We start from the raw sequence: 110,828 nt of genomic DNA on the forward strand, positions 1-110,828 counted from the left end.
TTTATTTTACGCTAAATGTTGACAACTTAATGTAGGATTGCTATATCTCCCTTACAAAATGATGAGATATAGTATGATTGGATATGACAAAACTATCTACCAAATACCAAAGGACAAGGGTACTAACAGTTACATGTCACTGTACTAAAACTTAAGGTTGATGGGAGGGTCTCAATTATTATCAATAGAATTTTTTAATAATTTGCCAAAATTTAGTATATAGCATGCTTCTTTTTTCAAAATAGAATGAAAGGTATGAGTCACAGAGCTTTTTTCAAGCTACAGGTTGAGCAAAATTGTCAGACTTTGTTCATATTATACATGGAAAACCCAAATAAAAATACTAAATAGAATTTTAAAGATAAATTAAAAGAATCTATAGTGAGTAAGCTGGCATACCCCATGCCCCAATATAAATAATGATTTTAGACAGTTATATAGTCTTACGCAAATGTATTTTTTTTGGTAAGACATCTTAGATTAAGTGACTTCCTTTTCATCATCTATATGTGACCACATATCCAAGTCTGATTGTAATCCAATATAATGCATCCTAAAACCATTTTTCTGCACATATATCAGTCACTTTTTAAAGTAACTTTGATTTTAGACATACATGTAGTAAAATTAAAATCTATAGAGATATTCCTCTCATTGTATGAGACAATATATCTAAGTAAGGGGAGCTATCCCCTATGTAGAATTTGATTTAGCATCCAGAAACTACTTTTTTGCCCAAGGTTACGTCTCAAAATCATTTGGGATTTTCCTCTCATTATGTGTGAAACTATATCCAAGTTAGGTTACAGTCCAATACTCCAACATAAAGTATTCGATTTAGCTTTCAGAAATGGAAAATGACCGACGAACTGACTTCGTAGTTAGAGGTATAAATATGAGAAGATAGCTCTTATAATGTGCTTTCAGAAAATAATAAAATGCTCCGCTGGGCGCAGCTTGATACGACCGCAGAGGTCGAACCCTGAACAGTTGGGGCAAGTATGGACACAACATTCAAGCTTGATACAGCACTGAATTTGGATTGTGATTAAATATTTGACACAGCATAGGTTTCTGACACAGAATGAATGTGGTCTAAGAACTTACAAATTTTTAATTTATCTATTCAAACAATATCATTATTATTTGCTTTTATATATAAATCAGAAATAACCAATTTAAAATGGAAAATTTTAAAGAAAAAAAAGGAAAAAAAATCCCCCCCAAAATTTTTGAACCCCCTTATGATTCATCACCCCCAAACTCAATCCCAGCCTTTCCTTTGTGGTATGGTACCTTGCAGTACAATTTCAGAGAGATCCATAAACTTGAACACAAGTTATTGTCTGGAAACTAGAAAAATGCTTGTTTTTTGGCCCCAAAATGTTTAGGGCAATTACCCCCAAACTCAAACCCAGCTTTCCCTTTGTGATATGGAACCTTGTAGTACAATTTCATAAAGATCCATACACTTACAAGTTATTGTCCTGAAACTAGAAAAATGCTTATTTTTGGCCCCTTATTCCTAAACATTTTGGGCAATTACCCCCAAACTCAATTCCAGCTTTCCCTTTGTGATATGGAACCTTGTAGTACAATTTCATAAAGATCCATACACTTACACACAAGTTATTGTCATGAAACTAGAAAAACGCTTGTTTTTTGCCCCTTTTTTGGCCCCTAATTCCTAAAATTTGGAGGCAATTACCCCCAAATCAATCCCAGCATTCCCTTTGTGATATGGGACGTTGTGGTACAATGTCAGAGAGATCCATACACTAACACACAAGTTATGTCTGGAAGTTACAAAAATGCTTACTTTTGGCCCTTAATTCCTTAACTGTTGGTACCATAACCCCCAAAATCAATCCCCACCTTCCTTTTGTGGTATTGAACCTTGCAGTACAATTTCAGAGAGTTCCATGCATTTGAACACAAGTTATTGTCTGGAAACTAGAAAAATGCTTATTTTTGGCCCCTTATTCCTAAACATTTTGGGCAATTACCCCCAAACTCAATTCCAGCTTTCCCTTTGTGATATGGAACCTTGTAGTACAATTTCATAAAGATCCATACACTTACACACAAGTTATTGTCATGAAACTAGAAAAACGCTTGTTTTTTGCCCCTTTTTTGGCCCCTAATTCCTAAAATTTGGAGGCAATTACCCCCAAATCAATCCCAGCATTCCCTTTGTGATATGGGACGTTGTGGTACAATGTCAGAGAGATCCATACACTAACACACAAGTTATGTCTGGAAGTTACAAAAATGCTTACTTTTGGCCCTTAATTCCTTAACTGTTGGTACCATAACCCCCAAAATCAATCCCCACCTTCCTTTTGTGGTATTGAACCTTGCAGTACAATTTCAGAGAGTTCCATGCATTTGAACACAAGTTATTGTCTGGAAACTAGAAAAATGCTTATTTTTGGCCCCTTATTCCTAAACGTTTTGGGCAATTACCCCCAAACTCAATTCCAGCTTTCCCTTTGTGATATGGAACCTTGTAGTACAATTTCATAAAGATCCATACACTTACACACAAGTTATTGTCATGAAACTAGAAAAATGCTTGTTTTTGTCATGAAACTAGAAAAATGCTTGTTTTTGCCCCCTTTTTTGGCCCTTAATTCCTAAAATTTGGAGGCAATTACCCCCCAAATCAATCCCAGCATTCCCTTTGTGATATGGGACCTTGTGGTACAATGTCAGAGAGATCCATACACTAACACACAAGTTATGTCTGGAAGTTACAATAAAAATGCTTACTTTTGGCCCCTAATTCCTTAACTGTTGGTACCATAACCCCCAAAATCAATCCCAACCTTCCTTTTGTGGTATTGAACCTTATGGTAAAATTTCATAGAGATCCATTCACTTAAACTAAAGTTAGAGTGTGAAAACCAATGTGTCTTCGGATGACGACGACGCCAACGTCATACCAATATACGACCGCAAAAAAATCCGTATAAAAATTAAAATTGGGGTCACAAGACTTGTTTTCTTGCTACAAAACAAAATATGTAAATTTACTACACATAATTTATTTCATAAGTTGGATTATCTAAGTTATCTCCCCTTGTATGGCTAAGTTAAATATTCTGCATTTGTAAAAACAGTCGTAACTAAGAGAAAACATACTTTTCTTCATTTAAAAGGAAGTCTTGCATTCTTCTCATAAAATTTGCATATTTCATTAAAGATCTAGACTGATTGCTTACTGCTATTTCACAATCCAAAAAGGCAAAACAAACAATTTACCTCAAGGTATCTGCATACAAGATATGAAATCCTCTGAATTATGAAGCTTTATACAAAGAGCTAATGGCAGAACTGCCATAATAGCATCCATGTTAAGTAGTTGCAGGCAAGACAAAAAGTCAACATATCCTCAACCAGGAAGCGAATATCCAGATCTGAAAATCGTCATCATTCTAATGTTCAAGATCAAATATCAAATCATTCCTTAAAACCCAAGATGAGTAATATGCAACAGAAATTTAAGGCAGATGAATGGACATAATAGAGCGACAGACGGACAGACAATGGCATTGTGGTATACCAACACTACATGAGTGAGGTATAATAATAACAAGTTTAGTTTATAATGTATAGCTTTTTTATATTCAGCACTTTTTCTCAAATACAACACAAGTGAAACAGATGAGAATAAGCATTATCTTTTATACTTTTCATAAACAGTTGATAAGACTGTTAAAAACAAACATACAAGACTGCAATTGACAATGAAATGTTGACAGTTTTCATGCACATTTTCACAAACATAAATCTCTTTTTTTTCATATTGTAAAGAAAAAAAATCATTTCATTTCATTTCATACAGCTCTGACTGCTACTAATTTTTTGTTATGTTAAAAAATCCTACTGTGAAGAATCTTCCAAGTAGGTGCATTACTCTGACATACAATCATTTGTTAAATATAGACAACGGAGGTGTATTAACTTTCAAAACAAAAGGAGTCTTCTGAATAAAGTATATTATAATGATTGCTAAAAATGCTTATGTTAACAAAAACTTCAATGTTTATCCTTATTTTTTCAAATCATTTTTTATAGTCAAAACATGGAACAGATTTCTATTATTGGTTAAAGTTGCTGGATGTCTAAAAAATCTACATTGCAAATATGATCTGTAATTGAAAAACAAAATTCAAAGAAATCAATTCAGTTAGTTTTATTGAAAAAAAAACCTTTGTAGGTTTTATGGCTTAGGGAGCTACCATTTAATTTTTTTTATGGGGGGGTTAGGATGAAAAATTTTGTCCTGCCTTTTTTTTTAGTTGTAATCTCTGTCCTGCCTTTTTATTTTTCACTCTATTTGGTCCTGTCTTTTTTTTTATTAGTTTATCCTGACTTTTTTTTACATAAATTATCATCCTGCCTTTTTTTTTACTCAAAACTCCTGTCCTACCTTTTTTTTCTTCAAATTACATCCTAGCCCCCCCCCCCCCCCCCATAAAAATCAAATGGTAGCTTCCTTATTTTGTGTTGTTGTCTCATGAATGCCCAATTATTCAGAAAAGTAAAATACTCATTGAAATAAAAAATGACTAAATCCAAACCAACCTTTTTACAACCTTGTTTAAACCATGAACAAATGAATATATTTTTTAATCAATTTTGAAGATTTGTATTTTTTTGATATGCCACAAACATTTGAATCTTAGTAATGAATTTACTTTATTTTTTGCATTAGGACATATTTTTTCTTCTTCTTGAATTAGTTGAAGTTAATATATCAAATAAATATCTGAAGCACTAACAACTAATATTACATCAAAGGAAATAAATATAAGTTGCATCTTAATCAAGTGTTTTTGAAATGAGTTCCATTGAAAACCATAAACAAAATGCAAACTGAATTAATATACAACAGTTAAAACCTTGCTTGTTTAACATTTTGTGGAGAACAATAAGAAGCAGACTCAGTAATTGCATTGACTATTTGTAAATTAAATCTTTCATTATCATGCTGAAAGACGGGCAAAGCATGAATTAGGGAACAAAAGTATATGTCAAATGAAATACAAGTATACAATACATACTACACCCATTGCAAAATATCCAGACACAGACACTCTCTTGTGTACAATGCTCACATATAAATAAATAATTTGGTTTTTGACAAAACAGTAGTGATAATTTAGATTCCAACTAAAGGAACAAGCTTAAGGGGAGTGAAAGTGCCCAAAACCCACGACTGAAAACTGGACATAGTTTTGACCTATATGTGTAGGTTAATTGACTGTTTTATTTAAAGTCGCTTGCTTAACGTCCAGTGGAAGATATTTCATGCAAATTCCTGATGCAGGTTATGATGAAGGCAAAATTGTCAATGACTAGTTAACTAGATAGGCAATCTGAGTTGTACTCTGTGATACGTCCAGTCAACCAAGAAATGTATAGGTTACCAAGGTCTATTGAATATATATTTTAGCAGACTTGATAGTACACTTTATGTTAACATACTATAATTTGGTTCCCAAATTTTTCTACCATGTGATTAGCAACAAAAGAATTACAAATTAAACCTTTGTATAATTAGGGACTCCCCTTTTGTATACTTAACAAAACTTGTCCTTTTTATATCATATATAACACACATTTTATTTTTTAAACTTCTCTGATGTGTATCAAATATTTTTATTATATATACAATGTGTATATCTAATTTTGATTTCCAAATAATTCTGGGTATACAGGTGTAATTTCCAACAGAATTTATTCAATTTTTGTTTTATGAATTCAAATCAAAGTATTATAACCTTATGTATATTAATAATCAATTTTACTACTGAATCCAAGTTATACTAAAGTTATGGAAAACAGGCCAGTTGCTACTATTTTGATAGTTGCCCTGGTTAAATGACATTTGCACTTGGAGAGGTCAAGATGTAGGACATATCTTCATGTACTCTGTACTCAAATCCCACTATACATATAACATACGACCAGAAAGTAATGAGAGAATTCACACATAAGACTATACACATAAACCAAATTACATCTATTTCAGCACACCTCTACTATTTAACTGACCAATGGTCAACTTTGTTTGGAAATTAAATTAAACATTTATCAACACCTTCATTCTATCTTTTACTTAACATTACATGTAAATAAACATCATTTTATATATATATCTTTCATACAAACTAACATAAAAATATATTTTTTTCCTTTTAAAAATCACAAAAACACATAATAATAACATATAAAGTACACATATGAGAATAAACATTGTCATTGCATTGTTTGCTCTGCTAGATCTATGTGACTGCATTATTTGATAACAGTAAAAGAAAAGTGCTGAATGGGAGGAGTCAAATTATAAATTACTTTAAAGGATTGTTTACAAACATACCGGTAATACCTTTCGAATTGTACTTCAAAATGGAGAAGAAGATAGTACATACAGTTTGCAACTCGATATTTAAAAAATTTCAAGTAATCTTTGAAAACTACTCATTATAACATGATCTTTTTTCCAAACGAAAAAAAATGTGTAGATTTCTCACAAAAATCCTGTCAAATAACATTTTTTCCTATTAAAATGAACTGGTCTTCACTCATGATATTCTGTGAAAAAATAATGTAGTTAATTAATGTATCTTTATTTCACTGCAACATTGCATGTGTAGAATATTGTGCATGAAAACTACCAACAATCAATTAAAAATATAAACCTATTTTGGTAATGTGTAACAAAAAAAAAAACAAAACAAAAATGAAGATCTTTATACAAAGCACCTTAGGTACTTACAAAGGAGACAAATACATATAACAGACATACTTAGAGTATGCCTGTAAATCATTCCGCCTGATAAGTTCTTACAAAATTATACATCAGGCAACCATTTATAACGTTCATTTATTCTGAACAAAATCTGCACTCTGGAATCACAGTTAACTGTTAAGTACTGGGATAATAAAGGCAAATAGTGTCGTACTATGGCAATATTATTTGTTTCAAAAATGGGAAGCATTTTGAATCGAAAAATTATGGAGTGGGGTACTTATCAGGCAGAATATATTACATGTATGAATAACAATGTTACAGTGGCTAAAGTCCTGCAAAGTATGCCCATTAGATTTCTTATCAACAGAGTTTAATATGTATTCAAGTTATTTGCGTATTTTTCATAGACACCAGAACATTAAAAAAAACAAAGTTAAGGTAAATATTGCTATGGAAAGTTTAGTTCAGAAATGTGTTTTAAATACAACTGAATTGGCATTCTGGCAAATTTCATAACAAAATCTTAGATATATTTATCCTTGAAAGGGTCTAGGTTAAAAATGATAGCATCATAGTACTGGTACTTATTTTTCTTAAGAATAGCAGTTAACAGACCCTGTCAGTTTTTGTGGTAAAAAAAAAATTTAATCCAAAGAATTTCAAAATAATAGAGTTACTCCTCTTTGTACTAAATATGCTGAGCATATCAAGATCTAAACAGTTCATCCATATTGGTTTTAGAAGTTTTAATGTCCAATATAAAATCCATCTTCACACTACTTTAAAACAAAAATCGATACAAAAAATATAAAAATGCCAAATCGGTTCTGATTAGGGCCTGTTTTTTTTCTGTTTAACTTGTTTTGTTTTTTTAAACTATAACACTGATATAGAGTGAAATTATCCTTTTTGTCTTTTAAAAATGTAGAATAAAATACTGATGTAGGGAGTCAGAAATTTTAATTTCTCATTTTAATTAGAGAAGAAAAAAGCATGGGAAATGATGGGACCAGATTTACAGTTCAGTTTTATATAATAAGATATGCTCTATTTGAATTATTTAACACAAGTGAAAGTCACAATTATCTTTTTGAACAAGGGATAAAATATGCTGAAATCATGTGTATCCAGTCTTTTTAAACAAGTGATAAACCAAATTATATCACAAAAAAATCACATGAAATTTTGTATGCAATGCAATTCTATCACGTAAAATTGTCACAAAAAAAAAATAACAATTCAACAAAGAAATTTATACATGTACATAGTAATTTCTCTTTGAAATAGAATAGGTTTTTATAATTGAGAAACAAGATGAAGAGAGAAGGAGAGAGTAACATATAGACAAGAATTGTTTGCTCCAATGAGATCATAGGAATCATAATATTGAAATATGTCTGATATATAACAGACAATTATTGATAGAAACATTCTGGTATTCGCTTAAACGTGTCAGACACAGCAGACAGTTATTATGCAATTTACTACACACACAGTGTGTAAAAATATGTAGTCTTTTACATGTGTATGATACAACAGACAATTAGTGTTAATTTTACTTGAAATGGTAATAGTCTTGTTTATGTGTCTTACACTAGAGTCAACAGCTGTCATTTTAATACCAGAAGGGAAAAAATAAAGCCCCCCCCCCCCCCTCCCATATGACTAATAATGAGTATGACTACAGACCATCAAATTACTAATTACAATAAGATCTCAAGTTGGCAAAGTCCTTCTTACACATAAACATTCATATGTATGATTGAAGATTTCCTACAAAAAAAAACGTCCATTTCTTAAATTTTCTTATAAGTACTTTGAAAAATTCCAGATAGATTACAAGAAAAATAAGTCAAGAAACTTGACACTATAGCTGGATCACAATAAAATTTGTTGTCACAGGTCAGAGAAAGAGTGCCTACCGGTACTTATTCTATCCCCAGTCTCAAGGAGTTTCCAAGCATATTCCATATGAAAATATTTATATATATGCATTATTTTATATCTTATTTATCATCACAACTGAAACCATGTGTGTTTAACAATTATTATCCAGTTCATTTCATAGAAATCCATTTTAAACAAGGATATGTGTCCATAGGACATCATGCCTCACTCGCACTATCACATTTCCATGTTCATTTAACCACAAAATCTGAGTTAAAACCCTATTTTGTAATATATATTTTTAATAGTTCTCATCATAATACTCAGTTTGAAGATGATGATACCACAACTTCATGGTAAACTATTTTGACTAAAAATCTTTAAACTTTAACCAGACAAAGGACAGACAAAGAGAAGGAGAAGGATGCACGGAATGGAAAAGATAATGCCCTTACTTTTAAGGCCGGTGCATAAAAATGCAAGGTGATGAAACCCAAATAGCTTGAATGCAACTCTGACTAGGAAAGTTGCTTCATCTGAACAATATTCACTTAATAATTGTTAATAAAATAAAACTCAAGATTTTATTAAAATGAGCTGACCATTTTAAAATAGAAACTGGTTTATACAAGTATGGTTTCAGTTGTAAATAAAAATGACAAAGTGTTAACATGATATAACCCCCTATCCAAAATTCATTCATCAGACACACAAAAATGGTCCCATTAACTTAAATAAAGTCATCAAAATAGTTTTGATTGCAATGAAATGCCTATTTTTGGAAAAAATTGTTTAGAACCAGTATTTCATAATACTAATAAAACCCTGAATTTGTCGTTTGAGGATCTAAACTTAAAGTAAAGGTTTATGAATATTTGTAGTTTGCCATTGTATGGATTTTCATTGTATAGGACATTCTTTACCCATCATAACAATTTTCTCTATATTTTGAAAATTTTACCCAGAAATGCGTTAGATTATAAAAGAGTGATTTGAATCCTGACATTTTAAATATGTTACGTGAATACAGGTACATGTATTATCATTCTTCTAATACAGGTAATGCATTTTTACATAATACTGAAAAAATATTCAATTTATCAATTAACAAGACAAAGTCTTGCATGACCAGAAAGGACCAATAATAGTTTTAATAATATGGATGTGTGGAAATTAATTCATCTAAAACCAACTCTGGTATCTTTAGAACAAGACAATTCAATATTACCCTTCCATCTTCTTAGGAAAAAGTTCTTTAAAAAAACTGCCGACATTTTCCTTTCCTTTAAAATTATTGCATTTTCTTTAATTGAAAACCTATAAATTATTAATGACAAAAGTGAATGTTGAAGTTTTCAATTCTGCAAATGTCATTTCCCTTGGAACAAAAAATTTCTCTTTTGAGTTGAAGTTTTAATTTCCTGTCATTTTGTATATTTCTGTAATGTCATAATTTGGTTTAGTTCAAAGTGTCACTACAATAGTTAACAATAATGCCATATTGGGTTTTATTTCTTTACCAACCTAGTTTCAAGTCCTATTTAATAAAAACTTTTTAAATAAGTGTATTATTACTATTAACTTTTTTTAAATTTTATTCTTAAAAAATATTAATGTGACAGCCCTTTTGTTGTTTTCTAAATAATATATTCCCCCTTAAATACTGACTGAAATATATATAATGCAATGTTTACCAATGTAATGTGTTTTGGTTAAAAACAGAAAACTCTTTATTTTTTTTAAAGTTCAATCAAGGATTTGTATAGTGACTATACAAATCCTTGGTTCAATTAATTCTAAAAATAAATATATATATATGTAATAATGAAACTTAGTTTAGAGAAGGAAGGTATCTGTGAAATTTAACATGGACAAATATTTCTTTTCCTCAAAACTTTTGAAAGCAATAATAATAATGGAACATTAATAAAATACATTACAAATACCTCATTTCCTAAATTTCGATTTCATATGCTTACTCTAAGCAACCATAATCTACATGGGGATTACACTTAATAACTGACTTTTGTTTCTCATTTTAGTAATGTATTACAGATATTAGTTCTAAAAACAACCTGACTTATTATTTTGGCACAACCAGATAGCTACAGATTTAGTTAAAAAAAAAAAAAAAATCACTTTCCAGGTTCAAGAAAAAAAGTGTTTCGATCTGTAATGAAGTATGACTACTTATGTACTGGCCTACATCAACATCAATATTGAAATTAGAACAAAATAAATCTTCTAAAAACTATTCAGTAAAGCCACAAAGAATAACGATGATAATAAGTGCTGCTGTCCATTTCAACATAAAATGCTTAATTAGGAGCAGGGACAATCAAGTTCTATAGCTCTCTCATAAAGATATGTATCACAAAAAATGGCATGCCCTTTGTCAAATGATAGACCTAACCAAAAGAATATCACAATAGCTTCATCTCCGTTCAAATAATTTAATAAGCACATGGAAGGAGATAAAATGGCTGCCAACCGACAATCATACAGAATTTTTTGCTGGCGCTGCACTGTTATGATAAACGTTTGTTCCTAAGACTCCTCCTGGATAATCGGGAGGTCGGTCCATATTTACTCCAGTATTACTAGTAGTTTGCCTAAGTTGTCTTGAGGACACAGAAGTTCTAGAAAACTGCTGCGGTTGTTGAAAGCACGAATGATTGTTATTTTCTGACATACTGTAACAACGCAACACAGGGCATCCATTATTGTCTGTTACTAAATTACTATTTTTGGCTTGGCCAATGCTATCTATCGAGGAAGTAGACCTAGAACTATAAGGAGGGGGACTGTCCTTATCATATACAGTTTTATTTGGTGGTGGTCGAAAGCATATTTGATAATCACTCCTTCGATGACGTTCCAATTTGTTCTGACTTTCTATATAACCCTCCTCCCCATCCTTGGATATAGGGATATGGGGCGGTAATTGAACAGAAGTTTGTGCTGATTGCATTATGATATTGCGTTCACGTAATAAAGCGGTCTGATGCTCGATATTATCCTGATTAGTTGATGCAGTTGATGATGTGGATGGCACATAGACAACCTGGAACAAAAAAAAGTATGTTTTAACATATTCAGTTTTTAAATATACAATAGCATTACAAAATAGTTACTTGGCAAACACAGATGTACATGGCTGAAAAGCTAGTCCATAAATAAAATGAAAAAAAAATTATAATTATGGACTCCTCCTAGTAACATGTGATTGCTAAAAGACCATGATGCAAGTAATAGATGTATGTTTTGTGATTTTTCACATTTTTATCCGCTTTTCAAAAAAGAGATGCATTAGTAAACTTTAGTAGAATATCTTTATTTCTCTTTTATTTGTGCATTAAATCTAGTTCTGATCATTTGGATACATTTAGGATAAACCATTTGTCGCATGTGATATCCTGTCTAACCTTATTCAGAATATCATATCTAGTATTCTATTGTTTTCATCAAATCATTAGAGAAACAGATTTTATTCCATAACCCCATCAATTGTACATTTATCTAAAATTGAAAGTTTAATTTTCGAATTTTAAATCTATTTTCATACACCTGTGTTAAAAATTAAAAATTATAAGTGTATTGTGATACAATCTATATTTATATACTTTATATAATCTACATTCATCTATTGTCATTATTGTAAAACCCAAGATTCAAAATATTCTTCAGATACCTCAACGAAAACTGCAATGCATTCTGCAAATTAGAAACAAACAAAATCATGAATTTAGAACGAACCTATAGAAGATGTCTGTTGGTCTGTAACAATCTCACAAAAAATCATTTTTATATTTGTACATCAAAAATGAAAACAATAAAAGCTACATTATTGAATAATCACTAAAGGTATTTTAAACCAATCAGAAAATTAGATAATATTACACATAAATCACTATTTCTGAACAGCCAATCATGTTATACAAACCCTGCACCCTTATTGTGTCTGGATACCATTTTGTGAGGTATTTTGTCTATTATACTATTAACACCTGTACAGACATTTCTGTCTTAGCAGGTGAATTATTCAATTTTTTTTCATTTCATCCTATGCAGCTCAAAAGTCAAAAGTAGCTCACACAAATTGAGAACTCTGGTCTCTTATCTGCTACAAGTATGAATTACGATGATGTAGCATAACTGCTAAAAGTGCTAGATTTTTGTGTATGATCATTTATCAACTTTGGACCATAGATTAGAACCCTTGTAACAATTCTTTGAGGGGTCCGTAGGTGGCCTGTTACAGGACCAAATTTCTGTACCTATCCAATATACTGTGGATTCCTTAATATTCGTTGAGTATCAATTTTCGTTGATTTCGTGGGTACAGGGAAACAACGAATTTAAATGTTCATCGAAGTAATAATCGACCATAGGCTTGTTTACAACTTTTTGAAAAACCACGAAATCAAATATCCATGAAAATATAATTTTTCCTTAATCCATGAAAATTGGTACCCACGAAAATAAATGAATCCACAGTATCCTCATTTTTCAGCGGCCGTCTAAAATTCCCTGACCTTCAGTCTGGATGGCCTCCATTATTGTATTTATTGTTAATTTCTTCTCGTCCTAAACATGCATGAAATATTTGCCACTGGATGTTAAGCAACCATTAATCAATCAAACAATCAATAGATTAGATATTCTTCCTCTTTCTGGACACTTCATTTTCATAATTATTTTTGCAATCATTTTGGTTTGGTATTCTTAATATTGTCTATTACCCTTTATACTTATGATCTGTATGTAGACTCACAATAGCCTCCACTGATCCCTCGAAGCCTTGTCATAGAAATTAAGAAGAATGAGGAAAAAAGTATATTAATCACAGAGATGAAAAAGAAATTGCATGTGTTCTCCAGTTAAGGCACACCAACTTGTAATTCAAAGTTTTGGAAAACAGGAAAAAGGTATCAGACAGATCTGAAAAGAGCTCACACATTAGGACTCATCACTGCTAGTCTGTTGACGAAATTTGAAGTCATTCTGTTCAGAAGTACTTGAGAAAAGTGTAACGAAATTTTTTAAGTTCATTCAACATATATTGAAAAATTCAAAAGTATCAATTATTAGGTAGTTAGGTACATGTCCAACAGAACAGAAAAGTGCTTACAATTCATCATAGCCAAGCTGCTGACCTAATGTGAGATCTGTCTGTTCATTAGTAGCTGAGAAAAGTTTGATTGAAATATTTGTTGGAAGAACAGACAAATAGAAGGATGGACAAGGTGAATGCAATATAGACCCCACAGTGATGGTACAACATATGAAAACTTTTACTTAAATCTGACAATTAAAGTTCTGTAACTCTAGAAAGACAAACAAGAAAATTAAAAAAATTTGAATGTGAGCTTCCTTTTATCAATCCTAACAATAATGTAAAGTTTTGAGGAAATACTAGCGTTAATGCGCCATATGTGAAAAATTGCCTTAAATTTAACACTAAGTCCCGTAGCTCTAGAACGACAAAGCTAAAAAATTTCAAAATCGAAAGAGAGATTCATCCGTCAATCCTAAGATTGTTTTTAGATTAAATGAAAATGGTTTAAAGCAAATTGAGTTATCATACGAAGTGTTGACATACAGATGGACAGACATTTGTATATAATTGTATGCCTGGTCTTTTGACAGGCATATAAAAACTCTATTGCATTCAATTTGATTAAGACAGGAAAATGACAAATTTTCTGTTATCTGAAAGTAATATTGGGAGGATACAAGATTTTGAAAAAACGTACTGTTTTAAGACCTGAAGCAACATCTAAGCTTGCTTTGGAACATAACATTTCTTTCAAAAGAATTTAAAAGATTTCTAAATTTGAAAGTTAGTCTATGCTCCTCTTCAATACAATGATAAGTGGTAGATTACAAGTGACACAAATTTCAATAGGAACAAGATCTATCAAATTAATAGCCAGAATGGGGATATGTTTGGTTTATTTTACTTTTTGCTACAAAATAGCAAAATATGACATTAATGTCTCTATTAAACAGGAATTGTATTATTACTTTAGTGGCTAGATCCATAAGTGATAGTATCTGGTCTTCGTACTTAAAATATCAATACAAAATTACCTTACTTTGTTGCTAATATACAGAGTTTAATTTTCAGTGTTATTAATGTAACTTTTGTAACCCTTTAAATGTTACAACCATATTTCCAAAAGTGAGTTTTCCTGTTGAACAATATTCAAGGAAATTAGTGAATTAATGAAGGTTACTAATACCCATCCAGTAATTATTTGAAATTAGAAACCCTAACCACAAATAAATTTGGTCTGAAGTGCATTTAATAAAATGTGTTCTATTAAACTTTGACTTTTCCTGACAAGTTATTAGTTTGATTTATTATGTATGCACATTAATAAAAAAAAAATGTTTACACTAGATTCATTGGAAGAACAATTTAAGGGCAATTTTATTAATCCCTTTTACATGTTACTAAAGTTTCTTCATTAAATTTGTTTAAATGTATATACGAAAAATCAAATGTTGGTAAAATGCTATTATTTTTTATTGATAAGTACACAAAACTACAATTCTGTTGGAGCAGATGCAAAAGTTATAAGTCTCAGGTCTTGTCAGTAATAGTCCCTTATCAGAGGGTAGGAATCCTTTATCATCAAGCATCAAATGTCAATTTTTTCGCTACAGTTAGCGTCAAATGAGCCTTGATTTTTTATCGTCATTCGTCAAATCTCATTTTGTAGCTACTGTAAGCGTCAAATGGAGCAAAGTGTTTAGACACTAACATTATTTTAACAAATATTTTACCGTCATTCGTCATGTGGGGTACCCCATTCCTACCCTCTTATCAAGAAAGGAAAGAGATTTTGCATTTGATAATAATAATAATGAGTCTGTGTATTGAAAAATTACTCTATATGATGTTTATATTGAAAATGCATTCTCAACAGATAGGGGCCATCTCAAAGAATGATCTTCATAGGAAGCAATGAAACCTTTAAGTACCTGCTACTATTCATAATAATATTGATGTTGTGTCTATCAAGTCTGACTCTTATAAGAAAAAGTTTTAATTACATTCAAATATTCCATAGACAAAGACCACCTGAAAGATTGATCATTATAGAAAGGACATGGACCTTTTACCAACTGCTACATTACTTGTGACAACCTTTGTCTTAAACCTGAAAGTATTCAAACTTAACACTATAGCATACTCTACAGACAGGGTGGAAAGGAATGAATATATATGTGAAGTTATTGATGAAGGGACAAACTTTGTCTAAAATTTAAATGTCAGGCTTGGTGTTATACAACTGACATATTGTCTAGACAGCCAATCAATGCTCAGACAATAACAAGTCTATTTAAAAATAATGGTAAATTCTTCCTTTATTTTTTATTATTAAAATTATCTATTTGCAAGTAGATGTACTGTAATCAGTTTCACAAAAAAATCTTCCCACTAAAGTTGATCGTAAGTCATTATTAATTCAGTATACTTACTATCAACTTAAGACATGAGAATTTTTGTGAAACTGATCATCGGATATTATCAAAATGTCCTCTGAGGTAGAAGATTTCTTAGAAAATTGATCTGACCATCATTTCATAAACTAAGAAAAAATATTTCTTTGGATAAAATCTCCAACGAAAAAGTTTGATATGAAACCTTAATTGACGTGTAGGGTAAAATCTGTAATGTAGACACTGCATGTTAAGAAGGGTAAAATCTATAATGTAGACACTGCATGTTAAGAAAGGTAAAATCTATAATGTAGACACTGCATGTTAAGAAGGGTAAAATCTATAATGTAGACACTGCATGTTAAGAAGGGTAAAATCTATAATGTAGACACTGCATGTTAAGATTGATTGAGTTTTGGTGTTTTAACGCCACTTTTAAGCACCGCTTTTGGGCTATTTCATGGCGGCCAGTGGAGGAAGCCGGAGTGCCCGGAGAAAACCACGACTTTCGATAGGAAAACTGACAATCCTAGTCAATTAAGATTGGAGTCAAGTGCACCCGCACGAACGGGGTTTGAACTCACAACCTCAGTGTTGACTGGCTAGTGATTACAGTAGTAACTACTTAGACAACTCGGCCATCGAGGCCCCTGCATGTTAAGAAGGGTAATATCTATAATGTAGACACTGCATGTTAAGAAGGGTAAAATCTGTAATGTAGACACTGCATGTTAAGAAAGAACACTTTCTACATAAGTAATAGCTCCCAAACTGCTGGCCTACATATCTCAGACGAGTGCAGCAAAACCTTTTAATTGTTAAAAAAATTGTTATATTGTATTATGTAATTTGTCTAAAGCTGTTGTTTATTTATATGCTTTAAGACAAAACTGATAATTATTATTAAAATAGGTTTTTTTAACAACCTATTTCAGAATCTTGTATTGAACCAGCAAAAATAAAGCAAGTAAAATACCAAATGTGTACATATCTTTCGTTTGTTATTTTTATTTTTAGTCTTTAACATAATGCATCAAACCAGCTGTCGCTGTGATTTTATTCACATACAGTTTTAATGGATAAATTGAATAATATATCTTGACAAAACAGGAAACAAAACCAAAAGCAATAATATCTTATAAAGCAGAAAATTCTAATTTTTCAGAAGATCAGTTTTTAAGTATGTAATAGAACATAGATACTATGGAAATGACCGGACATTGCTTTCCTACTTATTTCAACTATGGAAGTGACCTGACATTGCTTTCCTACTTATTTCAACTCAAACTGTCAGAAATAGAAGAAGAAATTTTCATTTCATATTAAGGCACTTTAACAAAATATAATTAATTGCAAGATTTTAACCTAATCTGTTTTTTTTTCACATAGTTCCACAATTACCCAAGTCACTGCAGACAAGGGTCTGAATGACTGAATGTGAAGGCTTTATAATAGAAGGGGGTATAGGCAGCTAAAACCAATGTACTGTACATCATAGCAGGGGTATAGGCAGCTGAAACCAATCTACTGAACTAAGCCAGTCAACATGCAGAACAACAGATTGGTCTTCAGGTCCATTCCATGTTTTTGTCCTAAAAAATACATAATCATCTTATTTATAAACTATCTGCTACAGTGTAACCAGGTATTTGTATGCCTATAGTGTAACCACTATAGTGTAACCAGGTATTTGGATGGCTACAGTGTAACCACATTTGGATGTCTACAGTGTAACCAGGTATTTGGATGCCTACAGTATAACCAGATATTTGGATGGCTACAGTGTAACCAGGTATTTAGATGCATACAGTGTAACCAGGTATTTGGATGTCTAGTGTAACCAGGTATTTAGCTGCCTTCAGTGTAACCAGGTATTTGGATGTCTACAGTGTAACCAGGTATTTAGATGCCTTCAGTGTAACCAAAAAATATCTTATCATCTTATTTATAAACTATCTGCTACAGTGTAACCAGGTATTTGGATGTCTACAGTGTAACCAGGTATTTGTTTGCCTATAGTGTAACCAGGTATTTGGATGGCTACAGTATAAACAAGTATTTGGATGCCTATAGTGTAACCAGGTATTTGGATGTCTAGTGTAACCAGGTATTTAGATGCCTTCAGTGTAACCAGGTATTTAGATGCCTTCAGTGTAACCAGGTATTTAGATGCCTTCAGTGTAACCAGGTATTTGGATGTCTACAGTGTAACCAGGCATTTGTTTGCCTATAGTGTAACCAGGTATTTAAATGGCTACAGTATAATCAAGTATTTGGATGCCTACATCTACAGTGTAACCATGTATTTGGATGCCTACAGTGTAACCAGGTATTTGGATGCCTATAGTGTATAGTGTAACCAGGTATTTAGATGCCTTCAGTGTAACCAGGTATTTGGATGTCTACAGTGTAACCACATATGGATGTCTACAGTGTAACCAGGTATTTGGTTGCCTATAGTGTAACCAGGTATTCAGATGGCTACAGTATAATCAAGTATTTGTATGCCTACATCTACAGTGTAACCCTGTATTTGGATGTCTACAGTGTAACCAGGTATTTGGATGTCTACAGTGTAACCAGGTATTTGGATGGCTACAGTGTAACCACATTTGGATGTCTACAGTGTTACCTAGTATTTGGATGTCTACAGTGTAACCAGGCATTTGGATGTCTACAGTGTTCCCAGGTATTTGGAAGTCTACAGTGTAACCAGGTATTTGGATGTCTAGTGTAACCAGGTATTCAGATGTCTACAGTATAATCAAGTATTTGTATGCCTACATCTACCCTGTAATCAGGTATTTGGATGCCTATAGTGTAACCAGGTAGTTGGATGTCTACAGTGTAACTAGGTATTTGGATGTCTACAGTGTAACCAGGTATTTGGATGTCTACAGTGTAACCAGGTATTTGGATGTCTACACTGTAAACAGGTATTTGGATGTCTACAGTGTAACCAGTTATTTGGATGTCTACAGTGTTACCATGTATTTGGATGTCTACAGTGTAACCAGGTATTTGGATGTCTACAGTGTTACCAGGTATTTGGATGCCTATAGTGAAACAAGATATTTGGATGGCTACAGTGTAACCAGATATTTAGATTCCTAGTGTAACCAGGTATTTGGATACCTACAGTGTAACCAGGTATTTAGATGCCTACAGTGTAACCAGGTATTTAGATGCCTACAGTGTAACCAGGTATTTAGATGCTTACAGTGTAACCAGGTATTTGGATGCCTACAGTGTGCATAGCTACTGAATTTGGAAAGAATCTTTTCAAACACTCTCACTGTAAATTGAATAAGCAATAACAGTAAAAAAAGATGGTACAAAGCAAAGTCTGGGGAATGTCCTGTTTTTTTCTCTCTCTGATCTAGTTTATATAATCTACATTTCATCATTTATTTTTGAGACAGATGTCCAGTTTTTATCTATAACTGAACCAGTTTTGATACAGTTTATTACATCATTTATTTTTGAGACAAAATGTTAAAAAAAATCATTCAAGTGAAAAACATAAATAGCAAATGTGAATTTCATACCTACTGATTTAACCATATTCCTTTATAAATATATTTTCACAGTGTAATTTGAGGGAAAAAGCTGTTGCATGTTAGTCTAACAGCTCTATGTAATGTAGACCAAGGAACGATTCATTTCAAAAAATAATTTGATTTATTTAATGTTCAAATAATGCTACTTAATTTGTGAAAATTACAGTAAACTAGAGGCTCTAAAGAGCCTGTGTTGCTCACCTTGGTCTATGTGCATATTCAACAAAGGCCACTCTCAGACATTGTAGATGACAATAGAATTCATGACAATAAACTGCTTCGCTGAGCGCAGCTAGATACGCCCGCAGAGGTCCAACCCTGAACAGTTGGGGTAAAAATGGACACAATATTCAAGCTTGATTCAGGTCTGAATTTGGATTGTAATTAAATATTTGACATATTATAGGTTTCTGAATAAATGTAGTCAAAGAACTTGAAATTGGTTATATGAATTGAATTTATATTCAATTAAAGATTTCTTGCTGTTGTGCAATACTTGGTAAATCTGTTGTCAGACTATGAACAAATAAAGTTCAATTAATTCTCAATGTCATATTAGAAATTTATGAAAATAAAAAGGGAGCTTACATCAATAGATATAAACAATTCACCAAAGTTTCATGAGAATTGGTGACAGCATTTATGAGTCCAAAAACTGGAAAATCACCCCTTTTTTTAATGAATAAAACCCCATAACTCAGAAATGTAAAGTGTAAAATTTATAAAATTCTAAGGGGAGCTTATATCAATACATACAAACAATTCACCAAAGTTTCATAAGAATTGCTGAAAGTATTTTTGATTTTTTGTCCGAAAACTGGAAAATCCCCCCTTTTTTTATGAATAAAACCCTGTAACTCGGAAACGTAAAATCTAAAATTTATAAAAATCAAAAGGGAACTCATGTCAATAGATATAAACAATTCACCACAATTTCTTGCAAGTTGGTGAAAGCATTCCTGACTTATTGTCCGAAAACTGGAAAATCCCCCTTTTTTTAATGAATAAGACCCCATAACTCGGAAACGTAAAATCTAAATTTTATAAAAAACGAAAGGGAGCTCACGTCAATAGATATAAGCAATTCACCAAAGTTTTATGCAAATTGGTTAAAGCATTTTTGAGTTAATGTCCGACATGTTGACGACGAACAGACGGACAACAGTATACCATAATACGTCCCGTAAACGGGCGTATAAAAATCTATGTTTTGTTTATCTTGTATTGCTGATCATTTAGTCTGTTTAGTTTCTATCTATCTTCATTAGTTTTTGCTCAAAACACAAAAGAGGGTAAAAAAGATCTTCATTTAAGGGCAGTTACTCCTATAAAGAGTGACAGTCTACTAACTATGTTGGAAAAAATTTGACTTGATAGTAGATCTTGCCTTGCTGATCATTTTTGTTATTTAAAGTGTCTATTTATCTTTTAAAATTTTTATCATATAAGGCAAAATGCCAAAAAAAAAAAGGTAAAAATCGTCATTAAAGGGCAATAACTCCAATAAGGAGTTGTCGGGCAATTTCCTCCAAGTTGTCTTAATTGTAGATCTTTTCTTGACGATCATTTTTGCTTAGTGAAGTTTCTATCTATCTATGATAATTTTTAAGAAATAAGAAAAAAACGCAAAAAATTGGTAAAAATCATCATCAAAGGGCAATAATCCTAATAAGGAGTCGACTGACGATTTATACAAAGTGAACTTATTTGTAGAACTTGTCTTGCTGATCATTTTTGGTATTTAATGTTTCTCTGTATCTATTATTTAGTTTTCAAGATAAAAGGCAAAAATGAAAAAAAATGGTAAAATTTGGCCCATTAGGCCAGGTGAGCTAAAAAGGGCTTGTAAAAGAAATATTTCACCTATACACACAGAGAAAATGGGTCAAGAGAAAACATAGTCCATTGAAACTGGAAGAAAAAAATATAAAGTTGTGCACTGCATGTTAAAGTGTGGTGAAAATGCAGAGATTCATTTCTATTACTGGAATTCAAAGAATCAAAAGTTGACATACTGTAATATCTGGTATATGTCACTAATTTTTACTAAGGTCTAACTATCTGTAGCAAACAAAGAAAAGGCATTGCAGTTTTTTAGCACATACTTACAACTTCTCGTCCAATCAAATTGCTTGAATTTGCCTTCTAATTTTCATAGTACATACTTTTTCTGTGTACTAAGTAACTACGCACGAATGACCACAAGGGTAAGATTTCATTATATCCTAATCAAGATATTAAAACAAAAATGGCCACTGGCTATTTTGAAATAAAATGCTGTGTTCCAAATTAAATTAAACTAGAACACATCCGCAAAATCGTGGGCATTTAGAGAGTGGTTGAAAGTATGTAAACTGTTGTAGGATGAATTTTTGTAAAAGATTTTATGACTTGAGCATTTCAGAAAAGGTATCAAAAGTCATAGGTACTTGGTGACAGGACAATTTTTTTTAGCCCTCCCCTTTTTTTCCAAAGTCAGTTATTTTTTGTTTTCCGTTTTTCTGTATACTATGAACATACATATACTATAAATAAAGTGTATTTGTTATTTACTATCAATTCCAAGTTTACAATCCACGGCGGTCACTGATATATTATATACCATATGGTGACCTTTAGTTGCTAACTTCTACATCATTTGGTGGAGGGTTTTCTAATTGGCAATCATACTAGATCTTCTTAGTTTTAAATGAAATATTAATGTCCACCAATGACAGTTATGATTTCTCTACTCTGCATACTAGATTATCTACTATAAGACTGTGTTTATCTTAATTTATGGTGCATTATCACACTTTCTCCTTCAATTCTTTTTTCCATTTCTTAAACTTGGATATATATGTCAAATGGCTTTTTTTCTAAGTTAAGACATTATAAGAGATGTGGTTCAATTTTCAGGGTTTTGTATAAAATTTATTTTCCCCAGTTTAAACAACTTCTTTAGTAGAGCCATTTATATATATGACTTACTAACCAAATTGGATTCCTTGCATTGAGGCACATTTATAGGGAATAATGACTCCACTTGCCAATTAAAAGAGTTTTTCAGAATTTTTTGCTATTCATTTAAATTTTTGTCTATTTTTAGAAATGGTTGCAGCTATCAACACTTACCTAAATTCTTATATAGTTATCAATAAATGTTATATTAGCTCAAAGTCTGCATTATAAACACCTTTTTTCAATATCTTTAAAAATAAATATCATTTCATTTAACAGATCTATTTTTTCTTACTTTTACAGTAATAAATATAACTTTAAAACTATAAGCATAATTGTCTATCACTTTATTTCTAGTTGACCAAGTACATATTTAAGAAAAAAAAATTTTAAAGAAAAGAAACAAATGATCAGTGAAAGAAAAACAAGTAAAATAATTGAAAGAAAAGTAGATATCATTGAGATGGGAGCCATCTCTGTGGGCCCCACTGTGAATAATGTGTGGTAAAAAATTTGTATCTTTATCATTGGACATGGGGTTGTCAACTGAAACCAAAGTTTTTGACCTTGACCTTTGACCTAGGAAGTTGTACATAAATTATGACACACCCTCTGGTGTTGGTTTATATACATGTCAAGTTTAAACTTTGAAATCATAACGGTTCTCAAGATATAGAGCGGACACAATCTTTACCATAGGACATGGGGTTGTCAACTAAAACCAAAGTTTTTTACCTTGACCTTTGACCTTGGAAGTTGTACATACATTATGACACACCCTCTGGTGTTGGTTAATATACATGTCAAGTATAAACTTTGAAATCATAACAGTTCTCTAGATATAGAGCGGACACAATTTGTTACGGACGGACAGACTGATCACTATAGGGTGTCCACCATTCGGCGGGGCCCTAATAAATGTTTTACATTAGAGAGTTTTGGGTCCCACTTTGACCTTCTCTCATATAATAAATAAATAGAGAATGTGTCCCCATGGACACAGATATGCCCCCGCTTGCATACAACATTATAAAGGGACATAACTCAAGAACAATAAAAGTGACGCTACCCAAATTTGTACTTGATCTTAGTTTTGTGGTAATATGTATTGTGTATAGGTTTCATGTTTGATTGGGGCAAACTTAAGTTACAGAACGGAAACTAAAAATTTTGCAATTTTTCGATTTATAATGGGGCATAACTCAATAATGGTTAAAGTGACACTACCCAAATTCAACTTGATCTTGATCAAAATTAAACATTGCATTGTATAAAGCATTGATTGTAGTTGATTTAACTATAATAATGGACAAAGGAAGAATTCCAATTTTAATAAATTGCTTCGCCCAGCGCAGCTGGATATGTCTGCAGAGGTCCAACCCTGAACAGTTGGGGCAAAAATGGACACAATATTCGCGCTTGATACAGGTCTGTAATTAAATATTTGACACATAATAGGTTTCTGACACAGAATAACTGTAGTCAAAGAACTTAGAATTGGTTATATGATTTGAATTTATATTCAATTTCTTGCTTTTGTGCAATACACTATGCTGTTGCGAATTGACCCCCCCCCCCAAATAAAATTTTTTTTTTTTTACCCCCCCCCCCCTTTTTTTTGAAGAAATTTTCTTTTTAATCTGAAATGAGAAAAAATTATCCCCCCCCCCCCCCCCCCCCATTTTTCCAAAAAAAAAAAAAATTCTTTCCCTCAAGATATGGTCATAATCTCAATTCAAATTTCGAATGGAGTTTGCAACCATAATTACCCATTTAAATACATCATAAAAGTCTTAAAATAGAAAATTACATACATAATCATGGCTAAAATTAATATACCTTAATCAGCATTTTTAAATAGTAACTTCAAAAAATAAATTGACAGCTAATCACCTCAAGACAATACAACATTTCTTTATACATAATTTAAAAGCAGTGTAAGGGAGGTAATCCAAACATAACATTGTACTTTTTTTTAATTGTCCAATTACCAAGAAACCCTTGTTTTTCCCCCTTTTTTGCCCCTAATTCCTAAACGGTTTGAGCCATAACCCCCCAAAGCCAATCCTAACCATCCCTTTGTGGTATGGAAACTTGTGGTATAATTTCAGAGAGATCCATACACCGTTCCACAAGTTATTGTCTGGAAACTAGAAAAATGCTAATTTGGGCCCCTTTTTGGCCCCTAATTCCTAAACTGTTAGGACTATAACCCCCAAAATCAATCCCAACCTTTCTTTTGTGGTTATAAACCTTGTGTTTAAATTTCATAGATTTCTATTTACATTTACTAAAGTTATTGTCTGGAAACCAAATGTCTTAGGACGACGCTGACTACGACGACGTGATACCAATAAACAACCGCAAATTTTTTTGCGGTCATATAAAAATTACTTGAACAATGACATCATTGATATTTTAAGAAAAAAAATGAAAAATTTAGCAATTTTTCCATTTGTAAAGGGGCATAACTCTAGAACAGTAAAAGTGACGCCACCAAAATTCAAACTTGATCTGTGTATTGTGATAATAAGCAATGTGTATAAGTTTCATAACATTTGGTTGAGGCAAACTTAAGTTAGAGAACGGAAAGGGCATAACTCTAGAACGGTTAAAGTGACGCCACCAAAATTAAAACTTGATCTGTGTTTTGTGGTAATAAGCATTGTGTATAAGTTTGATAACATTTGGTTGAGGCAAACTTAAGTTAGAGAACGGAAACCAATTTTGGAATGTACGGACAGATGGATAAGGGTAAAACTTAATGCCTCCTCCGCTTCGGAGGGGGCACAAAAAAAATTTATAAATTCCAAAAGGTTATTTGTGCCTAAAACATTGTATTAAACTCTAAGTGGGAACATCAAATATGATATTCATTTAGGGAAAAACTAAATAATGCGACCAACAGCAACATATCCTGTTCACAGTACATCTTAACAAGAATAGTACATGGATGCCCCACTTGCACTATCATTTTCTATGTTCAGTGGACCATGAAATTGGTGTCATAACTCTAATTTGGCATTAAAATTAGAAAGATCATATCATAGGGAACATGTGTACTAAGTTTCAAGAAGTTGATTGGACTTCAACTTCATCAAAAACTACCTTGACCAAAAACTTTAACTTGAAGCGGGACAGACGGACGAACGAACGGACGCACAGACCGAAAAACATAATGCCCCTCTACTATCATAGGTGGGGCATAAAAAATGTCATCTTTATAAAAAATAAATCCAAATGTAGAGGTGAACTTCAAATACTGTTTTTTTTTTTTTTATATATATATGCAACACATTTTTTAGATAATTACAGAGAAAACTTACAAAAGACTAAACACATACCCTAAACATTTTAGCTACACATCAACATCATATATTCTCCTTTGATTTGAGGTTTGACTTCAATGACAAATTGCTATCTTCCTTTATTGTACAAAACAACATTTGATCCACTGAATTAAATTTTCAATTCTTCCATAAGGAAGTTCCGCAACTGAAGTTTACATAATTTGCATATTAAACAGACTATTATTTAATGACTGCAGAAAAATGGGAAATTGCGTAATAATTTATCATTTAATAGTGTTACAACCGACAACTCAAGTGACTATATACTTATGCATAATTTGGTCCATTTACATTAAATTAGACGAAAAAGATTGTCATGTAAAAACTGCTTTGTGTTTCAGATTATTTTACCATATTTTTAACAGACCAAGAAACCGAAACAACTGAAATTAACAGACATTTAAGATGAATTGTTTATAATGGTTATAAAGATTAACACACATATTTTAAAAAGTTCATGGCAAATATAGGATTAAGTGAAAGCCATATTTATGTTTTTAATCTGGTTTTAATAGTTCTGTGGTAATCAAACCACACATTAACCTCTTAGGCTGTTAAAAATACAAGACATATAGTCTACAATGGCAAACTTTCAATTTTTTTTCATAAATCTTTATAATGATATATTACAGTATCTGGAAATTCTTGAATAGAGATTTTATCTTTCCAAACTATATTGTTAATGTTTGTTTCAACAAAGACAGATGAAGCTTTCTCAATACCAACATAATATAAATTTTGTTCCTATTATATTGAAATTTTAATCAACGCTTTCCATTTTGATTCCAAAATTTACTTTACAGAACTGATGTTTACTACAAATCTCAAGTATTTTTGGTACTGAAATCATGGCATTTTTAGTAATCATTTGGTCAATTATAGTATAAATGATTTACTGCTTATCAAAGAGACTTTGCCCTTTCAGAATACCAATGGGCCAAAACACTTTCAAGTAGCATAATGAATTCATTTCATAAAACTGAGCAACCAGTGAAAAATTAAAGTCCATTGACAGAGAAAGGTATTTATTAGTACAAAACTAGTGTTATGTAATAGTAATATTCGTACAATCCATCATCAATGACCGAATTTCCGTTTCATTAAAAGCTTGGATAAATCTAACACTTAGTTATCAAGTTCTCCAGTAAAAAAAGTTTGACGTGCTGCTTTAGCTTTGTATACAACAGCGTGATAAAATTCTCGTTATATCTATATTTAGCGGAGACTCAGAGATGTACATATTTATGGCTGTTGCAGTTTACCTTCCACGAAAATCAGCATGCATTGTGACCTATGTGCAAACACTAATTCACTGTGTTAAAATTAAAATTGAAAAAAAAATTCAAAACTGTTTTTTCTATTCTAATGCATAACAAATAGAATAAATGCATTACTTGGAAAAATGTATAAAATTAAAAAAAAAAAAAAAAAAAAAAAAAATAAATTCCATGAATGACCCTGGCGTAATAACGTTATGTATCATACAAATGGAAACTCTCAAGCTGAAAGTTATTCCGATACTTGAACGCTCCAAAAAAGGAAAATGTGTTTTTATCATTTCTCGAAAAGTGGTGATCTGAATGTTTTAACCACCAATTTTGGTATTTTGCAATACTAATAATAGTGAGGATCAGCAGATTTTCTTCAATAACCATCAGGGAAAAAAAGATTTGTGTTGTTTTATTTTCTATTCTATTGCATTATTTGCACATTTATTAGTCACTAGCAAGTCAGCATGGCGGCTCCTTATTTATAAAATGTCAACTACAGATTTAACGGACGCTTATGAAATGTAAATTAAAAGTTGCAAGTGTTGGGGTTGAGAATTAAAAGGATTAACACATTTTTTCTAGAGGATATATAAGAAATAATTCATGGAAGCTAGAGATTTATTGGAAATTTTTAGCTTTTTCTAACAAGGGGTAAAATAGAACAGCCACACACACACACAGCATACTTGTCCTCGTTTCAGTTTTTTAAATTATCGTATTTGTGCTATTACAATCTAAATAATTGATGCAAGCAATAGATTTGTTACCATTTTCACATGGTCTGGGCCGTTATATTCAAGAAATAATTCATGCAAGCCATAGATTTGTTGGAAATTTTCACATGGCCCAGGCCATGTGATTTTATACATTTTTTAAGATCTTATGCATTAATTCTTTTTGTTATGCATTAGAATAGTTTTTGTAGTTTCTTTTTCAATTTGAACACAACGAAATCCACATACTGTTTGCACATAGGTTACGATACATGTGGATTTAAGTGGGAGGTAAATAGTTACTATTACTACCATTAATATGTACATCTCTGAGTCAACGCTAAGTCTAAATATATTGAGAATTTTATCATGCGGTTGTTTACAAAGCGAAATAAGCACATCATATTAGAATCAACTAGATATCATTGAGATGGGAGCCATCTCTGTGGGCCCCGCTGTGAATAATGTGTGGTAAAAAATTGGTATCTTTATCATTTGACATGGGGTTGTCAAATGAAACCAAAGTTTTTGACCTTGACCTTTGACCTAGGAAGTTGTACATAAATTATGACACACCCTCTGGTGTTGGTTTATATACATATCAAGTATAAACTTTGAAATCATAACGGTTCTCAAGATATAGAGCGGACACGATCTTTACCATAGTACATGGGGTTGTCAACTAAAACCAAAGTTTTTGACCTCGACCTTTGACCTAGGAAGTTGTACATACATTATGACACACCCTCTGGTGTTGGTTAATATACATGTCAAGTATAAACTTTGAAATCATAATGGTTCTCTAGATATAGAGCGGACACGATTTGTTACGGACAGACTGATCACTATAGGGTGTCCGCCATTCGGCTGGGCCCTAATAATTTTATCCATCACCAATGCTAAATTAAAACATATCGGCTCAGGCCATATGAAAATGATAACAAATCTATGCCTTGCATGAATTATTTCTAAATAAAAACCACCTTACAATCATTCACTTGACCAAAGTAGTTTCCAATACTACTCTTAAGAAATGAGAAACTAATCAAGGAGGGCCAAAAACTTTTAAATGCTTTAGCAAGTCATTTAACCATCAAATTGAGGTAAAGTTTGACTGCAATATAACTAGTGAAAACATGTCTAAAAGCCTTTTTTTTATATATATATATATATATATATATTCTTGATAGGTAAGAGCAAACTGGAGGCCACAATTTAACATTTTTACTGGTTTTTATTTCATTTTGACGACAATAGTAGGCTAACTTAAGCCATAAGGCACCCTCTAATAATGCCATAGCAATAGATTATCCTTCATGACTAAATGTATCACAAGGAGATAAGCCATTTCTTTTAAACCATTGTGAATCTCCAGCTAGAGAAGGAATGCTATACAGATACAACAATTTGCTGTTTGGATTTAGATCTGATGTTATGGTTTATAATAATATTTTCTGTAAGAAAGTTCTTTAACTTTTTTTTTTTCTTTTTCAGCATAGTGTTAAAATAAATTATTTCGTAGAAAGCGTACTATTCAAAACAAAAAGTGTAGCCTTTCCTAACTGCATTTATATACACTACAAAACCCACCTCTGATCCTTGAGATTGAGGTCTTAATTGTCGATGTTCCACTCCTCGATCACGACTGCGCCACCTACGTAACATACGAGCTGTAGATCGACAGGGACACACAACACAGATAAACACAGCCAGTACGGGCATCAAAACAACAATCACTATAATCACAACTATCTTTGATATAGCTGAAATAACAAAATATAATCATCTTAGATTTCAGATCTATAATAATTATAAATTCATCACATATTTAGTACAAACATGAACGGTCTGCAAAGCAGAGCAAATATCCCCCTCTTCCAATTTTTGAAATATCTATATCATCAAATAATTAATAACATTCTTACAGTAATTCTAGGCATGATAATGTAGATTCCTTTTCTAAACTATTTATCAATACAAAATTGCATCACAAATTTCTATGTGAAAAGGATCAGAGCAAGACGATCTGATGAAACATGTTGGATGACAGACAGACAGATGGACGGACAGAGTACAAACCTAAAGTCCCCTTCGACTTTGTCGGTAGGGGACTAACTACTAACTGCAAATGATTTGTCAAAGGACCAGATGCCCTATTAATAAGTGCATTTTCATTTTTAAGATCTTTCAATATACAAAGTTTCATAACATTTGATAAAGCATGTTGGAGGAATGATTCAAAGGGGCATAACTCTGGAATTTGTTAGACGATCATGATGTCCTACTAACAAATATGCATCTTCATGTTAGGATTTTACAATGTACAGTTTCATGCACATTTGATACATCAAATTTTTAAGTTCAAGGGGCATAATTCAGAAAATACACAATGGAATGAAAATAAATGGGGAATGTGTCCATGGTACACAGATCATGCTACCACTTGCATATCATATAAAGTTATAAAGGGACATAACTGAAGAACAGTAAAAGTGACACTACCCAAATTTGTACTTGATCTGAGTTTTGTTAGGAATAAGTATTAGTATAAGTTTCATAACATTTGGTTGAGGCAAACTTAAGTTAGAGAACGGAAACGAAAAATTCAGCAATTTTTCCATTTGTAAAGGGCATAACTCTAGAAGAGTTAAAGTGACACCACCAAAATTCAAATTTGATCTGTATTTTGTGGTAATAAGCATTGTGTATAAGTTTCATAACATTTGATTGAGGCTAACTTAAGTTAGAGAACGGAAACGAAAAAATTCAGCAATTTTTCCATTTGTACAGGGGCATAACTCTAGAATGGTTAAAGTGACACCACCAAAATTCAAACTTGATCTGTGTTTTGTGGTAGTTAGCATTGTGTATAAGTTTCATAACATTTGGTTGAGGTAAACTAAAGTTAGAGAACGGAAACCAACTTTGGGACGTACACACGGACTGATGGACAAGGGTAAAACTTAATGCCCCCTCCGCTAGGGGCATAAAAGTTCTTCTGTTGCAAAGTTGACACATCATAATCTGTAAATGTTCAAGGAATGTATGGAACAAAACATGAGATGATACATCTCATCCTGTATTAAACCCTTGATCAAAATTTGGAACTTCCGATAAAATTAGGCACAGCAATAATCATAAAGTTTATTACATGTACTCATATTTTTAGCCCAAAAAGACCATTGAGAAATAAAGTTGTATTACAGAAACATCACTGATCTTGCCTTGAATGTTTTTTCCTTCCTGTATTCAAGTACAAGATGGCTTTAGTCAAATGTACATACCCAGTATATAAGAAAATCTCATTGTTGATTATTGAGATGATTATCATTACTTAGAGTTATTAAGATCTTTATTTTTCAAGTGGCAACATGTCATTCATACTAGTTGAATTGCTTGTTTTATTCCACATGCTTTTTTAATAATGTTTTATTAGTCACTACAATTTTTGCAACAGGACAGATATCAATGTTTATTTATGAAAACAAGAGTTGGATGTGTGCACTCCGAAATTATCAAATTTGAGTACATATGTACTACCTTGAGAGTGAAAAGAAACGATTCACATTCATTGGTGTTATGAGTCACGTGTCTAGCACTCTAGAATAAGATATTACATCTCTCGTCTCTGTGTCATGAAACATTTAGCACCTTAGTTTTCTCTATATCTCATTTGAAAAGAATGTCATAAAACAATTAGCACTTTAAAGTTTGATCTATATATTACTTGGAAAATTATCATCACTAGATCTCAACATTATCATATGTTTTTCGAAATATTCATTTCTAAAAATCCATCCTATTTTGCATAACTACAGCTTTATGTTTCTCCATGTTAGGGAAAATGAAAAATCATTTAGATATAAACATGTCAAATGTTCCTAGGCAGGTGACAAGGAATATCTTTTTTTAAGAAAATTTTTTCTCCTAAGAAACCAAAAAGGCATGCTTAAAATGCCAATCTAGATCAGCTCCTTGTTTTGTTACAGTAAATCCATGGGGACTTGTATGTAGTTATATTTGTTCCTTGTTCCTGATTATTGTGAAATTGATAGGGAAATAAATTTGTTATTTATTATGGGTGAAATGTCATCAGGTCATCATTATAAATATTTGCAAGCTTTCATTTTTTTTTACCTGGATCATCAAAATTTACTCAGGACAACAGATTTTAAGGGTATTTAAATAATTAGTGGTAAATTACATCTAAATAACAAATCTTTCACTGGACATTGCTTAAATTTCAAAGAACTGCATGAATTATTGTATGCTAAAAATTTAAATGTGAAATTAACAAGTTTTGCATTTGTTTGACATATTTTATATGTATTAGCTTTACTATGTGGCCCTAAATGACCTTGTGACACACTTTAAAAGGTCAAGATATTTTGGCTAGACAGACAATACTATGCAAATGAGTCAAATATAAATACATGTTCATAGTTTATGGAGGGTAGACATTTCTTTTTTATATTAACTGTCCTTCCTTCATGAAACTGAAAAAGCATTTATAGTATGTTGCCTTTTAGTTGACAACCTTTAAAAAATACTCAATCTGTAAGTTAAAAGGCACCCCACCTGTCCTACCTGTATCAAATTATGTGGTCTAGTCAAATTTACCTGTGTCCGAAAATCAGATCAATAAAAAAAAAAGATCATGGTCAAACCACAGAACCTGAAAACAAACATAATCCATGAAGACGCCTACACCATGTGCAGTTACATAACCCAGGAGGAAGCACAAATTACTATTTTCCTGTTGGTGTAGAATGTGTGTCTCATTTTACGTCTATTATCCTACTTATTCATCATACACACATAAATGATTAACTGATTTCAAATATATTAAATATGATTTTATCATGAATGATTAATAATATAATGTCTGACTGACAGATGTCTTCTCTATTCTAGATTTAATCTGTAATGGAAACCAGGTACAACTGGCAGACTAGGAGGAAAGGGAACTTGATTCTGATGAAAATTATTCCTTCTTTCAACAGTCTTTTAAGAGAAGGGGAGGAGGTTTAGTCAGAAAATAAAGCCTCTCTCTTGCTATCTGTAAATCACTTTGTTCATGTCATAAAGATACACCTTTGCTTGCTAGCTGTGAACCACTTTGTTCATGTCATAAAGCTACACTTTTGATTGATAGCTGTGAACCACTTTATTCATGTCATAAAGCTACACCTTTGCTTGCTAGCTGTGAACCACTTTGTTCATGTCATAAAGCTACACCTTTGCTTGCTAGCTGTGAACCACTTTGTTCATGTCATAAAGCTACACTTTTCATTGATAGCTGTGAACCACTTTATTCATGTCATAAAGCTACACCTTTGCTTGCTAGCTGTGAACCACTTTGTTCATGTCATAAAGCTACAGTACACCTTTGCTTGCTAGCTGTGAACCACTTTGTTCATGTCATAAAGCTACACCTTTGCTTGCTAGCTGTGAACCACTTTGTTCATGTCATAAAGCTACACCTTTGCTTGCTAGCTGTGAACCACTTTGTTCATGTCATAAAGCTACACCTTTGCTTGCTAGCTGTGAACCACTTTGTTCATGTCATAAAGCTACACTTTTGATTGCTAGCTGTGAACCACTTCGGTCATGTCATAATGTTACCCTTTTACTGGTGATATATTATTCATTTGGTCAAGCTTAAATGTCCAATTACTGATATATAACTTCTCGTTAAAGGACAGAAAAATTTGTAACTTTGTGGTTGGAACCCCCGTTCAAAAGAGGTATAATCATTCCTGGACCTATCACATGTTATTGCATTCTAAGCCTAGTCTTTTCCCCTGCTTATCATTATAACTTTGCAATTGCTACCTACGATTTCAAAGCTTAGGATTCAGTAGGGTAGGAACTGCCTTCATCATCAAATGCTATTTTGCTATTGTTTCAGCATTACATTGGTCTAAAAATTTATTTTGTATCAACTATGAGTGTCAAAAAGAGAAAATGTCTATTCTCAAAATTATTCTAACAAACAAATATGGGATAACCCATTCCCAGCCTCTTCCAGTAGCCGTGCTAACATACTGACAAAACATTTGCACATACAATCCGTGCAGGTATTGACCAGAAATTCTGTTTTTAGACTGACATTATGTAATGAGCAGCCCTAAACAACACAATATTACATAACAATTCTCCAGAAAATGATGTATTATTTCCATGGTAATTTGAGGTAAAGAAGACTGTCATTGATTACCTCATCCTTAGATCTGTTAAAGCCAACCAGATAAAAGACAGAAGACTTAGTCTAGTAGAGTAGGCACAGATAAAAGACACCAAGACTTACATCTAGTAGAGTAGGCACAGATAAAAGACATGAAGACTAGTCAAGTAGAGTAGGCACAGATAAAAGACAAAGATTAGTCTAGTAGAGTAGGCACAGATAAAAGACACGAAGACTAGTCTAGTAGAGTAGGCACAGATAAAAGACACGAAGACTTACGTCTAGTAGAGTAGGCACAGATAAAAGACACGAAGACTTACGTCTAGTAGAGTAGGTACAGATAAAAGACATGAAGACTAGTCTAGTAGAGTCACAACCATCTGAACCATTGATTACCTCATCCTTAGATCTGTTAAAGCCAACCAGATAAAGACACAAAAACTAGTCTAGTAGAGTAGGCACAGATAAAAGACACAAAGACTAGTCTAGTAGAGTAGGCACACACAAAAGACATGAAGACTAGTCTAGTAGAGTAGGCACAGATAAAAGACATGAAGACTAGTCTAGTAGAGTAGGCACATCAGACTTCTATTTAACTGAGTTTTACTGTGCGTACTGTTGTGCGTTTGTTTTTTCTACATTGGCTAGAGGTATAGGGGGAGGGTTGAGATCTCAAAAAACATGTTTAACCCCGCTGCATTTTTGCGCCTGTCCCAAGTCAGGAGCCTCTGGCCTTTGTTAGTCTTGAATCATTTTTAATTTTAGTTTCTTGTGTATAATTTGGAGTTTAGTATGACGTCCATTATCACTGAACTAGTATACATATTTGTTTAGGGGCCAGCTGAAGGACGCCTCCGGGTGCGGGAGTTTCTCGCTGCATTGAAGACCCATTGTGGCCTTCAGCTGTTGTCTGCTCTATGATCGGGTTGTTGTCTCTTTGACACATTCCCCATTTCCATTCTCAATTTTACAGATAAAAGACACGAAGACTAGTCTAGTAGAGTAGGCACAGATAAAAGACATGGAGACTAGTTTAGTAGAGTAGGCACAGATAAAAGACACGAAGACTAGTCAAGTAGAGTAGGCACAGATAAAAGACACGAAGACTAGTCTAGTAGAGTAGGCTCAGATAAAAGACACAAAGACTAGTCTAGTAGAGTAGGCACAGATAAAAGACATGAAGACTTACGTCTAGTAACGTCCAGTCGCAACCATCTGAACCATATCGGGAAAACCCATTTTTTGGCTTTACAAAAAATTATTATAGCAGATGCACTACTTCACTTTTATTTTTATTTATCAGATTCTGTTTAGATATGGTTGGACTGTAATGAATTCTGGGTTTTAGATTGGAGATGCGCTTCCCCTTTTAAAGTCCAGCTTAAACATTGTTTTCTCACTCTCAAATCCCTTCCGTCATCATAGTTTCGTTCAGAATAGTCTATATATTTTAAGATGATATCACAATGGTAGGATATCATAGTTAATAATATGACAATATTATTTATCATAAACCATCAGGCGACAGCATTCTACAGTTTTGTACCGGTTGCTTTGATAAAACAGTTAGTTTTATCACAAAAATACAACTTATGTGTCATCTTTGCAATACACGGAACACAAAACTTATCATGAAATTAGATGTCTAGTGATAACATTGTACAATTGTTAAACAGATAACTAGACAGCAATTTACCAAATTTGAACGACTCTCCTACATGAAATAAAATATCGGCACATCCATACATGTTATATTGGGTCTGTCTGATTTCAGTGGTTTTAATTGCCTACATGGGATTTTAGCTGGAATAGAAAGTGAACATATCTCTGTAGTCCATAACTTCTCTGACTTAAATTGTATAGAATCTTTTAGGGATCTTTAGTTGGGCTCCTTTATTTCTGGAGTATTCTTTATCCACATGTGGACATCTACTATAGTTGTAGAAGGCGCCAAAAGACTCATGTGTTAGTTATAATTTGTTAATGGGATACCAAGTCAGACTGAAGCAAATGCAACTGTGTGTAACATCTAAAAAATTTGTAGGTATTAAAATGACTTATATAGATAGCAAACCCTGTCATAAATACCAGTATGTGCTGACAACAGCAGTTCAAAAGCTTGTTTGAAAAATTTAACAAATGACTATTATCTGATATTCAACATGTTTAAATTTTTTTAAAGGTACAATACAAATGTCCCATTATTAAACAGCTAATAAATTAAAAAGAAAATTGTGCCCTTGGGCTACACGTTTAGTACATCATCAGATATGTTTTGATGGATTGTGTGTTATTCAAGAATTATATGTTAACAAGTCTCACCTGTCTTTTTACAAAAAAGCAGGATAGGTGCAGATCAGTGTATAGCTATGGCATATATAACATATAGTCAAACCTGCTATAAAGGTCACCTCTATTAAGTGAAAACTTTTTTTGGCATGTTATCCTTTATTTCCTGTTGTAGTACTACCTTGGCATTTTGCACGTCAATCAGTCACAGCGCTTATCAGGTCAGTTTTCTATGGTCCCAAGGCTGACCTTTATGTACAGAATTGACTGTACAAGAGTAGCAAAGAGATGTGGAATGATTGCAATTATTCAAGAAAGGACCAGAAAGCAAATATTTACACAACAAAAAGTCACCATATGGCGATAACCAACAATCAGCAAGGACTTGTATCCATTGTCAGCATAGGCATAAAATTCCAAGTTAGGGCATAATTGTAGTCAAACAAAACCAGTAGATAAATGACAACCATCTGACAACATGCTTAGGACAATATGTTACCAATGTCCAATATCTGGGAAAGTGATGTAACAGCAAAAGACTGGAACCAATTGCAAAAATCAACAGAATGGACCTCATGAAATGGATTGATTGATTGTTGGTTGCTTTACATCCTGATTAAATGGAGAAGACATATCCAATCAGTATTTTTGATTGCTTGAGTAATGACAGGAAACATGAGGCATGCACTAACTGAAAACTAGTTCAGCTGATAAATAGATCACACTTTTATCAACTAGATTATAAATTAAATGTTTGAATGGAAAACCATTACTGTAACATTTAAAAAAATGTCCCTTTTGCACTGCCTAACATTTAAATAATTTATTTCCTTTTTGCACTGCCCAAATATAACTTTTGGTGGGCAGATGAACCACACAAGTTGAAAATGAATGTACTTTTCTGTTTGTTTACTTTTCAATGAAGAATCAGTCTATCCTTTCTTCTTCAGTCTTTCGGTTCTTTCAAAATCCTGTATCTGAGCCAACTTTATCTATTCTTCAAGAGAGATGGATAATCATCCTTAACAAATTCTTGTTTATCCTTTAATGGACAGATTAATGGGTAGCATATAGAGTGTGCACCTCTAAAATGTAGATTGCATTTTAAATATCTATATATGTTTTATTTTCATAAAATTAAAGCAAATTCATGGTCTGATTCTTGCATTTATTGAGCTATTCCTATATTCAGATTGTATAATGGTCTCCAATAATAAGAGATACACTAGATATAGCAGTTCAATGAACTATAATGCAAATCTTGCATGTCAGCTTTTTTTGATGATTAAGTGTAAACTTTTCAAACCTTTAATTCAGGAAATCTCCATGGGAGTTTTACCACAACTTTTTTTTCTTGCTTCTTTATAAGAGTTGGTGTACATTTAATAATACTAATTCCCCATTTAGACCAAAAGAACCAAGGTTGAAGTCAAATTTCACTAACAAACATTTAAGGTCTAATATGTCTGAAAATTTCTCCACCTTCAAGACAACTGTCGTCACATAAATTAAAGTAGCTACAAATGAAAGTAAGATGGCAGCATCCTGGTGGCCACTTTTTATAGGCAGAGGAAGCAGGATTCCCTGGAGAGAGCCACCGAACTTAAGCAATAAGACTGGCAATCCTAGTCAGTTAATCAGGGTATGAACTTATAACGTCAGTGATGGATAGGCTTGTGATTACTGTAGATGAACTACTTCATAGACCAGTCGGTCACCGTGGCCTCTATAAATACTGACCTTACTTCATATTTCCTTTTCAAATTCTGATAAGTTGGAAGGTCCTGTCATTTGGGGAAAATATTCAGTCAATCTTTGAGGGAGAATTTATTTTTATAACAACTGACTGGATAAGAATGTTTAAGGTCAGTGAAGTGTTTCAGGACACACTATGAACTGAATGGGTCACTAAACTGATTTAGATAGAAGACGGTAATGGCCTACATAATATACTGTGTGACTGTGTCTATATTTATACTATTCTTTACAATTGGAGATTTTTATCTACAAAATCTTATAAACTACTTTGACAAGAAGACAATCTTTGTTTAAATACACAGTAGACTGTTCAAGGTCATTTCCATTGAATAAATTGTTTCATGAATAAAAATTCAAAGACAATTTCCTACTGTTAGATTGATTGAAATAAATATCTTGTCATTCAGCCTCAAATTAATCTTCCATTACATCAAGAAAAATCTTTTTAGACAGCTTAAAACAGTAGCAAATTATACTGATAATTACAAGAAGTAGGACCCCAGCAAAGGTAATTTTCGAGTATTGCATACATACAATTTGTGCTAAAACAGAAGTAGCTATTATCTGGTATCTAGCACAAACACATGTGGGTAGCATTCTTATTTAATGGAAGGTGATAAAAGAATTTGCATCATTATGGGTTTTTTTTTATGGCACATCAAAATCCAAATGTAAAAACAGAATTCAAGACTGAATAACATCAGGTCAATGACCTTACACATTGATAATTTTCATTCAGCATATTCATTGTGATCAGCATGTAGGCCTCACACAAAGATATATGCATCCATTATTGCTTGAGGTAATTTGTAAATGTATAGTTTTGTTTAAAAGGTGACTGTTACAAAGGAGTGAAAAAGATTTTTCTTTTGGCAATATCTGTCTCTTCCTCGACTTGTGGTTTTGATTCAGAAAAAAAATATACCAATATGTTCTTGACCCTGATGTACATCTTTCAAAGTTAAACTGGTATTCAGTTTTCAATTTTTAATGAAATCATTACATTAACAACAGTTTTCAGAAGTCTTTTCCTTATACTCCCAGCATTCACAAATTGACTTAACTAAGAAGGTGAGGGTTATAACATTAAGGGTACCAAATTTTACTGCACCAGATGCTTATTTCCACCAGAAATGTCTCTTCAGTGATGCTTTAGGCTTAAATATTTGAAAATCATAAACCTAATACAAACTTTAAAAGTGTTAATAAAATCATAACAGACCATAAGTAAAGCCAAACCCAGACAAAGAATCCAGAGCTAAATCATCTTCTTCTCAACTCATCAAAAAAATATTAATCAGCTTTGTAATGTATATTTGGATAATTATGAACATGTAACAGACTTGCATCTTACAACTACACCAGATATTTTCAATAAAAAGTTTTTTTGGGATTTCTCATGGACGCCTAAGCAAAACTAGTATGACTCACAAACAATCAAAACTGATATTTTCCTCAAATCTACAAAAGAAGCCATTAATGGTATATAAAACACATGTCTTTTTGAAGTGATACGAATCAAAAAACCAAAATTGATATAATTACAGGAAAAATTCATCAGACATGGGACATTTTTGTTAGCACTTATCTACGCTTTGGTAACAGTAGAGGAATCAATAGTAAGAATAAGCATGGCTCGTTTATTTGTCTTGAAAGCGATCTCCAATACCGCAGCATACATAGCCAGACTGGAGGATGATTATCATCAGACAATTGCCATTATTATTTTCCACAAAAAGACATTACCAATATGACTGACGAAGATCAAAAGAACCACTTGGCCAAGCCTAAAAGAGGATTACTAAACCATTCCCAAGGCTTATTGTATTTGTCTGCAGTCCTCAAATTAACTTCAAGTCTCTATAGCTCCATATTAAATTTGTCTGCTTTTTGTGATGACACAGATAAAAAAAAAATAACTATGTTGGCATCATGCAAACAAAGATTTCCAGATAGCAAATTAATTCTGTATTTGCCTACTAATGGAATTAAACATCCCCGCAAAAAATACAGGTTTTTCCAAGTAAATGCATCAACAATAAATAAAAGTCTATGTTCCAGGAGAACAGTTAAAACAACTGTAAGATAATCAACTAGTCATTATAACTGAAGTACAAGTTATTGATGTTTTAATTTTATTTCTAAACACTTTCATTAAGCTGAAATCAGCCATGCTCAAAACATCAATTAAAGGTCTCTTTTAATTGTAATGCACAAGTTTTGTTACATCAGCATTTATTTCTATTCATAAGCACTAACAAAAGTTATTTGAAGCAGTTATGTTGAATTGAAAGTAACAAAGATGACTGAAAGAAGTAAGGCTTAGGGGTTCTTTTTCAGATTGTTGCTTGAAATAATGTTGTTTTATTATGACTTGTCACTTACAGAGATCTACTAAACTATGATCTGCTTGAACTCAACCATATAATAAAATAATCATAATATATAATGTATGGAAAAAAACCAGAAAGAATATTAAGTGACATTGCATAATTATTCATGGTATACCAATTTTCGTGGATTATGTGGGTGTCCAAGAACAATGAATTTAAATTTTCAAAGCAGTATAAATTTTATATAGGCTATAAGCAGACTTTTTCAAAACCATGAAATCAAATATCAATGAAAATACATTTTTCTCTCAATACACAAAATTTAAATGAATCTACAGTAACCAATTCTTTCTCTTTCATACTTTGTGTGCACCATTTAATCAATCTATCATAGTGTTGAACAAACCCACATCAACATTGAAGCATCTTAGTCCACTTTGTACTTTCTGACACTTTTATATCAAAAAATGTTTCAAATGGTATTTGTGCACATATGATGCAGGCTTAAGTTAATAAGTGTACCATATGTGACATTGAGTGCTTTCTTTAACAAAGGACTTCATAACTCTGTATTGGTGCTCATTGTTAAACCACAATTCGTCAAATATCTCTTAGTCAACTCTTAAAATGTTTTTATCTGTGTGTGCTTCAATATCTAAGACTTTTCAAAAGAAATCTCATTAGAAGATGAAGGTGTCTCAATTTTATACATCTTCACATTTTTTCTTAGTTCCTAGATTACACCCATTTCTAACATTTATCAATTTATATATTCCCAACACAAACATTAGGTTCAGATGGTTCAAAATCAATAAGCAGGGTGTATATCAAACAATCCAGATTCCAGCAGACAGGAATTTCATCCTTTGACTTTTAATGATCATAGACAAGTAAAGACACTATCAAATCTTTACATCAATACAACAGAGAGAACCCATAACTGAGGCAGAAGCTTTGATTTTTTTTAATGCAATTTAGTGAATGCAGCTGACATCAAATTCATAGACCAATAATATTTCTGACTAAGCACTTTCAAACCAATTTGTTTCTTCTATACTGAAAGATTTAAAAAAATATTTCATGTTAATATCAATACAAAGAAATGATATAGAGATAAACATATTAACATGAAGACTTTATACCATGCCAGTATTCTATAATGATGTTAATATACTAACTTTATCAAACATCAGTACGGAATTTGGAAATACATGTCTTGTAAAGAAAAGTCATAGGTTTTCCCACCTAAGATCAACATACACAAACAGTACTATTATTTCTAAAATTTCTCCATCTTTTGCAATAAGTTTATTGTAATAAGGCCTAAAATACATGTGTTTCCACTAACCCTATCAACACTATCAAAGTCATACTGCTACTCCTGTTTAAACGTGTCAAAAACTTTTTTGCCTACCTACTGACCCTAATTTTGTCAGCATGTTAGCAAAACACAGGTATAATTATTTAGGTCAGATGCAGATGTACATTATCAAAGTGCAATTTATAGATTATTGTTCATTTTTCTCTTCAAAATTTATATACCAAATTAGGTCCTTTATGAATCTCTGAATACTTTTGAAAGTTTATACAGAAAGCATACTAATCCTGTTGTGGAAATGAAATCCAATGCAACAGTCTGTTCTTTTTAAATTCACTTTTCCACCAGATACTCTTGGTAATTTAAGAACAGGCGAATGATTTAGGGGGGGGGGGGGGGGGGGGGGGGGCTACTTATACAATTAATGCATAGACTTTTTTTACAATTATCATTCCAAACGTTGGCTTGCCAGCACCCCCCCCCCCCTTTTTTCTTCAGATTCCCCAAAGCCTTTCACTGTACATCTTCTGGAAACTCTGACTGCCATGTTTTTGTCTAACAACCATTAATTGATATTGGTCTTGTTTCTTATAGACCATTGGGGATGATTTTATCAAGGTTAATTTTGGAATATTCCAGGTTAAGTAAGTGAAACAGACAGTTGTACTGCAAGTAAATCTATATTTATAAATATCTAAGCAGTGGGCATATGGCAGAGGTAATTAATTCACAGGTGCACATCTATACTGCCAGATTACACATGTTGCTATGCCAATCAACATTTTTTGTAAATTTTGTAAATTTCATCTTTTTGTTTATCATTATTGAATTTATGTAAAATTTCCTTTTAAAGAATTTCATGAAAAAATCCTTTCAACTTATTTCAATTTAACATGCATTCCTGAAATCAGCATGTCCTCCTATTTCAACAGTTTTGTGCGAAAAAAAACCCCATTTTCATTGTTCACGAAAAAGAATCTTTGAACTGTGAAGTTAGTTAGAACAAATTTTACGAGATTTAGGGGTAGCGATAATATTTGTTAACCTATACTTCAAGTGACCAAGAGCTTTGCTTCCTAAATACTTGAACACAAATATTAAACATTTTCTGAGGTTATTTTGGTAAAGTATAATGTTGTGAAGAGAACTGTTTTGTGTTAACATGAATTTAAATAACCTATGTTAAAGATGTTAAGGAGAGTTAGCTTACAACAATGTGAACTTTGAATTTAAAACATATGAAAATAGCATGCACAGAAATAGAATTGGCTGTCCAACAAATGATATGTTTTGCATGACTTTAAATACAATAAAAGTATGTATGTGAAAATGGCCACATATACCAAAGAGATTCAACTGAACAACAAAAGATAAATGTACTAGCATAGCTTTGTATCAGAATGAAGTGTACAAAAATATCATGCAAAAAAGATAAGTTTACAAAAAGATGGGCTTACAATGATATTATGGTCAATCATGAAGGAGATTATGGTCAGTTTTATAACATTGATGATGATGATGATGAATTGCTGTACGATGTCCGGTGGCAAATAAAAAGTATATTGAGAACATGTGATGTAAATATAAAACCCATCTTCTATAAGACTGACATGCTTAGCTGAATTTTTAACTTGCTAGTTCACAATGTAAGAGTCTGTTGGAAGACATGTCACCCTATACCTGGACACATTATTCTGACTCCTAGCTGACCAGTCTTGGCTCTTACTCCTAAATGCCATAATGCTTGGCAGAGAAGCAGCAAATACATGTTTTCAAGTCTTTGGTTTGACCTAGCCAGTATTGAACCCATGACCTCCTGTACTCGAGACAAGCACCCTACCACAAAACAACTGAGTAGGTTTTATAACGTTGAAACATGTACTTGTACTGAGCTTCAGACTTGTAAAACTCCCACAATAAAATAGATAACTGCACAATACTTAAACAGATTGAAAGACAAAATAATCATAATTTGTATGATGCCAATTTATCAGCCAACTATTTGTCCAAATGTCTCTCAATTTCTCTGGTAAATAAAATGGTACCATGTTTTGAAAATTTTGATAAAATAACTAAGTGTGGAAAAATAAGAAAAAATTCTACAAACAATTCCATAAAAGCAGGTGCACACCTGTGTGCAATCTTTCAGTTAAGTTTCAGGAATATGAGTTGAAACTGTAAGTAGATGTTGATTACATAAAATATGTACCTACACATATCACCACCCACCCACCATACAACATCCTGGTTTTGGACTTTATTCAACCATGCTAAAAATATGTGAACAGGATTTAGATATTGCTTAATAGTTAAGTAGCCTTTCTGTACTTAGGTGTCAGTAAAATTAATACTATATCAAATAAAATGACATTGCAAATTTTTCAATGATCAAATAGAATAAATAAAAGCATTCTAATTACAGGATATGCTTCAATTCTATGCAGTATTTATTTTTGCTAGTTCTCAATATTCTAAAGTAAGACATGAATATCAAAATGCACTTAAAATTGTAAATTATAACATAGAGGATTAATCTTTTATAACACTGGGATCTTTTGATGCATCACTAGCTAAAAGTTTACTGAATAATATTAGTTTCCATATGAAAGTTTTAACAGGCTTATATACAAAGTATCTTCATTGGAGTTCAATTTTATTTTTTTGGGAGGGGGGAGGGTGTGTTATTAAATTTCAAACATTCTTTTGAAGAAATCCTCCCAATTTCATCTTTGTATAAAATTTGCAACAAATTAAAAAGCAAATTTTGCCACTGAATTGCCGTTCACCTCAAGAAAATGTTCAAATCAAAGTAAGTCAATAGCTGAAACACATAGAGAAAATATATTTGTTTTAAAGCAATGGATTTTATCTTACAATTTTCACTACATTGTGAACAATTAGCAGCATATTATGTTTGTTGAAGATAAGCTATCTCCACATAAATACTACCTTTACATAAATAAACATTGACACATTATGTTACAGATGACAGAAACCAAGTGTCCTTGAAAAATTACAATCCAATAACTAGATTTATATGATAATTAGAAGTGTTCTCACATTGCCTATTAAATAATTTGACACAAGGTGGCAGCAATCAAAAAACAAACAGTCATATTACAACAGATTGAGACGTTATGACTCTGAGCTCCAAGGCTATTTATTAACTTATTACTGTAAAAGACAAGCCTTCAGAATATCCTCTGTTTCTATGAGTTTGTTTGGTTAGGCCTTTTATGTACATGGTGTGGTGGGTGTCCAGATTTATTTAAACAGGATAAAAAGGATACCACTAAACTCCCCCCCCCCCCCAACTCTTTCCCCCTTTTGTACATGGAGTTGAGATATTGTAACTGGACAAAAGGTTTCAATGTAACCCACTGACCCCCTTTTCCTACATGGCAATCACATATATTGTAACAGGATAAAAGGTTTCTAGCTAACCCACTGACCCTCCTTTTTGTACATGCGGTGAGATTTATTGTAGCAGGATAAGAGGTTTCCAGATAACCCCCAGACTTTAGTGACAAATACTGTTTTAGTCTTTTATATGCAGGGAAAGGAATTCTGCAAAAGGATCTGATATACCAGTATACTCGAGCATGTTTTGTAATGGTATCATATATATACAGGTATATCCATTGTCCAAAATTTGCCAGGAAATCCAGCAGACCAGAACTCTTATAATTTAACTGATGTAGCTGAAATCCCTTAGGATAACTGCTGAACATGTTAATTCAAATTCAGTTCACAAATCTTTAAACATAAAATTGGACAGATTATAATTGGACAGATTATCATATCAAGTTTTTGTTTGACAATATAAATTACTCAAGCTTTAATTTCAGTTTTACTTTATGTTCTGTTTTCTTTGTTTCAATTTGCTGACCACAAATTGTGTTTTTATAGTTCTTCTGACATTCTATTTGCACATATCTCAGTTTTATAGACTAAAACTTTATCAGTGTTTGTAAAACTTAACAATGACTACATTGTATATAAAACCAATTTACTGTAGCTAAATGGTTATCTAGCTACCTTTAATATCAAACTACAGATTTTTAATCAAAGTAACTTTTTGTTCAGGTTAATATAAAATTTGTGACTATGAATTTAAACCACTTACTTACTTATTTGGCTGTCCCTAACTAGTAAGAATTTCACAATACTGGTTATCTTTTAGGGTTCATGCATATACCACCGAGAATAGAATTTCCATGTCCACTTAGAATAAAATATATAGCCATTCTCTATAAATTTTTAATCACCCCTGTCTACAGTATTGTTTGACTGAAACCTTCTTTCACTGCCTTCCAGAAGTATAAAGTCTGTAATCCAACTTAAAAATCAAGTGTAACAAAATTCTATCAGTTTTAAGGGTAATTTAGTGACTCTTCACATATACAAACACACACTCAAGTACTTATTATTATTGTTTTATGTGTACAAATAAAAACTTCCAACTTTTCATTTGTTTATAATTCTAGTACACCAAGATAAACTTCAACTGTCCATTTGTTTTTAATTCTAGTACACAAAGATTATAAGCTATCCTTCCAAAGACGTAATCAATTACATGTTTCAACTTTTGAACTATTTGCACTCTTTTAAAAAAATTTGATGTAGTATCCCTTTAAAAAAATTTGATGTAGTATCCCTTCTTATAGATAAAGTATTACAGACAGTTTCACACATTGATTTATTATCTCCTCAAAGCATTCCTCACATTTACACACATTTATTTTTGATCTAAAAAAATAATAAATTCCAACACCTTGTAGGATCTTGATTCCTCCAAGTTTAACTTCCTTTTAATTCCAAACAGTGTTAATTTATTTCCCAAAATAAACCTTCCTTCAATTCTCTAGTCTAGAGGGTGCAACCATTATTACAATGTAAAGGTTGTCTGTGACGTTTATAGACAGTCATATCTTTTCTAATCAACAGAAAACAAACAATTTCTAGTAACTTACCTATGACCTTCTGGTGATTAAATTGTGGACTCTACCTTTGTCAAAATTTATCAATTTAGAACAGACTCAATCTGTATAATTATGTAAGATGTCTGTTAGCCTTCATAAACATATCATGTCTTTTCTGTGTTAGACACAGCTGTTTCTCTTAGATAAACCAATCATATCCATTTTACAATTATCAACTTTTAATTTTCAGGTTATTGGTAATTTTTGTCAATCATCAGGAATTGTCCACCTAACTACTGGTTAATAAATGATACAGTTTACATGTCTAGACAAAGTAATTTTACACCATTTTTTTTAGACTTCCTCACTCATTTTTCATTGGACCTGTGTCATTACCTCAAATGGAATTAATTCAGAATTTCATACTAATTTCCATGATAGTTTGGAATAAATCTCTTTTTATTCACTGGCTCAGAATAAAGTGTGCCGATGAGAATGACTTAACACAATTATGCAGTGGGATGCTGAGTGGAAAAACCCAACTGGTACACCCAACACATCAGAAAATACATCAAGTGTTGTTGTCAAATAGACGTCTGTCTAGTTTTGCACACACCTGTGGTATTTCCCCTGACAAGTAAAATTTTGTTCAAATCACCTGTAGGTAAGGATATATAAGTTAAACAGTAATTATTTTAACAAAAACATATCATGTCTTTACACAAATGCATCATTTTTTTTAAATTACAAATTTCTCAGACAGCACACCTTTTTGACTGACTTTTTTTATGGCTGATTATCTAGCCTGGTGAAATGGTTTTGACTACACAATCGATTATGCACTTTAAGAGAAAATATAAGTCTGATTAGTTAGTCAAATAAATTTTAGTATGTCTGACAATATTGTAAAGATGTGTTATTTTTAACAGTTACAATAACTGGGTGTTTACCAAATGCAAGCTGAGCCAGATAAAGATTAAATGAAACGAAATATTTTTTTTTAAATTGTCAATTTTTGTTTGAAAAGCAAAGAAAGTTTGATTTATCTGAATGTCTGTTAATGATTAGAGACTGTGTACATTTATGTGTCAGTCAGTATAAAATTTATGATAGCATGCAGACAGGATCAATACATGGTTTTCCATTGATTAGGAAGTACACGGTAGGTCAGCCAACCTACTGATATAAATAAAAATCAGTCTATAACTAGGCAGGCAAAACTTACATATAAGGAAACTAATTAGCAGGTAAATCTTGCATATAAGGAAACTAATTAGGCAGGTAAATCTTGCATATAAGGAATCTAATTAGCAGGTAAATCTTACATGTGAGGAAACTAATTAGGCAGGTAAATCATACATGTAAGGAAACTAGTTTGCTGGTAAATCTTACATGTAAGGAAACTAATTAGCAGGTAAATCTTACATGTAAGGAAACTAATTAGCAGGTGAATCTTACATGTAAGGGAATAGCAGGTAAATCTTACATGAAGGAAACTAATTAGGCAGGTAAATCTTACATGTAAGGAAACTAATTAGGCAGGTAAATCTTACATGTAAGGAAACTAATTAGGCAGGTAAATCTTACATGTAAGGAAACTAATTAGGCAGGTAAATCTTATATGTAAGGAAATTAATTAGGCAGGTAAATCTTACATGTAAGGAGACTAATTAGGCAGGTAAATCTTATATGTAAGGAAACTAATTAAGTAGGTAAATCTTACATGTAAGGAAAACTAATTAGGCAGGTAAATCTTACATGTAAGGAAACTAATTAGGCAGGTAAATCTTACATGTAAGGAAACTTACTAGGTAGGAAAGTCCTTCTACTGAGATTGCAGGTATATGTACCAGAAGCTGATTGGGTAGGCAAGTCCTGAAACACCGATTGCAGATCTGTGTAATAGAAACTGATTAGGGAGCCAAGTCCTTAAAACAGTATCGAGAAAAATCTTTTAAACTAAGACTGACAGACAGATTTAAATCAAATTTAGAGAATTCAAAATAATGCAAAAATCAAAGAAACAGAAAATTGTCATACAAATTCCAAGAGGAAGCCCCAGTCTGTATATTTGAGATTTGTATGATTTTCTTGTATTTTTGTTTAGAAGCTATAGACTTCCAGACTGATTGAAAGGATTAGGAAACAAATTGTAAACTTTTTTTCATAATTGCCAAGGATTATCAACTAAACACCTCAAGTGCTGAAATATGGCACGCTAGTTAATGGCAAGCTACGATCATATAATCAAAGACAAGCATTTTGTCAAATGAGTATTACAGAAGCATATCGGGTCATTGATTTTGTCTGAGAATGGTCGCATTTTTGACTTGGCTGGATTAAGTATTAAACATAAAGGCTTTGGGGAAATGACATGTGAAATTATAGTGGATGTATTAAAAATGACAACGGATCTAGCAGTGTCTGACTGTCCTATAATAGTTCTTAAATGAATCATGGGATAATGAGAATAAAGTTATTACGAGCCGACTATGCAACTATGTTATGTAATAATATATCTCAAAATTGTGTTAGTACTTCATCACTTTGTCATAAATGCTAAAATACATTAACAGCATTTTATAACAATTTCCCTAAGGTTTCTAACACAAAAAAGGCAATGCACTTGGCTTTGAAACGACACCAACATTTAAGAAATAGCGAATCCCTTATGACAGCTGTCAAAATATAGGTTAACACCATATCAGACAGTTTTATATTGGCTTTGAAGAACAATATCCTTATCTTTTGCATCAGAAAAGGTTAATCCAGTAAACATTTTGAAAGCATCAAAAAGGGTCTGTTATTTACATCAATTTTATACAACTTTTTAAAGTAGGGGCTATATTGCAATCATAATTCCTTCACCCTTTTCACAGGAACTAGTGAGCAGAATGACTTCATACGGAAACGAAGTTCCCAATAACAATAGCAAAATCAATAAAACGAAAAATGGGAATTATCCTGTTCCTGTTCTGTTGAGGGCCCCTGGCAGATTTCCAGCAAATTTGTATATCTGATTACCAAAAAGAAAAGTGACAACAATACAATGAAAATAAAATTTGTAATACAGACTGTTGTCTTTTACAGGTACCACCTGCCTCATATCATTTGGTCAGTAGATTAACTGTGATGTGATGCAACATGTGAGCACTTTTCAGATCTGTCAGACATTTACATCCTACTTGCTGATACTTTGGATTTTTCAAAATGTTTTTAGAAATTTCTGAAGAGAATGGCTTCATTTTTTGGTCAGCAGCAAAACTGTGATAAGTTATAACTTGAGAGCACTTTATTGATACTTCCTGATTGCAAATATTTTGAATTTTTCAAAATGTTACATGAAAACTAATATTTTAGTCTCATTTTTCTCAGAAACTGAAAAAAAGAATGACTTTATATTTGTCAGCAGCTTGACTGTGATAAGATTTAACATCAGAGCAATTATCAGAAATGTCAGGAATCAACTTTCTGTTCCCTCATACTTTGAATTTTGAGGTAGGGTATGCTTAGTGAGAAAACCCATGCATGATTCTTGTCTGTCCAACAGTAACATATTCCTGTACTATGATCTAGGAATTCAACATTAGGATATCACCCAGAGACTAATCAAATTTAAACATGACAGAATTACTATTGCAGATAAAAATTTCAAATGTGAATACAGCAGTTTATTGTTGGTTAAATGGTGAGGAGGACTAGCTGACATTTTCATCATAACCATGTTATTTGACTACAATTCAATGTTTTATTACAAGATCTGTCTTCTATCTAACATATTCCGAGATTTGATAATATCATTTCCATTTTCCCTATTTCACAGCAGCCAGACCCAGACAACAAATAAATTGTTTAATAACTTCTCCTATGTAATCAGACATCTTGAAGATGTATTACCTTTCAGACAAGACTGAATGATCCTTGAAATATTCATTCAATATTTATGTTTTACATTCCGACAATATGAAAAAAGCTATTGACCGCTATGTGAACTCGCCTGGCTTGTTATCGTGTCCTTAAATATGCAACCCATTACATGGGGATTAATCATAGACCTGTTTATACCTCCATAAGACATTAATACAATAAAATGTGGTAATTTTCTCTTTATCACTCACCTATGTCTCTTGAGCTTAAAACACATTAAAGCAGAATTATTTTATTTGATTATTACCTAACATTTTAAACATCTTGTGTCCATTTAGTTAAGTAAACACAGAAAATTAGAATTTACATAGAATTTCCATTCAAATAGGATTACTATGGGCTTTGAGAACTTTTCAGGTGATGACATTTTTTTCAGGAAAAAAAAACCAGCAAAATATATTTTTTGCAAATTCTTGAGCCAAACCTAAACTCAAACACCTAAATACCTTTCCTCTTAAGTTTCTGAATACTCTGCAAATTTAATGAGATCAATTATTATTTTATTTGAATAATTTCCCTATTTCAATGTGTAATACATTATTTATGCAAAATTCCTGTTATACACATGTACATTAGTTTGTAAAAGAATTATTATTGTATTCCCTCAGTAATACATGCATGGTAATAATATATTAACATGACATGAGTTCAGATCATGATGTTGATTTCAATGGGATGTCTTCACTCAGACTGGCAATAAATTTGTCTAAATTAAATTGAATGATAAAAAGAAAGAAGTTCATCTCCACAAGTAAAATGATATATATCAAATGAAAGATGCATTAGAACCAAGACATGAAATAATAGGCATCTCATGTGCTGGATACCAGGTAGGCATCTCATGTGCTGGATACCAGGTAGGCATCTCATGTGCTGGATACCAGGTAAAGTCTTCTACTATTTAAATTCTTTATCAACCTAGTTATGTAATGTTTAAAATGTTGGCACTGTAATTTATTGGACTTATAAATAAACAAATTATATAACTCAGAGATATTTTTGTTTAAATATGTAATGAGTATTCATCATTCTTTTATAATGTCTTTTTCTTTAGGAACTTAAAAGTGAATCTTCAATGGAAGAGAAGAGAAGCCGCCTGCAAGAGGTATTCAATAAATACCACACTTAAACAAATGTTATCCAATATTAACTGAATTGAAAAATCCCTAAGCAAAACCCTAGAAATTCAGAATGATCAAATTAAAATAGTATATATAGTGCAAGTTTTATATGGTTTCAGTCAAATGGTGCAGGATAAAGTGCACATTATTCTGCAAAATACTTTTTTACCTTGGCAAATGTATAGGGTTATTGAGTAATTCCATATACCCAATATGTGGATTATTTACAGTTGGACAGGGCCAAAACATATGCTTCCAGCCCACTCCCCAAATCAAACTTTTCACCTAAGTTCATACAAATAGAACCAAACAAACTAGAAGCACAAAGGAGACTGAATTGCTCACCTGGACATTTCATTTGTTTGATATATGTTTGCAAGTTTTCAAGAGATGTCAATTAATGATTTATTCTTTCTAATCTTTTTTGCTATTTAAAGTTTCTCTCATCTTTATCTATTATAGATTTCAAGATAAAAGCAAAAAATGCCAAAAATTAGTAAAAGTCATCTTTCAGGGGCAAATTACTCCTATATTTTCGGTCAAAATAAACAAAATGTAGATTTTGACATTCTAAACATTTCTCTACCTCTATTGGTTTTAAAGATGTAAGATAATAACTTGCATTTTACCATTTTGTACTATTTTTAGGGGTTGTGGCTGTGTTGGTTGGCAAGCAGTATCATGACATGGGACACATTTTTAAATTGGATAACCTAAGCATCATTTGGGGCCAAGGTTAGATTCAATTGGACAAGTAGGTTCAGAAAAGACGATTTTTGTAAAAGTTAATGAACAAGCATGATAGACCCCAAATGAGGGCAACAGCTCACCCTGGACCTTTGCTCAGGTGAGCTGAAATGAGCATTATAACAATGTACATAACCTGGTAGAGTTAACATTTTACTTTGGAAAACTTGCTCGTTTTTCAGATTTTTTCCCTTTCTTTTTATATCTGGAAGGATCTTCTGATATCGTAGTTGCAATTGTTTACCAACAGTTTTTTTCTGACGTAAGTTAACAAGTGCATAAGAATTTGGCATTCCATATGTTGTCTGTAGTTATAAGCGGATCTTTGTTTTCGTTTTACCTGTTTATTCAGATAGAATTACACCAGCCTTTCCTTGCTGAATGTTCTCATTAAATGTTTTTTAAACTTAAACAGAAGGCTAATGCTAATAAATCGGATATTGTAAATTTGACGCTGGCATTCCTTTATAAAATTTGGGGTACAACAAAAGGCAAGAAAGAATTATTCTACCAAAAGCAACTATTTTCTGTAAAACTTAAACTTAAAACATTATCTAATTGAGCAAAAAAATTGACAAAATCAATTTCTTTTTTTTTCAAAAAAAACTTTTTTTTTTTTTTTGCTGCTGTAGGACATTTAATCTGCCCTTCAATAATGCGGTTTTTTAAAACTGTCAGTATAGGCAAATGGTGAAATGCATTAGTCAATTGCTGGTACATTGTATGACACAGCTAAATCAGTGCTGGGAAAAAGTCAAACTGAAAGTCCTATATTTCACAAGAGTGGCGTGAAGATGTATAATGTATTTTTTCACACAAGTGCACTTGTCACTAACGCAAACAGTGCAAACTATAACACGCATATACATTAAATGCATTTGTTTCTAGCAATAACCTGTCAACTTTGTCTAAGTTTACAGGGTCATTAAGGGATGTTTGTATCAGACACTTCAGTGTTGAACAAACTATATGAAGTGCAGATAAAGTTGTGGTTAGACAGAAATGCACCAGCATTCCCTTTGATATCGATACTGTCCCTGTTACATGTATGTACAGTGGTATCGCTAACTTTAGATCACTTTAAGTATGTGCATCCTGTACAGACGTCAGAAGTACCAACGATTTCATGACTTTGATATCAATATTGTCCCTGTTACATGTATGTACAGTGGTATCGCCAATTTTAGATCACTTTAAGTACGCGCATCCTGTACAGACGTCAAATGTAACAACGATTTCATGAACAGTATGTCTACAATAGTAGGTAAATGGTGGTATGATATTCAGAGCGGTACAATCACAAAGAGGTTCAAATTTCCAAGATTTCTGAGGGACAGTAGTCCTAGTTTGTATCATTCATGCTCAATGCTGAAATTCAGTAGATTCAACAGTCTCTTTTAAAAACAGAATATTTCTTTTTATCAGGCCAGAATTTCAAAACAAAAATTACAACAAACTGATTTTCAAAATGAGGAAACTTACAGGTGAGACATCAATTTCTATCAAAATCATATCTACAATGTATTAAATATTCCATACAGATGTATAAAGGAGAAGTGGGTTATACTTCAATGAGACAGCTGTCAGCAACCCAATGACAACAGAAATGAATCAACACATGAGCTTTAAATTGTTGTCAAGAACATTTGTGAATTTGTTTACCAGAATATATCACAGATCACATATCAACACAAATTAACCAAAGAAACAAAAACCATTCAGGTATAATGACAACCAAGGTTCCCCATTACTTGGGGCAGTCATATGTACTCCCTGGTACTGACTGTAACTTTAGCATTAATGTTATGCTGGTGTCACCTAAGGACCTGGTTTTACTTTAAGGATCAACTCTACCTACTTTACTAGGGTATGCATGGAACTAACAGTCTTTATACAACCCCCTTTTTTACATGACTTGAAAATCCATATGACTAATAGTTTTTGATACAACCCTGTTTAAGTTCCTTAATTACAACTATGCCAAGAGTTTTTACAAAGACCTGGCTTAATCAAGTATGGCTATGTAACATCTACTACAGATCCTTTATACTTACGAGTAGAAGGAGAAGCACCTAGACTTTGTACATCATTTAATGACGGGGCACTTGTTGTTTGACAGACTAGGGAGTCTAAACACTTGGACTCATCACAGTAAATCTCACACTCATCTGAAATGAATAGCAAATGAAAACATGAGGACTGTAAAGACAACAAAATTAACATCCATATTCATGGAACAACTTAAGTTTTCATATTATTTTATTAGTTATTCTCATATATACAAGCATGTAAACTTTTTTTCCTAAGAAATTGGTAGCTGACTGAATACTTATACTGCATGATTTTATCCCTCCTGTTTTCTGTCAATTATAAAAGGTATGAATAATAAAAAATTAGCAATTTGCTGAAAAATTTAAGGAAGGCATATATATATACATTGTATATTTTATTTATTTCACTTTTGGATAAAACTTGTCAATCATTGCCCATATGGAACCATATCATGCTACTAATACTGTCATAAAATATCAGGTCAAACATTCATGATGTCTGGCAATTGCGATGTTATATTGAAAGTCCACTGATGGTTGTAGGCCAATATGGGGATGTCATGTATGACTATAAGCAATTTAAGGAATAGTACTGTAAAGTCACAAATTATTGCAAGGTTTTTATTAATGCGAATATTGTGACTTTTTGAGTATCGCAATAATTAGAACTCGCAATTTTTTATATCTGATACATAATTACTTGCGTTTTTGTTCATTCTTAAAAAATCACAATTATAAATGCACGCAATAATTTCTGAATTTACAGTACTTAGAAGTGGGCTCATGCTTAGATAGAAAAGGTTAATGATTTTCAAGTCTTGCAAACTGTAAATTTATGCACTTTGTCCAAATTTTTTGCATTTCAGATGATCCTCTTTATCAAAAACTTTGCAACATTCCATGTCCACTAAAAATGTCAACAGTCAACAAATCTTTATGCAGCAACTGACTACAGGGTAAAACAGGGTCCATAGAATCAGTCAGCACCTCACCGTATATAAGCATGGACACAACATATTCCTTTATTCTCCTGTATGTCACTAAATAATTAATGAAATATGGTCATAAAAAAAAGCTTTATTTATTTGTTACTTTGACTCTTACAAAAATTTAGTGAGTACCAGAACATCTTTATCTATGATGAGTTTATTTACAACCACTGGTGGAGTTTTTATTCCCCGAGGGTATCACTAGCCCAGTAGTCAGCACTTCTGTGTTGACATGAATTATCATTGATATGGTCATAATTATAAATTAACTGTTTACAAAACTTTGAATTTTTGAAATACTGGGGCTTTTCTACCTCAGGAATAGATTACCTTGGCTGTATTTTGCAAAACTTTTAGGAATTTTTTGTCCTATGCTCTTCAACTTCGTACTTTATTTGTCCTTTTTAACTTTTTTTGATTCGAGCGTCACTGGTGGGTCTTTTGTGGACGAGGTGCGCGTCTGGCACAAATACAAAATTTCAATCCTGTTATCTATGATGAGTTTATCTTTACCTGATGTTGTTTTATATATATGTACCTTAACTTAATTTTTTTAATTTGTTTTTAATTGCTAAACTTGTGATCTTCATTGATATATAAAATAATCTAATTAATCATGATCAACAACCAATGAATATGTATGGGTATGGAAATTTAAAAGATATGTACTAAGTGACCTAACTTATTCTGATAAAAGTTTATACAGTGCAGCCAAAATATAAATTTTACATCATTGATGGCTGCAAATGAAAAAAGTCCATGGATGAGTTACCTAAATTAATTTCTCTTCAAAGTAACAATCCAAAGTCTGGGTTTAAGTCTGCCTACCAACAGATCACTTATAACACTGAATATTTCCGCTGTCATTATATAGGTATAAACTCTTTAGCACAAGGTCAGCAAGATTTCAGCCAAGAAGCTATAATCCTTCCAACTCCTCAAATGATTTTCAAGTTCTTAGATCTAATAGAAATGTCAACCCCACTCTGATGTTATCAGTACACAAAAAAGTCAGAAGATATCAGGGTGGCAAGCAAAAACCATATGTAATCAAAGTTTTATTGACTGATGTTTGCTTAACATCCAGTGGCTTTTCTCTCTTGATTTTTTAAAAATTCTATAAGCGAAAGTTCTTTGAAAAAAAATTGACAGTATGTTCTTAAATTACCATTCTGAATACACCAGTTGATAGTTCTGAAGAAAATCCAGATAGTGCTGAAATTATATAACTCATGACAACAAATCTAGTGTAAGAAACATAAGTGAATTTGACTTTATCATAGTTTGTATTGTCACTTTGTCATACAACTCAGAAGTGTTATCTCCTCAGAACACTGCAGATACTTCACAATTTTATCAGATTCTGAGATTCTCTCAACTCATTTTTTGGAATAAAGTTGGGTTCTAAACAGTAATTTAGAAGGATACAAGAACTGTAGTTATAGCTTGCTATGCTGTATGGGTTTTGCTCATTGTTGAAGGCTGTATGATGACCTATAGTTGTTAACATTTTTGTCATTTGGTCTCTGGTAGAGATTTGTCTCATTGGCAATCATACCACATCTTCTTATTTTTATATGTGTACTACTGCTTCTTAATGAAAGGCTCCAGGATAAGAGAACTTTGTACTACTGCCTCTTAATGAAAGGCTCCAAGTCTATAATTTGGTGTACTACTGCCTCTTAATGAAAGGCTCCCATACCTGCCAACATTTCAAAATGCACATGGGGGTTTAACATGTAAGATGGCTCTCATTATCCCACAAAACCTTTAAAGGGGCCTTCAAATTTATTTTAATGATGTTTATTTGCTTCTTCATACTTTTAAAATCATATACAAATGGTAAAATTGATTTTTTTGTTTTAAATTGTGGACAAAATTGCTCTTTTAAAATTTCCAATTGGGAGCCTCCATGGGGGAAATCCCCCACAAATAGTGACAGTTGGCAGGTATGGGCTCCAAGTTTATAATTTGGTGTACTACTGCTTCTTAATGAAAGGCTCCAATTCTATAATTTGGTGTACTACTGCCTCTTAATGAAAGGCTCCAAGATAAGAGAACTGTGTACTACTGCTTCTTAATGAAAGGCTCCAGGATAAGAGAACTGTGTACTACTGCCTCTTAATGGCAATCATACCACATCTTCTTATTTTTATATGTGTACTACTGCTTCTTAATGAAAGGCTCCAGGATAAGAGAACTTTGTACTACTGCCTCTTAATGAAAGGCTCCAAGTCTATAATTTGGTGTACTACTGCCTCTTAATGAAAGGCTCCCATACCTGCCAACATTTCAAAATGCACATGGGGGTTTAGCATGTAAGATGGCTCTCATTATCCCACAAAACCTTTAAAGGGGCCTTCAAATTTATTTTAATGATGTTTATTTGCTTCTTCATACTTTTAAAATCATATACCAATGGTAAAATTGATTGTTTTGTTTTAAATTGTGGACAAAATTGCTCTTTTAAAATTTCCAATTGGGAGCCTCCATAGGGGAAATCCCCCACAAATAGTGACAGTTGGCAGGTATGGGCTCCAAGTTTATAATTTGGTGTACTACTGCTTCTTAATGAAAGGCTCCAGGATAAGAGAACTGTGTACTACTACCTCTTAATGAAAGGCTCCAATTCTATAATTTGGTGTACTACTGCCTCTTAATGAAAGGCTCCAAGATAACAGAACTGTGTACTACTGCTTCTTAATGAAAGGCTCCAGGATAAGAGAACTGTGTACTACTGCCTCTTAATGAAAGGCTCCGAGTCTATAATTTGGTGTACTACTGCCTCTTAATGAAAGGCTCCCAGTCTATAATTTGGTGTACTACTACCTCTTAATGAAAAGCTTCAGATCTATAATTTGGTGTACTACTGCTTCTTAATGAAAGGCTCCAAGTCTATAATTTGGTATACTGCCTCTTAATGAATGCTCCAAGTATATAATTTGATGTACTACTACATCTTAATGAAAGGCTCCTATTCTATAATTTGGTGTACTACTGCCTCTTAATGAAAGGCTCCAAGTTTATTATTTGGTGTACTACTGCCTCTTAGTCATGAAAGGCTCCAAGTCTATAACTTGGTGTACTACTACATCTAAATGAAAGTCTCCAAGTCTATAATTGGGTATACTACTACCTCTTGATGAATGCTCCAAGTCTATAATTTGGTGTACTACTATACTGCCTCTTAATGAAAGGCTCCAAATCTATAATTAGGATTTTCATTGTTTTTTTTAATATTTGATATACTGCAGAACATCCATTTTGAAATTAAAAACTGACATCCCTACAATGACTTCAATTTTCAAGATTGAAAAAATTAGGTAGCATAAAGGAGAGATAATTTTGACGAAGTAGAAACCTAACTGTTATATGCATATCCAACTTTAAAAAAAATAATGATAAAATTTTCAATTATGTAGTATAGAAATTTTGGATACAATGCTTTGTAGTCTGTTACTGACATAGTTAACTTTTTTGATAAAATCCTACAAAATCAACATATGTTACATTGTATGCCAGGTGTAGATGCAATAACTCATTTGAAATTGAAACTTAAAAAAGAAAATCATTTTATCTCTCATGATATTTGCACACGATTTCGGTACCAAAGTCAAAGTTAAACCAAAAAATTACCAATATCTTGTCAGAAAATTCAAAACCTTTTACAACATAAAACTTATCAGTGAAAAACATATCAAATCTTTCTTTATAATTTTCTCTGCATAGAAAGATAATCTGAAAACTCATAAATTTGTGCAGAGAATGATCTTATGAAATCTTGATTATGACAAGAAACACATAATGACTATCTATTTCCTTTTAGGTAATATCGGGGAGAAAATAATTATGTTGTTAATGGGACTGCACTGTTATTACGGACACAGATGAAAATATAATTGCTGAAAAAATTTCCTTCTTGACAGTGATATATTATATAAAACTCTTCCAATTATGTAATATCATTATCAGTGTTCTTAGACTCAATGATATGACATAAGGTGTGTGAGAAAAAATAGTCGTAGCCAATCTTTGAACATGTTAATGGTAATCAGGAAATAATGAGAACCTTTTGATATAGTCCTGAAAACTTTCCTTTAAGGATTCTGGTTTCCTAGGCATTTTAATCATGGCTTTTCTTAGCAAAATAATATTAACTCTTTTGTACAATTCTACAGCCCATATGATAGAAATTTGATTTTCTTGGTACTCTTTTTGTGATAATCGGGAATGTGCCAGTAAATTGACCAATGAACCATGAAAATGAGGTCATGGTCATATGATACATGCCAGACAGGCAGTCTGGCATGTACACCTTACAAGTAATACATGCACCAAATATGATTGACCTATTGCTTATAGTACCTGTATATAAGAAACAGACTTAAAACCATTAGGAAGGCAGGGGTAATCTATAATATAAGTCTAATTCAGGTTTCAGACAGGGTATAGAATGTGACATTCCTGTCTGAGAGTTTATATTCCCTTCCGGGAAAGAATATAAATCCTAAGTCAGGAATCTGATGTTCAGTAGTTGTCGTTTGTTGATGTGGTTCATAAGTGTTTCTCGTTTTTTATATAGATTAGACCGTTGGTTTTCCCGTTTGAATGGTTTTACACTAGTAATTTTTTGGGCCCTTTATGGCTTACTGTTCGGTGTGAGCCAAGGCTCTGTGTTGAAGACCGTACTGTGACCTATAATGGTTTACTTTTATAAATTTTGACTTGGATGGAGAGTTGTCTCATTGGCACTCATACCACATCTTCTTATATCTATTAACCAGGAAAACATTGACAAATGAACATTCAAAATGTGGTCAAGGTCAGATAAACCCTTCCAGACAGACATATACACCTTACAATCATTCCATACAACAAATATAGTTGACCTACTGCTAATAGTTTCTGAGTTACCGACTTGAACACACAAACTTAAACATTGATTACTGGTCCATGAAATGAGGCTGAGGTCAGGTAAACCCTGTCTGATGGACATATAGACCTTGCAATGATCCCACATACCAAATATAGTTATCCTATTACTCATAATAAGTGAAAATTCACATGCCAGTGAAAAACATAACACAAATAAATGGAGAATGTGTCCCCATGGACACAGATGATGCCCCCGCTTGCATACAACATTATAAAGGGACATAACTCAAGAACAATAAAAGTGACGCTACCCAAATTTGTACTTGATCTGAGTTTTGTGGTAATAAGTATTGTGTAAAGGTTTCATAATGTTTGGTTGGGGCAAACTTAAGTTACAGAACAGAAACTAAAAATTTTGCAATTTTTCGATTTATAAAGGGGCATAACTCGATAATGATTAAAGTGACGCCACCAAAATTCAATTTGATCTGTGTTCTGTGGTAAAAAGCATTGTGTATAAGTTTCATAACATTTGGTTGAGGCAACTTAAGTTAGAGAACGGAAACTAAAAATTTTGCATTTTTTTTCCATTTATAAAGGGGCATAACTCAAGAATGGTTAAAGTGACCCCACCAAAATTCAAACTTGATCTGTGTTTTGTGGTAATAAGCATTGTGTTTAAGTTTCATAACATTTGGTTGAGGCAAACTTAAGTTAGAAAAAGGAAACTAAAAATTTTGTAATTTTTCCATTTATAAAGGGGCATAACTCTAGAACAGTTAGAGTGACACTACCAAAATTCAAACTTGATCTGTATTTTGTGGTAATAAGCAATGTGTATAAGTTTCATAAAATTTGGTTGAGGCAAACTCAAGTTAGAGAACGGAAACCAATTTTGGGACGTACTGACGTATGTACGTACAGACGGACAAGGGTAAAACTTAATGCCCCCTCCGCTACGGCCGGGGAATAAAAACAGAAACATTTACTGGTACTGAATATCTATACTGCATGGTGAATGTTCAACAAATACCTGGTACATGAAAAACCATTAGGAAGCAGGGGTAATCTATAATATAAGTTTAATTCAGGTTTCAGACAGGGTATAGAATGCGACATTCCTGACTGAGTGTTTATATTCCCTTCCGGGAAAGAATATAAATCCTCAGTCGGGAATTTAACATTATATACCCCGTCTAAGACCTGAATAACATATATAATATATCTGTTTCATGCCATTCATTAATATAATTTAACTTGGTACTTACTACTTTTTTGAAAGTCTATATCTAATTTAAATCCACTCCTTGCATTCTTCACCCAAACAAAAATAATTTTCACAAAGTTTGACTTGTAATGAAAGACTTGTGGTAGTTTGTAATCGTAATTACAAATAGTTCTACTTTTAATTTCTATTCCTTTTAACGTTCTTTCCTTAATTATTAACTCAGGGGGGAGACAGTTTTTCCCCTCCTGAACAGTGTCTGACCGAGTCAATTCCTCGGCAGGAGTAAAAGACGTGGAACTCTGAAGAGTTTTAAATCCAACGAGATCAGTGAAATTGAGTTGAATAATATAACTATTTTTTGGTGCTGTTATTACATATTCACATTTTCTTTCATATCCTTTTTGTTGATAATCTGATGATATAGCGTTGATCTTATCTTTCTTGGAGTATGTGAAACTGCACACTGCTGCAAAAGAGAGACAAAACAATGTTATTACATAGGTAATGGTTTTGTTGTAATAGACAAAACAAAATATCTGTCTACAGTTTCATGAAAATTAATGGTTGTCAAATATAAATGAACCCTGAATAGAATCTTAGTGTGCACCTGACGTCTGCCACGTTTTGCACTAATTGACCTCTCTTCGCAATGCTGCAATCAACAAAGAATTACTTGGAAGACTTCTCTTAACAGAAAATACCTTCCTTTACACAACTAAGAAAGTATTTAACATTTTCTCTTTTGATGTAATACGATTTGTCCCCTAATTTTTAAAAGAAACAATGAAAATTGTTTTCACACAATTGTGGGCTTGTTGAAGCATCCCTAAATCTATAAAAGAACTATAGAAAACTGTTCTCAAACAATTGTGGGCTTGTTAAAGAATTCCTAAATCTATAAAGGAACAATACAAAACTGTTATCAAACAATTGTGGGCTTGTTGAAGCATCCCCAAATCTATAAAGGAACTATAGAAAATGTTCTCAAACAATTGTGGGCTTGTTGAAGCATCCCCAAATCTAAAAAGGAACTGTAGAAAACTGTTCTAAAACAATTGTGGGCTTGTTGAAGCATCCCCAAATCTAAAAAGGAACTGTAGAAAACTGTTCTAAAAAAATTGTGGGCTTGTTGAAGCATCCCCAAATCTAAAAAGGAACTGTAGAAAACTGTTCTCAAACAATTGTGGGCTTGTTGAAGCATCCAGATTCATAGTAAACATCATAAGAAATCCATATATATATGTATTGGATGTTACAAATTTTATTTTGAAAATTAAATATTAGGACAATCCATTAATACAGGTGAAAAGTAAAGTCCAGATGAAGGACAGCAATTAAAGCTTCATCCTTTGATATACATGTACTTGATATTTCATATTCTAATATAGGTGCTGAAAAGTCATATGAATATAGCCCTGGTAAAATATTCAAATGTACTGCAATATGGGAAGGCTATTGTAACTTGTTCCTTTCACTAAATTTTTTGGAGCTCATGGTGAAATTTTTATTTTTAATGAGGTATGTGCGCGGTAAAACATCCAACAAACAATGGGCTGCCATTGTTTGCTTCTCATTTACCTCACTTCCAAAATAAACTTCTGAAAAATGAATAAATAAAGCTTTTTTTGCTACGGTAATCTCTAATTATAAAAACAGAAGTTTTATTGTAACTTCAATGTTGGCAAATAATGTCTGAAGTGTTAAATTGAATTACAAACACTTATAAAAATCCTTTAAAATAAGGACAACAGTCCTCAACACAATTCTATCTAAACAGCACTTTTGTTGTATCACTACAAAGTGTCTTCTTTTTTTATCAATACCTTTGTGTAATTTATTATTTTCTATACAAAAGACTAAAGTTCAAATGGAACGTAGTAGTTTCACAACAGTCATAAAGAATACCTATCAGACTTGAATACCAAGGCTTTATGATGAATAATGGCGAGTTATATCAACCACATAAGGACATAAGAACTTTTAAAATGAAAACATCTAGATCTTTAAAAAAAATTTCAAGGCATGCAACACAGATGTAATGTAACATTTTTTTTTTTCCAGTTGCATGTACCCAATAAATTACATTCATGCAGAGACCAACATGTTATACAAATTATATGAATTAAATGTTTGTTTATTAACAGGTGGGTGGCTTTCAAATCAATCAATCTTTAAAATTACAAGTGCATCTGAAAAGTGAAGGTCAGAATATTACTTTTAGTATTAGGTGTAACTGAAATCTGGCAAGTACTGCTGGTTCTTAAAGACCTTTTAAATGCCTACATCTAACACTAACAACTACGCTGACACGTAAAGGGTCGTCTCATAACTAGTAATAATAACCAGCACATTTTGATCCTGATTTCCAATTTTTGTACTGTTTTTTTATTCATTGTTCATGTTTGTGGTCATCCTGTAATAGTAGCTGCACTGCGTTGGTTTTTTATTGTGTGCTTTAGTTTTTTAAGCCTAAAACTGGTTTAACCCCAACCACATTTTGTTCCTGTACTAAGTGAGGTTATATCCATCATGTGTTGATCGTTTGTCTGTTTTTTTTCTTCCATGGAGTCGAATGTTGGTGGTTGATGCGGTCTGTTGTACTGTCCAGTATTTTTCAGCGATTCCTGTTATACTTTTTATATATAAGTAATTAATCATTGCCATGTCTACCAACTTGCTGATTTAATGTGAATTTTTTGCCATCTTTCAGAGTACACAAAAACCCACTCTTTGTTGCAAATATACTTAGCAGATCCAGAACAGTATGACAATGAATAATCATGTGATCTTGACCTAGAAAATCAGTAGGCTACTAGCTCTAACTATTATACTGTATGTGTATACCAAGTGTGGTGAAAATCTGTTAAGAAATTTACAGTGTCCACAAGTGTGCAACGGAAGGATGCACAAACAGTTTCAGTTACAACATCCCTTCTACAACAAAGTGCAGTCTTTCAAGGAAGACTCTCTCACCTAAATAATTATATACATAATCATATGATTGCAGAATAAACCGTTGACACAGAGATATAGGTCTCGCCTGTATGCAATTTTGATAGTAAAGTGCAACTGTTTAAATCAAAATAGCAATACTTTAACATGCATAATATGCAAAATATTTAAAATCAATGAACCATGACTGAAGGAACAAGGCCAAATAATTTCCCTGAAAATAAGATCTTCCAATACTTATACAACTGCATACCAAATATCATTGACTTTTCTGATAAGTGGTTCCCATTGAACTGACCTAATCACAAAGTGCAAAAGTTTCAAAGTTAATAGACCATGACTGAGGGGGCAGAGCCAAATAATCTCCATGGAAATGAGATATGCCAATGCAAATACAACTGCATACATCAAGGCTAGACAAATAAACCCAATAGGGATGTGAATTGATTGCAGTAAATGTTTACTTATATGTTTATACAATTCATTGTGAATTTTTTTATAAAAACGAAGAAAATATGCAAATAGGTATTTGCATGATATGCTAATACTTCTTCAAACTACAGGTAGTCTAATACTGTTGAATTGAAGATGAGTATGTATAAACAGTAGGTGTCATTATTTCGTGTTGAAAGTTATTGAAAATATCTAATAAAACTATTTCAGTGTTGTGTCTAGATCTAGAAACAAGACAAAACAAACATGGGAAAACCCAAATCATATTCATAATACTAGACATTTAGAATAAAAAAATATCAATACATTAATTATGTAATAACCTAATAAAGTATTGTTAATACTAGAACATTTGAATTCAGTGTCATATTCCTTAGTTCCCTGTTGTAAATATTTTACATGAATCATGTAATTTTGTAGGCAAGTGAACAACAACTACAGGAAATATTATTCAATAATAAATATTTATCATCAACATTATAAACAATTCTTTATCATCCATATTATAACAAAATCTTTATTTTTATCAATATTATGAGACTATTTTTAATCACTATCAATATTATATTATTATGTTCTGGACTGACCCAGACAACCAATAGAAATGAAAGGAGATGTGCAGTTCTGGACTGACCCAGACAACCAATAGAAATGAAAGGAGATGTGCAGTTCTGGACTGACCCAGACAACCAATAGAAATGAAAGGAGATGTGCAGTACACGTCTGTGCAGTTCTGGACTGACCCAGACAACCAATAGAAATGGAAGGAGATGTGCAGTACACGTCTGTGCAGTTCTGGACTGACCCAGACAACCAATAGAAATGAAAGGAGATGTGCAGTACACATCTGTGCAGTTCTGGACTGACCCAGACAACCAATAGAAATGAAAGGAGATGTGCAGTACATGTCAACCTCAACCCATTGGCACGAAAAACCTAAAAGACTTTTTTATTGTATTCAAATTTCAACCTAATATAAGCGCTGGTGCTTTGAATTGTTCTGAAAGGGGTTACAAATTGGTTATTATATACATTCAAACAAAAACTCTGGCTTCTTAAGATCTTAATTTAAGATTTTGTTCCTGATTTATACATGACATTGTTTCTTATTTTTACTGTAAATGACCTTCTTCATCCCCTTAATTCAACCTTAGGGAATAAATATTCAGTACTTTTCCTTCAATTGTAACACTTATATTTCCGATAGTGATAATGGTTTGGCTAACTTTTGGAATTTTTTTATTCTGCCAAAGAGTTTAAACTACATAATTTATTTCCCCTTCTTAAAATGTCCTAATAGGGTGTGCACTTCCATAAATTCAGTATTTATAGTTATCTACAAGTGTACAACAGTTTGAGAAATGTTTATTATTCAAATTCTTAGTATCCATACATTCGTATGCTATGTACATACCGAATTGATTGGAACTGAAGTTTTTTACAGGTAGGGGCCTCGGTGGCCGAGTGGTCAAAGTAGTTACTACTGTAATCACTAGCCAGTCAACACTGAGGTTGTGAGTTCGAACCCCGCTCGTGCGGGTGCACTTGACTCCAATCTTAATTGACTAGGATTGTCAGTTTTCCTATCGAAGGTCAGTGGTTTTCTCAGGGCACTCCAGCTTCCTCCACCAATAAAAACTGGCCGCCACGAAATAGCCCAAAAGCGGTGCTTAAAAGTGGCGTTAAAACACCAAAAATCAAATCAAATTTTTACAGGTATAAACTATAAACTGACATATAGTATTTGTAAAAAACATTTGAATTCTACTTGAACAGTTGGCAGATTTTACCTGCCATCATAGTATTCAATATATACACAGATTACAGTTTTCTGCCTGCTGTTTATATGATGCAAAACAATAACAATATACTACCATCACACCTTACAAGCTTATAGTCTCAGACACAATGTCTGCACAAAATTTCAAATCTATCAAGTATTAAAACAAAAATAGGCTATTAACACAACATTGGTAAATGCAATGCTTTTCATCCATGTTTAATTTGTAGTGATCAATACAAGGTACAAAAGATATGGGTTTCCTCCACGTGTTACAAGATAACAGACTCCAAATATTTGACTAAGAGACAATAACTGATGCTTTTAAGTCCCATTGGAAGTTTTACTGCCATTTTATAAAATCTTGAAAAAGATGACAAGAACTTATCTTTAAGCACTTTGGAAACAATCAGTGTCAATGCCCTTTTTTGAAAGATCAGTACATTTTGATGGTCTTTAAAACTGATGATAAGGACCCACTTAACAAATCTGTCTGTTGTAATCCCTAGTAAAGCTGATTTGATAGTCTGTGTTAAATGAAAACATTGAAGAAAGATTAATATCTATATAGTACACCTCAAATAGAAAATCATGCAATTTGTTAAATGTGCTATAGGGCTTAAATAGGGTCATCATATTTTTTTACTTGTCTCATTTTGCCTCAGTGGTCAAGTGGTCTAAAGAAGTTCATACACAACAGCCTGTGTGGATTTTGCTTTTTCCACCGGCCCACCGTGGGCAGTCCACCCGTGCCCACTCTAGCTATAATCTCTTTTTTGTAAAATATTGATTACAAATGCTTATCTGCTTTTTTCAAGTGATTGTACTTGCAAGTCTTTAGATGAAACAAAAGAAATTGAATGCCCACTCCTACAGGTGGGCAGAGTGGACAAGGTACAAATTTTGCCCACCCGGTGCCCACTCCCATGGTGGGCCGGTGGACAAAGCAAAATCCACCCGAGCTGTAGTGTATATGGCAATAACCAGCCGGTTAGTCCTGCTCATGGCGAGGTGTGTTTGACTATGTCCTTAATTGACAAGAATTTCCAGGTTTTTTTTTTTTTGCAAAGGGCACTGGTTCTCTGAGGATACTTCAGCTTCCAATAAAAACTGACCGCCATGAATCAGCACCATATAGCCAAGTTACCTAGAACCAGCATTAAACACCAACAAACAAACATATGCCTCAATTTTCACAACGTTTTACTAACAATAAAAGATTTTGAAAACTGAAGCCAATAAAATTTCATGTTTAAAAATAAAAAGTTTGAAAAGCCCAGTCATGAGATGTCTATGACATGTGCAGATGCAAGAAACAAGCACATTTTTTTAGGTTTAGGGAGAGCGATTAATTATCTGAAACAATTTTTCTGTCATGTCAATAACTTCATTACATCACTTTTTAGGCTTTCTCATCCATTCAGCAAAAACCCAGTAATGAAAATCACAAAAAGAAGACAAATATGTCATTTGAATGTATGTCCTCTTAAAAAACATGATAAACAAGAATTTCAGCTGGAGCTTTTAATTGAATTTAATATTTGTCCTGTCACTTGCTTTTAGAAAAAATGATACAAGATTTTCAGCTGCACCGGTATAATTAATTTCAGTGTACACAGTAAATTGTGAATTAAATATTAACATGAATATGCATGTATTATTGTTACTCTTTGACAATCAACATAAATGGCAGTTTTATATTGTAAATTTTAATATTATTTTAACTTGAATCATAAATTTCCTGGAATAGCTTTAATTAATCTGGGATTTTTTGTATTTTGATCAATGAAGAACCTTTATACCAACACATAATTAATACTGGTAAAAACAAGAATGTGTCCATAGTACACGGATGCCCCACTCACACTTTCATTTTCTATGTTCAGTGGACTGTGAAATTGGGGTCAAAACTCTAATTTGTCATTAAACTTAGAAAGATCATATCATAGGGAACATGTGTACTAAGTTTCAAGTTGATTTTGACTTCAACTTCATCAAAAACTACCTTGACCAAAAACTTTAACCTGAAGCGGGGGTAGACTGATGAACAGACGGACAAACGAACGGACGCACAGACCGAAAAACATAATGCCCCTAGGTGGGGCATAAACATTGAAGGTACTAGAACAACAACAGAGTGATGAGTCTGATCACATATGGACAAATGAATTGACCAACAGACTGGTCAAAAACATTGTAATCTCTAGATCTTGTTGATTAGAGTTTGATAACTGATCACAATAATTTCTGATTTGTCAATACCAGAATGAGGTTCTCTTGTTCATGTTAAATTATCTGCATAAACATTTAAATATTACAAGCAAAAATTAAATTCTAGAAGGTCTGATGTTCAAAAATATCTCATCAACTTCTGAATTTACAGTATGTCCTCTCACTTAGGTTTTGAACAGACATGAAAGAATATTTCTAGTTGGATAAGAAACAAAACTGAAAGGTCAGTTCAGCTTTATGCTTAAGAAAATGAGGATTTTACAGATATGCAGAACAAAATACTTGGTTTCTCAGGCCAATTATCAGGTGACCATTATTAAGTACCTTTAATATAACATCTATACCAGTTTGGTGTAATATGCATGTCTAGTCTAAGTCTATAAAAAAATGAGTAGACTAGTTGTATCCTGTTAGCTTACATAATACACACCTTCAATCAGATATAACTATAATTTAACACATGACTGGCATGTATTAAATGTTAATTACCTTACTATAATTTCAAATGCAGAATGTTAATATGACTTCTAATTTATTCTTTTTATTGGTATCTACTGGTTAGTTTTCAGGTTTGTGTAAATGTCACAAGTGATCATTTCTAACCTTTAAATTCAAAAAAGAAAATTGTAATTATTGAACAATTTTCCATCTTGTTAAAAATGGTAAGGCAGATCCTCTGAATAAATAAATCCATCGTAATTTAACTGTAAAAATCTTTTATCATGAAAATTCAGAATATCACAGGTCGAAAACATCAAACTAAATTCAAAAATGGTGAATCTGTCTAATGTAACAGAACTGTGTTTTAAAACGGAAACCTATGTAATATGAACTGTATCAAACCATACAGTGAATATTATTTGGTAACTTAATCTGTGTATACAAACACCTGTCTTAAAAAACAAGCGCTCACCTGGTAAGGTTTATTCCCGATTGTCCCACTTTTTAAAATTTTAGAGTTCTGATTGTCCCACATGAAAAGTTCTGATTGTCCCACATTATATTATTATGTAAAATGTTCTTAAATAAACAAGGTAGTTGTTGTTTGTTTTACTAAATAAACAAGAATTAAAATATGATTTTTTAAATCATCACATTAAAGCACTTTTGATGAAATAATATAAAATTTCTGAGTTATAAAATATAATGTTACTCTTATTTGTAAAACAAATATCAGTATTGTATTTTTGATTACATTTTTTTATTAAAGTTTTTAAATAAATTTAAAAATAATACATGCAATGATTCTAAATGCCCCTGCGGTTCTCCTGTTGAAGATGTCATCCATTACTTTCTAGAATGCCAATTATATTATAACCAAAGAATATCTCTGATTAATGATCTTATAAATATGAACATACACATTGATATTGAAACGCTATTGTTTGGAAAAGATGCATATAATTACGAAACTAACTCTAAAATTTTTGATAAAGTTCGTTATTTCATTAAACAGTCAAAAAGATTTTAACGTTCTAAGTCAGCAGCTTTCTTTTTTCTCTCTGTCCTATTTGCTTTTTTTGTTGCCATGCCAATGTGTGACTCCTTCCTTTATAACTGTCGCTATACTATGTATGTGTTTGCTGTCATCATATATGTGTATTGTATATGTAAGGAGGGGACTTAATATAAGTTGTAATAACTTGTGTCCAATCCTATTGCTTCATTAATACAATAAAATATTATTAAATTAAAATTAAATTAAAACGTCAGATTAACCTGAACCCAACAACTTTCTTCATTGATTACGAAGCTGCTGTTCAGAATTCTGCTGGAGCATCCTTTCCAGGAAAAACTATTGAAGGACATTTTGTTTCACTATACTCAGTGTATTTGGCGAAAAGTGCAGTAAACAAGACTCGTCTCTTAACTATAAAGGAGAACCAGAAATTCATCAACTTATACGGTCGGCAGCAGTTCTTCCTCTGGTACCACCTACAGAAATAGACGACGTCTGGTTCCATACACTTGAAGACCTGGAAAATTCGGACTCAACAGCAAATATCACTTCGTTTACGAATAACGTCACAACATACTGGGTTGAAAGCAACAGGAAGCTATGGAACCATTACTAAACCGAAGGACCAAGGACGACAAACCACCTCGATGGATGTCACAGTAGCTTGAAGAAGATGATCTAAGTACCACACCCAAACATAGTATAAAAGCTATTGAACTATCTTAAAGAAGAGCAGGCAGCAAACGAAATGAATATCATTCAGTACCAAGATTGGGGAGTAGGACCAACATATAGAACAAAATACAAAAAAGTCAACCAAGCCTACAGGAACTCAGACCATCTTCAGAATAGCGAAGTTATTGTGTTTCAGTATGCTGACATTGCTTCTGACTTATTTGTTACATTTTGACTAAGTTTGTTGCAATTTTATGATGTGTTGTGATGTTTAAGTTATGAATCATGTGTGCTTTATTGTCGTACCTTATGCATTGTGCGTGCTTAATAGTATCTGCTCTTCGTGTCATATGTCATGTGTGTGCTTTAATGAATTAATTTGTTTATTGTGTGTACTTTATTGTATTTAGCTGTTTATTATGTGTGCTTAAGTGAAACTCTTTTTTTATTATATATCAATGTAGAATTGAGAAGTGCTTGATATGTGCTATTTTATGACTAAATATATATTATAGTCTGTGTTTGATGATACTTTGTTGCTAATATATGCAAAAAAGAAATATGTAAATATTATTATTTGTTCATGTTTATTTCTTATTCTATAAGTTACATTGGTTAGTTACCTTTAATTACCTGCTACACACTATAAAATCAATTTAATTACTATCAAAACAATTCCCAATTGTCCCACATTTAAACTTCCCAATTGTCCCACAAACATCTTCCCGATTGTCCCACAAAATTTCATTACTTTTTTACCTGTAATTTCAAAAAGTGGGACAATCGGGAAGACACCCCTGGTAACAATATGCAATTTTGAAATTAATTATTAGCTTTTTTTGCATTTCGAAGATCTTGTATTGCTGATAATTTTTGAAATGTAAATTGTCGTTTTAAGGTTAATATTTAACTCCATAAGGCGTCATTCAATGGTTTTGGTCATATTGGCATTTTTGGGGATCTTGTATTGTGGTTATTTTTTGCCTTTAACGTAACAGTTTTATCCACCTAATGTAGCTTTTGAGCTAAAAGGCAAAAAATGACAATTAACCAAAAACTGTCATTCAAGGGCAATAACTCCTTATAATAAGGAGTCATGATAATATTGGTACAAACAGGTTGTAGGTAGATCTTGCCATTCTGATCATTTACGCCCAAGTCAGATTTTTTTTTTTATCTATTATAGTTTTCAAGATATAAGACAACTAATGCATTTTACAATTATGTTCGATTTTTTAGCCATGGCGGCCATGTTTCTTGACGGACAAGAATAAAAAACAGAAACTTTATACAAGATTTCCAAAGGATCATTCAGCCCAAGGTTCAGGTTGAAATTGGTCTTGTAGTTTCAGATGAGAAGATCTTTGAAAAAGTTTAAGAGGATGGACCCCAAGTGACGGCATTAACTCACACATGGCTTTATAGGTCCAGATGAGCTAACTAGAGGCTCTAAAGAGCCTGTGTCGCTCACCTTGGTCTATGTGCATATTAAACAAAGGACACAGATGGATTCATGACAAAATTGTGTTTTGGTGATGGTGATGTGTTTTGGTGATGGTGATGTGTTTTGGTGATGGTGATGTGTTTGTAGATCTTACTTTACTGAACATTCTTGCTGCTTACTATTATCTCTATCTATAATGAACTTGGCCCGGTAGATACAGTGGAAAATACTTTGTAAAAATTTACAAAAATTTACAAAATTTATGAAAATTGTAAAAAATTGACTATAAAGGGCAATAACTCCTTAAGGGGTCAATTGACAATTTTGGTCATGTTGCCTTATTTGTAGATCTAACTTTGCTGTACATTATTGCTGTTTACAGTTTATCTCTATCTATAATAATATTCAAGATAATAACCAAAAGCTGCAAAATTTTCTTAAAATTACCAATTCAGGGGCAGCAACCCAACAATGTGTTGCCTGATTGGTCTGAAAATTTCAGGGCAGATAGATCTTGACCTAATGAACAATTTTACCCTAGTCAGATTTGCTCTAAATGCTTTGGTTTCAGAGATATGAGCCAAAAACTGCATTTTACCCTATGTACTATTTTTTAGCCATGTCGGCCATCTTGGTTCGCGGGCGGGGTCATCGGACACATTTTTAAAACTAGATACCCTAATGATAATTGTGGACAAGTTTGGTTAAATTTGTCTTAGTAGTTTCAGAGGAGAAGATTTTTGTAAAAAATTACAAAAATTTACGAAAAATGGTTAAAAATTGACTATAAAGGGCAATAACTCCTTAAGGGGTCAACTGACCATTTTGGTCAAGTTGACTTATTTGTAGATCTTACTTTGCTGAACATTATTGCTGTTTACAGTTTATCTCTATCTATAATAATATTCAAGATAATAACCAAAAACGGCAAAATTTCCTTAAAATTACCAATTCAGGGGCAGCAACCCAACAACGGGTTGCCTGATTCGTAAGAAAATTTCAGGGCAGATAGATCTTGACCTAATGAACAATTTTATACTCAACAGATTTGCTCTAAATGCTTTGGTTTCAGAGATATGAGCCAAAAACTGCATTTTACCCTATGTACTATTTTTTAGCCATGTCGGCCATCTTGGTTCGCGGGCGGGGTCATCAGACACATTTTTTAAACTAGATACCCTAATGATAATTGTGGACAAGTTTGGTTAAATTTGTCTTAGTAGTTTCAGAGGAGAAGATTTTTGTAAAAAATTACAAAAATTTACGAAAAATGGTTAAAAATTGACTATAAAGGGCAATAACTCCTTAAGGGGTCAACTGACCATTTTGGTCAAGTTGACTTATTTGTAGATCTTACTTTGCTGAACATTATTGCTGTTTACAGTTTATCTCTATCTATAATAATATTCAAGATGATAACCAAAAACGGCAAAATTTCCTTAAAATTACCAATTCAGGGGCAGCAACCCAACAACAGGTTGTCCGATTCATCTGAAAATTTCAGGGCAGATAGATCTTGACCTAATAAACAATTTTACCCCATGTCAGATTTGCTCTAAATGCTTTAGTTTCAGAGATATAAGCCAAAATCTACATTTTTTCCCTATGTTCTATTTTTAGCCATTGCGGCCATCTTGGTTGGTTGGCCGGGTCACCGGACACATTTTTTAAACTAGATACCCCAATGATGATTGTGGCCAAGTTTGGTCAAATTTGGCCCAGTAGTTTCAGAGGAGAAGATTTTTGTAAAAGTTTACGGAAGACGGACGACGGACGACGGACGCAAAGTGATGAGAAAAGCTCACTTGACCTTTCAGGTCAGGTGAGCTAAAAATAGAAGCCTTCACTACAAACAGGGTTTCCATTTAGACAGGTTTTACTGTTCTAGTACTTACATAAAAAAACATCACTATACCACAAACAAGAATACATTCTACTTCAAGTAAAGATTTTGATTTCTTTTGTGTACTGAGTCCTAACAACTAATTTGTAATCTATGCAAGGTAAATCATATGTTTTTCATAGCAACAACAACCAAGCAAAAAATTTAAGGAACTTGCACTCTAACCACAGAATTATTTACAAACACCTGGTTAACTAAATCAACATGTATAGTATTTTTTAAATTTTTATCTGTCCTTCAGTCAACACAGTTTTTGCCTACTCATGGAACTCTATTGTCTACCTGTGTTCCTATTTTAAATTTAAAATTTATATGAGGGAAATACACCAGACTGGACTTAAGGGCAACAAAATATTTGTGGTGATGCAGCAAAACCGCAATATAATCCTTACCATTGAGGTTATCATTAATAATAATTATTTTTTAAATCTCCAAGGATGTATTTAATGATTAGCTACAGAATCTGCAGGTAGAGTTGACAATATATTGATATCTCTGTCAATAGCAGGTTTTCCACATGAAAATGGTTTAAGTCTGTCTGGTTACATAATATCACAAGCTTTTCTTTACCATCAAGTATTTTAGCACAATCTGTCTGGTGACCTTTAAAGGATATATTTGAAGTGCAATAGGAAATCATCCTCAGAAAATGGCTAAATAGTCAGACACAGACTGTTATTTTTGTGCAATCATGCTCATATTGGGTTTGAGATTTTTATTTTCATTTTAATTAACAGACTTATTAATGAATAAAAGTATAAATGTAGGATTTTAACATTTCCCTCTTTTTATATAATGAAATTAATAAGGCATCATGCTCACTAATGCATAAAACATCCATTTATAATAATCTCAGTTCTGAAAGTGATTGATTGGTTGTTGTTTGCTTAATGTCCAGTGGCAATTATTTCATGCATATTAACAGGTACAGATCCAGGAGTTTGGAAAAGGGGTACCCCAGGAAAGTCAACGTTGGGAGTGATACTTGTAAAAAGTCTGCCTTTACATTTATCATATATGAAGCACCATAACCCCCCCCCCCCAAAAAAAATCCACCTCTAAGGAAGGATGATGAAAGCGCTATAGTCATAACAATAGTTTTAATGACATATCTATTCAAACTTTTTGGAATTTGTATAAATATACAGTTTAAACATGAAACAGGCTTAACTGAAACCTATCAAGAAAAAGGGGTGTTCTGAACTTACCAGACAAAACAGCAGTTTGTGGTTTTGCAGTGTGTCAAGAATTCCAATGGGATTCAAGTTACAATTACGGTGTACAGATCCAAAAGGTAGAGGGGCAAAAAACTTCCTTCCCCTGAATTGAACTGCCAATCAATTGTCCAAACTAAGTTTCTACACCACTGTTAATCTGACCTTATAAAGCTTTAAGTAAATTTGTTCAAGTTTCAAAAGTGAATTCTAATTCGGAATTGTATTTTTAGACGGATACAGTGTTGTCCAACAGAAGGTTATACATGTATAAAGAAGTTGTGAATAAAGTGATGATCCATAAATATGGATAGTCATGAAACAGCTGTATAACAATGTCATTCAGCCATGTTTCTAGTCAAATTTAGCCATCATTAAAGATTTACAAAATTCTCTATACAAGGAATTTTTTTCCGATCATTCATTATTCTATGTCAACAAAAGAGAGAGGGTAAATCTAACACCAATGTATCTGTCCAATTGAAACTAATCATTACAGACCAGACAATTGCAAGGTCAATGCCCTTAAGTCTTCCGTATTCAAGGTCACAGACATATTAAAATTGTGAATTTCATCCACAAAATAAAGACCAGTAGAAATCCTGCAAGCATAATAAACTGTAGGCTAATATCGTAATTATACTATCTATTTTAGTTTGTAGAGATTTAATCAATTGTATAACCCACGATTTACAGTAATAATAAAGACTTCGTTAAAGCAATTTTTTTTCTAATTCGGTTTTTCGAACAAAGAGTACATAGTAAAAATTGTCTGTGGTAACAACATTTCTGGCAATCTTCCCACAATTAATGCCAAACCCCATATAGGTAAAAACCTGTCTGATGTTTGTCTGACTTCACAAGACCTTCAGAATGAAATAATATGCTTCAATCGGATACAAAAATAAGTCAACAGTACTACACAACCCTTCCTATTTGGTATTGGAATGAAAATAAAAATTACACATTCCAATCCATAACATTCTAAAAATTATCACAAAGTGGACCATTATATGGTATCAGATTTCATGTAAAAAATTTGGCATCTTCAGACATGTAAGGTGTTATTGACAATTACATTAAGTTAATTGCACCTATAGACTTTGTTCAGCTATTAATGACATACTTGTGTCATGGCCTATTACAGCTGTCCGACTTCAGTCTCATGCCAGAGATGAACTATAAGTACCTTTATAAATTCCTTACTGTGTCACATCCATATCCTAGAAAACGAGTACCCAACAAATAATACAGGAATCGACAGTGCAAATTTCTGTGGACTTGAGTTGAACTTTCAGAAGCAATGTTAAACAATTTTTCAAACGTCATATACCGGTATATACTTTATGCAATCACAACTAAACTGTCTATAGACCAAAAACAACAGCATGAGTCTTTTGAATGGTAATAATCTTTTAAGGTGTTTATTGCTTTTTTATATAGATATAAGAAGATGTGGTATGAGTGCCAATGAGACAACTCTCCATCCAAGTCAAAATTTATAAAATGAAAGCATTATAGGTCATTTATATCAGAAAATTCTTTCCTCATTCTGTCTGAGAGGACCCTAATGGCCAAGAGGTCATAGTTAAGTCTATTAAAACTTTGAAATATGTTTGAGGCTCAATATTACCAATATGATACAAGTTACAAGACTTTTAAATATTACCACTTTATGAGATTGCAGCCCAATTTTACAACTATGATAAGAGTTTGAGACTTAAATTTACCACTTTATGAAACTGAGGCCTAATATTACAACTATGGTTCAAGTTTAAGACTTAATATTACCACTGTGAAAATGATATTACTACTTTGATATAAGTTTAAGACTTAATATTACCCCTATGATATGATATTACTACTTTGATACAAGTTTAAGACTTAAAGTACCCCTCTGATATGATATTACTACTTTGATACAAGTTCAAGACTTAATATTACCACTATTACATGATTTTGAGACTTAATTTTACCTCTTTATGAGATTGAGGCTAAATTTTACCAGTCCATGATACAAGACTGATGCCCTATATTACCACTATGAAATGAGTTTGAGACTAAATATTACCATTATGATACAAGTGTAAGACTTAATATTACCACTATGGCATGAGTTTGAGACTTAATTTCACCACTATAAAATTGAGTTTAAGACTAAATTTTACCACTATGATATGAGTTTGAGACTTAATTTTACCACTTTATGAGATTGAGGCCCAATTTTATCCCTCTATGAGTTTAAGGTTTAATATTACCAATTGCAATATGATATGAGTTTCAGATTGTCTTGAGTTTTGTCAGACATTTTCATTGAATCTAAAATCATTAATCTATATCTGAGGAGTGGAAGGACCTTTTTTCTGGATGTCATGACCAGGCCTTTATTTTTGCGAGAATTCGGGATTGAGCCTTTATTTTCAAAGGAAATCAGGATTTACCCCTTATCTGGACTCCGAAATTAATGATAAATTTTTTTGAGATATGTGAAATGCTTATGTTTTTTGGAGAATTCGGGACATCTGAGTCACACCTCCTCCTACCACCCCTTATATCTGACAAATGCTTTGAGGTAAGATAGGTTTTATTTGCCATGGCCCAACCTTAAAGGCGTATAAATGAAAATCCTCAGAAAATACGAAATCCCTACAAGCTCTACAAATTATAAGCCATTGTGCAACACCACCACAAATCATAGTAAAAAATATACCTTTTATGCAGTTACCGTTCGTCTAGAATATTAACAAAGGAAACATATGCAGACTAAAATTTCAGACTATAAGTCAACTGTATACAAAGTATGGATTATCAACCTCAACTACATACTGAAATATTAAACTTTATACTAATAGTTTATGCTGTCACCAGATGAGCATCCCAATATCTCATATTCTGCCACATTTGTTACAGGTAAGACAAAAAGTATGTCACCTTCCAATGGGAAGGTATAAAGTATAAATAAAATATATCTTCATTTTGCTATTTCTTAACATTTTTATTTTTTTGGAAATGTTATATTAGCACGTTGACAAAATGGTGATTTTTTTTTAAATTTCACTATAAAAAATCAAATAAAAACCTCAAGACAAGCATATCTATAAAATGGTTATGTTCAGAACAATAAACCAGATATTCATTGTTTTTAGGCCTTTAATGACGGTACCAAGTTGGTGCTGGATTTTAAAGAGGCTGTTGAGGACATCAGGTGTCTGGCCGACAATTGTTTTGTCCTAAATATAGATTTATTGTAATGTGGACTACAAACCGATATCATAATGACTTCAATTCTTAAGAAGAAACAATATCATATTTTGACTTCCTGATCAATAGACCAAAAAAAAAAAATTTAAAAGACAATCTAATGGCAAATCAATTTTATAAATGTTTGTGCTAGAACTAATATTGGAGTGTATGATTTTGCAATAATTTCAAATGCATTAGGCAAACAGAAAGTTACGTAACTTGGGAGGATTCAATTTTTCTTGAATAGATCAAAGCATCTCCCGTCCTTTGTTGTGCTTGAATGAATACTTATCAAAAGTTCAGTCATCGCAAACATTCAAGGATTTTTCCAATAGTTTAAAACATAATATTTGTTTTTGACATGATATTTGTTTTCACAAGTTGAAAAGTTGAACAAATACTTTTCAAAATGACTTTCAAATATCATATTGAAAAAAAAATCCTTGGAAGATATGATCAACCTAACAATGTTCATTTGTACAACTTTAAATAGATGTCAACACTGACTTAAAAGCCAGACAAAAACATGACTGTTACATGTTTTAAATATAATACATTACCAAAATAAATGCATTGATCACCTGCTGGCCAAATTGCGTAATAGCCGCAAAGGACTGCAAAACAAAACTGCAATTAAATCCAGACCCAACTACTTCCCTCATGCAATGTAAAACTATTTCAAGCCATGATTTGAAATTACGTAATTGCCTACTACATCGTATTACTAAATAAGTTGTGTTGCATTTTACTACTGTAAACGAGAATATCCTATTTACCCTTAAATAAATACCTTCACTTCTTGATGCCATATTCAACTTTGGACAGAAAAATATTGTTGACGAGTAGTTTTTCATTAAACCAAACCAAAGAGTTCAAAAGATGGCAACTGACATTTTACTTTCTCTTTTTCCAACATTCTTTTATTTTCAGTTGAATTTTATGAGTTATATTCCCTATAATTACATCCCATGTTTTTTATACCAATCTATACTACTGAAATAACGAGGTTCAATTTGTTAGCCAGCATGACGTTCAAACGACCAATCAAAGAATACAACTTTATATATAACTAATATAGGACAATGGTGTTGTTTAAAATTAAACCATTCCAGGCCCTTTTGTTTTCCACATAATTAATATTACCAACAATTAACAAGTTCCAGTTCAAAACTAAATCCGATACTGATACCAATAGTATATGTCACATGTAGTTTCCAGTTGTAGTTACCCGTTACCTTCTGTAAATCCCTCCTTTATCAGGAGAACCTGGAATTCTTCCGGTAGTAGTTTTATATCTCTGTTACACTATAGTACACTATTTAACAAGTCTGGTTCCTTCCACATCAATACCACTATTAATTTTGGTTAATAAGTTAAAAAATTAAATTTAGTATATAGTAAGTTTATTGTAGTAAGAAAACCAGGACGGGTTCAAACAGAAAGATTTTGAAAGCAGAGAAAACTTTGCACATTACAATCAGCATGACTTTATCAGATGACAATACAATACTAAAAATCCAGGCTTAACATAAGGCAAAGGTACTTTAATTCACTCACAGACTCACAATGTCGTGGGTGTGTTCTAGTAGTACTTATACCAATTAAACACTGCTATGGGTTATGAACAGGTACAAGACAAACTGCTTTCTGATGTTCTATTAACCAACATTTGTGGAAATGCAAGGTCTCATGAGCTCTAAATAGGATAAATATAGCCCAATTTTTAACAGTCAGCAGGTAGACTTGTCACCCTACCCGGACACATTATTCTAAATATAAGACTACCAGTCTTTGCTCTTAATCCTAAATACCGCAACTGCTTAGAGGAGGAGGAGACACAGTAAATATTAATTTTAAAGTCTTGGATTTAACATGGCCCGGGTTCGAACCCATGACCTCCAGCTCTCGAGGCAAACACTTTTATAACCACGACACAAGCCAGGTATGTATTATGAAACAAAATATAGAAGATCAGGATATAAATCCAAAACTTAAGCTGGACAGAAATTATTAGGCAAACAAAACATTGTAAATTGTGCATACCTTACTTAACTTTTTTTAGGTAAGGTGACAATAAAAAGTTTCATATGTTTAAAAATCAGGAAGATCCAACCAGCTTTGGCATTACAAATCAGTATTTATATTTTGACTGCTAAAAATGTACACTATACACACACAATGTCTACTGTAAATTCACTATTAATTGTGTTCAAATTAAACAAGTTTTAATCATGCAGATTCTTAAGTCTTTCTGCAAATTTAAAAAAAAAACATGTCCACTCAATTTTGAAGGACAACAGCTACTGTTTGACTATTAAGATTTAATGAAAACCTGTGAAATTCATTTTCAATATTAAGAAACTTTCTGTATCCCAGATGTTTCCATATTTTTTCAATGTTCTGCATTGATTTAAAGCTGCTGACTGTGTATTTATTAAGTTGCAGAAAGGACCATGTCTTTTACCCCAATTGTCAGTGCTTTTCCCCTTACTGGTAAAAAAAAAAATGGAAATGAAATTTCATGTTATCAATATTTACTTATGGTTTTGTAATGGCATACTTTGAATGGATATAAACTTAAATGATCTTAAATATTTCTTTGACAAGGACGTTCTGAATGGAATTAACCTGTCTAATACTATTGACAAAATATATAATGCATTTGGATTATTTTACCTATATTAACAGTCTACTAGTATACATGTCTATATTCACTTGTTCATTTAGTTCCTCTACCATTCTGTCCTTGTATCAGAATTACAAAGATGGCAAATGCAAGTAGCTTAGATTACTGTGGATTCATTTATTTTTGTGAGTATCAATTTTCGTGGATTGAGGAAACTTTGTATTTTCGTGGATATCTGATTCATGGTTTTACAAGGGTCTGCATACAAGCCTATAGAAAATATGTATTTCGTAGAACATTTAAATTTGTGGTTCACATGTAACCAAGAAATCCACAAAAATTGATATCCTACAAATAATAATGAATCCACAGAAATCGTGGGTTCCAATTTTCATAGATTTTTGTAGTTAAAGGTAAACCACAAGTGTAAATTTTCAATGAAGAATGAATTTCCTATACCTTTGTATGCAGACTTTGGCAAACGACAAAATCAGGAAATCAGGTAAAATTTGTTTTCCCTCAATCCACGAAAATTGGTAACCAGGAATAAATGAATCAACAGTAATACCTTTATAAAACAGTTTGGGATTTTTTTTTTTTCGTGCCCTAACTTCAAATATCAATTATATACTCAAGAGCAGACAATAACATTCAGTAGCTGGGTTTTCTCTTAATGTTGAAACAGATAACCAGGCTGAACTTCTAAATCTGCAAGGAATACAGTGATGTTAAAGAAAGAAAAGAATAACAGAAGAACCCTGAGCCTCAAAGTCTATCGTTAAAAGTGGGTCGGTTTTGCAATTCATATTTCTGCTATTCCCCAGATCCAAATAACACAGTTCTTTCAATAGTAGTACACTGGATTTCCTTTGAAATGTAACAGTTTTTATTGTTACCCTACATAATGTCAATTGCTTATTGTGAAACCCCAGTTATAAATTGTACAGAATAAAGCACTTGGAAAACAAAATAGACATTCAACTATCATACAAAACAAACTGTTTTTATTTAATAGTGAAATGGCCGTAAATTGATAAACATGGCCTTACCTTAACAACTTTGCATTAAAGTACAAACATTCCATAAATCTCAAATTTCTCTTCTAATTTACCTGCCCAGGTAAAACCATTGTTCAAAACCCAATCCTTTGCAGACAGGTGGGACATTCCATTACAATAAATAGGGAGAAAAGACTGACTCACATGTCTACTAAACTAAAATTATGTATTTTTATCATTACCAGCTGTCAAAATTGAAGTACTGAATAACATGTATTTAAATTCAAATCATTTTGTAAGTATAAAGTCATAATAAGCCAGGCATGAATCTGATAACTGTATTAATTATCAATACACACAAGACATTGATCGCCTGTCTGTCTTGTATTTCAGACAATTGTCAATAGTGTGTCAGCAGACAGTCACTCAACAAATCTAGACAAAAGTTTCAGGCATTGAATTTCACAGTATATATTTATTTCATGATAAAACATTTAAAAAATCAACTGGTTTTAACAACAATAAATTTTGAACAATTGTACTATATGAGCTTGTAATTTCTAAGGGATCTGTTAAAAAATGTCTCACCAACAGATTTTGAGTGTATAAGTGTTGTACGGATAAACCTGTATATAAAGGTCATCCTTGGGACCCTGGAAAGCTATCCTTATAAAAGAGATGACCTTTGAATTGATGCTAAAAAGAAAAGATAGTATTACAGCAGAACAAGAAGAGGGTCACAGTGCTGACAAAACAGGTTCTCCCTATAGAGGATGACCTAATAGTAGGTTCGACTGTATATTTGTTGATAAGTTTCATGCACATCAGCTATATATATATGAACAGTTTGTAAACCTGATTATTCAGAATATATAAACTGGAACCAAAAAAGATCCTTTGGTGTATTTTGAATGACCATTTTTTTTTTATTGTTTTACTCCTATATTAAAGATAATTTATTTTCTACATAGAAGATTCCTGTCATTATACATAAATGTCACCAGTGCCCTGAAATTTTATGAAAAAAGATTTATGTTTTTTCGTTTTCAGTTTGGCAATGGTGCCCAAATGCAGACCTAAATAAAGGACAGGAAAATTGCTGATTTATTAGGTGTTTTTTTAAATCAATACTCAGCAATTACAACAAAATGCTGATTGCTGAGTCTAGGCCATCATTCATTAACTTCTTCAAGCAGAGACTTAGGACTATCACTGACAGAACTTATACAAATCAGTCATATCTTAAACATTCTGTCATCAACTACCATGCTGAGATAAAAATTTGTACATATCATCAACCATTACATTTTGAGCTCTGACAAGTCATTGAAAATAATTCTTAAAGGTATCTTGCATTAAAGAAGATTTGACCAAACAATATCTTAGTTTACAAACATTACAACCTCAAACTTCAAGAACTCAGAAAAAACTAATATGACACATATTGTAAAATATCAGCCGATCAACACAATATGTACCCTTTTCTTTTTGTCTCATTCACAGCACTCATTGCTCAAAAAAAACCTTCATATCAATATGACATGTGGCCGATACTCATTATATGGAGAAAACTACAATGTACTACAAATGAACTTATCATAGATACCAGTTTTAAAACGTTCATGCCAGACGCCTGTTTTGTCTACTGAAGACTCATCAGTGATCTACTTATCCTAGTACTAATTTACATACTGTACTGTTTCCATATATATCATCTGTATATTCAGAAATAATTGTACCATCTAATAATGATCCATTTATTTAACAATGTTATATCAATTAAACATGTAATTAAATTCCTCATCTATCTAGCATGTCTAGAGAGAGCAAGCACATGCTACACATGGTGAGGTCATTCCTCCATGGTACTGATTTTCAAACTTTTATGTCAGAAAGATAAAATTTCAAACCAAAAGAATATATGATCAATAAAATGCTCTGCTGGGCGCAGCTTGATACGACCGCAGAGGTCGAACCCTGAACAGTTGGGGCAAGTATGGACACAACATTCAAGCTTGATACAGCTCTGAATTTGGATTGTGATTAAATATTTGACACAGCATAGGTTTCTGACACAGAATGAATGTGGTCGAAGAACTTGAAAAATTTTAATTTACCTATTCCAACCATATCATTATTATTTGCTTTTATATATAAATCAGAAATAACCGATTTAAAATGGAAAATTTTAAAGAAAAAAAAAGGTAAAAAGGAAAAAAAAAATCCCCCCCCACATTTTTTGAACCCCCTTATGATTCACCCCCCCCCCCCCCAAACTCAATCCCAGCATTCCCTTTGTGGTATGGTACCTTGCAGTACAATTTCAGAGAGATCCATACACTTGAACACAAGTTATTGTCCTGAAACTAGAAAAATGCTTGTTTTTTGGCCCCAAATTCCTAAACGTTTTGGGCAATTACCTCCAAACTCAAACCCAGCTTTCCCTTTGTGATATGGAACCTTGTAGTACAATTTCAAAAAGATCCATACACTTACACACAAGTTATTGTCCTGAAACTAGAAAAATGCTTGTTTTTGGCCCCTTTTTCCTACAATTTTGAGGCAATTACCCCCAAAATAAATCCCAGCCTTCCCTTTGTGGTATGGTACCTTGCAGTACAATTTCAGAGAGATCCATACACTTGAACACAAGTTATTGTCTGGAAACTAGAAAAATGCTTATTTTTGGCCCCTTTTTGGACCCTTATTCCTAAACGTTTTGTCAATTACCCCCAAACTCAATTCCAGCTTTCCCTTTGTGATATGGAACCTTGTAGTACAATTTCAGAAAGATCCATACACTTACACACAAGTTATTGTCATGAAACTAGAAAAATGCTTGATTTTTGCCCCTTTTTTGGCCCCTAATTCCTAAAATTTGGAGGCATTACCCCCCAAAATTGATCCCAGCATTCCCTTTGTGATATGGAACCTTGTGGTACAATGTCAGAGAGATCCATACACTAACACACAAGTTATGTCTGGAAGTTACAAAAATGCTTATTTTTGGCCCCTTTTTGGCCCCTAATTCCTTAACTGTTGGTACCATAACCCCCAAAATCAATCCCAATCTTCCTTTTGTGGTATTGAACCTTATGGTAAAATTTCATAGGGATCCATTCACTTAAACTTAAGTTAGAGTGCGAAAACCAATGTGTCTTCGGACGACGACGCCAACGTCATACCAATATATGACCGCAAAATCAAAATTTTTTGCGGTCGTTTAAAAATTACTGTTTGGGCAACTGTTTCATGCATCAATATTTTTTCTTTCAAATTTTTAAAGTTGCAGATCAATGACCACAACATAGACAGACAATTATATTTAGACCAGATGTTGAGCAGACAAGAATTAATATCTTTAATTATGTTACTTCCATCACCTGTTACTTACTTTATTAATATTTACCTATAAAATATAGAATATGTTAATATTGTTATTAAAGATAGAGAACAAGCTGAAAATTAATAATAAAAAAAAATCAATATTCACATAAAAAAACAAAAAAAAAACCTTTACAAATATTGTTAAGATAGTGGAAAAGCTGAAAATTTAATGATAAAAATAAATGTCTGGACATAACTAGAGAACTGTAAAAGTAATGCCACTCATTGAACTTATTCTGTGTTCTACGGTAATAAGCATTGTGTATAAGTTTCATAACATTTGGTTTAGGCAAACTAAAGTTAAGAGTACAGAAACTTGTACAGAAGTACAGACAGACAAAGGTAACACTTAATGTACCCTCCCGCACGGATGGGGCATAAAAATATCAATATTCAGATACAAAAACAAAAACAAACATGCAAATATTGTTAAGATAATTAATAATCACAAAAATATCAATATTCACATAAAAAAACAAAAAAAAAAACATGCAAATATTGTTCAGATAGTGGAAAAGCTGAAAATTAATAATAAAAAAAAATTCTTAACTTTTCTGAAAGGTAAAACCGTCCTTGTATAGTAGTACATGTATATACTACTCTGAAACAGGTGGCGTTCACAACACCGACAACAGAAACAATATGTTGTGTCTTCTTGAATTTTACTAATTATAATTATAGTTGTCAACTCAGAATTTTTACCTCTGCATTATGTTGACAGAAAATGAATATCAAATCCTAGTTTAATTCCATTAACAAGAATATGTGTCTAAAAGAAACCATGCCCCACTCGCACTATTACATTTCCATGTTCAGTGAACTATGAAGTCTGGATAAAAAGCCTAATTAGGCATATATTTTTAGAAAGTTCATATCATAACGAAAATGTGTACTAAGCTTCAAGTTGACGTGACCACAACTTTAAGGTATTTAAGTAAATTTAACCAAAACTTTAACCTGATCAGTGAATTACAAATTTGGCTCAAACCCTTATTCAGCATATATATTTTTAAAAGTTCTAATCATTATGAACATGTCACTCATACCACATCTTCTTATTTATATGTGTACTATCTTCCAAGTAGATTTGACCACAATTTCATGGTAGACAACCTTAAATCAGAAGTCTAACAAAAGGTAACCCGAATAATGTCAGTCTTTATATTCTGTCGATCTCTGACTAATCTCCGATTGCTATACAGTATAGCTGCAGAATTATTCGAGTTTAAAACAAACAGATGCACAGACAGACCAGTAACATGAACTCCCCTCTTACTAATGCAGGTGGGTCATAAAAAGCCGAACATTAAAAAAATCATTGAAATTTTGTCATTTTTACTCACATTGTTACATTAACAACACCCCTTAATCCCAATCCACTTGTTTCATTTGAAGCCTGAACAGAAAGTGTTACAGCAGTCATTTCCTTTTTCTTTACGCCCCCTTTAATGCCACCTTGCTGGGGATAAAATATATATGATGAAATACAAGAAGAAATACAAAAAGAAAGCATCATTTTTAATTGTAGGCCGATATATGTGTTTAGTATATTTGTAGATTGCTGCTGCATGTTTCCCTTTGAAGATGTGTTTTCAGCTATCATTGAATATGAGAATGTGAAAGTCAATTCTATGGGCGATCTTGTTGTCTCATTGGCAATCATACTACATATCCATAATATTTATGATGCTGCAAGGTGTTCACTTTTTAGTTCATCCTTGAACACCTTCCAGAAACTTTAAAGATGAAGCACTGCAATAAAAATGTTTTATCCTTTGATGTATTGACTATATCCAAGTACATAAATGGACTGTTTTCAAGCACCATATATCCTTCTTTTCTAACAAAGCAATCAATAGTATATTGTCAATTCCATAGACAGATATGTGTTCATGCCAACATTTTCCTCTCTTTTTTTTTATCTTAATAGATATTTTTTTTTTAATATAAACTAACTACCCACATCATCTTATTTCATTCCAATTCTAAGTAACATTTCCTGCATAAAGGTATGTCTGTATATTTTACATGCAAACAAATGCATAAAATAGCATGTGGGTGTTTAGTTAAAACATTTCTCCTTGATATTTATACACTACCTATCAAAAACAGCTGATTTTGACTTTGCTTGGTCTATAAATAGATTCTATCATAATATAAAACATTTTAGCTTTTAGAAAAGTATTTGGTGGGACTTACTACAACAAGGAATGTTATATGGAATGGACATAAAAATAAAAGGTAATGAAACACAAAAATAAAGCAATTTATCTAGTTAGAATATTTCTTGCATTCCTGCAGACTCTTTTTGGAATGAAAACAGTGCATTAGATGGCAGAGGACTACTGGTTATGTCTATATATCACCCTTGTGCAAGTAATAACATCATGGAAATTGTACAATTCAATCTGCTGCATTATAAATGCATACTGTGGATTCAATCATTTTTGTGGGTACCAACTTTCATTGAGAGGAAAAATTGTATTTTCATTGAACATTTAGATTTGTGGTTCACCTATACCCAGGAAATCCATGGAAATAATTAATCCACTAATAATACTGAATCCACAGTATAACATTTATCATCATGTATAATGTATGATCTTGTATAATGTATGGTCATGTATATATCAATGTAAAGTTAAAAAGGGTTGTACTGTGAGAGTTTCCTGCGTCTCATACAGGCATTGAATAGTAGCATAAACAGTTTTTGCCATGGAAGTAACTTCTGAGGTATTTTCACGTCTTCGTCAAATAAGGAAGTTTAAATGCCACATTTGAAATAAAATGTTGATGCTGGTTGTACAATGATAGCTGGAAAACCACAAGAATTATTCAAAATATAATAGGAAAACCCCAAAACCAAGATAAAGATTTTCATGAGGAATTCAACAAAAACACTATTGCTATTTGTATCTGTTGTAGTTTTACATCTATTCCTTCCTTATTCCATTCCTGATTTTAGTAAAGACCATTATTTTCCTGTCTGCTTGATAAAGAGTAACAGGTCTTTTTGATAATCAAATCTGCATGTACTTAAAGCTTGTGCATTGCACAACTGACTGAGTTTCAATAGTAATTTACATAAAAGATTTGACATTCATACATACATATATAACACAGACAATATAATACAGGTAAATCACAAACCTAAATTGTTTAATTTGAATAATAGAAAGGTTACATTCTAAAATGGGAATCATATGACCGATTTTGGTCAAATCTTGGCATTGTCTGTTAATTGATTACATGCAGAGTGGCATGGGAGGAGGTCATAGCCACTTTAAGTACAAAAGAAAAAAAAAAAAAAAAAAATGAACAAAAAAAAAAATGGATAAAAACAAGAATGTGTCCATAGTACACGGATGCCCCACTCACACTATCATTTTCTATGTTCATTGGACTAAAACATTGGGGTCAAAACTCTAATTTGGCATTAAAATTAGAAAGATCATATCATAGGGAACATGTGTACTAAGTTTCAAGTTAATTGGACTTCAACAAAAACTACCTTGACCAAAAACTTTAACCTGAAGCGGGACAGACAGATTAATATCAGGGATTTCTTCAAAAATCTTATGCTGTACATCAGCAAAACTAAAACAGATACAATCCCTTTGAATGTTTGCACTGTAAAATGTTTTTTTTTTTTTTCCTTCAATTACAATTTTTACATTTAAACCACTTAAATATATTGTGTGCCAATTTTTTTATACAGAAGCTTGAACAGTTCATAAATCAATCTCTTCCAACAAAAAAAAAACTTTTCTTCATTTTAGACTATTGTGAGTATTTACATGACTTCGCACTGTTTATCCCAAGTCTAGAACATTAAATTATTCAAAGGATTTTTTTATTACTTATGTGCACTCTTTCATAGTGAATGGAATTTTATTTAAATACCTTATATTTTATGTTCTCATTCAATAATTAGTGAATACACACCTTGGATCAGGTAAATAATCCAGATAAAAGCTTAATAGACATAACAATCTATAAATACCTCATGATCATTAAATAATAAGCTGTGTACATCTGACAAAGGTAAATCATTGATAATTGGGATTAGCAAGGCAGACAGGTTGACCTTTATCTGGATCAATCTCCTGTCTGGTCAATGGTCAGACCACCAGACTGCATTAATATTTGATCTATCAAGACATTTGTCCCTTCTATTTAAATATTAATACTTTTGATATTAATAAAATAAAAGATATTTTTATACATGAATCTAACCACAGATATTCAATTTAAATAATCCTTTTAGTAAAGTGTGACCTAAACACTTTTTAAAATTACACCAGATTAAAATTGTTCCAATAAAATTAATATGATATTTCTGATTGAAGAGTCAAATCTAGTCATAATTATACAGTGGTTTCCTTAGTTGCTGATAGCCTGCTGAATACCCTTCTATTTCATGATTTTGGCCGTCTACTTTCTGTCATTTATGAAAATCATCCCTAAAACTTTGATATCCTGCCTTCTTTTGAAAATCAGCCTGTTCCTTAAAAATTCATATACTTGTACTACTTGTGTGACCCCCCCCCCCCCCCTCACACACACAATAGGTTAACCTGGTTGACAGAATTTGTTACAAAATGCACTAAAACCACCTTTAGTGCACATCTCAGGAAAATCTGTCAAGTAGTGTGCATAAAAAATATCAACAAAACAAAAGATTCTCAAGGCGTGGATACAAAAGATTTTCAAGGCAAGATTTTATGAAAACTTAGCTCACCTTTTCATGAACAACATCATCTTAAAATATCTAACAATGAGTAAACATCAGACAGACAAGGCCTAAATCTCCTATTCCATGAATATATCGGTAAAATGCTTATCAGTCTGCAGACAGGGAGTATCAATATCCCCGTCATCAACATGGATGTGGGTTTATAAACAGAATTGGTCACACAAAGACTAATCAAGCAGATTAATGTGTCAGACGTTAAGCCTCTGAGCCAAATCTCTATCCTCAGACAAGTAATAAGCAAGACAAGACTTTGTCTAATTGTAGTTTGTCTGGCACAAAAATATGGTGAAAATTGGAAAATGAATCAATTTATTTCATCAATTTTTCTCATTTCAACATGCCTTCTTATGAAGTATTATCGAATCAATTCTAACCAGTTGTCTAGCCATACAATCAGATCTTGAAAGTAGAAATAATTTTTACAATTAAAGCTTATTGCCTCTTCTTTCACCTTCTCAAGTTGCAGTAAATGTACTGATGGCAGTTATAAAACTAAATAATAGGAATCAAAAATCCTTCTATTCTAGAACTATGACTCAGGATTCATTCAAACAGTAGACAGTTTCCATTGATGATTAGTGTTATATCAGAGCAGTTTATTACATAATGTATTCTCTTCAAACTATTTATGCAAAAACAGCAATCTGGAATCTCTCTATGGTATAAAACATGTCTTACAAATCAACACTCTATTATGTTTTATAAAATGAATGCAATTTTATCTTCAAACATGCTGACAATAAACACATGCATTTTTTTCTCTCCATTGTGAAAATTAAATTTGCATAACTCCTACCAGATACCAGTGCATTTTTAATTTAATATTCAGTAAACTTTAAATTTTATTTTTAGCATTGAACAGGGTCTAATCAAAGAATTCAAGAAATTAATGCAAATTGCCAAAATCAGATAGAATCTAAAAAAATCATCAAATAACTCCACTGATTTTGTTTCCCAAATGAATAAAATCTTGCTAAAAAACTTCTGAACATGGCTAGGGAATGACTATTTTAAAAAGTATGGTGACAATAAGCTCCAGTTTCTGGTCATGGTCAATTTAAGTTCTCAGTGTTTTTTCAATGTAAATGTAATAAGGTTTCCTATGGAAATATCATTTTTAAAGTAAACAAGCTAAGAAATTTAAATCTTTCCTTCTGGCTATATAAACTACATGTTTTCATGAACCAATGCACTCCCCCTTTTCTTTTTATTACAGTAATATCAAATTGCTCATTTGCAGCATGAACGAAGACTTTCCTTGTCATCTATTCTGTATTGATGGATGGATGGCTGTTTAAAAAGCAGTCCCAATTATTTCACATGCATTTTCAGGACGATTTCTGTTTTAGAAGTTCATAAAACAGATTTGCTTTTGGCATTGCAGTAGTTATGTCTTCCTTCAATTATCATGATGTTGATTTATGAAATCTTCTCCAAGTACAACTTCCACTGTTAGAGTGTAGTAGGGCATGCTTTCTATATAGATTAAGTACTATTATATTAAATAAGATGTGGTATGATGCCAGTGATACGACTTTTAACAAGAAACCAAATGACATAGCGGTAAAAACAAGAGTGCACACGCTGAAATGTCTCGCCTGCTTTACTGACCATTGATTTTATGTTGAAAATCTTAAAGGTAAAGGTTTTACTAAAAGCATTACAGAAACTTAACATTTTTAAAGATCTATGACAATGAGGTCAAGGTCAGATAAATCGTGTCAGACAGACATATACACCTTACAAATTTTTTATACACCAAATATAGTTGACCTATTGTGTATGCTAATTGAAAAACAGACCAAAACACAAAAACTTAACACTGACCAATGAACCATGAAAATGAAGTCAAGGTCAGATTCTACCTGCCAGACAGATATGTGCACTTTGCAATTATTCCATACACCAAATAAAGCTGATCTTTATTGCTATCAGTATTTGAAAAACAGACCAAAACACAAAAATTTAACATTGACCAATGAACCATGAAAATGAGGTCAAGGTCAGATGATACCTGCCAGACAGACATGTACACCTTACAATCATTCCATACACCAAATATATATAGTTGACCTATTGCTTATAGTACTTGAAAAACAGACCTAATCATGTAACTTTAACCTTGATCACTGATCCATAAAATGAGGTCGAGATCAGGTGAACTCTGTCTGACAGACATGTAGATGTTGCAAGGAACCCATATACCAAATATAGTTATCATATTACTCATAATAAGTTGAAATTCACATGACAAAAAAACTCAATTTTTTTTTCAAGCAGTCGCTGAACCATGAAAATGAGGTCAAGGACGATGGACATCATATGATTGACGGAAACTTCATTACATAAGGTATCCGCATACAAGATATGAAGCATCCAGGTCTCCTACCTTCTGAAATATATAAAGCTTTATACAAATAGTTTACGACGCGCTTCCGGATAATAATACCTATGTCTCGTCGCAGGTGAGACAAAAACTATAGGAAACGGTTTGGCCTTCAACGATGAGTAAAACCGTTACCATATAGTTAGCTATAAAAGGCCCTGATATGACAAAATGTAAAACAATCAACAAGAAAACCAACAGCCTGATTTATGTACATAACAATAACAGAAATATAAATATGACAGGCAGCAGCCAAGCAACCAACGACAACCACACCCTGTTTCAGTAAATACATGCATTCCAAGATGCTGTACAATTAATATTGAGTTATATATATATTTTTGTCCAAAGTAACATCTTTATTATTGTCTTTCACAGAATTTGGTGTTGATCTCTAATAGTCTTTATTCACAACATTTTTAGACTTTGGTAATTTAGAGCTTTACATGTTGTTTTAATGCTTGTCTACTGTTAAAGTCCTAAGTTGATCTCTATACATGTAGATGTCTTTTTTTTTACTTATTGTTTTGTTTTTTACATCTCCTTTTACTCATATTAATATAACAATACACATAGAGCTGGATTACTGAATTTCTCATTCCCAACAACTTAGGGCACCATACATGTAATGTTAAAATTGTCCATCATAATAGATCCTATTCAGACATATCGTAATTAGAATAATAATTACAGGATAGATAATCCTCCTGTACTAAAACATCTTTTACAAATTAAAATTCCTGTCCTAAGCTTCCCTTTTAATATCTGGAAAATGTCCAAACTTTCTAAATTCCTAAGACAAGCACTATAGCATTTGCTGCAAGTTAAAAGTTAGTAGCAGCTGTCAATCTGAAATCCCAAGGCCTGAGAAATTGGAGGAAAATTTGATAGAATCGTTATTTAGGCTGTGGGCTACTCCAGTGTACTACTGGATAACCATGAGAACAGAAAACAAATTTCCAAGGAAGAACATAGACCAAGTTGAATAATTGAATTTAGTACCACTGCCAATTCTTTAAAGAATTCAATTATATAATCTTTATTAAGATAAGATCAAGTTTGATATTGGAATGAAGTCGTTCAGAGACCTTAAAATCATGGACCCTTATTCAATTATAACATGATAGATGATATATTATCAAAAGTTTCTCATAATGCAAGGAAATTTTTAATGCAATAGTTATTTACAGTACTTCTGAAGAAGAATTTTAAAGCTTGTCCAACTGGAGCTATGACACACATTTGTGAAATGAAATCCCCAGTCCCATACATTCACACTTTGCATTAGAACTGCTTCAAACTTTCTCTATGTACAGTAAATTTTCCCAAAATTAGAAAGGAATGCCCTAAAGACCAATTCAGCAAAATTTGGCCCAAACTGGCCCAGGCTTAATAATCTATCTTTGCTTGCAATATTCTTTGGGTTTTTTTTTTTTAACTTTTTGGAGCTTTTTTCACCAACAATCCTACAAGAAATGATTGTATTAGTTATCCCGAATGTTCAGGATTTACAAGCATTTTGTCTCCTAAAAATTTTTAGTGTAATGATTTGCTGTTTTGTTGAAATATACCATTATTCTAAATCAAGGAAGAATTGCAGGAAATATTACATACTTAGTGGGCACTTGCTAATAGATAAAGATCATGAGGTGAACGCTACTAAATTCCTCTATTGCTGGCTTGCTGCTTCATTGACCTTTTTACCTCCATCTCCTTTTATTTATATGTACTGTAAGAATTATACATTTGCGTGTAACTGTATAACAATATTGATTGTAGGATACAAAATATATAAATTATAAAAATAAATCATAACTGTCTAGACACAATACACTGACTGACTTTAGGAACATGTTTAGCCAAATTTTTGGATTAAAACCTAACTTAACTCCCACTCATGGCAAGGAAAATGGTAAATTTAGGTACACCTGTGTATTTACAACTAAAACCAATGTCCTGAATCCTGGCAGGAATAAGCATGATTTCATCTGTGAGGAAGATGTCTAAATTTAATATAAAATTTCATTGATCAAACTACCACCTTTTTCCTGACCGCCAAACACCCATACCTTCACAAGCTTTGAAATAAACAGACAAATACTAAATTTTGTTCATACAGAAATTTTGTTAAAGTCACACCCTATTACCTGCTGGCATTACATCAAACACGTTTTGGAGTGTGTTGTCCATTTTCATTGAACTAGTACACATTTTTGTTAGGGGCCAGCTGAAGCCCGCCTCTGGGTGCGGTATTTTCTCACTGTGTTGAAGACCCATTGGTGACCTTTGGCTGTTTTCTGCTCTTTGGTCGGGTTGTTGTCTCTGACACATTCCCCATTTCCATTCTCAATTTTACAATAGGATCTGTAGGTCATTCCATACAATTGTTTTTGTTATCCAGTACAGCATATTTTTTATTGTAGTTTCGATAGCCATTGCAAAACAGTTGACTTTGCAATTGTGAACAGCAGATATGAATCTGTGTAATCTATTGCATCCTACTACATGAGCTGGTAATAGGGTGTGCAAGTGCCGATTGCTCAAACAAGACATGGCAGAACTTAAGTTACATTTTTAAATTAGTGGTTGTTATCAGGCCAAATCAATTTCAAGTACTGTGGATTCGTTTTTATTTGTTGGTTGCAATTTTCATTGGTTTCGTGGGTATAGGTAAACCACAAATTTAAATGATCAACAAATTATAAATTTTCTAGTCTTGTACACATTGGCAAAACCATGAAATCAAATATCCACGAAAATGCAAGTTTTCCTCCATCCAGATTGGACTTGTCACGGGCATCTTTAAATTAGGTAAATCTGATCAATTTGAAAGTCAGCCACAACCTCTATGCCAAAATAATTTTAAATCTCCAAAAAATCAGTATTTTCTCTTCTACCTCAAAAATTGAAGCACAATGGGAAAAAAATTGTCAGCATCAAAGAATATTAACGAGTTTAACATGAGGTATAATCTTATAAAATTTCAGTTTGAAAGAATGAGACCAGATGAAAAGTCTACAATTTAATTTCAATTCCAAGCTTTTACTTTAAACTTTTTAAATATTTTTAAGATTTCATCAAATCTGGTGGACTGAAAACTATCAAAACAAAACAAAAAAATCAGCAGAGGAGGTAGAAAACAGAAATAAATAGTAATTTGATTTAATACAGGTGTATAAGAATAAAGTTAGAATCTAATTTACTGCCTTTTCATTGAAATGTTTACTTAATGGTAAACATTAATGTTGGCACCTGTACCGTGATGCATAGTCTTGGATTATGCCAAATTTTCAGTAAAAGCTTCTTTTTATAAAGAATGTGTCAAAATATGATTAATGGTTGCTGTTTTCAAGGTAAAAATCAGTCACAGCATTTACATATTTAAGTCATTAACAAATGTAGAACTCTTAACAAAGACAGATACATATACATATTTTAAAAAATAAGTTTCCTGAAGCTCTGAAAAGTTATTTTATTCAAAGGCAGTGAAAAAATGATCAATAAAGTGAAGTATGTGCAAGTGCAAGAAGGTCTACCGATATTTGAAGGTTTCATATATATATATATTGCATGCCTTGGGCATTCCTGGCACTGATTCATAAACGTAATTTTTTTTTTTTAAATTCTTCAACAAATGAAGAAGAATCTTTTGACAAATTCATTTTTCTTATTGTAGATACCTTTAAAGCAGCCAGAATATTTCTTTGTTAAAAGGAAACTTGCTGTCTGATATCAGGGATTGCCTCTGTATACATCAACAAAAGATCATCTTTATGATTAGTAGATTTGGACCTTTTTGCAAAACTTAATCAAACCCATTCATGTGTAAAATGAGGGTCAAGACGACCTACTTTGAGCATAGAACTTCATTGCTAAACATGATTCAGCAACTGATAAAATTTCATTCTGATATGATTTGTAGTTGACTTTACTTAACTTAACCCCCACAGAAGAAATTAACAACAAACGGAATGCTATATAAGTGTAAATAAATCTGAAATTTAGTAGCTGTTCGACTTCTCTTTTTTTATCAATTTAAGCCAAAAGTTTGTAGTAGATGATTCAAATGTTGATTATACTTCTTGCAAGTCATCTACATGTCATAAAACACATAATTGGTTGAATAATATGTCTTCAATTCAAAATTCTGCACATCTCAAAATCCTGAGTGATGAAATACATGTCAAGATCCAGCTTGGCTGCATCAAAAAACAATTTTTGTCAATGGGAATTAATTTTGAATATACCAATCCTGAGTTGTTTTTTATGAATGAGTTACACCGGCTGACCAACAGTCAATCTGCGTAAACAACTTCATCCAACAATCGGTTCTTTCTGTGACTTAATAACATAAGCATTGAAATTTACAGGAAAGTGCACAAATTTGAAAGTCGTCTAGAGCATATCATAAATTATGTCAATTTTTATTGAATATCTAACATAAAAAGATGTTTTTCAAAATATTAAGTTTTTACGAGTTTTTTTTATCAAAATTCCACAAAAAAACAAATTAGACCTTTCTTTTATAGGTATTAACACTGTGCATAAAAATTTTGAAAATAGATTTTGGCATTTTTGATTTATGCATGCCATAGATGTGCTAAGGACAGATACTGATAGTCAGCCACTAGTCCATGTGGCTTTTAATGATGATGGCTGCATGAATCCAGCCTGTCAATGTGGAAATTCTGGTTTCTTTTGGTTTTTTGTATTGTTCAGATCAGAAAATTGTCTTATGGATGAATGTATTTTAACTACAAACAACACTATTTTTTTTTTATTTTCAACACAAAATAATTCAATCCTGCAGAAACTTCTAATTTCTAAATTACTATTACATATATTTGATAATTTTTTGATTGTTGTATTTATTCAACTCATTATATTGTATTATGAAAAAATGAAAAATTCAAAAAGTCACATTACAAACAATTCAAATAACTAATTTTTATCATGATAACAGCTTACAGTACATTGGAAAACATTCCAAATTACTGACTTCCAAAAAAAAAACATCTTCTGAATCAATGGTTAAAGATGTTATAATATTACACTATATTTCTTGATACTAGTACAAACTTTAAGTTGTGTAGTAGAGATGATTGCAAGACATTTTCAATGAAAAAAACTTGAGTTAAATCTGGCAAGTTTTTTGTGTAATGATTATTTATCAGTTATTGCATAGAGATGAAGTCTGATGGCTGTGTTATCAGTTGATGCAAAGCAGAATGTATGATGTCAAGGTTAAAAGTTGTAAATTATAAATTCTTATTTATTCACATAAATGTTTTCACCAATAAGATATATTTTTTCATGAAAGTCAGAATAAATCTGTTGTTACGGTTTAATGTGCTTGAACTGTTGTTAAGGATTAAGAAGTTTCAATTTATTTGAATTTTAAATCCCAGACCCATCTATGTTGGTAAATCAAGACAGTTTTTATAACCTTTAAAAAAAAGCATGCATTTAAAAATGTTTCTTTGGTTAAATATGATGCTCAATTCTAATCATAAAACAATTAATAAGACTGGGAGGACACAAAAAATAAGCAAAATCAGAAAAACTCCAAAAACAATGAACATCAAAGCTGTAAACTGTTAACCCCAGCAATATTCAAATACAGTTCTAGATTCCTAAAGCAAAAATTGTCAGGTCTGACAGCTTTCATGAAAGTTGTTTGTTATAATTTGCTGGTAGAACAAAAATCTAGGTACCACTATGAAAACAATGAGCTGCATTACAATCCATAAAAAAAACCTGCAAAACCCAAGCTGCTCAATAGGCATATATTATATGCTACTTCCAAGGTCATTACCGTATCAAACATTCTAATATACTTTAAAAGGCTGAAAAATTTAATTCAGAACATTACTGAAACAAATAGAGTATCAATGGCCAAGAGGCTGCAAACTTAAAAGCTTTGGTGGCAAGTTGGCAACCACAACTTGTACATTTAAAATAAAGAGATGTGGTACATGTATGATTGTCAATGAGACAACTATCCACCACACCATATGAGGTAGATGTAAGCAACTGTAGGTCACCCAACATGTAGATATTTTGAATTTACATGTAGCATACATGTACATATTTTGAAGTGAGCTTCATGTACAGGAAAAATAAATGGGGAATGTGTCTATGGGACACAGAAGATGCCCCCACTTGCATATAATGTTATAAAGGGACATAACTCAAGAACGATAAAAGTGATGCTACCCAAATTCATACTTGATCTGAGTTTTGTGGCAATTAGCATTGTGTATAAGTTTCATAATATTTGGTTGCTGCAAACTAAATTTAGAGAACTAAAACCAATTTTGGGATCTACGGACAAGGGTAAAACTTAATGCCCCCTCTGCTACAGCGTGGCATAAAAAGTATGTCAATTGAAAGTATTAAAGGGATTAACTTTCAAAATGAATCTCATATGACTGTTTTGTTGCATACTAATAGGCCTGTTATAAATGATGTCAATATTTTTTTCCTACAAATTCCAAATGAACATTAAAACTTCTACATTAATCAATTGATTCATTCTTAAAAACAGTTGGCTCTTCAGTGCTAATTAACTCTACATACAACTCATCCTAACAGTCTATAGCCTCACTCTATGCCAGGTATTCCTGGCATGCATAAACTGAACACACTTTTTTTCTCTTTCAGCTAAATGAAATACCCTAATTCACATTTACAAAGAATTTTACTTATTTATATCAGCACTTTAATCAAGATTTCAGAACTAATTTTTCTTCTTTCAGCCAGAACTGACATTTACTTGTTAAGTGGTTTACAACTGTTGGATTCATCAAATTGAAACTTTGTTGATTAATTTCTTGTTGTTCATGGCCAGTTAGGAGTCCTCGAAGCAGAGATGTTAATTTTCATTGCTTACAATTTAGTCAATGAAGTTTGAAAATATTCCTCCCCACCATAACAGTGATAATAAAGAAGAAATTTTTAACCACCTGGCAAGTGGCATAGATATGCTTATTTTGATCTTTCAAATATCCAACTGCAGACCAACTTGTACTTCTAAGGGAACCTAAGGTAATTTGACATACATTATTATGTCATAGGATCCCTATTAGTCTAATATGAATGAATATTAATACAGAATATCAATTGCAGCAAATTTCGGCCAACTGGACTGGAAATTTCTTTTTGCTTTCAACTTGAGAATTAGTACATGACAAAATAAGGACAGCAGATAGATCTTGCTACTAGATACCAAATCTGCAGCTTTTACATTATCTCTAACTAAAAAATCAAAACCAACCAATACAGAATAAAATTATCCTATTTCTAAATCAAAGGGAAAGAAAGCTGTGTGCTTACACACATTTCTGGAAAATCCAATAGAATAAATAAGATATCCACATTTGCAACCATTATTAAATAATTTCATTCTATGCTGAAAAATAGCAAAGCAAAAACTAGTAAGCGTCTTTATAAACTAATTAAATATAACTATATGTAACAGACCTACTGAAAATAAAACAGCAATTCAAATGGTCAACCTTTAGTCCATAAGCTCTTAATAACCCTGTGACAAATATTGATTGAATTCAACATTAATAATTCATTCTTCCTGGTTTCAGGCATTTCATTCTTTCTCTGATTTCAGTAAGGTGTCTCAGACTTAAAAATATCTATTACATATTTTGTAATAATAGTACAAGGTTCTCGTATACTATCATATAATTTTTTGTTCAACAGAAATTTCATTTGTTAAAAAAAAGTTAAAAAGATAAATGGATTTGGGTTTTAAAGCCAAATCTTAAATTGTTTCTGTTAAATTTATTCACAATTTTTATACAAACTCATTGTGATTAGAGCATGGAATTCGCAGACAACTGTCCTGGTTTTCTTGGCACTATATGTTGCCCTCTAAATGTCTTCTGGTTAATTTTGTTGGGTTGCTGTCTCATTGATTTATATGCCACATCTTCTTTTAAAGTTCCCTTAAAGTCTGTGCTGATGTAAACAGATATATTCCTTACTTCACATGTAATAATTTAAAATTTGAAGGGAACATTTATTGCAATAATTAAATGAACCCTTCAATTGCTTTATCAGTGGTCTCGTGGTAGCATGTTCGCCTCGAGTGCGGGAGGTCATGGGTCATCCTCATCATCATCAATTGCTTTAGAAAATTAAATCCAATTTAAAAGCACAAACCTCAACACTTAGGAAGGAATTATGGCCATAGTTGTGGCCTCCTGGTTTCAGAATCTTGGAAGTGGTATTGATCAAAACTTGCTAATAATGAATTTATTTTTCAGTTTTAATTTTGCATTAGAATAACTTTAGCAATGAAATAAAATCTTGTACTTTTAGGCAGGAACAAATACATTTCAGAAGGATATTAGCATCAACACATTATATGGTATACACCTGAACCACCTCTTTTTTGAAACCCCAGAATCTTTTCATACATGGCCTTTAAACAGAAAACAAATGCATTTTAACAGGAATAACCTTTGTTTAATGTAAATAGTTTACATGCAAAGGTAGGTCAAAACAACCTAACCAATCACTATGTTTGCCTGAAGGCTGTGGTCATTCACCTGTCTGGGGACTGGTCATGATTTTATTACTCCTTTACAAAATATGTTAACCATAAACAAGTATGTCTGGAAGTTAACCATTTTAATTGTTCAGTGAAACAGTTGATATAATGAATAAATTAAAAAAAAATAATTTTTTTTTAGAAGATTCAAAATGGTTTCCATTTATAAGCCAGCATGCAAAGCTAAAGATTATAAATAGTTACATAATTTACAGTTTAATGTATCTGAAAAAGTCAGCAATAAAGCATGCCATAATATGTAACTATTCTTATACATACAAATCCTTCTATAAATTTGTCTGACTGAAATCTTGAGCAAATCTGATCTTGTCAGACCTCTATTATGCAGTCAGATGAAATCATTCATGTAATGCTTCAAATAAGGAAATGATCTTTTCTTTCACTGTGATTTGTTTGAAAATTTCTATCAAAATGTTAAGGGTGCATAATCAAATTCAAGGCTGGTAGTGCAAGATCCTAAGTTATCATTTCTTCAACATTCAATACTAGTCTATGCCTTTCAAATCAAAGTTAAAAAGAAAATTGTTTGAAAAGTTATCACTTATGACAAGTCTACACCTCATGAATTTGATGTCAAAATTTAACATCTTCCCCTTCTGTATATTAAATGGGTCTGGTTACCAGAACACACAAATATTTTACTTGGGTCCAATTACAATGAATTAACAGAATTGCAATAGTCACACAAACTTTTGCATCACAAGTCAAAGATCTTGCATTATATACAACTTTTTAAGTCTGCTGTCTGACTCAAGTACATATCAATAATGGTTATGATTTTATTTAAATCGTTAATGGTGGAATACTATGGCTCCCATGTCTCCTTTAGTCAATGGCTTTCTCATTTCTATCCATGCCAAAAGAATGATTGAAAAAAATAGAAAATTCTTATAAAATCAATGTTTTAGTCTGGACTAACTGATCAATCATCCTAACAAATATAAAAAGTTTAACCATCTAATATTTTACATTCTGCAGTATCCAACAAATAAAATCATTCATGAATTTGTACTTTTATTTATTTACATCTACTAACTTTTTATGATGTTTTAGTCTTTAGTGATATTTTTAATCCTCACAGACTGACTTGCAAACTGTTTGTCTGTTTGTATATGTGATAATATACAATTCAATATATTACATATATTTAGTACATGTATTTAAAATCTATATATATTGGGCTAAATTTCATACAAGATATATATATATATCTCATAATCTGATACAGTGAAACATCTTTTATCTGTGGATAGTGTGCTTTTCATAATTTACTTGAAGTTTAGGCTGAGGGATGAAAGAGTTTGCTTCTTGTATTTATTTGGTAGCATTAGAAAACTGTAATCCGACGGCCTATATTGGATAAGCATGGGATGTTTGAATAAAATTGAGAATGGAAATGGGTAATGTGTCAAAGAGACATCAACCCGACCAAAGAGCAGAAAACAGCCGAAGGCCACCAATGGGTCTTCAACACAGCGAGAAAATCCCACACCCCAAGGCTACTTCAGCTGGCCCCTAAACAAAAATGTGTACTAGTTTAATGAAAATGGACGTCACACTAAACTCCAAAACATATAAATGAACTAAAATTAAAAAACATACAAGACTAACAAAGGCCAGAGGCTCCTGACTTGGGACAGGCGCAAAAATGTGGTGGGGTTAAACATGTTTTGTGAGCTCTCAACCCTCCCCCTATACCTCTAGCCAATGTAGAATAAACAAACACACAGCAATACACACAGTAAAACTCAGTTTATAAGAAGTCTAAGTCCGATGTCAGAATAGCTAACAAAAGAAACGAAGCAAAATGACAATGATACATAAATTAACAAAGGACTACTAGCAGCTACTGACATGCAGCTGCAGAGCTTAATTAAACTGATTGAAAGATTATGTCTTCATCATATGATGAATGCAGGGATGGAAGCAACTGAAAATGTTAAATTAGTACATCTGCAAATATGGGATCCAAAATTACAGGCTAAGCTACTAAATGCAAGTTTACTGGACAATAACTATCAAATACAGCGAAATTGTCATATTTTATCCTTGATTGCCCCCTAGCTAGTCCAAATCAAGGACGTATATTGTCCAAATAACAGTCAGAGAACAGACAAATCTCGGATAATTGTTATTTATTGATACTTATAAGTCTGTGGTAATAAAAACAATATTTGCAGCAGCTCTATAGGATATCATACTTATAACATGTCCTCACTCTTTTCTGAATAAATTTAGAATTCAATTTACCACTCTACATCAACAGAATGAAAAAGGTAACAATTGAGTCATACATGTATATGTACTATATAATTTACCAGACTTCCTGAAAATCATCAAAGGATTGTCAATTATTTAATCAGACAAGCTGCAATGATTCATCTGGTCAACCAAATAAGAAACTACAGAAAAAAGGGGGACCTATTCTATGAGGTCCTGAAAAATAGCAGACTCCGATTTACACTATAATTGCAGTTATCAAAATCTACAACAAGCCCATTTGCCTAGGCCTGTGAAAACCTTCATATATCCTTTAAATGTTGAGAAAAAGACATTTGACCGATAGGCTGGCTGTTGGCCAAAACATATTTCATGATGACTGTAATTGACAGCTTCGTCTGACCCTTATTGCATACATGTACTGTAAATTTAGAAATTATTGTGAGGTTTTTATTAATGCGAATAAAACAACTTGGTGAGTAACGCATTGATGAGAACTCAAATTTGATATCTGATACATATATATCTATATGCAGATTTTTTTTAAATCACAATAACTGATCTCACATATTTTTCTATTCTTCAAAATTGCAATAAATTCTGAATTAAAAGTATTTTTGGAAGTCTGACCATTTGATCACTAAAAAAATATCTGGATTAAACTACATATAATCATGATAATTACAATATAATTTCAGTAAACTCAGGAATTTCTTCTGTAAAACTTAGCACCAGAATTTGCTTCTTGATAAGTTCAGTAAACTGTCTATATATGAACAGCTTCATATAATCATAGTTTTCATTTTCAATATATTTTGACTGCTAGGAAATTCTTTTTAGGGTACAAATGTATTATATATCCAAATCTGCATAATTGACAGCTTTCTTCTTCTACTACATACAATTTTGTTTGAATTCACATTGTTTAAATTGTATGAAATAATTTTACATGCAAATATTTCATCTTTTGTGTCTAATGTTTACAAAGTTAAGTTATCAATATACACGACCAACACCTATATATATAAATAACTTTTCACCTGTCACTGTCCAGACTAATTCTACATATTTTAATTCAACTACTGCATATATAATTTAGCATAATTTCGATACAATGAAATAATATATGCAAAGCATTGTCGTGCAATGAATAAATATGCAGTCTACCTTGCTTAAACTTTGCCCCGTCTGCGGTTACGTAAGAGTAGCTCACTAATCAAACATTCAGCTTTGTTGATTGTCAATTCGTCTACCGACTGTCTGGGGCTGATAACCCTTCCAATACACTAAATGACATCACATGTAAACATAAGTAGGAAATGCAAAAATAAACTTACCGTTAGCAACGACCGTGTTGTACAAAAGTAATGCTGCAAAAGAAGAGAAAATTAAATAAATTTGCAGGAAGTTAATTGCACCTACAGACCGGAAGTCCACATGGAACCTAAGACACCGTGATTCCAAAGACTGTAAAATAAATACTTACCAAAAAGACCAAAACAAAATAGCATGTCTAGGTGAACAGAGACCCTCCCACTCCGACGGGATGATGCATAGAGTCTCGATTCCCCTTGCAGTGGTCATATATCCTGTTTATTGTGCAGACTTAACTCTCAGACGATATACACAGACCCGCCATCACTTTTGATGATTTGCGCATTCGACTGTCTGCGCACTTGCACAATTCTCCGACTGACGTCAAAAAGGATGTTTTTTCTTATATTTTTCTAATATTTTAAACTAACATATTGTCTTGTTAAAACCGCGGTGTTGAAGATTACGTAAAAATACATTTCAAGCGACTTAACTGATATTTTTTTTACCGTTGACCTACATTTTTATTGGTCTAATATTAGATTGTCAAAACGGCCTGGTGAACATGTGCATTTTTTACTACAAAAAGAGAACAGAAGGATTTGTACTTGGAGAACATAACAAAATTATACAAAATTTGATATTATCGATAAACAAATAAATAATTTTCTACAGCTGTGATTGTATTATCAACTTAATTTACAGTGAGAATAGTAGCAACATAATATTTTAATGGTTTAATCAAGGATTTGTGACATTTGTATACTATACAAATCCTTGGTTTAATATAATGCGTGATTAGTGTCTCTTGTTGACAGCATGCTACTATCATCTATGATAAAGCGAGAAAACATTTTCGGACAGCTTTTATGCTTTACCATTTTCAGAAAAGAAATGAATGAATGAATTCTTTATTTGCAAAGCAGTAGTTACATGCTATAGCAAACACAAACATATTTACATTGTGACACATAATAAACAGCAGAGAACAATATTCTAAGAAAGTACAATAGACAAATAATCAACTATAAATTAGATGTGATCTAATCTGTTGGCAGATTTTAAATAATTACACAATTTTCCAGCTAATGATCTAGATTTTGTTTGATACAAATACCTAAGTTTTGTCAGTTATATTTGGCCACGAACAGTAATATTTTGGCAAAAACTGCTTCCTTACAAATCTATACATAGGACACACTAGAGTAAAATGGTACTCATCTTCAACACTTTTCATATTACAGCAAGTACATAATCTGTTTTCTCTTGGTTTATTTTTATATTTGGTATTTGTAAATAAAAGTGTAACAACTTAGAATGCTCGGAAATCGAGCACCTGTCGTATTGATGCATGACGTTCGAAATCGATTTTTCAAATACTTATAGATCCTGAATATTTTCCTAATCATACACAATTAGCTTATAAAATCAAGTAAATACAGACATTGCAATACAATTATGATTGATTGAGATGTGCTTGCTTAACGCCCAGTGGCATACAACTTCAGTATACGAAAAACTGATAAACATCTGCTATGAAAACGGTAGAGCGATATTAGGGGATGACCATTTGATTTTCTTAGGATATGGACAAGAGTATTTTGAAAATAAATATCCTGGCCTGGTAAGAACTTAAAATAAATAACTTGGCACAAGACAGGAGAAAAATGTATGCTCTGTATCAACATGCAGAAAAGAGTTGTGTACATATATACATACAGCAAAGCTGCGGAAAAAATAATATAAAAATAAGAAGATGTGATATGATTGCCAATGAGACAACTCTCCACCAGAAACCAAATGACGTAGAAGTTTGTTAAGCAACAGATGAATTTGAATATCATCAATCAGCAAAAATAAATACAATATATCAAATGGTGGTCCCCTTATGAAGAAAGTAAACTTTGTGAAAATCATAGACTGTCACTTTATATCTCTCAAGAAATGATAAATATTTTTTTTTATTCTACTGATAAAGGGTTCACTGAGAAGCTTATACTTCTTTTTTTTTTACCATATCATAAAGACTGGAACAAAAAAAACATAACATTTATTAGCGATAACAAGTCAGTATGGAAGCATTTAAATCTGATGCCGTAGGACTTTTATTTGATGAACTTCAAAACAATTTAGATTTTTTTTACCATTCAGGACCCTTTTGGAAACAAGCATAATATATCTACTTATCTGACCGGGATGTAGGGTGGGGATTTGGAATGCCTCTGGAAAATGAGAAATGTTGGATATATAGGGATAGACATTTTGCCTTGCAACAGGACACCTGCAGAATACTTATTGGGTTGATACAAGGGTTCTTAATTTACCGTTCAGACCCAACATGACGGAGGCATCCGTTTTAACGCTGCCGTTAACTATACATCCCGTCGAAAGAAAAAAAAAACAATCAACATTAGACTAAAACATCAGGGAAATTATATGATCCCTTCAGCCATATCACTACAAGGACCTCAACACCGTTCAAAACCTAGAGGTTGTAGCCTTTCTGAAAAAAGGACCAAAATATCGTATACTAGCGAAAATGAATTTTAAAGAGTGTCGCCTACATCCATGACCGTGGGCTCCATGCACGGAGTTTCACAGAAGACAATCATAGCATTGCCAAATTTCAGTTTAAGGCCTCAACTCGGAACATTTGAAGGTCACTTAAATGTATTGCTTACTAAACTACACAAATCATGTCATATATCGTTTCATTTCGGTTTCAAGTAAGTGTTCTACAACCATGTTTTTGTTGTCCTAGTTCCATGAGTGCTTTAGATTAATGCATTTATCGTGGAATAGATTTAGTAAGAAAGCATATGAAATTAAATGGATTTTTAAAGTGTAAAATTAAGTGGTTGAGTGACAGTTTTGACTTTTCGACTCTGTATATTACACATCCACACAATTTTTATCAAACAGAAGTTTTCTTGTATAATCAAATTTTCATTCGAAAAATTTTGAAGCAAATTTTATTGCTATAACTCATATAAAGCCTTCTTCTGTAATGGACAAGATAAATATTCTAGATAATAAAATTGAGAATGGAAATGGGGAATGTGTCAAAGAGACAACAACCCGACCACTGAACAGACAACAGCAGAAGGCCACCAACAGGTCTTCAATGCAGCGAGAAATTCCCGCACCCGGAGGCGTCCTTCAGCTGGCCCCTAAACAAATATATATACTAGTTCAGTGATAATGAACGCCATACTAAACTCCAAATTGTACACAAGAAACTAAAATTAAAAATAATACAAGACTAACAAAGGCTAGAGGCTCCTGACTTGGGACAGGCGCAAAAATGCGGCGGGGTTAAACATACTGAAACTGTGATAAGATGATTATTAAAGCTTTGAGTGTTATGCTATACACCATTTATATGCATACGAGACGAACAAGGTTGCAGGTCGTCACAAGGGCACCAGTTGCGTCCCTTTAATAACAGACTTATGAATTACAATTTAGCGTCAAAATCAGTAACCATACTTCCGACTGAATTCCTTTTACTGGTAATAGAAACAATTACGCAAACTTACCTTTACCTTGATGACAATTTTGCTTTAAAAAAGCAAGAATTTTCTAATTATATTTTCGAAAATTGAACTTGCTTTAATCCGGCAGCAATAATTGTCCTTTTCCCGATTAGGATATTTCACTGTAGTCCACATGGAAAACTCAAGACTTAAATTTACGAAAAAAAAAAGAAAATGTTTTGTTTCTTATTGTTCAATTTCCTTATTTCGACGGTGGTTCTTTCTGGCCCTTTTAAACAACTCAAACGCTTTGTCCGTGTCTGTCTATGTTGAGATATGTTTGAACATAGATGTATGGGTTTATACATCTATGGTTTGTACAGCAGTTACAACTTGCATGACGTATATTTTGTCCTTTTGACGATTTTTATCACGCTACATTTCAAGACCAATTAATTTCTACTAAACAAAAATGAGTCTATTGACCGCGCACAGATGTATATCATTTAAACGGAAATGTTCTAAGCAATATCATATAATTTTAAACCAAATGGTGATGAAAGGTTTTCGAGAAATAGCAATTTAAAGAGAAAAAACTTTTTTGTCGTTTCACGTATATTTTATATATTTATATATCTGTTAAAACGAACCTTGTTTTTTGGGGGGATGAACATTACTCGACACTTTAAAATTTGAAGCACGGCTAATATGTTTGTTTTATTTTGTCTGCATTGAAAATGTGTATTTGTTTGTTCTGGATATTACAGGTAACTTCTTGTCTTCGGGTGCATTACATTTGTGCGCATTAATGATGATGATGATGGATGGCTGCTTAACGTCCAGCGGCAAATTAATATGCATATTCAGGACGAGAACATGTTAATGTAATATGAATATTTACCCTGCTTTGTACTAGACTGACACGCTGAGCCGGATTTTTAACGTGCCAGTTCACAAGTTACAGTCCGCAGGAAGACATGCCACCTTACCCGGACACATTTTGCTGTGTCCGAGCCGACCAGTCTTTACTCTTACTCCTTAATGCCGCGTGCTTAGCCGAGAGAAGCAGCAAATACCAATTTTTAAATTCGTTGGTTTGACCCGGCCGGGGTTCGAACCCACGAAGGTTGCTTAGCTGAGAAGCAGAAAATATCAATTTTAAAATCGTTTGTTTGACCCGACCGGGGTTTGAACCCACGACCTCCTGGACTAAAGGCGAACACGCTACCACGAGACCACCGAGGCGGTTAGTGTGCGCATTTGATGATTATTATTTTACGATTGCGCGCAAACTTTTATTACATTTTTGCGTATTCATTTTACAGGTAACACAGCTGAAAACTAACCAAAGATGCCAAACTTATAATTTTGAACGCCAGACGCGCGTTTCGTCTACATAAGAATAATCAGTGGCGCTCGAATCAAAACAGTTGGAAGGCCATATCAAATACGAAGTAAGCCGAAAATTCCCCAAGTAAGGCTAAGGCAATCTATCATGACATGGGGGTAGAAAAACCTTAGTGTTTCGAATAATTAATCTTTTTATAAACAGTAAATTTACAGGCAAGAACATATCAATGATATTTCATGTTAAAAGTGTTGACTACTAGGCTGTCCACCAGCGGTGGCATCGACCAATGATATTTAGATAATTCATGGTGAATTTGAAATATTTTTCATATAGAGGTGATTGTCCATTTTATCCCGATTATTTCATTAATTATATTAAATGATCGTAAGAAATCCCGTAAGCGCTATAAGCCAATTTGTACGCTAAGAGCGAACAGTATTATGTTTCCTATGAATATTAAACAGTGGTCACGTTATAAAATAAGTTTGGTCTTTTTTGAACGAAAATATAAGGATTGGGAAAGTAATCTTAGTCATATCTCAAAAGCTTTCGTCCGTTTCACTGTTTTTTTTGGTTGCTTCCAGGACCAAGCATTTCACCTGATTTGTGCATAGAAAATAATTTATCCACCTCCTCGTTAGTACGCAAGCTATTATATAAAACATGTAGATTTACAAAAACTATATTT

The 110,828-nt window shown here is 32.4% G+C and overlaps 1 protein-coding gene and 1 long non-coding RNA gene across 5 annotated transcripts; one reads left to right on the top strand and one right to left on the bottom strand.

Annotated features, from left to right (window-relative positions):
• Positions 1 to 3,604: 3,604 nt before the first annotated feature.
• On the bottom strand, positions 3,605 to 105,784 carry LOC127702141 (uncharacterized). The gene is made up of 6 exons (XM_052206242.1): positions 105,486 to 105,784; positions 105,337 to 105,369; positions 61,722 to 62,147; positions 54,593 to 54,706; positions 29,527 to 29,699; positions 3,605 to 11,714 (listed from the first exon to the last, which is right to left on the bottom strand). Exons 1-6 carry the CDS (start codon positions 105,508 to 105,510, stop codon positions 11,148 to 11,150), a joined length of 1,338 nt encoding a protein of 445 aa, XP_052062202.1. The 5' UTR covers positions 105,511 to 105,784; the 3' UTR covers positions 3,605 to 11,147.
• On the top strand, positions 17,692 to 19,028 carry LOC127702188 (uncharacterized). Of its 4 annotated transcripts, none has more exons than XR_007982305.1 (3): positions 17,692 to 17,946; positions 18,264 to 18,685; positions 18,958 to 19,028. It is a non-coding gene; the product is annotated as an uncharacterized LOC127702188 (long non-coding RNA). The 4 variants fall into 4 exon arrangements; XR_007982306.1 differs by having other exon boundaries at positions 18,466 to 18,685; XR_007982307.1 differs by having other exon boundaries at positions 17,908 to 18,236; positions 18,659 to 18,685.
• Positions 105,785 to 110,828: the final 5,044 nt, after the last annotated feature.

Source organism: Mytilus californianus, unplaced genomic scaffold (assembly GCF_021869535.1).
Source record: "Mytilus californianus isolate M0D057914Y unplaced genomic scaffold, xbMytCali1.0.p SCAF_5, whole genome shotgun sequence".
Taxonomy (NCBI): domain Eukaryota; kingdom Metazoa; phylum Mollusca; class Bivalvia; order Mytilida; family Mytilidae; genus Mytilus; species Mytilus californianus.

Excerpts from the sequence above, each read along its gene's own strand:
- LOC127702141 (XM_052206242.1), bottom strand. The coding sequence starts at position 105,510 with ATGCTATTTTGTTTTGGTCTTTTTG. Across the intron at positions 54,707-61,721 it reads TATAGACTTTCAAAAAAGTA|ATGAGTGTGAGATTTACTGT; the intron begins GTAAGTACCAAG and ends TATTCATTTCAG. Across the intron at positions 29,700-54,592 it reads AGGTGCTTCTCCTTCTACTC|CTATATCAAAGATAGTTGTG; the intron begins GTAAGTATAAAG and ends TTGTTATTTCAG.